General features: G+C 48.3%; 11 protein-coding genes across 11 annotated transcripts in view; 8 read left to right on the top strand and 3 right to left on the bottom strand.

The window, feature by feature from the left end:
* tango6 (transport and golgi organization 6 homolog (Drosophila)) overlaps positions 1 to 797 on the top strand; it is a 25297-nt gene extending 24500 nt beyond the window's left edge. Inside the window, 1 exon segment of the mRNA XM_068739407.1 lies at positions 455 to 797. Coding sequence (XP_068595508.1) covers positions 455 to 631 — 177 coding nt within the window. The 3' untranslated portion in view covers positions 632 to 797.
* A 6224-nt stretch (positions 798 to 7021) lies between these two features.
* has3 (hyaluronan synthase 3) lies at positions 7022 to 9003 on the top strand. The gene is made up of 4 exons (XM_068739542.1): positions 7022 to 7115; positions 7203 to 7753; positions 7850 to 7951; positions 8074 to 9003. Exons 1-4 carry the CDS (start codon positions 7022 to 7024, stop codon positions 9001 to 9003), a joined length of 1677 nt encoding a protein of 558 aa, XP_068595643.1.
* Positions 9004 to 12007: 3004 nt separating this feature from the next.
* chtf8 (CTF8, chromosome transmission fidelity factor 8 homolog (S. cerevisiae)) lies at positions 12008 to 13079 on the bottom strand. The gene is made up of 3 exons (XM_068739730.1): positions 12945 to 13079; positions 12700 to 12823; positions 12008 to 12434 (listed from the first exon to the last, which is right to left on the bottom strand). Exons 1-3 carry the CDS (start codon positions 12962 to 12964, stop codon positions 12165 to 12167), a joined length of 414 nt encoding a protein of 137 aa, XP_068595831.1. The 5' UTR covers positions 12965 to 13079; the 3' UTR covers positions 12008 to 12164.
* A 70-nt stretch (positions 13080 to 13149) lies between these two features.
* On the top strand, positions 13150 to 22653 carry utp4 (UTP4 small subunit processome component). The gene is made up of 17 exons (XM_068739441.1): positions 13150 to 13193; positions 13983 to 14146; positions 15381 to 15569; positions 15647 to 15731; positions 16219 to 16308; positions 16404 to 16615; positions 16711 to 16882; positions 17059 to 17150; positions 17287 to 17383; positions 17516 to 17580; positions 17702 to 17818; positions 17899 to 18055; positions 21604 to 21710; positions 21791 to 21886; positions 21967 to 22152; positions 22229 to 22339; positions 22496 to 22653. The coding sequence occupies exons 2-17, from the start codon at positions 13988 to 13990 to the stop codon at positions 22610 to 22612; spliced, it is 2052 nt and encodes a 683-aa protein (XP_068595542.1). The 5' UTR covers positions 13150 to 13193; positions 13983 to 13987; the 3' UTR covers positions 22613 to 22653.
* Positions 22654 to 27540: 4887 nt separating this feature from the next.
* Positions 27541 to 41684, top strand: mapk8ip1a (mitogen-activated protein kinase 8 interacting protein 1a). The gene is made up of 12 exons (XM_068739797.1): positions 27541 to 27612; positions 31783 to 31858; positions 34280 to 34816; positions 35431 to 36000; positions 36791 to 37003; positions 39324 to 39399; positions 39483 to 39654; positions 39729 to 39824; positions 40630 to 40740; positions 40844 to 40914; positions 41011 to 41109; positions 41612 to 41684. Exons 1-12 carry the CDS (start codon positions 27541 to 27543, stop codon positions 41682 to 41684), a joined length of 2166 nt encoding a protein of 721 aa, XP_068595898.1.
* A 4986-nt stretch (positions 41685 to 46670) lies between these two features.
* On the top strand, positions 46671 to 50496 carry LOC137894200 (uncharacterized). The gene is made up of 3 exons (XM_068739679.1): positions 46671 to 46684; positions 46823 to 46866; positions 48446 to 50496. The coding sequence occupies exons 2-3, from the start codon at positions 46859 to 46861 to the stop codon at positions 50094 to 50096; spliced, it is 1659 nt and encodes a 552-aa protein (XP_068595780.1). The 5' UTR covers positions 46671 to 46684; positions 46823 to 46858; the 3' UTR covers positions 50097 to 50496.
* Positions 50497 to 52891: 2395 nt separating this feature from the next.
* LOC137893587 (uncharacterized) lies at positions 52892 to 53662 on the top strand. Its single transcript, XM_068738998.1, has one exon. The coding sequence runs from the start codon at positions 52892 to 52894 to the stop codon at positions 53660 to 53662; it is 771 nt and encodes a 256-aa protein (XP_068595099.1).
* Positions 53663 to 55509: 1847 nt separating this feature from the next.
* Positions 55510 to 62558, bottom strand: cstpp1 (centriolar satellite-associated tubulin polyglutamylase complex regulator 1). The gene is made up of 9 exons (XM_068739331.1): positions 62414 to 62558; positions 62223 to 62325; positions 61811 to 61941; positions 61624 to 61708; positions 60869 to 60954; positions 56846 to 57032; positions 56262 to 56371; positions 55876 to 55939; positions 55510 to 55779 (listed from the first exon to the last, which is right to left on the bottom strand). The coding sequence occupies exons 1-9, from the start codon at positions 62448 to 62450 to the stop codon at positions 55611 to 55613; spliced, it is 972 nt and encodes a 323-aa protein (XP_068595432.1). The 5' UTR covers positions 62451 to 62558; the 3' UTR covers positions 55510 to 55610.
* Positions 62559 to 62639: 81 nt separating this feature from the next.
* LOC137893585 (THAP domain-containing protein 6-like) lies at positions 62640 to 65714 on the top strand. Its single transcript, XM_068738997.1, is given in 8 exon segments — positions 62640 to 62655; positions 62789 to 62918; positions 63642 to 63788; positions 63852 to 63864; positions 64735 to 64836; positions 65141 to 65205; positions 65207 to 65325; positions 65578 to 65714. Coding segments are annotated over 8 exon segments (666 nt in total). The 3' UTR covers positions 65652 to 65714.
* A 3101-nt stretch (positions 65715 to 68815) lies between these two features.
* On the top strand, positions 68816 to 88763 carry ckap5 (cytoskeleton associated protein 5). Its single transcript, XM_068739132.1, has 43 exons — positions 68816 to 68923; positions 69866 to 70059; positions 70384 to 70590; positions 71424 to 71595; positions 71695 to 71827; positions 71900 to 72000; positions 72209 to 72322; positions 72435 to 72539; positions 72889 to 72978; positions 74113 to 74277; positions 74418 to 74546; positions 74636 to 74794; positions 74888 to 74977; positions 75785 to 75895; positions 76316 to 76408; positions 76779 to 76964; positions 77049 to 77143; positions 77229 to 77412; positions 77577 to 77746; positions 77849 to 78023; positions 78220 to 78333; positions 78398 to 78526; positions 78612 to 78806; positions 78882 to 79008; positions 79131 to 79213; positions 79429 to 79539; positions 80693 to 80815; positions 81349 to 81498; positions 81585 to 81788; positions 81874 to 82009; positions 82082 to 82275; positions 82395 to 82567; positions 84073 to 84246; positions 84330 to 84450; positions 84583 to 84762; positions 84857 to 85044; positions 85602 to 85677; positions 85771 to 85959; positions 86907 to 87044; positions 87451 to 87534; positions 87612 to 87771; positions 87844 to 87965; positions 88063 to 88763. Exons 1-43 carry the CDS (start codon positions 68867 to 68869, stop codon positions 88297 to 88299), a joined length of 6138 nt encoding a protein of 2045 aa, XP_068595233.1. The 5' UTR covers positions 68816 to 68866; the 3' UTR covers positions 88300 to 88763.
* A 3119-nt stretch (positions 88764 to 91882) lies between these two features.
* Positions 91883 to 95016, bottom strand: LOC137893584 (homeobox protein DBX1-B-like). The gene is made up of 4 exons (XM_068738996.1): positions 94662 to 95016; positions 94322 to 94405; positions 92260 to 92462; positions 91883 to 92167 (listed from the first exon to the last, which is right to left on the bottom strand). Exons 1-4 carry the CDS (start codon positions 95014 to 95016, stop codon positions 91883 to 91885), a joined length of 927 nt encoding a protein of 308 aa, XP_068595097.1.
* Between the last annotated feature and the right edge of the window lie 17484 nt (positions 95017 to 112500).

Raw genomic sequence — 112500 nt, 5'->3', positions numbered from 1 at the left:
TCCTCCACTTGGACACTTGGTTTGTTCCATGTTCCGTCCCGGGCTCTGAGGGTTCGGGTTCGGCTCAGGGTTGAGCGGTTTGTTCCATGTTCCGTCCCGGGCTCCGGGGTTCTGGTTCGGCTCGGGGTTGAGCGGTTTGTTCCATGTTCCGTCCCGGGCTCCGGGGTTCTGGTTCGGCTCGGGGTTGAGCGGTTTGTTCCATGTTCCGTCCCGGGCTCCGGGGTTCTGGTTCGGCTCGGGGTCGAGCGGTTTGTTCCATGTTCCGTCCCGGGCTCCGGGGTTCTGGTTCGGCTCGGGGTTGAGCGGTTTGTTCCATGTTCCGTCCCGGGCTCCGGGGTTCTGGTTCGGCTCAGGGTTGAGCGGTTTGTTCCATGTTCCGTCCCGGGCTCCGGGGTTCTGGTTCGGCTCGGGGTTGAGCGGTGCAACGTTCACGTCTCCCCTCTGACCTCTCCAGGTCCTCGGCGACGTGCTGCTGGACCTGTATCGAGCTCTGAAGTGGGTCGTTCGCTCAGATCCTGATGACGTTGCAGTCGTCCATGCCCAGCTGGCTCTGGAGGAGCTTGATGACGTCATGAGGAGGTTCATCTTCCCCAAGCAGAAGATGGAGAAGAAGATCGTCGTGCTGCCATAGAGCTCAGAGTTTCATCACGCAAAGGAACTAGAAAGCGCTCCTGCATAAATTCTCTGACTGTCTCCGTGGGACGGATTAAATCCTGTCTCCCTCGTCTCATCTTCAGGAACGTAACCGTGATTTTACTTTCACCAACAATCCACTTCAAAATAAAGTTTTGAACACTCGTCTCTCGCATGTTGTTTGAGGGTTATACGTAGCACGTTGCTAATATGCTACCGGTACCCAGGAAGTGAGCGCTGCTACGGTCAAACAGGCTAATGATGGCACGTTAGCGGCCGATAATCGACGGGACCGTCCTGTCTGTGTTCTACAATAATGGATCTCCAGATTTTAAATGATGCGTGACGGTGAGTTTATTGGTAGCTGCTGGTTCACTTTGAAACCGTTTGATGCTACCTGATGCTCTGAGGGCGCGTCGTTGGCGCGTGGATGAAACTAACAATCCTGCTCTGACTTTTTGAAGAGTAAATCCCTTTTTTCGAGCAACGGACGTTTGTCATACTGGATCAGAACTTTCAACAAGATCTAATGTGAGACAAAGACGCATGACGTCATAAAACGCAAGCTTTAATAAATAGTTTTAAAAAACCACTCCGAGAGCGCAGACCTCCTCCAAGCTGCTCGTTCCGCTCCTGGAACTGGATTTACACCGTCCACATGGTGATCTGGATCATCATGTTCTTGGTATCTTGAAGCTCCATTGACTCCAATGTTAACGAACGTTTCAAAGTGATCCAGAATCTCTTCTGGATCATCGATTACATTTTATATCTGTCGCACCAGATCACAACAGGAAGTCATCTCAAGGCACTTTACAGGTGTAGCAGGGAAAGACAGAACCCAACTTGACCCACAAGAGCAAGAACGTTGGAGGCGGAGGCAAGGAAAAACTTCCCTTTAACAGGCAGAAACCTTGGACAGAACCAGACTCAGTGGACGGCCACCTGTCTGACCGGCTGGGTTGAGAGGGAGAGAGAGAGAGAGAGAGAGAGGCACCACCCAAATGTAACCTGTTCCTGGTAACATTTCCTGAAAGTGTCATCAATGCTTGAGTTCTGTTGCTAACGACATTAATTGTTGCTTCCTCCAGCTGTAACCAATCACTTTGATCACTGATCATCAATGAGCCGCTGGCATCACTGGAGGATTCTGGCCCACCCTTTATTGATCTGGAGGCAGGTGACGACTTTTGATCACTTGAGTTTCTCCGTGACATTGTGACATTGTCTCTGTCTGGCTCAATAGCTGTGATCCTTGTCGTTTCCCATCTTGATTATCTGACGATTGGATGTTGATTGATCGAACCTGAATGGTGTCAGCAGTTTAACCTCAGAGCCGAAGAGGTGAGGGAGGGGACAGCGATAAATAGACTCATGAAGGATGCTTTAAGTCAGGCAGAGGGTGCAAAAGGGCGGAGGGGGGGCGCTCTGGTCAAACAGTCCCCAGGCTTGTTGCAGGCAGCGTGCTGGCTGCATTGCAGAGAGATAGGGAGCTTGCTTGGGCGTCCAGGGAGGGGAGGGGGGCAGGAAGTTAAAGGAGACCGAGAGGAGCTGGAGAGGAGAAGCTCAGTCTAGGTCCACCAGCCAGGCAGGATGGAGGGGGGTTAGGAAGGACTCGACACGGGACAGAGGATGGAGGGGGGTTAGGAAGGACTCGACACGGGACAGAGGATGGAGGGGGGTTAGGAAGGACTCGACACGGGACAGAGGATGGAGGGGGGTTAGGAAGGACTCGACACGGGACAGAGGATGGAGGGGGGTTAGGAAGGACTCGACACGGGACAGAGGATGGAGGGGGGTTAGGGAGGACTCGACACGGGACAGAGGATGGAGGGGGGTTAGGAAGGACTCGACAAGAATCAAGAATCAAGAATCAAGAAATCTTTAATGTCATTCATACACTCTCATGCACGAACGAAAAACAGCACTCAGGTCCCAGCTCGAGGCACACAACACACATTCATTCAACTTAAAGTAAATATATACACAGAATTAAAAAGTGACAAAGTGACAAAAGTGACAAAAGTGTTTGCACGATCCCCGTTTGGGTCCAACACGGAAGCAGTGCATTTGGCCTCAGAGTTATCCGCTGTTCACAACCCTCACAGCATCAGGGAAGAAACTGTTTTTGAACCTGGTGGTTCTGGCCCTGATGCTGCGCAGCCTCCTCCCAGATGGGAGGGGGGAGAATAGTCCGTGTGCAGGGTGGGTGGGGTCCTTCATGATGCAGGTTGCCTTTTTCCTGCACCTCCTGCTGTAAATGTCACTCACGGTGGGTAGGCTGCTCTCCGAAGTCCTTTGGGCCGATTTAACCACCCGCTGCAGGGCCTTCCTGTCTGCAGCAGAGCAGCTGCCGTACCACACCGTGATGCATGATGGGAGGACACTCTCCACCGCACACCTGTAGAAGGACGCCAGGACAGGGGAGCCCATACCTGCTCGCCTCAGCCTCCTCAGAAAGTAGAGGCGCTGGTGGGCCTTCTTCACTAAGGCGGCTGAGTTGGTCCTCCATGTTAGGTCGCTGGCGATGTGCACGCCCAGGTATTTGATGCTCTGGACCACCTCGACAGCCGCTCCTCCGATGTGGAGGGGAGGGGGGGTGTAGCCTCCTTTCCTGTAATCCACAAACATCTCCTTCGTTTTCTTCACATTGATGCAGAGGTTGTTTTCTCTGCACCACTGCACCAGATGTTCCACCTCCTGCATGTCCTCCGACTCGTCGTTGTTGAGGATGCGTCCCACCACTGCTGTGTCTGCGAACTTGACGATATGACTGCTCGGGTACTTGGCTTTGCAGTCATACGTCAGCAGGGTGAACAGAGGATGGAGGGGGGTTAGGGAGGACTCGACACAGGACAGAGGATGGAGGGGGGTTAGGGAGGACTCGACACAGGACAGAGGATGGAGGGGGGTTAGGGAGGACTCGACACAGGACAGAGGATGGAGGGGGGTTAGGGAGGACTCGACACGGGACACAGGATGGAGGGGGGTTAGGAAGGACTCGACACGGGACAGAGGATGGAGGGGGGTTAGGGAGGACTCGACACGGGACAGAGGATGGAGGGGGGTTAGGAAGGACTCGACACGGGACACAGGATGGAGGGGGGTTAGGAAGGACTCGACACGGGACACAGGATGGAGGGGGGTTATGGAGGACTCGACACGGGACACAGGATGGAGGGGGGTTAGGGAGGACTCGACACGGGACACAGGATGGAGGGGGGTTAGGGAGGACTCGACATGGGACAGAGGATGGAGGGGGGTTAGGGAGGACTCGACACGGGACACAGGATGGAGGGGGGTTAGGGAGGACTCGACATGGGACAGAGGATGGAGGGGGGTTAGGAAGGACTCGACACGGGACAGAGGATGGAGGGGGGTTAGGGAGGACTCGACACGGGACACAGGGAGTGAGGAAACCCGTGGATGTGTCAATGGGAAAAGAGGGACTCGAACTCATTGAGCAATAACAAGATCAAAGTCTTGGCTTTGGGGCTCAGACTTTACCTTTAGCATCACATCAGCCCGAAAGATGACAAGCAGCAGAGCCCCACCCAGCTGCCCCCCCCCACCCCAGCATCAGCTGCACCTCTGATCACATCTCAGGCGGGGGTTTCGTCCCCGGGGACAGTGCCGGGTGAGAGAGGGAGGAGGAGGAGGAGGAGCTGGCTCAGAGAGGAGGTGCAGGCTGTATTTTTGGATGTGGCATCCTGTGAATTAAGCTGGAATAAAGATGTAGTGTGAGCTGGTGGAAGGAGGGGGCAGAACAAGGAGCGCGCTGTGCTGAGGACGAGAGGGCTGGATGTCCCGGCTCGGCAGACGGGCCAGGCGGTCGGAGATCTGGGGGGAGACCAAGACGAAGGCTCCACTGGATCAGAAAGGTAAGGCTTTTAGGACGAGACCTGTGTTCATAGAGGCGCACATTTACCCCAGTCAGAAGGAAGGACCAATCAGATCGATCCTTTCATTCGTGACAAAGGCGAGTTCAGCATTTACATTTAGGATGAAGTCTACATTTATCTGATGCCTCAACTTCAGGGACGTAAAGATTTGGTGAAAAGAGAATTACTTCAAGTATTGGGAGGGGGGGGACGGGGACGCAACACCTCTGAAAAACGGAGGGAACTTCAGGGGACATGAAAGCCTCGTTAGAAAATCTGGGACAAAGGCTTGAGTGTTCGGCCTTGTGTGGGGAACGTGTCTGCAAAATGAGGCAGAGCAAATGTTGTTCCTGCCTGACATTACGTGTGTGTGTGTGTGTGTGTGTGTGTGAGTGTGTGTCTGTGTGTGTAGGTGTGTGTGTGTGTGTGTGTGTAGGTGTGTGTGTATGTATGTGCGTGTGTGTGTGTCTGTGTGTGTAGGTGTGTGTGTGTGTCTGTGTGTAGGTGTGTGTGTGTGTGTGTCTGTGTGTGTCTGTGTGTGTCTGTGTGTGTAGGTGTGTGTGTGTGTGTGTCTGTGTGTGTAGGTGTGTGTGTGTGTGTATGTATGTGCGTGTGTGTGTCTGTGTGTGTCTGTGTGTGTAGGTGTGTCTGTGTGTGTGTGTGTGTGTGTGTCTGTGTGTAGGTGTGTGTCTGTGTGTGTGTGTGTGTGTGTGTGTGTGTGTGTCTGTGTGTGTAGGTGTGTGTGTGAGAGAGAGACAGGGAGTCTTAAACAGCTTTCTACATTTGGCTGCTGACTTCTGTTTTCATTGGATTGCGTGGCTGTTTGAGAGGAAAGACGTGTGTCCCCTACGTCCCTGTTGCGTTTGCGTCCTCAGCTGCTGGACGTGTCCAGCCAGGCAGGAAGCAGGAGCATCACAGGATGGCTGTTTGAAGGCGCTAAAGAAAGCGCTGCTGCGTTTTGGTTTCCATGGCGCCAGGTCCTCCGCATGTCTTCTGCCAGGCGACTCATGTACGGTTTGATCCTCAGCACATCAGAGCTGTAGTTTTCTCCCAATAAGACAATTGACATATTATTTTCCTTATTCCAGCTAAAACGTCCTCCTTTTGCTTCTTCATGTGTTCATCCGTAACTCTAGAATCGACAGACTTGTTGAGCCGTTCGATCAACGTCAACGACTACAATAAGAAATGAGGTCCGTTTCACACGAATCCTTGTCTGCATCGTTGGATCCAATAAATGGACTGCACTTAAATGGACTGCACTTATATAGCGCCTTTCCACCGCTTCGCGGTGCTCAAGGCGCTTTACATGAGGCCTCACATTCACCCAGTCACACACACATTCATACTCCAGTGGGCGACTGCTGCCATGCAAGGTGCGGCCAGACCCACCGGGAGCAATTTGGGGTTCAGTGTCTTGCCCAAGGACACTTCGACGTGCAGGCAGTCAGAGCTGGGATTTGAACCACCGACCTTCTGATCACTGGACAACCCACTCTACCAACTGAGCCGCAGCCACCCCCTCGGATCCAATAACCTTCCGATGAGTTGAATCAACGTTTATTGGGAGACGTTCTTCTACGCTGCTCCATTGTTATTTAATGAACAGTATCACATTACAACATCTCGCCTTATTTTAAGACAATGGCGTTTTACATACGTTAGATACGCTTAGGCCCTTATAGGGTGATGCTGCGTTATCTACCTGTTTAGATTCAGCCTGGACAGGATCCAAATGAATCCTGGAACCTGGCAGCCTCGGCAGCCGGCCTGAATGCAGGAATCCTCCAGTTGTTCTCCTCTCCTTCCTCATTCCTCATTCCTATCCATATTTTTGATTCTGTTTGAGTGTGTGTGTGCGTGTGTGTGTGTGTATGTTGTCCAACCTACTTATTTCTAGCCGGTTACTCTTTGACAGTTACCTTTTCCGATGCTGATTGGATTTCAAGTATAACGGCCATGTTTGAGGGAGAGAGAGAGAGAGAGAGAGAGAAATCTCGGACTTAAATAGTATTATAAACAATTTTTAAACAAGATCATTTCATTTTTTTTCTCTTACCCATTTCAAATATGGAGCGAACGTCAATTTTATTTGAGATCGGTTTGATCAAAACTGCAGGGCGTCATCTGCGTGTGTGGGACGCGGGGTTGGACGTGGGGTTTGGGGGCGGGGTTGTGGGCTGGTTTGGGGGCGTGGTTGTGGGTGGGGTTGGAGGCGGGGTTGGGGGCACCACGTTGGACCAGCTGAAGCACCATTCTTCCAGACTTCCATCGTGTCGTTCCTTTCTCCCGCATGTGTTGTCTCGTGTATATGCTTTCTGCACCTCTTCGAAGGAGGGTTGTTGGCAGCGCGATTTATTTGCTGCAGTCGAAGCCCACTCATCGAATTCTGTTTCAATGTTGCACTGTACTTGTACTGTGTTGACAATGACAAATAAAGCTTTCCATTTCCATTCCACTTTGCTGTGCCGGTTCACGGCTCTGCTTCCCTCCTTGCCCCCCTCCAGATGCCCTCTCGCTGCAGGAATGTGCTGAGCGTCGGCGCCACCACCCTCTTTGCTGCGGGGGTGCTCTTCACCATCCTGCTGGCCTATGTCACAGGTTCTTTTCGCCTGAGTCAATGACACAATTCTATTGGTGGTGCAGGTGTGTGCTTTTCTGTTAACTGGCTTCCACTGTGTCGTCCAGGTTATCAGTTCATCCGCACTGAGCAGCAGCACCTGTCCTTCGGCCTCTACGGTGCCTTCCTCTCCCTGCACCTCCTCCTGCAGAGTCTTTTTGCCTTCCTGGAGCATCGGCGGATGAGGGGCCCCGCCTGGCCTCAGCACCTCCGCCGCTCTGTGGCCCTCTGTGTTGCTGCCTACCAGGAGGACCCAGACTACCTGAGGAAGTGCCTGCGCAGCATCCGCAGGATCTCATTCCCCGGCCTTAGGGTGGTGCTGGTGGTGGACGGAAACCGGCCGGAGGACCGCTACATGATGGACATTTTTCAAGAGGTGATGGGCGGAGCTGAGCAGGCTGGCAGTATGGTGTGGAAAGGAAACTACCACAGTGATGGGAGTGGAGGAGGAGGTGTCAGACATGGAGGGAGGAGCACAGTGCACATGGAGGAGGCCGCACGTGTGGCTCGCCTGGTCCGAGGCTGCCGCTACTCCTGCATCATGCAAGAGTGGGGGGGCAAAAGAGAGGTGATGTACACCGCCTTTAAAGCGCTGGGGGACAGCGTGGATTATGTCCAGGTGAGGACCACAAACACGGGACGGAATCCTCCACACAATGATATAAGCCTCAATGCTTCTGTATTTCTGGTCACCACTGTCCCCCTCCTCTCTCAGGTGTGTGACTCAGACACGGTTCTGGATCCGGCATGTACCATAGAACTGTTAAAGATTCTTGAAGAAGATCCGATGGTTGGAGGGGTTGGCGGAGATGTTCAGGTGAGATGCCAAAGAATATCGACGAATATCCTGAAGGCTGCAGAAAAAACTAACTCCAGGTTGACAGAAAGCTCGTTGTCGGAGTCCAGCCCAAGTCGACGCTGTCCCTTCCTGTCCCGCAGATACTCAACAAGTACGACTCGTGGATCTCCTTCCTCAGCAGCGTGCGCTACTGGATGGCCTTCAACATCGAGCGCGCCTGCCAGTCCTACTTCGGGTGCGTGCAGTGCATCAGCGGGCCTCTGGGAATGTACAGGAACTCCTTGCTTCAGCGTTTCGTGGAGCCCTGGTACCAGCAGACCTTCCTCGGCTCCAAATGCAGTTTTGGTGATGACCGCCACCTCACAAATCGAGTGCTTAGCTTTGGCTTTAAGACCAAATTCACAGCGAGATCGCAGTGCCAGACCGAGACGCCGACCCAGTATCTGCGCTGGCTCAACCAGCAGACGCGGTGGAGCAAGTCGTACTTCCGCGAGTGGCTTTACAATGCGCTGTGGTTCCACAAGCACAGCCTCTGGATGACCTATGAGTCTGTGGTCACCGGCTTTTTCCCGTTCTTCTTGGTTGCCACTGTCGTCCACCTCTTCTACCGTGGAAGGCTGTGGAACATCCTGCTCTTCCTGCTGACCGTGCAGCTGGTTGGGATGGTGAAGGCCACCTACGCCTGTTTCCTGCGTGGCAGTCTGGTCATGATCTTTATGTCGCTCTACTCGCTGCTCTACATGTCCAGCCTGCTGCCGGCCAAAATATTTGCTTTGCTCACCATCAACAAGGCGGGATGGGGCACTTCAGGCCGCAGGAAGATGGTGGTGAACTTCATCGGCGCCGTACCCGTTGCAGTGTGGGTACTGGTGCTGCTGGGAGGTGTGGTCTACACAATCTACTGTGAATCTCAGGAGCCACTCAGTGAAACCGAAAGAGCCTTATTGATCGCGGGTACGATACTCTACGCCTGCTACTGGCTCGTTCTCTTGGTGCTGTACCTGGCAATAGTAGCCAAGCGGTGTAACAAGAGGGACGAGCCGTACCGCCTGCCGTACGCCGAGGCATAAACCTGCCAACGGAAAAGCTGCTAGGACATTTTGTGCCAGGTTTTACTGCAGTACGATTCCAGCAAGAGCGCTCACCACCTTGTGACGGTGACTCCTCTTCATCACCGGTGCTAACAATGTGCGTGTCTGAAGAACCCGAGCTGCAGGGCGTCTTCAGAGCAAACGGCGCTGATCCACGTTTTCAGTATTCACACACCCGGGACGGTCAGAAGAACATCGGGTCGTTCGTGGGGACAGGGTTGCTGTGACGACGCAGCATAAGACAAGAAGACAAACGGTTTATTATGTCTTTCACTTGAATAAAGGTGGAATTGGATGAATGTGATTGAGCCTCTGTGATAAACGACAATAAATACAGGCTTCCCCTCTAAAAGTAAAAACATGGCTTTCAAAATAAAGGTCACGCCGTTTTAGTTAGAGTTCAGCATGCAAAGACAATGTTCCGGATTCAGTCCATTAATGGACAGCCAGCAGGTCCGACTCTGAAATCACCCAGTAAGAGATGAAAGCTGCGAACACACACACGCACACACACACGCACACACACACACACACACACACACACACTGTGTATGATTGGGACCATTGTGAACATAAAAGTCCACTGAGATTCAGGAACAATTTTGGATTGTTTTCTATCTAAACTAGCCTAAATTAATGAATTAGCAGTTTCACTGTGTTTATTATCTTATTCCATAAATACACTGAAACTAGTGACGCAGCGGGTGGCGCTGTTGCCTCGCAGCAAGAAGGTCCTGGGTTTGATTCCCCCTGGCCTTTCTGTGTGGCGTTTGAGTGTTCTCCCCGTGTCTGCGTGGGTTTCCTCCGGGTTCCCCGACCTCCTCGCGCCTGAGGCGCGTGGATCACTATAAATTGAGAGAGAGTGTGTGTCTGGCTTTCCGTGTGGCCCTGCAATGACCTGGCGACTTGTCCAGGGTGCGCCCACCTTCTCGCCTGCACTCAGCTGGGATAGGCTCCAGCGTAACCAGTGTCCTGGTCGTTGGATAAGCAGCTGAAGACGAGGTGATTACGATCGTTTTGTCTTCACAAACGAGTCCGAAGCGGGTCACGAATACAAAACTACAAAGTGTGAAGTGAAGCTTGATAATAAAAGGTTTGCATGATCAATTCAAATACCCCGTAGGTGTGAATTTGAGTCTCAGTGTCTGCATGTCTCTCTATAAGTCTTCCTTGTGATGATGCGGCGCCGGACCCAGTGTGTGCCCCGCCTCTTTATCAGTGTTCCTGGGATATGCTTCCTGTTCAGGACACAGACTTCCTGTCCAGGACTGAGACTTCCTGTCCAGGACTGAGACTTCCTGTCCAGGACACATACTTCCTGTTCAGGACACAGACTTCCTGTCCAGGACACAGACTTCCTGTCCAGGATACATACTTCCTGTTCAGGACACAGACTTCCTGTACAGGACACAGACTTCCTCTCCAGGACACAGACTTCCTGTCCAGGACACACTTCCTGTACAAGACACAGACTTCCTGTCCAGGACACAGACTTCCTCTCCAGGACACAGACTTCCTGTCCAGGACACACTTCCTGTACAAGACACAGACTTCCTGTCCAGGACACAGACTTCCTGTCCAGGCAACAGACTTCCTGTCCAGGATACATACTTCCTGTCCAGGATACATACTTCCTGTTCAGGACACAGACTTCCTGTACAGGACACATACTTCCTGTCCAGGACACAGACTTCCTGTCCAGGGCACAGACTTCCTGTCCAGGACACAGACTTCCTGTCCAGGACACACTTCCTGTCCAGGACACAGACTTCCTGTCCATCACTTATACAAGGATTTAGCTGAGTTTCTTCAGACACTGAACAAAGTTAGCACTATTCAGGAAATGCAGAGACTGCTCTGATAATATCTTTTGTGAGGACCGTAATAATGTCAGCGTCGCCAAGTGCCACAGAAATAGCAATAACTTTTTCACTTTTTCATTAAATTCAATTGCTCTTATGTTTGTTGTTGAAATGTTACAATCGTTACACAATGACATCCTCGCACAACGGGCCCCTAGAAACAGCCACACGTGCAGATCTGCATCGGGGCGGTCACGATTTGGCTTTTGGTTCATTTCATTGGATCATTTTGTGTTTCTGTTATTTCCTGATATTCATTCTGCTTCTCTCGGCAGTGGGCGTGGCGGAGGACAGGGGGCGGAGCAGACACACCTGTGATCCATTTTCCCATCACCTGACAGTCTTTAAAACTGCGGCTCACCTGGTCCCCCTTCAGCGGATCATTGCTTTGTCTCTGGCGCCCCCCAGTGTTATGACCATCGTGGGCTGCTCCGTGATGCCAGTTTGTGCTCCGCCTAACTTAAGTTGCTACTTTTGTTATTGGGGGGGCGCCTTGCTCCAGGGCACCTCGGCAGTGCTCTGGGGGTAGACTGGCCCCCCTCCAGCCACCAGCGCCATGAACTAAGTATGTTTACCAATTGGTCTATAAACATAATATCCAATAATGTATTATTTAAAGTATAGATTGATGATTGAATATTGTAATCGTAATCCATCAGGAAATATCCCAACTTGAAAATGGATTGCCAACATAAAAAGAACAATCACTGAATGTAAAAATCTATTAGAAAATGCTAAGTTAATTTAAAATGTAATTTAGATTTCATGGCGGTGCCATATTTAATTTGGGCAAAGGAAAGATTTGACGACTTTCTGTTGACATTTTGCCTTATTTTCTACGGACATTGATCAAGTGTTTTAAAACAAATCGGCACCTCAGCTCCGTCACGTTAATGGATAGATGCCCAATGAATGTGCCAGAGGACACATCAGACCACGGTGGTGCGTTCAGGGACCCCAGCATCACCAAATTCACCCAAAACCGGACTGATACGGTGCAGTTTTGGGCTGTGAGGCTCCTTATATGCGGTTAATCCCTAATTCTTCATTGAACGTGTTGCAATAATGTTATGTTTCCTAAAAGATATTTGAGACATGATTGTTCAATGTATTTTATTCAGGTCAACGTCGCTGTCATCTTTTCCATCGGAACATTTTCACACCGATAACGTGCTTCCTTTCTCAGGCCCTGGTCACAGATCATCTCTGCATCCATGGCAACAGATAGAGTTTACAAAACGGCATCCTCAGACGGGACCTCTGACTCGGTGACGAGTCTCACTGGACCTTCTTGGGCACGTTAGTGATGATGGGCTTCGGGCGAGTCTTAAAGATGAGTCTCCGCTTGATGAGGGCAGTCACAGAGTAAGACGTGCTGCTGGATCCTTCATCGTTCGTTTCCATGTCCTCCTGCGAGACGTCAGTGCTGATGCGGTCCAAATTGTCCTGCAGATGGCCAGAATGCTTGGTGAGGACAGCAAAGGGTTTCTCCAGTTTGACCTGTTTTCCATACAGGATATGATGTCCAACAAGCAGCACCGGCACACCCTGGTGGACAGAGCAAGAACCCCAACAACAACAGCCGATGAACGTACAGTCAGACATCGAAACTTTAAACTGGTTTCTGTTCCACACGACATTACAGAACCCGGATGCTTTGATGCTTTGATGCTTTGATGCTTTGAGCCAGAGAATGGTTCTGAATAGTCGCTGCTTCTGATGAGGTGATGCGTTTTGGGCCATTGTTTCCCTGCTCGTCTGACACTCAGCAGTAGAGTTAGTGTAACATTGACTTTTAGAAGCGTCGTGTTACCTCGCTGGTGTAGACGAGGTCTCCCATCACATTCCCAGCCAGGCCAGAGTTGTGTCTGGACATCACCTCGCCCTGGAGCTCCACCAGCAGCCATTCTGGAGGACTGCTGCCGCCTGCAGGGCCTCTGAGGTCGGACACGGACACACGCGCACACACACACTTCTTTATGGCTGAAGTAGCGATAGAAAAACCATTTCGGATTAAAACCTGAACGTGATCAATGACTCGGTGTTCGTTCTTCCTACCTGATCAATATTTGAACCATTGTCCTGATTTATAATATAATAATACCATAAAACCTGCAAACGCAACGCCGGGCTCAGTCTGCGCTGGAATCTCCCGCCCGCTGCGTCCGTCCTGTCAATTCGATGACGTATTTCCGCTCCGCTTCCTGTCCAGGGGATATATTTCCGGTTCAAGTGTCACCAGCGTGACTGCTGCTGCTGTCCAACGTGGAGCGAGAACGTTTAGCGCAAAGAGCGACGTATCTGCTGGTAAAGTGGCGGATACTATAATACTAGTACTCATTAGTGTGCATATTTATATGTACTTTTACCCCGCGCTGCCGGACCGCACGGCGCTAGCTTACTAACCGGTTCGTGCTCCTCCGCAGGGACCGTGGGGGAGTTCACGGTGCTAGCTTTACTAACCGGGTTCACGGTGCTAGCTTACTAACCGGGTTCACGGTGCCAGCTTACTAACCGGGTTCACGGTGCTAGCTTACTAACCGGGTTCACGGTGCTAGCTTTACTAACCGGGTTCACGGTGCTAGCTTACTGACCGGGTTCACGGTGCTAGCTTTACTAACCGGGTTCACGGTGCTAGCTTTACTAACCGGGTTCACGGTGCTAGCTTTACTAACCGGGTTCACGGTGCTAGCTTTACTAACCGGGTTCACGGTGCTAGCTTTACTAACCGGGTTCACGGTGCTAGCTTTACTAACCGGGTTCACGGTGCTAGCTTACTAACCGGGTTCACGGTGCTAGCTTACTAACCGGGTTCACGGTGCTAGCTTACTAACCGGGTTCACGGTGCTAGCTTACTAACCGGTTCGTGCTCCTCCGCAGGGACCGTGGGGGAGTTCACGGTGCTAGCTTGCTAACCGGGTTCACGGTGCTAGCTTACTAACCGGGTTCACGGTGCTAGCTTTACTAACCGGGTTCACGGTGCTAGCTTTACTAACCGGGTTCACGGTGCTGGCTTTACTAACCGGGTTCACGGTGCTAGCTTACTAACCGGGTTCGCGGTGCTAGCTTGACTAGCCGGTTCGTGCTCCTCCGCAGGGACCATGGGGGAGTTCACGGTGCACCGGGTTCGCTTCTTCGACTACATGCCCAGCGCCATCCGGGACATGGCGTTTAACGGCGGCACCGAGCGGCTGGCTTTGGCCCGGGCCGATGGAGCCGTGGAGGTCTTCAACTTCTCCGACCACTACTTCCAGGAGAAGGTAACGCGCCGGAGAAACCTGCGTTACGTTACTGAGGCCCTCCTCAGGCAACCAGACTCTGTTACTCTATGGATCAATAACCACAGGAAGTCATTGATCAGCAGGTCTGCGTTCAGTGTTAATGATGATCAATATATTTATTAGATAGAGCGTTAGAGCAGTACAGAGAAGTACAGCCAGACAATAGTATGTATTACAGTACAAGTACAGGCAGACAATAGTGTATGTTACAGTACAAGTACAGGCAGACAGTAGCATGTATTACAGTACAAGTACAGGCAGACAGTAGCATGTATTACAGTACAAGTACAGGCAGACAGTAGCATGTATTAGTCAAACAGTAGTATGTATTACAGTACAAGTACAGGCAGACAGTAGCATGTATTACAGTACAAGTACAGGCAGACAATAGTATGTATTACAGTCAAACAGTAGTATGTATTACAGTACAAGTACAGGCAGACAGTAGCATGTATTAGTCAAACAGTAGTATGTATTACAGTACAAGTACAGGCAGACAGTAGCATGTATTACAGTACAAGTACAGGCAGACAATAGTATGTATTACAGTCAAACAGTAGTATGTATTACAGTACAAGTACAGGCAGACAATAGTATGTATTACAGTCAAACAGTAGTATGTATTACAGGACAAGTACAGGCAGACAATAGTATGTATTACAGTACAAGTACAGGCAGGTAGTAGCATGTATTACAGTACAAGTACAGGCAGGTAGTAGCATGTATTACAGTACAAGTACAGGCAGGTAGTAGCATGTATTACAGTACAAGTACAGGCAGGTAGTAGCATGTATTACAGTACAAGTACAGGCAGACAGTAGTATGTATTACAGTAAAAGTACAGGCAGACAGTAGCATGTATTACAGTACAAGTACAGGCAGACAATAGTATATATTACAGTCAAACAGTAGTATGTATTACAGTACATGTACAGGCGGACAGTAGCATGTATTACAGTACAAGTACAGTCACACAGTAGCATGTATTGCAGTACAAGTACAGTCAAACATCCTGTCTAAGAGGAGCATTTCTAAAAAGCCTTTGCGGTCTTGTTTCCGTTGAAAGTCCTTCGTACATAAATCATCCACAATTAACAATACAAATAAAAAGTTCCTCCACTGATGCAAAATAACAATAAATTAAGGACACATAATATGTACAACGTTAATGGAGTATTGTAAGACAGTCCTTGATTTTAATTCTGATGTGCAGATGATTCCAGGAAAGGACGGCAGGACCGTTGAGTCTCTGTGCTGGGCGGGCCAGCGTCTGTTCAGTGCTGGTTTGAGTGGGGAGATCACCGAGTACGACCTGGACCGCCTGAGGCCCAAGTACAGCGTGGAGGCGTACGGGGGGCCCGTCTGGGCCGTGGCCAGCAACGGCCAGGGAACGCTGCTGGCGGTGAGTCGAGTCCAGCTTCGTGCTTCGTGCATGATGAGAGAGACCTGATGGAGTCTCATCGATGTTCTCCGTATCAGGTTGGGTGTGAAGACGGGACGGTGAAGATGTTTGAAATCCTGGAGGAGCGGATTCAGTTCAAGAGGAGCCTGGACCGGCAGAAAGGTACAAGTTAAACTCTGCCAAAAATGGCGTTTCATTTCTAAATGGCGTACATTTAGCCGGAATAAATGTTCTTTATCTTTAGAGGTGAACAGGAAATGGAAAGTTCCGTCTTTGCTACCGGTTCACGCAGACGGGCTGTTGTCCCATCGATTATTGTTAATAATAATACATTTTATTGATATAGTCGCTTTGTCTAATAACGCTAGACAATCGTCCAGTTGTGAAGTGAAATACGCCCTTTGATGCATCAACCGAAACGAGCGCAGGGAAATTTCTACTTCCGATTTCCCTGATCAGGATCTCGTGGAACGCGTATTTCAAGGAATAGGTTTCAAAATAATATCCGACGTTTTGATATTCAGCGAGCCGAAATCTGCAACTCATCCGTCACCAAACATCACGATATAAATAAATCTAAATGGAGAGAAGCGGCATCTGCTCCAGCCTTCCCTCGCAGGAGAGTTCAGTGTGGCGTCTGATCTTCCAGGTCGCATCGTGTGTCTCTCCTGGCATTCCTCCGGGACGCTGATCGCCGCCGGCATGCTGGACATGATCAGAATGTTTGATGCAGAGACGGGTGAGGGTGTCCGTCTGGATCCTGGAACGGCTTTGAGAAGGTTGCTGCGTGTGTTTGAAGTGACCCTGACCTTCGGTCGCCTGCCTTGCCTCCAGGCCACTCCACGCACCGGCTGCTGGTGGAACGCGGCCGCGGGGCATCAAGGAGCAGGGAGGTGGTCGTCTGGAGCGTCGTCTTCCTCTCTGATCACACACTCGTTAGCGGCGATTCTGCTGGGAAAGTCCAGATCTGGGACGGAGTCACGGGAACGCTGGTCAGAACTCACCTGGTCACCAAGTGGGACGTCCTGCGACTCTCCGTTTCCCGGGTATGTAAAGGAGCGCCGGGACGCTCGACGCGGAGCCGGGCGGAGCCGGGCGGCGCGTTCTCCGATCGGTGATGGGCGCTGTGAATGCCCGGCAGGATGAGAGCAGTCTGGTGGCCGGGACGTCTGAGGGAACTGTCATCCAGTTCCAGCTCATCGCATCCACCGTGGACCAGCAGGAACGGGAGTGGGTCCGAACGAGGACGTTTAAGAACCACACGCATGACGTGAGGGCCCTCGCGCACACCGACACGGCCGTGGTTTCTGGAGGTCAGTGGGGGGGGGGGGGGGGGGGTCGGTCGGTGTGTCGTAGCGAGAGCTAGCGGAGCGTTTCTTGCGCTGCTTTGTTCTGAGCTCACTTCAGAGACCGCTTGACTTCTATCATGTACGTTTGAACAGTGCAAACTTTCACTCACCTGTAACTCGATTGTTCGTCATCCTGTCAGGCATGGACACCCAGCTGGTGGTGCACCCCCTGCTGGACAAGGTGGAGAAGAACACCCGTGCGTCAGCGCAGCGGAAAATTGCTTTCTCACACGTGAGTGTGTGTGTGTGGGGGGGGGGGGGGGGTCTCCCTCCCCACCGGCACACGTCATGAGCATTTCTCCTCCACGGAAGCCGACGGCGGTTCGGCCCGTTTGCCTCGTAACAAGCCTGTCTTTGTGTTTCTGTAGAAAAGTCTGGTTTGTTGTGCAAAGAAAGCGTCGGTGCTGCTTTTCCAGTTCCCCGACCATTTAGAGCTGTGGAGCGTTGGAGAGAGCGATGGGCACGGTGAGAGCACGCGCACGCACACACACACACGCACACACACACACACACACACACACACGTGTATGAGTGATGTCGAAGCCGAATGAATGAATCTCTTCCACTGTAATAAATGAGCAGCTTTCCCGTCGGCAGGACGGCCTGGTGATATTCTGCCTGTGAAGAGGAAACCAGAGAAGCTGATTCATGTGAAGAGGAAGGTGAGTCCGATTGTGTGTTCCCTCGCCTCCCCCCCCCCCCCCCCCCCCAGGGCGTTTCCTCCTCTCTGCTCTCCCACCAGGTTCTTTCTAGATTGACGTTGTGTCTGCTCACCTTTTTTAGGGAGACGATCACATCTGCAGCAGCGCTTTGTCTCCGTGTGGGGGCTGGTTGGCGTACTCGACGGTCTCCAGTGTCCGTCTCTATACGATACAGTACGGCAGCATCAGCATCACGAAGGCGAGCTCCTCCCCACCGCCGCATCGGGAGACTCTCATAGGCTGCGTGGGTGATGCTGACCGCTCTGTCTCCGCCTCCAGGTGTCCAAACTGCCCAAAGAGCTCCACTCGGCCCAGCAGCTCTGCTTCTCCTCCGACTCCTCCAAACTGTTTGCTTCTCACGACTCTTCGGTTGTTGTTGTCGGTCTCAGCCAGCTGGAGTGCAAACGCCTTCCGTCGCTCAGAGCCTCCAAGTCGGGTGAGTCGGAGTCAGAGTCGGAGGGCCTCGAGGCCGGTTTGAGCGCGGAGTTGAGCAACGCTACATTTCAGTCACTGGTTTTTGTGATGCAATAGTTTTTCATACATGAGCATTTTCCTTTCTCCAGTTTCGTAATGGAAATGCGTCCAAGTGTGCCGTCACAGCACCGTAGCGTCACGCAGTACTATAGCGTCACGCAGTACTATAGCGTCACGCGGTACTGTAGCGTCACGCGGTACTGTAGCGTCACGCGGTACTGTAGCGTCACGCGGTACTGTAGCGTCACGCGGTACTGTAGCGTCACGCGGTACTGTAGCGTCACGCGGTACTGTAGCGTCACGCGGTACTGTAGCGTCACGCGGTACTGTAGCGTCACGCGGTACTGTAGCGTCACGCGGTACTGTGGCGTCACGCGGTGCTGTGGCGTCACGCGGTGCTGTGGCGTCACGCGGTGCTGTGGCGTCACGCGGTGCTGTGGCGTCACGCGGTGCTGTAGCGTCACGCGGTGCTGTAGCGTCACGCGGTGCTGTAGCGTCACGCGGTGCTGTAGCGTCACGCGGTGCTGTAGCGTCACGCGGTGCTGTAGCGTCACGCGGTGCTGTAGCGTCACGCGGTGCTGTAGCGTCACGCGGTGCTGTAGCGTCACGCGGTGCTGTAGCGTCACGCGGTGCTGTAGCGTCACGCGGTGCTGTAGCGTCACGCGGTGCTGTAGCGTCACGCGGTGCTATAGCGTGCCGTCGCAGTACTGTAGCGTGCCGTCGCAGTACTGTAGCGTGCCGTCGCAGTGCTGTAGCGTCACGCAGTGCTGTAGCGTCACGCGGTGCTGTAGCGTCACGCGGTGCTGTAGCGTCACGCGGTGCTGTAGCGTCACGCGGTGCTATAGCGTGCCGTCGCAGTGCTGTAGCGTCACGCAGTACTATAGCGTGCCGTCGCAGTACTATAGCGTGCCGTCGCAGTACTATAGCGTGCCGTCGCAGTACTATAGCGTCACGCGGTGCTGTAGCGTCACGCGGCGCTGTAGCGTCACGCAGTGCTGTAGCGTCACGCAGTGCTGTAGCGTCACGCAGTACTATAGCGTGCCGTCGCAGTGCTGTAGCGTCACGCAGTACTATAGCGTGCCGTCGCAGTACTATAGCGTGCCGTCGCAGTACTATAGCGTGCCGTCGCAGTACTATAGCGTCACGCGGTGCTGTAGCGTCACGCGGTGCTGTAGCGTGCCGTCGCAGTACTATAGCGTCACGCGGTGCTGTAGCGTGCCGTCTGTATTGGCAATAAAGTAATTCCTAAGTATAATGACAATTACATAATTGATAATTGTAAGATCAATCAAATAATCATTAAGTGGCGATTAAACAATGCTAAGTAACTTTGACCTACAGGGACGGTGGTAGGAAAATAACCGTCTGCAAAGGTGTGATGAGATGAAAAAACAATGTTGCTAAACAGGAAGTACGCTTCAACGAAAGGCCCTCGTATGCAGCTAAGTTTTGTGGTGAAGGTTCATGGGCTGCATCTCCGTATTGATCACTTAGCCAACTGTTCTACTTGGATGACTGAAGCGAAGAAGAGTGAAAACATCTTGCTTATATAGGCACCCATTCTTTCTTTCATTCTTGCAACAGGAAACAGGTGTTTTACAAGGGAAATTCTAAGTATCAATACGGAGATGCAGCCCATGAACCTTTACCACAAAACGTAGCTGCATACGAGGGCCTTTCGTTGAAGCGTACTTCCTGTTTAGCAACATTGTTTTTTCATCTCATCACACCTTTGCAGACGGTTATTTTCCTACCACCGTCCCTGTAGGTCAAAGTTACTTAGCATTGTTTAATCGCCACTTAATGATTATTTGATTGATCTTACAATTATCAATTATGTAATTGTCATTATGCTTAGGAATTACTTTATTGCCAATACACGTCACAGTACTATAGCGTCGCGTCACGCAGTACTATAGCGTCACGCAGTACTATAGCGTGCCGTCGCGGTACTGTAGCGTCACGCAGTACTGTAGCGTCACGCAGTGCTGTAGCGTCACGCAGTGCTGTAGCGTGCCGTCGCAGTACTATAGCGTCACGCGGTGCTGTAGCGTCACGCAGTGCTGTAGCGTCACGCAGTGCTGTAGCGTCACGCAGTGCTGTAGCGTCACGCAGTGCTGTAGCGTCACGCGGTGCTGTAGCGTCACGCGGTGCTATAGCGTGCCGTCGCAGTACTATAGCGTCACGCAGTGCTGTAGCGTGCCGTCGCAGTACTATAGCGTGCCGTCGCAGTACTGTAGCGTGCCGTCGCAGTACTGTAGCGTGCCGTCGCAGTGCTGTAGCGTCACGCAGTGCTGTAGCGTCACGCAGTGCTGTAGCGTCACGCAGTGCTGTAGCGTCACGCAGTGCTGTAGCGTCACGCAGTACTATAGCGTGCCGTCGCAGTGCTGTAGCGTGCCGTCGCAGTACTATAGCGTGCCGTCGCAGTACTATAGCGTCACGCGGTGCTGTAGCGTCACGCGGTGCTGTAGCGTGCCGTCGCAGTACTATAGCGTCACGCGGTGCTGTAGCGTGCCGTCTGTATTGGCAATAAAGTAATTCCTAAGTATAATGACAATTACATAATTGATAATTGTAAGATCAATCAAATAATCATTAAGTGGCGATTAAACAATGCTAAGTAACTTTGACCTACAGGGACGGTGGTAGGAAAAAATCCGTCTGCAAAGGTGTGATGAGATGAAAAAACAATGTTGCTAAACAGGAAGTACGCTTCAACGAAAGGCCCTCGTATGCAGCTACGTTTTGTGGTGAAGGTTCATGGGCTGCATCTCCGTATTGATCACTCAGCCAACTGTTCTACTTGGATGACTGAAGCGAAGAAGAGTGAAAACATCTTGCTTATATAGGCACCCATTCTTTCTTTCATTCTTGCAACAGGAAACAGGTGTTTTACAAGGGAAATTCTAAGTATCAATACGGAGATGCAGCCCATGAACCTTTACCACAAAACGTAGCTGCATACGAGGGCCTTTCGTTGAAGCGTACTTCCTGTTTAGCAACATTGTTTTTTCATCTCATCACACCTTTGCAGACGGTTATTTTCCTACCACCGTCCCTGCAGGTCAAAGTTACTTAGCATTGTTTAATCGCCACTTAATGATTATTTGATTGATCTTACAATTATCAATTATGTAATTGTCATTATGCTTAGGAATTACTTTATTGCCAATACACGTCACAGTACTATAGCGTCGCGTCACGCAGTACTATAGCGTCACGCAGTACTATAGCGTGCCGTCGCGGTACTTTAGCGTGCCGTCGCAGTACTGCAGCGTCACGCAGTACTGTAACGTGCCGTCGCCCCGGTAACCTCGGCTGGTCGGTGCTCTCCTATCTCTGTTCCGTGATGTTTCGATGTTACCTGAGTGGAGTCTCTGAAGGTGAGCTGTTGGGGCTCGTCATAATCATTCATGGTGCGGCTGCTACTACTACATATTGAAGTACTAGTACATATGGGGCGTGTTGAAGGTACACGCGTCGCTCTGAACTGGGTGTGTGTCGCTCCAGCCTCCAGGCAGCCGGTTCACCTGCTTTGCCCCAGCGAGGACGGCCGGTGGCTCGCTGCTGCGAGCACGGACTGTCGGATCCACGTGTACGACCTCCAAAAGCTGAAGGTGATCGCCACCGTCCGTCAGCCATCTTTGAAGAGTGGCCAAAGCGACGGTCGTAACTGTGTGTGTGTGTGTGTGTGTAGCTGCACTGCACGGTTCCGGCGTACGGCTCCTGCCCCACCGCCATCGGCATCCACCCAGCAACCAGCAACCTCGTGGTGGCGCACGCCGACCAGCAGGTAAACGCGGCGGTGCGCGACAAACGTGTCTCCAGACGTCGATGATGCGACGTCGTGCGTTTCCTTCGTGTGTGTTGCAGATCTTTGAGTACTCGCTGCGGCAGAAAGAGTACACGGACTGGAGCCGGAGGCTGCAGCGGCGGGGGCTGCACCGTCTGTGGTTGGAGAGGGACACGCCCGTCACGCACGTCGCCTTCAACCCGAAGAACCCGGCCCACATCCTCCTCCACGATGCGTTCATGTTCTGCATCATCGACCAGAGCCTGGTACGTGGGTCGAGCGGCTCCGATGGCGGCTCCGATGGCGGCGCCGCCTGCTAAACGCCTCTGCTTCCACACGCAGCCCCTCCCAGAGGAGAGGACGCCGCTCTACAATCAGATGATGCTGCAGAGTCTCCCCGAGAGAGAGCGGCTCAGACACAACCACGCCTTCAAGATATGCAAAGCATTCAAGGTGCGTCGTCCCGGTGCAGCGGAGCTCAAAGGTCAACGTTTTGGGGCTTCTGAGGGGTTCAGGAGGAAGAGGAGGAGGAAGATGAAGAGGGGGGACTCGGCTTCCGGTCTCCACCCGGGAGTGAGTTCTAACGTTCCTGTTTGTGTTCCCCTGCAGCACCTCTTGTGTGTCCGTTTACTGGAGGACCATTCTCTGGTTGTGGTTGAGCGCCCCCTGCTGGACATCATGTCCAAACTGCCTGCACCTGTCCGTCAGAAGAAGTTTGCTACATAACCGATCGGATCAGAACTTTGTTAGTCATGAATAAAGTAACTCGACAACATCGTCTCCCTTCTTCTTTCTCTTTCGGCTCGTCCCGTGTGTTCAAAGTGTTTGCTCTGTAATCAGAACGCCTCCTCAGGACAAGACGCGGTCCACCTGCACCCGGAAGACGGGACAGAATGTCCAGGTGTTAGCCAGGGAGGACACGGGACACTCCTTTGAGGACAGTATGTCTATTAGCATCAGTACCAACGATCCAAGAGGAGGCGGAGCCGCCAACGAGTGATGAGTCGTGGACCAGCGGTGGCTCCGGGGGGGGAAGCGCCGAAGCGTCCGGCAGCATCTTTGGTACCGGCGGGCCAATCAGGCTTCAGAACCTCGTTTGTACGCTCGTGTTTTCCCAGAAACTCCTCCCAGAGATCCCGATTCATCCACAGTCTGTGCATCCTTCATCCGTGGTCCACATCCAGACCCCTCCCAAATACCCCCCCCCAGGCCCACACACCGTAACATCTGCCAGAGACCCCCCTTCCACTGTAGCCCCTCCCTCTCCACCCCGGAGCCACGTGTTGAGGGCCAAACCCTCCTGTCCTTCTGCGTGTCCCCCCCTTATCACCGTCTCCCAGTCCCCCCCCCCCCCGACTCCGACAGCCACTTTTGGGCAAAGAAGAAAAGGCTTCACTCGCAAGGTCCGGCGCAGTCGGAGGCAACGAGGGCGACAGGCGTGAGATCAGAGGAGGAGGAGGAGGCGGCTTCCGTAGGGACAGCAGGACATCAATAGAGATGTGAGGTACAATACTCAGAATGTGTACTGACATCAAGAAAGTACAAAAACACAAACTGAAATAAGCTGGAAGACATTTCTTCCTGAGCATGAGTTAATGTCCCAAGAACATTTTATTACTGTCGTTGATGTTCTAAGTAAATCAGGAAAGCCGTGCTCTGCTCTGCTTGTTTCAGGTGGAGGTCAACGGAAGGTCAGACAGCCGGAGCCCACGATAGGCTGCGCCCTGGATCCGTGTACTCTCTGGAAACAGACCCATGAGGAGGCAGAGGAGGAACCGGACGCACGCGTTGGCGTCGGGAACATTTCGCTTTCTGCTTTTAGTGCTTGCAGGCTTTGGTTGCAGGTAAACAGTCACCGGTGAAGGCGCCAGGCAGGAGAACAGAGAGATGTTCCCCGTAGAACCAGAGATGGGCTCTGATCTCAGGGCAGTTAAGCGTGTGAATCACGTTCCGCGTTAGCGCGCACAACGATCTCTGAATGAGTGTTTGCTGAACGTTCCCTTTGCTCCGTCTCCCCGACAAACCTTCAGACCATGTTTTTGTCTCATGGGACATGTCTTTGTTTTTGTCCTGACCTCACCTCTCGCTCGCCCCTCCCTGCTACGCTTTCATGTAACTATTCTTTGCACCCTGTGCGAGTCTGTACCATAATTCAAATTAAATTGCGTTAAAACAAGGCGTCTTCATTCTCAGAGTATGTGTGCACTTCTTCACTCGTAAATAAAGTGAGGAATGACTCGTCATTCATTAAATGATAAAAGGACATTTAAGGTTTGAGAAGAGTGACGTCATCGACCTGTCTCCTCCCCCCGGGTTGGTCGTGCTCGCCTCCCCGACACGTCGCCCGATCCCTCACCACTGTCTCTAAGCCGTCCATGTCTGTCCTCACCACTGTCTCTAAGCCGTCCATCATGTCTGTCCTCACCTGTCTCTAAGCCGTCCATCATGGCTGTCCTCACCACTGTCTCTAAGCCGTCCATCATGGCTGTCCTCACCACTGTCTCTAAGCCGTCCATCATGGCTGTCCTCACCTGTCTCTAAGCCGTCCATCATGGCTGTCCTCACCACTGTCTCTAATCCGTCCATCATGGCTGTCCTCACCACTGTCTCTAATCCGTCCATCATGGCTGTCCTCACCACTGTCTCTAAGCCGTCCATCATGGCTGTCCTCACCACTGTCTCTAAGCCGTCCATCTTGGCTGTCCTCACCTGTCTCTAAGCCGTCCATCATGGCTGTCCTCACCTGTCTCTAAGCCGTCCATCATGGCTGTCCTCACCTGTCTCTAAGCCGTCCATCATGGCTGTCCTCACCTGTCTCTAAGCCGTCCATCATGTCTGTCCTCACCTGTCTCTAAGCCGTCCATCATGGCTGTCCTCACCACTGTCTCTAAGCCGTCCATCATGGCTGTCCTCACCACTGTCTCTAAGCCTTCCATCATGGCTGTCCTCACCTGTCTCTAAGCCGTCCATCATGGCTGTCCTCACCACTGTCTCTAATCCGTCCATCATGGCTGTCCTCACCACTGTCTCTAATCCGTCCATCATGGCTGTCCTCACCACTGTCTCTAAGCCGTCCATCATGGCTGTCCTCACCACTGTCTCTAAGCTGTCCATCTTGGCTGTCCTCACCTGTCTCTAAGCCGTCCATCATGGCTGTCCTCACCTGTCTCTAAGCCGTCCATCATGGCTGTCCTCACCTGTCTCTAAGCCGTCCATCATGGCTGTCCTCACCTGTCTCTAAGCCGTCCATCATGGCTGTCCTCACCACTGTCTCTAATCCGTCCATCATGGCTGTCCTCACCACTGTCTCTAATCCGTCCATCATGGCTGTCCTCACCACTGTCTCTAAGCCGTCCATCATGGCTGTCCTCACCACTGTCTCTAAGCTGTCCATCTTGGCTGTCCTCACCTGTCTCTAAGCCGTCCATCATGGCTGTCCTCACCTGTCTCTAAGCCGTCCATCATGGCTGTCCTCACCTGTCTCTAAGCCGTCCATCATGGCTGTCCTCACCTGTCTCTAAGCCGTCCATCATGGCTGTCCTCACCACTGTCTCTAATCCGTCCATCATGGCTGTCCTCACCACTGTCTCTAATCCGTCCATCATGGCTGTCCTCACCACTGTCTCTAAGCCGTCCATCATGGCTGTCCTCACCACTGTCTCTAAGCCGTCCATCATGGCTGTCCTCACCACTGTCTCTAAGCCATCCATCATGGCTGTCCTCACCACTGTCTCTAAGCCGTCCGTCATGGCTGTCCTCACCTGTCTCTAAGCCGTCCATCATGGCTGTCCTCACCACTGTCTCTAAGCCGTCCATCATGGCTGTCCTCACCACTGTCTCTAAGCCGTCCATCATGGCTGTCCTCACCTGTCTCTAAGCCGTCCATCATGGCTGTCCTCACCACTGTCTCTAATCCGTCCATCATGGCTGTCCTCACCACTGTCTCTAATCCGTCCATCATGGCTGTCCTCACCACTGTCTCTAAGCCGTCCATCATGGCTGTCCTCACCACTGTCTCTAAGCCGTCCATCATGGCTGTCCTCACCTGTCTCTAAGCCGTCCATCATGGCTGTCCTCACCTGTCTCTAAGCCGTCCATCATGGCTGTCCTCACCTATCTCTAAGCCGTCCATCATGGCTGTCCTCACCTGTCTCTAAGCCGTCCATCATGGCTGTCCTCACCACTGTCTCTAATCCGTCCATCATGGCTGTCCTCACCACTGTCTCTAATCCGTCCATCATGGCTGTCCTCACCACTGTCTCTAAGCCGTCCGTCATGGCTGTCCTCACCACTGTCTCTAAGCCGTCCATCATGGCTGTCCTCACCACTGTCTCTAAGCCATCCATCATGGCTGTCCTCACCACTGTCTCTAAGCCGTCCATCATGGCTGTCCTCGCCACTGTCTCTAAGCCGTCCGTCATGGCTGTCCTCACCACTGTCTCTAAGCTGTCCGTCATGGCTGTCCTCACCACTGTCTCTAAGCCGTCCGTCATGGCTGTCCTCACCACTGTCTCTAAGCCGTCCATCATGGCTGTCCTCACCACTGTCTCTAATCCGTCTATCATGGCTGTCCTCACCACTGTCTCTGAGCCGTCCATCGTGGCTGTCCTCACCACTGTCTCTAAGCCGTCCATCATGGCTGTCCTCACCACTGTCTCTGAGCCGTCCATCGTGGCTGTCCTCACCACTGTCTCTGAGCCGTCCATCGTGGCTGTCCTCACCACTGTCTCTAAGCCGTCCATCGTGGCTGTCCTCACCACTGTCTCTAAGCCGTCCATCATGGCTGTCCTCACCACTGTCTCTAAGCCGTCCATCATGGCTGTCCTCACCAGCCTCTACTGGACACAAAACTCGGGGGCCCCTGGTCACAACAGCTTCACTATCTGCAGGATGAGAAGAGACCACCTCCCCCCCCTCCATCCTCAAAAACCTTCCACCGACTTCTGTCTCGTGCAGCCGCTGTCCGTTGAGGTAGGGGTCCCCACCCTCAACGGGACAAATTCCTGCAACAAAATAATTCTGGTCTGTCCTCCCTTTGCAGGTGGGACGGACCAACGGACACAACTGTCTGGACGCTGGTTTCCTGAGTCTGACATTTTGTTAACTGCTTGTTTGGCTGTATTGATTACTGGTTAGATGGCTTCAATGTCAATTATAATTATGTCTCATTATTATTATTGTTAAACTAGCTTTCCTGCATGGTTTGTTGGTGGCTTGAATCTCTCTCTCTCTCTCTCGCTCTCTCTCGCCCACACCGTTTTGAGAATCCTTGATTCAAGCAAACAGGCTGATGATGTCATGCCTTGCTTTGATTGGTTGGCTCTGACTTGCTCCTCCCCCCTCCCTCTGTTGCTCTCCACTGCCTTCGTCACTCCATCCCTGCTGAACACCGCCCTGCTCCGCTTGCTCTCTCTCTCTCCTCCTCCTCTCCATTCCACTACTGCCAGGAAGACGATGGCGATGATGGTGATGTGACAGTTTTTCCGGCCAATGGTTGCGCAGAGGTCGAGCAGAATGGGTGTGTCCTGAAGAAAGCCTTGGAGCTGATTGATGCTGAGAGGACCGAGGAGGAAGAAGGGGCAGAGAGGGAGGAAGAGGAGAGGAGAGGAGAGGAGGAAGCTGTCCTCTTTCAAAAGGGATCAATCTCGGCTGTCATGGACAAATACCGACCCAAGAGACCGACCACCCTGGCTCTGTTCCAACAGCTGCCCCGAGCCGGCACCCAGGTAGGGATGCTGGGGGGGTCCGCTGGTTGGGGATGATCATGGGTGGGACCGCCGTGTGTGTGTGTGTGAGAGAGAGAGAGAGAGAGAGAGAGAGAGAGAGAGAGAGAGAGAGAGAGAGCCTTTCCTGGGAGAATCGGTCTTCATGATGACAGATTATCACGTATAAAGATACTGAGTCAGAAGAAGAGCGTTGCCATGACAACAAGCCTGCACGGCAGTGGCCCGTAATGCAAGCTGCTGTGTGTGGCGTCACCACGGCTACGAGCCTGTCGTTGCCTCCAGCAGCAACATGTTAAAGGTGAAACAGCTGACGCGGTTCCGTCGTGAATTCACCTGGACCTGTTCCTCTGGGGTTCCTGGTTCTGCATCGGCACATTAAGGGCCTTGCATTGCTGTGAATGTTCTCTGCTCTGCTCCTTGGGTTTGTCAGTCGCCTCAGGTTAGGATCGGGCCTTACATCCCTCTGGATACCGAAACTCTCTGAATGGCGACATTAAGCCGATTGTATTTAACCTCCTTCATCTTTCGGGCTGTATCTAAGTAAAAAGTCCTTTTTAGTGAGACTTTTTATTATTGTGTTTTTTTAAATTGAGCCTGGAATCCTGTCTTTGCCCATCTAATCCATTTATGAAGAGCAGATTGTCTTTTGGGCTTTAAACTAACTTTGACGTAAGATATCTGTATCAATATGAAATACAGAGAGAAACAAAGTTATCAAGATTCACACACACCTTTCACCCAGGAGGTCAAAGTTCATACGCTGTGCTAAACCAGGACTCAGAGCTCACCAAACTGTTCTCTTGCCAAAACTGAACTGCAGTATTATTTCATTTCAGCCTGTTAGAGAGTCAGGAAGGCCCGACGCGTCAAACACAAAAATACACCAATCACTGAAGCCATTAAGCCAAGTTACATGTTTTCTCCATAGTAGGAGTCCTGGTGCTGGTCCTGGTCCTGGTCCTGGTCCTGGTGCTGGTCCTGGTCCTGGTGCTGGTGCTGGTCCTGTCCTGGTCCTGGTCCTGGTGCTGGTGCTGGTGCTGGTGCTGGTCCTGGTGCTGGTGCTGGTCCTGGTCCTGGTCCTGGTGCTGGTGCTGGTGCTGGTCCTGGTGCTGGTGCTGGTCCTGGTCCTGGTCCTGGTCCTGGTGCTGGTCCTGGTCCTGGTCCTGGTCCTGGTCCTGGTCCTGGTCCTGGTCCTGGTCCCGGTCCTGGTGCTGGTGCTGACCCGCCTGCAGTCCTGACTTGTCCTCCACTGGCACATTACACAACATCCTAGAGCATTTGAAAAAGGGGTCATAAAGGAGGAGACTTAGTGAATGGGTAGTAACCATCATTGTTGAAGAGGGCTTCTGTCAGGATAACGGCCCAAATGCTGCTGGTGCAGATAGCGACGGTCCTGCAGTCTATTGTGAATGAATGCAGGACACGCTAATGCTAGCACAGCTGGAATCAAAACAGTCCCTCTTAGCTTCAGATGGACTATTGCTGGGTTAAAAAGGTTATCAAACAGGGTGAAGGTTTGGAGTTCTAGATCGCCTCCAGCTGATCTGCCAACCTGAGGACACAGCATGGTAGCAAGCTAGCGGCTACAGCGTGCCCCCCCCCCCTATGTCCCTCGTGTGTGGAAGATAAAGAGGGCGGGGCTACTGCTTATCATCTAATAATGGGGGGGTAAAGCCTGACTTCTGGATGACGAGCCGCCAGAAGAGTCGGATGATTCAGCAGCACGGAAAGCATTGATCTGCTCGGCGTGTCTGAAGGGGGGTGTCTCGTGTCTCCGACCTGGTAGATAAGAATTCCCCAGTTTGGTAAACGGTGGTTTATTGATCACCCTGTGAAAACAACAACAAGGACAACCCTTGGTGTGCGGGGGCTTCTCTACAAATAATCTAGTTAGGCCTGCGTTTTATGTTGAAACCTGGTTCCTGTCGTCCCCCAGTTCTGGACGCTTTCTCACGCTCCTGTACCAGTCGGAGGGAGTTTGTCCCAAAGTTTGTCCCGACATGTCTGAGTAGGTTCTCGGTCAAGGTAAATGTGCTGACTCTGCATGCTGTGGCGCCGGACCGGCCACTCCAATCATCTTCCAGCATAAACATTCCCACGGTGGCGGCCGAGCTGCTCATCGGGAGCTGTGGCGCTCTGCCTATCGTTATGTTTGGCCATGGAGTTCCTGTTTGACCAGATGTCTGCTGTCAAGCATGTGAATATAATCACTGACTGTTAGTTAGATGGATTTAACATTAACTAGTAGGCAGATGGGCCCTGAGCCCAAACATTAGGGGTGTCAAATTATCACCTTAATTGCGATTAATTAATTACAGTCCTATTTAGTGCGTTATGTTTTTTAATCGCGTTAATCTAATTTTTTATCTCTAATTATATTGTTTCTGTGTTGCATTTTTATAAAATCCTTTTATTGGTGGGGCTTTTTGTGCTTGAGTTGTTGTGGGTGGAATAGTCAGTGACTCCCTGAAGTGGACACTGATTGGCTGTCATTGTTTCGTTTCAGTATTATTCCATCTGGTGAGATCGGAGTTTTCAAAACCTTCTCTGTTTGCACCAAAGCTGCGTGAAGCTATCTCACTTGGAAGGCAAATGACCGTGTCTTTCCACACTATAAGTCGCACCTTCTTTCATCGTTTGGCTGCTCCTGTGACTTCTAGTAAGAGGCAAGCGTGATGGCGATGTTTTTAGGGTGTCACAAACCCTATTTCCCTTTGGGATTAATAAAGTATTCTGAATCCGAAACAGTTATGGGTGTCATCTGAGGGATTCTATTCCATTAATAATAAATGCTCCATTAGAGATGTGTCTGCACACAGGAGTCACCCCAGACTGCTGTAACGTTGGGCGGAAAAGAGACGGATGTGCGTCACAGACGAGACCAGACGAGATGCTCTATCACACACACACACACGCACGCGCGCACGCGTGCTTAGTAACCATAGTAACAGAGGAGGGGGTGATACAAGGAGCACAGATGTATGATGGGATTTCTGTCAGTGAGTCAGCAGTCTTGTAGTCGATCAGAGAGAAAGGGAGGGAGGGGGCGGGTTATAATCGGCAGATGAAACCCATCTTACATTTATTTATGTAATAATAGCTATCATTCAGCAGTCATTGTGGAATACTAGTAATATTTGTATTAATGGGTTTTATTTGTATACTTGTTTATACCTTAAAATCCATTAAAATTAGAACGGCTATTCACAAAAACCCCGATTGTGGTTCACATCACTGACAATTTATCATGGTTTGATGTCCAGCAGAGCTCTACTGACAGCAGCTTTCAGACTGGAGGCCTCAATACCCTCGCCGAAGGGGAGGTGAGGGTATTGCAATTGGGTCTGTTTGTCTGTTTGTTTGTTTGTTTGTCTGTCCACGCACATAACTCAAAAACTAGTAACCCAATCGACTTGAAATTTCTACACAAGCAAGGTTCTGTCCGTGGCTCAGTCCTCCCCGAGAATGGCGTTGATCCGGATTTGGATCCAGATTCTAGAATTATTTAAAGGATTTTTGACATTTTTCTTAATTTCTTCAAAACGCATGGCGGTATGGATCTGAAAAGAATCACACATAAGTACTCCTTAAAGGTCTATGACCAGGACTAATTTCGGCCGGATCCGGATCACAATCCGGATCTGAGAGCTAATTTTCCTTCTAAAATCTGAATTTTTAAGGAGTCCATCCTGACCTCAATTTTGGAGCTAGAGACTTCAAATTTGGTGTGCACACTCATAGTTCATTCTGGTTTCATATATGTTACAGTTGTAGTTGTATCAATTCCCGTTCCGGAGCAGCAAGCTAGTGCAGGTTTGGCCCCTCTGATCCGGAAGCCCTGTTTACTGTCTCACAAGATTGAATAGTCTATTGGAGGCGGGGTCTGCAATCTCTGATTGTCGTTTTCTAGTTTGTTGTTTATGATGCTAACACCGCAAGCTAACTATAAGTTAGCAAGGAGGCACACTAATCAGAATGCAGCTCATAGCGCAAAGGTCAAACGTCCAGGGGTAGAAACCCCGGCCCACAGGTCAGGGGTGACCCCATTAAGAAGCAAGGGTAGTTAAGACCCTGACACACCTAAAAACATGTGTGTGTGTGTGTGTGTTTAAGGGAGAGAGAGCTCATTCAACTGTTTGGTTTGCTGTTTTCTTCTCATCCACTTTGCAGGACTCCATCAACAACAATTCTTTGGGCAAGAAGGACAGCTGGAAGGACTCCCGCTCCTCCTCCCCACACATTACAGGTACGGTCTCCCAAACCCCCATCCAGCCATCACGCGAGGGACAAAGAACAAAACAAGGAGAAAAGGGAGCCACTATTTCTACACAATGTGCAGAGAATCAGCAGCAAAGCTCCCAAACAATCAGTTATTTAGAAAGAAAGAAAGAATTGAAAAAATAAAAAAGACAAGATGAATAAAGAAGGAGTAGAATCGCATTTGGAGAAAATGTCTACCTTACATTAGTGCAATTTTCCTCAAGAAGAAAAACAAAGAGGACAACAGCCCAATCTCAACTCGGTTTTCCTTTTTGACTCGCCCCTAATGTCAGAGTTACGAGGGGGAACTCGCCGAGGAAACGGGATGCCATTAGGAACGTCATCAGCTGATAAGATACCTTACATTTCATATAATTCTCACCAATTTCTATACTGGCAAACAGCCAGGCCACGCCCACAGCAGTTTGAAAGCAGATTCCTTTTCTGCAGGAAATGGGATTAGATGCCTGGTTTGTTCATGCATCCCTGGAAGACGTGAAAGCATTCCAGCTCCACCCACGCCTGTTGCTCGCGCCAGAACGAAGGACGTGACATTAACACAAACTGCACGAAGAAAGTCCCTGTTTCTTTTCCATTCTGCATGAGAAGAGCAGAATGGAACTCCTTTGGAGTTTTGCGTTCAGCTCAGTCAGGGATGGAAAAGAAACAGGGACTTTCTTCGTGCAGTTTGTGTTAATGTCACGTCCTTCGTTCTGGCGCGAGCAACAGGCGTGGGTGGAGCTGGAATGCTTTCACGTCTTCCAGGGATGCATGAACAAACCAGGCATCTAATCCCATTTCCTGCAGAAAAGGAATCTGCTTTCAAACTGCTGTGGGCGTGGCCTGGCTGTTTGAAAATTCAGATGAACTATTAATTTTGAACCAAGGTCAACCAATGATTGGGGGAGCTTTGCTGGAGAACCCAGAGAGAACCCAGAGAGAACCCAGCGAGAACTCATGCAAACTCCTCACAGAAAGGCTGCAAGTTGGATTTGAACTTGTGACCTTGCTGTGAGGCAACGGCGCTTAGAACTGGGCCACTGTGCTGCCCAAGGGCAAAGTCCTGCAACAACAATTACGATGCGATTCTGTACCAATTTTCGTTGGGCCAGGTTGAAGTGCCCGGGCACCGTCGTTTGCCCACCCCTTCGCTACAGAAACGGGATATACCACCCTACGTCGGGGCATGCTAATTGCTGGGGTAGGGGCAAGTACTAGGGCCCACGGGAGGAACTGGGATTGAGCCTATGTAATGAAAAATGCTTCAGTGAACACAGTGATTGAAGTGGCTCCGAAAAGGCTGGACTAACATGTTGACAGCGGGCTGATTGAACGACGCCTGCACGCTCGTCTCGTAAAGCACAGGGCAGTATGGGTAATGAAGTCTCTGTGCTGTGCAGCTTGTGGAGGGTTGAAACGGAGCGTACCGGAACGCTGACGTTACGCTCCTGGCGCTTGGACGGATATCTTTAGAAGTCCCGGAACGCCGTACCGTTGCGTACCGGCTCACTTAAAGCGCTGAGTGAACAGGTTTAACATGTAATAACCGTTACTTTAAGTTCTGTTTTGCTCAACGTGCTACTTCCTCTCATCCTTTAGCCTAGAGAGATGTTAGAAGGCGAATCCGACTGCTTAATCATGAACCAGCAAAGCAGCTGCAGCCTACGTCCAGTTACAATCTCATCACTGTGCATGAAGACGCCGTTTCCCCAGCCGTTCTCGAGTGAAACTTGTAGCCCAGCTGTGTGTTACCCTCCATGCTGTTCACTCTCTTTGCAGCAAAGATTCATGTTTTTATACAGCTCACAAAGATGGCTGTTGCTCAAACTCCACCACAGCCTCAAAAGATGGAGGTAGATAAATAACTCTCAGATTCAGACATGCCCAGTCTGTGAGTCCACTGAAGGGTCCGAGGGTCTCTGTGCAGCACCTCATGGACGCTATGTTGATCCAGCACGTAAATAAGTACAGCTAAGCTAAGCTAATAGTTGTTCCCTGTCTTTAGTCTGTGCAAAACTAATATAAAGATATAGAAATAATTTCATTTATTCCACATTATTCAATTTTCTCTCCCCTGTTTTTTTTTATTATTATTATTATTATTCTGTTGAGAGCAGAGGAAAATACAGAATGGCGGCATTTAAAGGGGCATTCCGGGAGGGAGGACTGGCAGAAGTAGGATCAGGACTAGCCGGAAGTTCAGGCCCCTTTTCACCAAATGAGTACAAGTAAAATGTTCACCTCTGAATTGATGTGTTGTGCTGAAAAGGCGTCTTTGTTCGAGTATAATAGCAGCGAGACCCTCAAGAATGTATAAACTTCAGTATAAACGTCTTACTGGAGGATAATCTAATAATCCCTTTGTGCGTTATACTTAATGTGATATGTTTGCTTCCATGTGTGTTAGGGGATCTCACCCCCCCGGCTGGTCAGCCAAAAGCCGAGGGCAAAGTCCGGCACGTCACGCGCCGGCAAGCCCCCAAACCACCTGCTGCAAACGCAGCCAAAAGCACAGCGGAGGTACGCCCTCGACCACGGGACAGACATGTGTCTGCAGCCACACACGCACAGTCCTCACAGAGGAGTCAGAGGAGAGGAGGAGGAGGAGGAAGAGGAGTCACTGTGATGAGAGAGAAGAACCTGGGGGACATCAGAGGAAGGGATGGCGTCCCAGCAGGAAAGGAAGATAGAAGAGGAGGAAGACTGTGTGAGGAGTCCAAGGGGAGGGAGAAAGAGAAACACGCACACCCGAGGCTGAAAGAAGCAAGTGGCCCGAGAAGCCGAGGGGCTGACGGGAAAGGAAAAGCAGGCGCTAAAGACGGGAACAGAGGATTGGGATTGAAGCCGAATAACCTTCTGTCTAACCAGGAAGTCTATCTGACCGCCATGGTGGTCCCACGGACACCCGTAGTACCAAGAACCCAGGACAAGGCCCAAGACCCAGGTAGGACCCTCCCCCACAGGAGGTCTGACCTTACCTAATAATCATTCCACCGGGAACACGGGGTGGGCGTGCGAGTTGATTGTTTATTCTCCGTGTATGATTTTAATCATGAACACAGTTTAGGAGCGACCGTCGTACAGCCGCATGGCTGCGTTCTGCTAAACAGTGTTCGCTTTCTGGTTTGTGTTAAAGGGACAGTTCACCGCAAGATCTGAAGGATGCGCTTTTGTGTCTTTTATTATTACTTTACTCGGCATCTTTCTTGATTGGTTTGGCGTGCATTACAGAGTTACTCGGTTAGTGGCGCTCAATAAATCTAGTTTTCTCTGTCACCTCAATCCAATCTGAACTTTTTGGAAGCCCAGAGGGGCGGCATGATTGACCCCCTTGTGATTCCATCCGGCTCCACAAGGCAAGTGTTGCCTAGTTCCATTATCTGTGAGTACGGATAGACAGCGCTGCAGCGTAGCATAGCAACGCAGTTAAAAAATACCAACCGATAAATAGGGTGACTGCTCCTTTAAAGGTCGTGTGCTATATATCTGAGGTGGTGCGCCTTTTGTTCACAAACCGTTTAACTCCTCATGTACAGCATCCACACGTTGTGTCCTTAGGCCAAAACCATGACAGGACCCAGGACGACCCCCATGTCCACTCCAGGTCCAGCAGCGAGGGCGGGTCAAACAGAATGTCTCTCAGCTCTGACAATGAGGGACCCCCTCCTGGGCCCGTTCCACCCTCTGTACCACAGAGGATCAACCCTGACATCAGGGAAGAAGAGGGGGAGGGAGTTCTGACTCCCTTCGTGAATGTCCTGGATGGTTCGACCCACTGTCCTGCAGATCATGCAAAAACAGATACAGACGATACCGAACCTGAAGGAAAACGTAACAGTCCCACGGAGGTGGACGGTACCGTCGGTGCCACTCAGGGAGGTGGGCCGGCTGCTCAGACTGAACCAAAGAGCGACGCCGCAGCGGGCTTAAATTACGATTCTGTTAAATACACACTGGTGGTGGATGAGCACGCTCAACTGGAGCTGGTCAGCCTCAAGGACTGCCTGCACGGCTACAGCGAGCACAACGAAGACAGCGACGCAGAGACGGTCTATCAGTCCGCCAATGAGGAGGAGGACCCAGAGTATGAGGAGGAGAGGAAGAGGAGAGAGGAAGCGAGGAAGCAAGGTGAGGATGCACAACATATCTCGTGTTTTATAGCATCTGATCTGCCTCGGCAAGTCCACATGTAGAGTCGAGGGCGGGGCCTCAACAGGCCTGGTCCCGCCCTCTTCTACAAGAGGCCAATTCTAAATTCACTATACTGTATTAACTTTTATTTCTAACATGAAAAATAGATACACAATCTGCCTGAAAGCCTGAGCCAATCATAAAATCAATAGAAACTGAATGGCTGGCCGGGCTAGATATTCCTGTCCATGTCTTATAAGCGGTCCTCGTCCTTGGCCACACCCCTCCACCGCGTTTATGGACTTAGCAGTTGTTGTGGTGTTTCAGAATGTTTCAGAATGTTTCAGATGATGTCCTTTCTGGCATTTCTGAGGAACATTCGTCCAGACCTGCCCCCAAACATAAAGCATGTTTGTCCTCCTGCTAACAAAGCAACAAACTAAGAGTCTGAGTACTTTCAGAATGAACTGTGGAAAAATGTAGAAAGAAAGATTCTATTAATTCTGTCTCTGTGAAAAGGCCTCGAGTACAAAATAACAATGGGCCTAAAAACTGCCATAAAATGTGCAAATATTTAAATATCTTCTGGGTTTATGTTGCTGCCGTATATCTTGACTTGAGGATTTATGTTTATGTACCTTAACAACAGTTTTATCATTTATATGGGGAGCTGTGTGTCATATGCACATCAGCAGGCATAGATATAATTCAGGAGGATCCAACTCTACACCCTGTGGAACACCTTCTGTTCGTATCGGTTTAACCTGGCCTTGCGTCCTGCTCCAAGACAGGAGGAAGAGGGAGGAAGATGTGCGGAGGAGGAGGGAGGAGGAGGTGAAAAGAAGGAAGGAATACGTAGCAAGGGTCTGCAAGCAGTACAAGGTTTCTTTAACCACAACTTCAGAGGAAGGGGATTCCAGCGGTGGAAAGACTGGAGCGCCCAGAAGCAGGAAGTTCTTCAACCTGTTCAGCAGCGGCGGCGGTCCTTACGTCGCCACCGGTTTGTATCTTCTACAAAGCAAAATGTCATTTAAACGCCTTGTCCCCTGTGACATGCTTTAGTTGAGCTGACCCAGGTGGCATCCTGTACAAGTCAATAAGAAAAGAGCATTTAAAGAAACGCCAAGTGTGCAAAGAATCGTAGCTATTTATACTCTTTGAGGTGGACCGGTGGGAACTTTGAGAGGTGAGGGAGGAGCAGGAGAAAGGACAAAGAGCATCTATTCATCACTGCGCCTCCCAACCAAGCTTTAGTGAAGGTTGCCCGTTATCTAGCTGTGCATGGGGGTGTCCAATGAGAGACAGAACATGGTTTCAAGGTTGGGGGGGGGGGGGCAGCTATGTGTCTGTGGCAAACAATAGCGCAGAGGACATTGTGCAAAATAACATGAAGCAATAATATATTTCAAGTAAAGACAAATACCTTAAAGTTCAATTCTGCCACCACAATACCAACGACCTCAGGTTGTACAGTTTGCTGTGCACGTTTTTGTCACGTATATGATGTCATGCTCTGTTATGTTTAGTTTTTGTCTTGTGTCTGTGTGTTTCTCCCACTTCCTGTTTTATTTTGGCGCTCGTCCCTCCTTTCCGACTCTGGCTTCCTGCCTTTGTGTGATTGTCATCCCGCACCGATTGAGTCCACCCGTGTTCCCCTACCTGGTGAATCAACAGTTCGTGTCTCCCTTTGTCCTGTGCCAGTTCGTCTTGAGCGTTTGAGCCAGAGAACCGTGTCGTGTCACGTGATCTTTGGATTTTGATACTTTGTCTGGTTTTCTTTGTTACTTTGCTGTTTCAGGGTTGTAGTTATCGTACTTTCTCTGGGATTAATTTTCTGTTGATACTTTATTAAAACTTCCTGAATGTAACTTTGCTTTGAGTCGTGCATTTGGGTTCCGATCCATTCCCCCCCCCCCCTTGGAAATAAGTAGCAAAATGTGGTGGCTGAGACGGTGGAGGATTATGCTGCATGAATCTGCTGAATCAGCGCATGCTGCGGATGAAGCGTGCAGCAGAACGAGAAGCTGTGTCTGCCTGACTGTTCAGACATTCATGATGAGAGGCTGTGGGCCGGGTTCGACTCGGAGCCCAGGTGAGCTGCTTTGGAGCAAAGCAAACATTTCTCCACATCAATTCTGGGGCGACAAACGCTCACAAAGTGCGTCTCCGAAAGGGAGCCGATAATTCAGCTGCGAGTGAGTCCAGATGATGTCAGAAGTGATCTGTGCGTCACGGCTGAGTAGAAGCAGTGGGTGGGTGGAAGCAGCGGGTGGAAGCAGCGGGTGGAAGCAGCGGGTGGAAGCAGTGTGAGGAAGCAGTGTGTGGAAGCAGTGTGTGGAAGCAGTGTGTGGAAGCAGTGTGAGGAAGAAGTGTGAGGAAGCAGTGTGAGGAAGCAGTGTGTAGCAGCAGTGTGAGGAAGCAGTGTGAGGAAGAAGTGTGAGGAAGCAGTGTGAGGAAGCAGTGTGAGGAAGCAGTGTGTAGCAGCAGTGTGAGGAAGCAGTGTGAGGAAGCAGTGTGAGGAAGCAGTGTGTGGAAGCAGCGGGTGGAAGCAGCGGGTGGAAGCAGTGTGAGGAAGCAGTGTGTGGAAGCAGTGTGTGGAAGCAGTGTGTGGAAGCAGTGTGAGGAAGAAGTGTGAGGAAGCAGTGTGAGGAAGCAGTGTGTAGCAGCAGTGTGAGGAAGCAGTGTGAGGAAGCAGCGTGTGGAAGCAGTGTGTGGAGGCAGTGTGTGGAAGCAGTGTGTGGAAGCAGTGTGAGGAAGCAGTGTGAGGAAGCAGCGTGAGGAAGCAGCGTGTGGAAGCAGTGTGAGGAAGCAGTGTGAGGAAGCAGTGTGAGGAAGAAGTGTGAGGAAGCAGTGTGTGGAAGCAGTGTGTGGAAGCAGTGTGAGGAAGCAGTGTGAGGAAGCAGTGTGAGGAAGCAGCGTGAGGAAGCAGCGTGTGGAAGCAGCGTGTGGAAGCAGCGTGTGGAAGCAGTGTGTGGAAGCAGTGTGTGGAAGAAGTGTGTGGAAGAAGTGTGTAGCAGCAGTGTGAGGAAGAAGTGTGTGGAAGCAGTGTGTGGAAGCGGTGTGAGGAAGCAGCGTGTGGAAGCAGTGTGTGGAAGCAGCGTGTGGAAGCAGCGTGTGGAAGCAGTGTGTGGAAGAAGTGTGTAGCAGCAGTGTGAGGAAGAAGTGTGTGGAAGCAGTGTGTGGAAGCGGTGTGAGGAAGCAGCGTGTGGAAGCAGTGTGAGGAAGAAGTGTGTGGAAGCAGTGTGAGGAAGCAGTGTGAGGAAGCGGTGTGAGGAAGCAGCGTGTGGAAGCAGTGAATTGATCCGTGCTGTGTTGTCCAGGAGCCGGACCATTTGGCCTGTTTTCCTGTGTCCTGGATGGAGTGGAGCGGCAGCAGAGCCACAGAGCCGTCTACAGGTGAGCGCGCCATGACACACGCCATACCGGTGACGCCGTCCCCAACAAAAGGCTGGACGTCCTCATTTCCTGTGTCTGTGTAGGTTCGTACCTCGTCATGCAGACGAGCTCTGCTTGGAGCCAGATGACCCGGTGCTGATGCTGGATCAGTCGGAGGACCTGTGGTGTCAGGGCTACAACATGAGGACGGGGGCCGCTGGCATCTTCCCTGCGTTTTACGCTGTCAGGGTGGCCAAAGACACGAGCAAAGGTCCAGCGTCAGAAAGGGATTATCACCAGCAACCTTTCACAGCTGATCTGCTTCTCTGCTTTTCCCTTCAGTCCTGAAGGACGGTTGGACGGAGCAGTTCCTGGTCCAGTTCCTGGGGTCTGTTCAGGTCCCCATTCACCAAGGCAATGACGTGTTGTGTGCCGCGATGCAGAAGGTACACAAAGGCACACACACCTGCGTGCGTGCGTGTGTGCGTGCGTGTGTGTGTGTGTGTGTGTGTAAACCCCTTGCAGCTCTTTCCTTTGTGATAAATTCGTTTTTTTTCTTCGTTATGAACTTGTGTCTGATCATGCGTCTCTCATCAGCCTAAAAACACAAACAGCAAACTCACCGTATTAAAGTCAAAGGTTTTATGGCTCCTTTGGCAGGACAACAATAATTATTAAGCTACTTCCTCATGATTTTGTGAGAATATATGACTAAAGATCTCCCCCGTCCTGGAAACAGAAATCCTTTAGCCTATTGTAAAACACTAAAACACCAAACAGCTGGGGGAGCAGCTCGTTTTTGCCCCAGGTCCAACGCGGAGCTGCTGCACGCTCAGGCTCTGATGAAAGTCGTGTTACTAATTTATTGATTGCAGTGATTAAATGAAGTCTTTAAATGCATGTTTCTGGACAGTGATAATCAAAGTTACATTGATTAGTCATGGAAGCTAATCCTTCTCAGTGACTCTGCTTTGCTCCATTCATTGTAGCCGGTCCAGTGTGATGCATTCAGGGGCCGGAGTTTACTACGAAACCGATCATTGTTTGGAATCTGATACAGAAAATCCTTTTCACTATGTTAGATGAAGCCTTCTTTTCTACGGCGTTTCCACTGTTGTTGTTTACAGGAGCCCATGAACGAGGATTGATCAGCCAGACCCGGGACAGTCCAGACGTCAACCCTACAGGAGAACCATGACTCAAACCGGCGCCGTATCGCGGCGTTCACTGACTGGCTGCTTGTGTTGACAGGTGGCATGCAGCAGGCGGTCAGCAGGCCTGCCTGTCTCCGCCTGCGTGCTGGAGGTTAGCGTGAAGGCTGTGAAGATCAGCGTGCAGGACCAGTGCCGCTCAGCTCACCGGGTATACGTGCACCGCCTGACACGCCTTTTAGGTCCACTCTGCTGTGGAAACCAGCAGGAACCAGCGAGTAACTGCATGTCTCCCCCCCCGTTGCTTCTGCCAGGGCGACCAGTGTTACCATTACTTCCAGTTGAAGAACATTTCGTTCTGCGGCTGTCATCCGAAACACAGCAAGTGAGTCAGACTGATGAAGCCAGCTCTCTGTCTATAGCCGAGGTCCCGTTGCCCGCGGCAACAGGCGTGGCGTTTAAGCGTTCTGTTGCCCTGCAGGTATTTTGGCTTCATCACCAAACATCCAGACCAGCAGCGCTTTGCGTGTCATGTGATGATGTCAGCGACAACGTTGCGTCCTCTGGCTGAGTCTTTGGGGTAAAGACCTCTCGTTTAATACTGTGTCGTGTTCTGTAATAGTAATAACGATGATTATTAATCACACGTTAAATGCAGGATTCCTCCCATTAAATATCAGTAACGATTAACTGCGCTCGGGAACGCAGATATTTAAATGTAAAGTCAGTGTATTTTTTAAAACACATATTTATTGAAAATCTTGTAAGATTAAGCACATTTTTAGCATTTTATTTTTTTGCACTAATGAACATTTCTAGCAAACAGGAACATCTTCATATCTTGTCCTGTTTGCTTCACCCTTTCATTAAATTCATGAATTCTGCCCCGTGTCGAGGCAAATGATCCGTAACTGTAAAACAAATATCGACATTTGTGCTGATGGACAAATCCTCACAACCTTTTAGAAGACATGACTCACATTTGTGCACCGAACTTGAGTTGAACTTTGCCCTGGTGTTTGGATGAAAACACTGATCGTCCATGTAATGGTTTCATGTTCCAACTGTCTTTTGTCCCACAGGAGGGCATTCAAGCAGAATTACAAGGAGCAGATTGGCTACTCGTGTCCCACTGAAGACATCTTCATTGAATAGCGCCCCCCGTCCACATGTCCTGAATGTTCACTATGTCTTACACCACCAACTGGACTACACATATATCCTCGACTTGCATGGTGGATCGTCTCCTTCAGCTTCTTCACCCCCCTTTGCCCAGGTCACAATAAATACCTCTGTGGATGGACGGGGTCAGATGGGACGTGGCAACCCCCGACGCAGCAGGCCGGCCCGGCGCCCCAGCGCTGGACCGTTCTTAACAGCATCACTGTCCTGGAACGGAGCCCGGGCCAAGTTAGCAGGAATGCTAGCCACAACAATACAAACAATATGTCTTTGATTTCACCTATCATGTGACAGAAGGCAACAAAAGACAGTCGTTTGCATTGATCCACACTAAAACAATGGACCAGTGTGTTTTAGTCATAGATGGCCTCATTCATGTTTTGCTTTTTTAACAAGTATAATTTTATATCTTGCTTCACCCAGACTTGACAATCCACTGTTAAAAACCCTTGAAGTTACTGTTAAGGTGCCTCATTTCTCTTTTTGCTGCTGGATGTTTCTGTCCCTTTTAAATCTTGTTCCAGCTGCATGCAGAGTTTCTTTGGTTGAGCGACGTATTAACTTTGTGGGATTTTGAGGCCTAAGTGGTGCTGTGCAATTTAGTATGTGTGCAACAGAGCAGGCTGGTGGGCCTGGGGATGGCAGCGCAGCCGTGTCCATGTCTGTCCACGTCACAATCAGCGCACGCGTTCCTCATTTGCCTGCTCAAATTTGGGACAAAAGATGGAATCAGGTCATTGTGGAATAATTCAAAACATTTTTTATCTTAATTTAACAGCAAAGGTTGAACTTGGCATTTGGAAACAAATTTGGCATTAGTCTCCACAATCGGTGCCCACGTCGGTGAAGATAGCCGGATGAGTCCATTTCGAGCTCGTCCTTAGTGCAACATGAAAGTAGAACCAGGTAAATATGAACCCTGACCTTTACTGTACGGCTCCAAACAAGCAGCTATGACTCAGTGAATGACTTCATGCCTTTCTGATGAGCTGCACTATGAGATACAGACAGGTGTGAGCAGGTAAAGTGGAAACACATCCGGCATGTTTTGTGTTCTAACAGTGCCTACGTTGTTTACCTGCTGTCTTCAGACAGGCGCGCTGCTCCGTGAAGCACGTTCGACAGGCTATCGGCGTATTGTTCCCATTGATCCGATCTTTCAACATGCTTGTATCGCCATAGTAACAGAGACTGCACAGCTAGCATTGACTGAGCTTGAATTAACTCCTTTCCAGATTGATGTCGAGTTGGCCAAAGACCAAAGTGAGTTTAAGTCAGTTATATTTATATATTGGCAAATTACAATATCGACCATATCAGGACATGTTCCAGCACACGTCTGCCTAGACTGGCTCTTTATTCTCCAGAGCCCAACGAGCTTCCAGACAGAATGGAGACAGCTTTTAGAAAGAACTGCTTCCTTAACAGGCAGAAACCTTGAGCAGAACCAAGACTTCAGTATTAGATGACGTTTAAATGAGTTTCTAGAGAATATCGTTTCGCTCTGATGTGTAAAGTTAGAATTCAAGACACACAGAGAGTAGAAACTACACAACCAAAACTTGTGTGCCAGAAATCCCTGGAGCTGGATCGTCCTACTCAGCTTGAACCTGCTTCAGAGTAGCCTCCAACCACAGAACCGAGAACGATATCGCTGTTCTAGCATTTCTCAGCAGATGGATGTTGATACAGCTGAAGATGGCTGCCATGGAAACGTGAATAATGCATAGTTCAGTCCAGCGCTGTTTCAATGATTATATACAGTATGTAATGCATTGAACTGTCTTCCTATGGGGAAACATGAATACATCATTTTGGTGTGATCGTGTTAAAAGATGAACCATTAGCTTTAGAGCCTTCGTTAGGAGTAACGATCCTGGCTGATGTTTGGGTCCCTTTTTGTGACCGCGCTACATCTGGAGCTTTGGGAGGATAAAATGCAGAACAAAAACATAAATGGTTTAAGGATATAAAACAGCTTTACAAAGCGTGCATCCTTCACACAATACAAATCCCATTTTCTTTTGAGGAAGTATGAAAGCATTTCACTTGTGTAATTGAACATTTACATTAAATTATAGTCCTTGCTGACAACGATGCATTAAAAAGGTCAAGCCTGATGTTTGATTTTGAAACAGGGGCAAACGAATGTGACTGGAAATCAGTGAGGCTCTGAAGGCGTCATGCCCCCCCCACATGTTCAGCTCCATGTCGGATATCTTGGCTACGCTACAAGACCCAGAAAGTGTCCTTTTTACCTGAAGGACACCAACATGTGGACCTAATACTGTACATGAGCCATCTATAGATCTACTGTATGTATGTTTGTATAGGAGTTCATGTTGTTTGCTGCTGCATGATATTGATGTTGTATAAATGAAGACACACAGAAGATGCACCGGCTGGTGAAAATGATGCTAATTATTCCTGTCAATAAATCCCATTTACGTCTCTGCACCAGTCAACATTCTTTAGAAGGTGCATTAGTCCATTTTTATTTTATGTTCTAAGTTCAATTTTTGATTTCTTAGTCAATTCTACATGAGAATAAATGATTTGCAGTAAGTCTGCAGATTCTAACACATAAAACGGAGACACTGGACTCACTCCGAGGTCCCACCGAGAAAATAACCCACAGAAACAAAGTCAACACTTCGTTAAAGCTTCCATCATCATATTATCATTAGGTTAGTTTCACATGACTACACACACACACACACACACACACACACACACTGGACTTGTCCTTGCCCTGCTGGTTGCACATTGCTTATCTCCGAGCTGAAGGAAAATAACGAGGGAGGAAAGAGAGGCAAGCTGGACCGGAGGAAGGAATGTCGATGAGTCATTGGAGAATGAGTTACATGAGGAATATTCTGTCGTGTTATTTAATGTAAATGAAGAACGAAGAGTGTCGTGTGGCTTTCGGGGAAGAGGTGAGACAGGCTCTGGGTGGACAAGAGAGGCTTCCAGAAGACATGAAGACAACAGCTAGGGTGATCAGGGAGACAGGAAGGAGAGGACTGGGTGTGTCTTCTGGGAGGAAAGGAGATAAGGAAGCCTGGTGGTGGAACCAGGAAGTGCAGAAGTGTATACAGGAAAAGAGGTTAGATAAGAAGAAGTGGGACATTGAGAGGACAGAAGAGAGTAAACAGGAGTACAGGGAGATGAGACGCAAGGCAAAGGTCAAACAGAGGTCATATGATGACCTGTATGCAGGTTAGATAGTAAAGAGGGAGAGAAGGATCTGTACAGGCTGGACAGACAGAGAGACAGAGACAGGAAGGATGTTCAGCATGTTAGTGATGAAGAGTAGAGACAGGAAGGATGTTCAGCATGTTAGAGTGATGAAGAGTAGAGACAGGAAGGATGTTCAGCAGGTTAGAGTGATGAAGAGTAGAGACAGGAAGGATGTTCAGCGTGTTAGAGTGATGAAGAGTAGAGACAGGAAGGATGTTCAGCATGTTAGAGTGATGAAGAGTAGAGACAGGAAGGATGTTCAGCATGTTAGAGTGATGAAGAGTAGAGACAGGAAGGATGTTCAGCATGTCAGAGTGATGAAGAGTAGAGACAGGAAGGATGTTCAGCATGTTAGAGTGATGAAGAGTAGAGACAGGACCCCCAAGCAGCCACAGCAACCCAAGAACGACCCCCGGAGCCCCCCCAGAGCCACACGCAGAAGAACCAGTCCAGGGCCCGGGGGCGACTTACACCAACACAGCCGACGAAACCTCGGCCAGCGCAGCGGCACGGGGCACAGCGGGCCGGCCTGGCGCCCCACCAGCACCCAACACCACGCCCCCCCCCCACAACCACCCACCCCCCTCCCAGCACCCTCCACCCACCCCACACCCCCCCCCCCCCAGCCCCCCAGCCCCCCCCACGGCCCAGCCCCACCAATTTTCATTTTCATTTCATTTCATTTCATTTCATTTCATTCATATGCACAATAATAAACATAAGCAAAACATTACAAAGGCAAATAACAGTGCAGGAGAGGAAAAGAAGCCAAAAGGGCTTATATAAAAATCCTCCCCTCAATTTCAAATTAACTAGACAAAATCAATCAAAATATATATAAAACAAAACAAAAAAAGGAAGTTAAAATAGAAGCTGAAAAGGAAAAGATACACGGAAAAAACCCAGCAAACAAACTGAGCTAAAGAAAGAAAGAAAATATAGAAAATAAAATAAAATAAAACAAAAACAATTTTAAAAATAAAACCCCAAATCAAAACAAACCAAGAAACAACAAGAACAAAGATCATACAAACTACAATTAATTTCAAAATACTATACATGCCTGGACAGAATATACTTCACCAAATTAGACTTAAACATTGTGTACGTAGATAATATTTTTAACGACTTGTCTAAAGAGTTCCAAAGTTGGGGACCACAGAATTTGATAAAGAATTTGTGACTCGATGTACGACAAAGCGGTAAATGAAAATGTTTCTGACCTCTTACTGAATATGAGTGGATATCAGATGATAACAGAAAGAATTTATGAAAAGTGCCATGAATATCTTGTTTATAGTGAATAAATTTAAACATAAACAGACATGTCTGAAGCATATTAATAGAAAATTAGACAAAAGTTTAAATTTTTTAAATTTAACAGTTTCAAACATCTACCCCAGATCCTTGCTGAAGAGAAGAGGAACGGCATCATCAATAGACTCAATTTACCCCCAAAGGTTTATTTGAACCCCCCCCCCCCCTCTCTTACGGATGATTTGAACTCAAACCATTTCTCAGAAATCACGTGACCACAGACTACATCATTATTAACATAAATTATGTTTATGAGCAGCGGCTCTGTCCAGCAGCCGTTTTATTGGAGGCTTGCAGTCATGGCGTTTCTGTGAGGTCACGTGACTTCTGCTCTGCGAAGCTCCGCCCCCCCCCCCCCCGCCTATAAATTCTTCTGCTGGACTCTCCGGCGTCAGAGCGCTTCAGGACGACAGCAGGTAAGGACACCGATGGAAACTTTACTGGTGTGCACGCTTCTCCTGGTGTTTAGGAGGTGCATGATTTCACAGTTTGCGTGTTTGTTGTGTGTGTGAGATTGTGTTGGTAGTAACACAAGTTCTCTCTGTCCTCACTAGAACCGATAACCTGCTCCGTTTTCTGCAGCCGCTGCCATGGCAACGTGAGTACAACGATTTCTGCATGAACTTACACAATTTAACTCTGCACAAAAGTTCATTTGTAAATTATGCACGAGCATTAAAACAGAAATGCATCGGAAACAAGGCAGGAAATGAACCAGTAAAAGAATACATTTATATATCTGTATTGATTGATTGTTTATTTCAGTTTGAATATTCATGTACACGACATTACACACATAGACGTTTTTTTAAATCTGAATATTCACACTTGAAAAGGAGTGAGAAGAAGTATAATTGATATGCTGCCACATGCAGAAACTGTAGCATGATGGCATGAAACACCGATAGAATAATCCGTTATAATATACCAACCGTCTCGCTTTTTTTTTTTTTTTCTTCTTTTTTTTCTTTCTTTTTTTTACCGCCGTAGAGGGCTGTGCACACCGCAGTGAACACACAACATGGACAAACACAAAGTGACAAATACACAGTGTTCTGAGGAGAGAGTGCAATGGATTTATTGGTGCTCCTTAATTCTACCCCTTCCATCCAATCATCACCAAGAGTTGTCCCAATACACCAGGTTCACATCAGCCTCTAGAGGAAAGTATGGATCACCAAGTTCTCAGGAGATCTGAGGAAGAAGAGGGAGAGCATAGTGAGAGCCACAAACACTGAACCAGCAACCTCCACTGACTCAGAGACCTGTGGGCGGAGTTAACTCTCAGATCGAGTTTTAATAGGTGCTGGAGTGGTGGATCTGGCATGCGTGAAACCTCCACCTAAGAACGGGGCAGCCATCCCGGACCCAACAATGGCAACATGAGCCCCCAGATCACCCCAAGCAGCCACAGCAACCCGAGAACGACCACCATGGCCCCCCCAGAGCCACACGCAGAAGAACCAGCCCAGGGCCCGGGGGCGACCTACACCAACACAGCCGACGAAACCTAGGCCAGCGCAGCGGCACGGGGCACAGCGGGCCGGCCTGGCGCCCCACCAGCACCCAACACCACGCCCCCCCCCCACAACCACCCAGCACCCTCCACCCATCCCACACCCCCCACCCTCCACCAACGCCCCCCATCTCCACCCCCCCCCCCCCCGCCCCCACCGCCGAGCTCGGGCAACCCCCCAACCCGTCTGGGGAACGGGAGTAGACAGTGCAGGGGCTTCAGCCCTATCCGACCCTATACAGCCATTTGGGGGGAGAGCATTATTCCCTGGGATGGAGAGGAGGGAGCAGGAGGCCGGACCACCGTCCCACCCCAAGCCCAGCCCGCTAAGGCCCCACATGCCGTGCCAAGGCCAAAAATAAATAAATTGTGACCCCCCCCATACCCTGTCTATATGGCTCCCCAGATCCCAGACTGGGGAACCGTCTCGCTCTAAGGGACCCGCCCCAGGACAGGAAAGTGCTGCGCTCTTAATAAGAAAACATTTACCAGCGTTGTTGTTTTTTAAACAATGTATATGTCTTGGTTATTTATTTATATAGGCATTGGGTCAACGGTCAAAGGTGAACGGTTAAAAACCTGCAGCCACTGGACTTGTCTTGTATTTGATGATACCGATTCATGTTTCGGGTGTTTTTCTTTTGTTTTTGTTTTTCTCCAGACAAACGTCATCCAAATTTGACCGCATCACATCCAAACGTTTGATCCAATCAGGATCTCCGGCTGTCTATCAGCTGACTCCAAAGAAAATGACAAGTGGAACTCTAAGAAGAATGACTCTCGGTGAAAAACAAATTGGTGCAGGAAACAAAACCATCTTGCTTGTGGGTGAAACCGGAACAGGAAAATCCACCCTGATCAACGCGCTGGTCAACTTCACCATGGGAGTGACGTGGGAGGACGACGTCTGGTTCCAGATCGTGGAGGACCAGGAGGAGAAGGAGCTGGAAGGACGAAATCAGTCTGAGAGTCAGACGTCAGACGTGATCGTGTACCAGATCTTTGGCTTTGAAGGGCAAACGCTTCCCTTCTCCCTGACCATCATCGATACTCCCGGCTACGGCGACACCAGGTCGGTCGATAAGGATGACATCGTCAAGCAAAGACTGTTTGACTTGTTCCGTGCAGACGATGGCATTCATGAGATCGACGCAGTGGGTCTGGTGCTGAAGGCGACTGAGAACCGAGTGAGCGATCGGCTGAGGTACATCTTTGACTCGGTGGTGTCTCTGTTTGGAAAGGACATGGAGAAGAAGATCGTTGCCCTCATCACTCACTCTGATGGCATGCCGCCCGACAATGTTTTAACGGCTCTCGCAGATGCAAAAATTACATTTGCCAAAGATGAGAACAATGAGCCTGTTTACTTTCAGTTCAACAACCGCCAGACCGTCCAGAAAACCAAGAAAACCAATTTTCCCTTAAAGAACGCGTGGGGCTTCACAATGGAAGAAATCCGGCAATTCTCCGACTTTCTGGGTGGAAATTCGGCTCAGAACGTGACGAAAACTGTGGAAGTGTTGAATTCACGCATCAAGCTCACCGCCTGCATCCAGAATCTGGAGGAGAGAATCCAGTTGACTGAAATGAAACAGAAAGAAATCCAACAAACGCAGGAAGCGCTGAAGAAGTACGAGCACGAGATGGAGAGCAACGCAAACTTTGTCATTGAAGTCGAGGAGCCCTACAAGGTGAAGGAGAACATCACGGGCGGCTGGTGGGGTTGGGGGTGGCTGGGTTGGCAGTGGCAGCGGCTCTTTTACGAGGGCGCTGTCTGCTGCACCACCTGCGAAGAGACCTGCCACTACCCAGGATGCACCATTGCGTGGTCTGCAGCGCTCTGTGAGGTCATGAAAGATGGCCACTGCACTTCATGCACCAAGAACTGTCCCGTATCGTCCCATGTGAAAGAAGAGTGGATCTACGTGAACAAGACCAGGAAGGTCCAGAAGACGCTGCAGGACGTGAAGGACAAGTACGAAGCCAACAGGGCAAAAGGCGCCAGCGAGCTGAGCCTGCTGGAAACTCTCCAGGGGAAAATGCACAAACATCAGAAGGAGAAGAATGCGCTTCTGGAAGAGTCCTACCAACACGTGATCAAACTGGAGGGCATCGCCCTGAAGAGCAACTCGCTGTCCACTCACGTCCACCTGGACTTCCTCATTGCGAGGATGAAGGAGATCGGAGACAGCGCAAAGGTCTTCAAATTGGAAGGCATGAAACGGCAGGTCGAGAAAGACAAAGGCATCAAAGCAGCAATGAATTACGGCTTCAACAAGCTCGCCAAAGCGGCTCGAGACGGTATGATGTAGGGGAAAGGCGCCGGCGGCCCGCCAGACACCTGGCCTCACTGCCTGATCCCATCTCTGCAGGCATTTCTAGTGGTAGCCACGCCCCCAGCCTGGCTTTGAAGGCTGCATCTAACTTGAGTTGGGGCGCCCCCTGATGGTCGATGCTGAGAACTTTCACCTCTCGTATCCATTGAATAACAGTCATTTAATTTCGTGTGTCTCTGACTGTGATGCTCTAGATGTTCCTTTCTTTCTCGCTGCTTCGCTGCTTTGAACAGTGTCTGACGATGCGTTTAGGTTGTCGGGAAACCAGTAAACTCATGTAAAGAAAATGATCCTGGAGGGGGGTTTGAAGCCTCCTGCTGTGTCCCTGCCTTCGAGCAATGCTAGCAATGAAATACGCAAACAATAAAGAGACTCACTGACAGATCGAGTGTTTGAGGATCACTTCTCATCTGCGTCAGATGATTTTCTGTGTTTTAGTTTGAGGGTAATTTACAGGAAGTAATTTTCAGAGGTTCTTTAACACCAATACTGGAAGAATTCCAGTACTTCAATGTTCGTTTTATTATTTGCATGTATATTAGTATGAATTTGGAATAAGACAGATGATCAAAGATGTATTTCTACTGAAGTAATTCACACATGAAGAAATCAAAATCAGTATACAAATAAAAACTCATTGGGAGGGTACAGAATCAAAGCGATAGATGAGATTTTCCTCTGCTTCGACTCGGCTGTGCTTCCAGACGAGCTCGGGTTTGATACCTGGACTATCTGCCTGGTGGCGTGAACGTAGCAGCAGGTCTACGGTTCTGATGGAGACACCTTCCGGGTCCAGCTGTCCTTTCCTCTGCATTGGGTTCATAAAACATGAGCTGGTATCATCAGGAAAACATCTGCTCAGTGTGTCTGATGGAAACCAGCTGATCAGCTGAGGATGCCGGAGGCCGCAGGTGAGTCTGGAGGGGTCACTGCTTTACAGCAACGTATATTATTAGGAGTACATGCTGTGTAACAGCCAGACACAACCATGTGCTTGATATTTATTTAAGTAGTGGAAGTACTGAACCTCCATTTCAGCACTGCTGCTACTGGACCATGAAGCCGCTGGTCCTCAATGATACTGCCATTAGTTATAACTGGGAGTACTGCTGTTATAACGATCAGGAAACACTGAAGGTTGTTAGTAGCCCCGCCCCCCACCCCCTCCTCTCTGAGAGGAGAGTTGAACTCAAACCGTTTATCATAAATCATGTGATCAGAAGGGCGTCCGCTGGATAACGGCTTATCAGCAACATATAACATGCTTATAACCAACAGCAAAAACCCCCATTCAGATATCGCAGATATTTGTACACTGGCCACAGCCCACAGGTCACAGGTCATGCAATCCCACAGGTCACAGGTCACGCAATCCCACAGGTCACAGGTCACGCAGTCCCACAACCCACGCTGTAACTTCCTGTTACTCTGTACGCTTTCTCTGTGGTCGTTCTGCACCTTCTTCCTGCCTGCAGCCACGCTGGTTCTGTGAAGTCACGTGACTTCTACTCAGCTGAGGTCCCGCCCCCCTTCAGAGAGCTTCCGGAAAGCGGCGGGTCCGGACAGAGCAGAGTTTGTGTGTTCTCCCCGTGTCTGCGTGGGCTTCCTCCGGTTCAGCGTAGCGTCCCGCCCGTCGTCAGCTGGGACAGCTCCAGTGGCTGAAGGTGGACGATTTGGACCAATGACAGTGAAGCAACGTTATAATTTTTACCTTGCAGGTGTCCGTGTGAACTGCTGACCGGGTCTGACGTCATCAAGGGTCTCTGAAGCTGTTACCATGACACTGTGAGTTCTCTTTTTTCAAATCAAACAGAGTGTATAAAGGTTACATACCGAGTCCCAGGGGGTGACACACGCACACACACACACACACACACACACACACACACACACAAATCATTTGTAGGTGATACAAATATTTAATGTTTTTGATGTCTTTTTGTTTTGTTTGTTTGTACTAATTAATTTTAATAACGCCAAACTATCGTCATAAAAATGATTGAATGGAGGTCTTTGCTTAATATATTCGCATTTGTGGATATATAACTTTACCAATATTAGTAAGAGGTTTATAATAAAAATATATATTTCCCTTTTATTTTCCTTCTGAAAAAACAAAACACAAAATGTTCTTATAAAGTTTACTAGTGATGAAGCTGCTGAGGTCTGTCACAAATAACACAAGCAAAATTTGCTTTGAGATGCGAGTATAAATTTGAGACTTATAAACTTGTAAAAAAACTTGTGGTACGTGTAAAGTACAATTACTGTATAAAATGCCTCCAACCCATCCAGCGCTCACCGCTGCTAGCGCTGTCGTCTGTCTCGAAGCTAAAACTCATCATTAAAGCACATTTTCTATTGCAGTAATACTGCATATCAGTTATTCTAGCAGTGTGTTTGCATCTTTTCATTTTCTTTCCATTTTAGACGACATTGTCTTCAGTTATTTTATATGAGAACAATAGATTTGACATCGGAGTGATTTGAGTTACGAGCTCGGTCCAGGACCGAGTTCTACTCGTATGTCAAGGTGTTACCGGGCGTGGATCGGATCAAAGGCGAACGGTACCCGACACTAGTGACCACTGAATCTGCAGGTACTTACTGTGTATATTCTAATTCACACTTTTTATAAAATTCCTGCCTTTTTCTCCAGACAAACCTCACCCACATTGAACGACATCACATCCAAACGTTTGATCCAATCAGGATCTCCGGCTGTCTATCAGCTGACTCCAAGGAAAGAGACAATCGGAATGCTGAGAAGAATGACTCTCGGTGAAAAACAAATTGGTGCAGCAAACAGAACCATCTTGCTTGTGGGTGAAACCGGAGCAGGAAAATCCACCCTGATCAACGCGCTGGTCAACTTCACCATGGGAGTGACGTGGGAGGACGACGTCTGGTTCCAGATCGTAGAGGAGACCAGAGGGCGGAGTCAGTCCCAGAGTCAGACATCGGATGTAACCGTGTACCAGATCTTTGGTTTTGGAGGTAAGACTCTGCCCTGCTCTCTGACCATCATCGATACTCCCGGCTACGGCGACATCGGAGGCATTAAAGCAGCCAACAGCATCAAGCAGCAATTGCTGGACTTGTTCCGCTCGGCCGACGGCGTTCACGAGATCCATGCAGTGGGTCTGGTGCTGAAGGCCACTGAGAACCGACTGACGGACCGCCAGCGGCACGTCCTTGATTTGGCGCTCTCTCCTTTCGGAAAGGACATGGAGAAGAACACCGTGGCGCTCCTCACACACTCAGACGGTCTGGCGCCGAAGAATGCCCTGAAAGTCCTCGGCGACGCAAACGTCAAGTGTGCTAAAGATGAAAGGAATCAGCCCGTGCACTTCCTGTTCAACTCCCACCAGAGGGATCAGAGGACAGGGGAGCAGGAGCTGGCCTTGAGAGCTGCCTGGGACCTAACGGACCTCCAGATGAGACGCTTCACGGAGTTCCTGGGAAGAGCGGCACCTCGGAGACCGAAGGCAACAGTGGAAGTTCTAACTGAGCAAATCAGAGCCGGACGTCAACAGAGATAAGAAACCAGCCTTAAGGAATCTGCCGACGTCCACGTCTCCAGGGCAATTCTGTTGTCATGACAACAATGACATTTAAATTGGTGCCTCTATACTAAGTATGTTTTTGTATTTTTGGAATTCTAAACTTGTTTCTTTTCTTCAGGATGAAATGTCGTCACCGACGGTTGTTTTCCGTCAAACATTCATTCATTCACTTTTATCCCTGATATAAAATGACAGCATCAACTTTCATGATTTCAGCTTTTCAAAATAAAGAGATATAAAATTGAACTTGAAGGTAATGAATTTAAATAAAGATTCCATTCTAAATAGATCAGCGTGTTTTCTAATGGCTGGGACTCCGGAGAAGGGACTCGGAAACGGGATCAACTGGGAGACGGGATTGAGGCTCTTTTGGTTCATCAGACGTTCTTGAAAGTGATGAGGAGAAAGGATGGAGGAGGGCACAGCACCGTCCAAAAGAACCCGTCAGCAGAAGCCACACGGTTCCATCTTTATTCATCACATTAACAAAAGTTATTATTTCATCATCAAACTAGTGACGCAAACACAGTTCATTCTGGAGGTGATCAGGTTCTAGGTTATGAACAGGCCGGAATACATATTGTTCTTTCTTTCATAAATTCCAAGTTATTGTAGTTTAATCCAGGGTTCTTGTCGTTTAGTCCAGGGTTCTTGTAGTTTAATCCAGGGTTCTTGTCGTTTAGTCCAGGGTTCTTGGCTTTTAATCCAGGGTTCTTGTCGTTTAGTCCAGGGTTCTTGGCTTTTAATCCAGGGTTCTTGTAGTTTAATCCAGGGTTCTTGGTTTTTAATCCAGGGTTCTTGTCTTTCACTCCAGGGCTCTTGTCTTTTAATCCAGGGTTCTTGTCTTTTAATCCAGGGTTCTTGTCTTTCAATCCAAGGTTCTTGTCTTTCACTCCAGGGCTCTTGTCTTTTAATCCAGGGTTCTTGTCTTTCACTCCAGGGCTCTTGGCTTTTAATCCAGGGTTCTTGTCTTTTAATCCAGGGTTCTTGTCTTTCACTCCAGGGCTCTTGTCTTTTAATCCAGGGTTCTTGTCTTTCACTCCAGGGCTCTTGGCTTTTAATCCAGGGTTCTTGTCTTTTAATCCAGGGTTCTTGTCTTTCAATCCAAGGTTCTTGTCTTTCACTCCAGGGCTCTTGTCTTTTAATCCAGGGTTCTTGTCTTTCACTCCAGGGCTCTTGGCTTTTAATCCAGGGTTCTTGTCTTTTAATCCAGGGTTCTTGTCTTTCAATCCAGGGTTGTTGTCTTTCACTCCAGGGCTCTTGTCGTTTAATCCAGGGTTCCTGGCTTTTAATCCAGGGTTCTTGTCTTTTAATCCAGGGTTCTTGTCTTTCAATCCAAGGTTCTTGTCTTTCACTCCAGGGCTCTTGTCTTTTAATCCAGGGTTCTTGTCTTTTAATCCAGGGTTCTTGCCTTTTAATCCAGGGTTCTTGTCTTTTAATCCAGGGTTCTTGTCTTTTAATCCAGGGTTGTTGCCTTTTAATCCAGGGTTGTTGCCTTTTAATCCAGGGTTCTTGTCTTTTAATCCAGGGTTCTTGTCTTTTAATCCAGGGTTCTTGCCTTTTAATCCAGGGTTCTTGCCTTTTAATCCAGGGTTCTTGCCTTTTAATCCAGGGTTCTTGCCTTTTAATCCAGGGTTCTTGTCTTTTAATCCAGGGTTCTTGTCTTTTAATCCAGGGTTCTTGCCTTTTAATCCAGGGTTCTTGCCTTTTAATCCAGGGTTCTTGCCTTTTAATCCAGGGTTCTTGCCTTTTAATCCAGGGTTCTTGTCGTTTAATCCAGGGTTCTTGTCGTTTAATCCAGGGTTCTTGGTCTCTGTGTTGAAACAGTTTTGAAGGCTTCATTACCTCGTTAAGGCAGGTGGATGAGTCACCTGTTGGTAAACCCGTGTCCCGTCTGACGGGCACAGCTCACAGAGCGGTGAGTTCAGTTTTCAGAGGAATCGGTCTCTTCTGTGGAGCCATCGCTTTCCACCTCCATCCTCCTCCGGTGGTGGATGTTCCTCCTGGGGGAGGCCTTCCTCTGCACGTCCTTCAGCACCCCCACGGCACTGCCGCTGCTGTTGCTGCTGGGACTCACAGAGATCTGGGCGATTCTGGACAGCATGAGGTGTGGAAGAGAAGAGGCACGGAAAGATGATGGCCGGGGGCAATGGTATGAAGTGTGTGTGTGTGTGTGTGCGTGCGCTTACAGTTTGTCTAGTTCCCGGTCCATCTCCGGGTCAATGAGCACGTCTGACTTGTTGGGTAAGGCTCCTGCAAAGTGACGACAGAGAGGATTTAAACTAATTCCCTGCGTCGGCATTGAATCACGTGATTCTGAGTTATGTGGCAGACGTCACATTTGGCAAAAATCTTCCGTTTCTCGAAAGCATTTCTTTTCAAATATTTGCATTTGAAACGTTTTATGTGGTCACAGCTTGAAAATATACTGTGTGAACCACCTCTGTCTAGTTTATTGATTTATTAAGAAGTATATTTGGTTTTATTTGATCAAATTTACAGAGAAAGACGCTCTCTGTTGGTTGGTTTTACATGATGGCGCCCTGATGGCGTCCGGATGGCGTGTTGGACCCACCTATAGTTTGGTTGACGCTCTCCTGCTTGGCCAGACTCATTAAGAAGCTGAAGTAGGAGACGCTGCCTGTTCGTTGCAGCGCTTCCATCACACATGACCTGGGAGGACGACTACACACAGACTCAAGTCAGCTCCGCATCACCATAAAACTAACCAGCAACGGCTACTGGTGCTACTGGGGCGAGGGGACCGGCGCCGCCCCTGCACACTGGACACCGCAGACGGAGTTCAGCTTTTCATCTTCATATCATTTGGAATAATAAACTTCTGGTCATCTCATGCACCATCTGGAGTTGGGTTAAATGGTGACTGTGACGATGAAGATGATGATGATGAGTCCTGAACCTCTGCACTCGTCTCTAGAGGCGCGTGCGGACGGTGTTTCAGACGACTGAGCTCGACGCCACACGCTGATTAAAGAGGGGAATGCAGACTCTCCAGTCGCTCCATGCGGATAAAAGGAGGAGCTACTCGTGTCACAGTCGGGTAAATCAGCTTCGGCCCTAAACTGTCATCGCATCCACCAAAAGTCGACGCACGACGAGGGCGAATATACGGATTTAGAACCGGACAGTTTGTTTTACCTGCGTTTGAACCTGTCACAGAGGGCGTCGACACACTGAGCCAGAGCGGAGGGCTCCACGCCGTCGCTACCGTTCCCCTCTGCAGCCACAGAGGGGCGCTGCTCAGCGGCCGTGGTCACAATGACACCGTTGGGCTTTTTCCCAGCCAACAGATCCTGGTAGATTAGCAGCACGCTATCCAAGAACTCTACAGACACAAGGGATGATGGGAAGTTGGACAGGAAGACATTTTGTCAACAACAACAAAAAACGCCGATCAGAATTCCTTCCACTTTTTGTCAACTGTATTTTTAAAAAAACTTTTTCCACATTTAAACTCAAGCTGACGAAAAATCAGTCATTTGATCTCGACTTCAATAACGGTGGAACACACACACACACACACACACACACACACACACACACACACACACACACTGTGTGCACAACTATTAGGTGAGTATTTTGACCATATAATTCGTATGCATATGTTCCAGCTCTAATCTGTATAAACCTGAATGCTTAGTTGATTTGAAATGATCAGGTGAAGAGCATTTGTGTAATGAGGGAGGGTGTGGCCTAAGGAGATCGACGCCCTATATCAAGGTGTACATAATCTTTATGCAATTTCTTTTCTGCTGCAAAATGAGGCAAAAAAGTGATTCAACTCTGAACAAACAAGGATTGTGAAACGTCTGTCAGAGGGAAGCAGAACTCTGGAAATTGCTTCAGAACTGAATGAGGTGTGAAAAGTCTCCATCCAACCCGAAGCAAGTCCACATGACCTGGGATTCGAACCGGCGACCTCTCGACCTCCGGACCTAAACCCTTCTCACGTGGAGATTTACAGTGACGGTAAACTGCCTGCCCCTCCGGACGGGGTCAGGAAACCGTCGGACTCCATGAATGAAGTTATTTACTGCTATTGATCAGCAGGGTGGATATATTGCTCACTGATTTATTTTTAACTGTCAGAAATGTTTATTTGTTTATTATTACCCTTGCCGAAGGGGAGGCGAGGGTATTGCAATTGGGTCCGTTTGTTTGTCTGTTTGTCTGTTTGTCTGTCTGTCTGTCCGAGCGCATAACTCAAAAACTAGTAACCCAATCGACTTGAAATATTTACACAAGCAGCGTTCTGTCCGTGGCTCGGCCCTCCCCGAGAATGGCGTTGATCCGGATCTGGATCCAGATTCTAGAATTATTTTTACATCTGGAATTGTGCCTCTGCTGTAAACTGCCACTTTAAGAGGGAGGGACACAAATGGCATGATGGGAAAAAGAGTCCAGAAGGTGTCTTGTAGTACGTTCCGGAGCAGCAAGCTAGAGCAGGTTTGGCCCCTCTGATCCGGAAGCCCTGTTTACTGTCTCACAAGATCCAATAGTCTTTTGGAGGCGGGGTCTGCAATCTCTGATTGTCGTTTTCTAGTTCTCACTTTAACGGGTGGAAATAAGAGTTTCAGTTCGCTGCATAATAATTGTGCACAAATAGATATTCTACCACAAAAGCCAAAACCTCACTTTTACCTTCTGAAATATTTAGGTTTGAGGTTTATGAACATTTTCAATTGACCCCGAGCATCGTAAATATTCAATCATAAAATCAATCCTCAAAAATACAGCCTTAATATGGGTGATTCTCATGAAATCAAGATTTAGAAGGTGTCAAGCTTAAGAATTTTTAACATGCCCTTGAATATATATTTTTTGTACATATAAGATTATGGGGTGAACTAACTAAAAAGTATATTTTCAGAACAAAAAAAAAATATTGCCTATGTTTTATCGACATTTTTAGATGAAGTCCATAACAAATTATCATTAACGCAACTTAATATTACATTAAATATATGGTTAAAAATGATTATTTTTGGCCATTGTTACAGTAGACTCTTATTACTCATGGTAAAACCTATATATAACTCTGGAGAGATACATTTTAATTTTTTTTAATTTAATGTAATTTCCTATTAATTCTCGTGACCGAAACATTTGAGGATTTACAATTGTGTTTATTTAATTACTTTTGTAAAAGATAACATACATATTTTGTATGTATCGGTCACTAAATAACTAGTGTGGTATAACTTGTCTGTATATTTTAAAACAAAATATGATAATATAATTATTACTTAATTTGTATAACAAGACCAGGTTGCGGTAATGAGGATAAATATTTTGGGAATGAGAATGATATTAACTTTGGACAATGGGTCTGATACCCAACCATATTTGACACATTTAAACACATACCATTTTTAAATGAATGTTTATTTCATAAACCCCACAAAAGCAAGACACCTCCCGTGTGTTGATGACTCCTGGCTCTGAGGATGTCACCTGATGAATCTTCAGCATCCCAGGAACAGTTTTTAGATTGGGGGGAATCGATTCACTGCTGGTGTTTATCTCCTCTTCTGACACTTTAAACAGAGTCACTGATCAATTGTTCTTCAGTTGATCATACAGACATTCAGCATTTGGGATACTGGTCCCATACAACACTATTCTGTCTGCCAGATTCTTTAAAGCCCTATGCTTTAAACCTCTCTTTCGCTGACGCCCTTTTCTTTTCACTTGATGCTTGCCTGCAACAAAATACCATACTTGAGTATAACATTTCATGAAAAAGATTGACACACAGAAAGATAGAAATAGATTGTTGAATAGAATTAGCAAGAGTTATAGCGCATTCCCTCCTTTATTGGTCTGTTTCTCATTACCGAAACATTGTATCTCTCCACCACAACAGGCCCACAACTGTTGCGGTGAATAATAATGGTGTTGCGGTGGATGAGAATGGTGTTGTGGTGGATGATAATGGTGTTGCGGTGGGTGATAATGGTGTTGTGGTGGATGATAATGGTGTTGCGGTGGGTGATAATGGTGTTGGGGTGAATGATAATGGTGTTGCGGTGGATGATAATGGTGTTGCGGTGGATGATAATGGTGTTGCGGTGAATGATAATGGTTTTGCGGTGGATGATATGGTTTTGCGGTGGATGATATGGTGTTGCGGTGGATGATAATGGTGTTGCGGTGAATGATAATGGTGTTGCGGTGGGTGATAATGGTGTTGCGGTGGGTGATAATGGTGTTGCGGTGGATGATAATGGTGTTGCGGTGAATGATAATGGTTTTGCGGTGGATGATATGGTTTTGCGGTGGATGATATGGTGTTGCGGTGGGTGATAATGGTGTTGCGGTGAATGATAATGGTGTTGCGGTGGGTGATAATGGTGTTGCGGTGGGTGATAATGGTGTTGCGGTGGATGATAATGGTGTTTTTTTTAACTTAAACTTCATGTTTCGGTAATGAGAACTAAAAAGATGTGTAGCAACTTAAACATACAAACTTTGAAATTGTGTCTGGAGAAGAAAAAAATAACTGCTTACCTGGTAGCCATCTTGAATGTTACAGTCAATACTGTCCCCTCCAACAAAATTCCTTGCAAATGTAAGTTTCTTGACGACTTAAACAATGATTGAAAATTGTTGCGGAGAATAAGAATATGAGTCTTGGACACATTTGTATTCCTTGTTATTTTCACTAACTTTACTAATATTCAAAGACCACATGTCTCTTCACTGTAACTGTTTATAGTATAACATGCACTAATGTTTATTCTTTTTTATCTTTCTTAATTACTAATATTTCCATCTCATAGAACCCAAATCCAGTTATGGACACGTTGCGGTAATGAGAAATTTACCCTTAAATGTAAAGAAAAACAACAAAAGTTATATTTATTATGGTAAATTTAAATCATGAGCAAATAGTACATTAATAGATGTATATAACGGTATCCTTATTATTTTGATAACATTAAGTTTTATAATCAAAATGCTTCATGCAACCTTGTTAGTCTGGTTTCGCGAGAATCACACTAGCCTAATATATATATAAACTTTATTACAGGCTCTAGACCCAATAGTAAAAACATACAACACAAAAACAATTGTCAATAACAATAATAGTTATGCACACAGAGTACAAACACACACCAGCAGTACAGTATAGTATTCATTTACAGTAGCTTGTACCTTGATAGTAAAACTGCAGCTGGAGGGCGTACAGGAAGTCGGAGAAAGAGATCAGACAATCTCTGGCATCGTCAATCAGGACAATTCTGCAGGACAAGAAAAGACAAAACTGACTTGAAATCCATGAAAAGGCTGTGGGAGGAAAGGCATTCCTGACAGCAGGAAAGGTTCTGATAAAGATCAAAGACAGTGCCGTTGTTTGAAAAAATCTTCTGAACTTTTTTCCACCAGCCAAAAAAAATACATAAAAAATGACAGCAAGAAAAGCAAATAAATAAATAAAATAATATATATATATATATCCTCCTGAGACCCAGCCAGTTAGCATGTCCTCTGTAGTGGACATTTGTCCATTACAGAGGACGTGCTAACCCAAAGCTGGGTCCCAGGAGTATAAATATAAATATATATATATATATATATATATATATATATATATATATAACAAGTGGTCAACCAGTATTAAATCGATGAAATGCACAGATCTTTATTTAGTCAGTCAATAATTGAAACTGATTGAACAGGATGAATCCAACCTCGGACAATATTTACAACCAACGCTGCAAGAAAAGGAGCCCAAAAAATACCGACCCTAAAATGTATTTCTACAGATTGTATAAACGGGGATTAAGGAAGTAGGGTTAGGTTTGGATGGTCAGCATGTAAAGGCCTCAAAGTGAACCAATGAGAGCTCAGATCTACTGAGAGGTGTGTGTGTGTGTGTGTGTGCGTGTTTGGTGCGAGGGTGCACGGACCTGGCTGCACTCTGCACCACGTCCACCGGGAAGTCGGGACACAGCAGCTGCAGCAGAGACATGTACTCCAGAGAGGACAGCAGGTCTGGAGGACAAGAGGGGCGGTGGCGCAGTGGTTAGCGCCGTCACCTCACAGCAGTAAGGTGCCGGGTTCGAATCCTATCTGGGAGCGATTGTCTCCTCTCACCTCCTCTCCTGCCGATCTGCCTGTAACTCCTCCAGAAGACCCTGATGAAGGAGGCCCTGTTGTGAGGCGTCGCCCTGACGTAGTCGTACTCTCTGAAGAGAACGTGGTTGCCGTTCTTCACGCTGCTGAAACTACAAAGACAAACATCAAACCTGTTGTTGTAAGAGCTGATGTATTAAATGCATCTCTAAACCAAGACGGCGGTCTCTGCGGCGAACGTTCCGCGTTCTGCTCCACGTCCACTCGGGTCAGCTGAGAGTCCAGCGGAGCTTAGAACATCAGCAGAACGTAAATCTACACACGGAATTACTCTCAAACTGTGTTGGACTTTACAATTCAATGGCTGTTTTTAAACACGTGCGTGAGAAGAACTGTCCGTGCACGTGGAGACTGAAAGACAAGTAGAACATACTATTCTGCGAAATATGGGACCAGCCCAAACTGGGTACATTCCTCTTTGTGTTCCAGGAGCTGCGTCACTGCGTCACTCAGGTAGAACAACACGTGCGTGTCCGCTGTAAGAGAAGAAACACACAAAGTCACCAACGACATCCTGACGTCACACGAGACAACGCAACGCTGCCCACGACACGCTAAACCCACCCAGGTATTCGTCCGCGGCGGGAGTCGAGCGGCTCATCGTGGCGGAGAAGACCCGGTACAACCGGGAGGGGGGCCGGGGAGCAGACGGCTACCTGCTCAGCTAGCTACGTGCACCATTTCATTTCATGTTCTCCCGTTGTGGGACTCTAACATGGTGGACTGCCATGGAAGCAGCAGAGTGTTGTGAGTAACATTAATTGCATTCCCCCCAGAAACGAAGGAGTCGATGGTTCCGGGCCTGTGTGAGTTCCTTCTGTCTGAACTTTACTCTCGCTGTCATTTACGTTGCAGACTCATCTCATGTCCTTGTTGTGTTGTGTACAAGTGCCTTGAGATTCTCACGGTTTTTATATTTTATTGTATTGTGCGTTCAAGCTGGCGGGCTGTGGTGCAAGAACTCCGGTCGCCATTTCGGTCCGGTCTGTAAACGGAACCGGAAGCAGCCAGAGCACTGTGCAACTCGGCGGACTATTGAGAGCAGGGCTCGGGGAATTACCTTTCACAGGTACGAGGGGACATTATTATTAGTTGTATATTGCTAGTAGAATATTATTGTACTGTAATTAATGTCCACCAGTGAAATCGTAGCAGCTAGCGTTAGCTGGGCTATGTCACACCCACACACCTACACACACACACCCACACCTACACACACAACCACACACACACGCACACACACACACACACCTACACACACACACACCTACACACACAACCACACACACACGCACACACACACACACACCTACACTCACACTCACACAACCACACACACAACCACACACACACCTACACACACCTACACTCACACTCACACGCACACACCCACACACACACTTGCACACACACACACCTACACACACACCCACACCCACACACACACACTCACACGCACACACCCACCTACACACACACACACACACTCACACTCGCACACCCACACACCTACACACACACACACACACACCTACACACACCCACACCCACACCTACACACACACCCACACACACACACACACAACCACACACACAGACAACAGAACATCTGACTGCAGAATAATTTACAAACACGCTTACTCACAATTTCAGTATCTTTGGTTTATTATCAACAGATACGCATCAAAAAAGGAGTTTAGTTGAAGAACGCTTCTGAGAAATGAAGCTCTTGTCTGCTTCTTTCTGAAATGTTTTTGTGTTGGCTCTCAAATCTCCCATTTTCATTTGGAAGGTTTCCCAAAGACAAAGGTGCGAGGAAGAAGTGGGAAGTGGCTTTGAGGAGGGAACGATTCACTGCCACCGAGTCGAGTGTGATTTGCAGCAAGCATTTTAAGAAAGAGGATTTCGACAGGACAGGTTGCCGGTTCACCTCCAAAGAGTAGGTGTACAGTAGTCCCTCACTTTCCGTGGGGGTTACGTTCTAAAAATAACCCGCAATAAGTGAAATCCGCAATGTAGTGATCTTTATTTTTTTTTATTATTATACATGTACATAAATGTTTTAGGGCTGTAAAACCCCTCACCACACACTTTATACACGTTTAACAGTCAGGCATTAATCTAAATAGATTGTTTCAGTATTATAGAATGAAACCAAAGATCAAAACCTTTTCAGAACTAAACATTTGTTTGAGAAATATAAATATATAGTACGTACAGTAAACGTTTTCCTGTTAATAATGTTAAGGCGTGCAGGTCGAGGAAAGAGCCGCTTGGAGTGCAGAAGAACAAATATTCTACTCGTGCTGTCTTTAGCCTCTCATGCTGCTTTATTGGATAGCTTAGCACAGCGGAACGGCAGCGGCTACATGTATCAACAGGAAGAAACGAAACCCAAAAGGGACGTGACGTTTATGCTCCTACAAAATAAAAGCCTCTTTTTACACAGAGAATAAGAGCGCTATAAAACAAATGCTTCACAAATAAATATGATAGCTTTTAGAAATAACGAATTTAATTTTAATGATCAACCTACGAGGTTGAACAAATGAGAAATGATTAGTAGTGACTCGCGCATATTTCACAGTTCCTCTGACCGCTCTTCGTCCTTGCGCCGCTTCAAAGCGCGTTCAAGTGCAAAAAAAATAATCTGAAAAATTGCATTAAAAAACTCCAAAGCAGGGAAGTCGCGGAAGATGAACCGCATTATATCGAGGGACTACTGTATCATCATCAGGCTGTCGGCATTCATAAATGTCAATATTCTATTATCAATCACAGGGTGAAATACTTATCCCTCTATACTATATGTATATATATATATATATTCCATGTTATTAATATAATTAACATAATATATCAAGTATTATGCTTCTTCATTTTAGCCGGTAAAGGGCAGGACGACCTCCAGAAGCGCTGCAGAGAGCCTGTCTGTGGCCCCTCAGGGTGACTCGGAAGCTTCACACTCACAACCTCAGCCGAGTGATGTGAGTATTTCTATTTCAACAACATATCAAAATGGTCCTAGACATAGTAAAATCTCTGTTGTTTGCTAGTACTCGTATTAAACACACTCACACAAATAAACACATAGACATACACACAATACAAGACATGTTGAACATGCATTCCTGGCACACACACGCACGCACACGCACGCACGCACACGCACATGCACACGATGCTGGCAGAGGCCTTGACAGGTGATGACTATAAGAAAGCATGTGGGCCATACTCTAGCGGCGTCGGAGTGATGCGGTGAAGTGAAACGTTCCTCCCTCTCTCTACTAGGATCATAGCTATGCCTTGCATGCTTCTCCTACCGCTCTGAAGGCCAGACTCGATGAAGCGCTAGCAAGAGAAGAAAAACGCCAGAGAAAACGGGGCGAAGACCACCGTGACGAGTCTTTTGGGGGTTCTGAGGGAAAAGAATCTCATTATTGAAGCGCTCAGAGAGAGGCTTGAGTTCCACGCGGGTAAATTGAAATTAGCACTTTGAAATTCATGTACGGTACATCTTATTCTTACACTCTTCATTACCTCCTTAGTTTTTATATGAATGGGACTTATTAATTTTTTCAGATCATCACCATGCTTCTCCTTATCATAGATCACATATCAGAGTATTCTATTCCTGTTAAGACCACTTTGAATATTAAAACACACCGGATCTTGTCCTGTATCATACCTACATGTATGTAACGGGTGTAACGGTTACCTTTTTCCAGGCACCGGCAGATCAGCAAGATCAGCATGCTTTCATCAGCCAGGATCATCCTCCATGCTTCCAGCCTCAAGATGAAGACAGACTCTAAACCAGCTTTGAGAAGTTTTGAACAGTTCTCAAATGTTTACTGAATGATGCAGATTTGCACAATGTTAAAGTTTAACTGTTAATGTAATTGCTATGCAATGCTATTTGACTTTATTGATAAAAAGTACTTTGCAATATGTTGGTTTTTAAGTACAGTATAGCAGTATAGAATTTTCTGCTAATATATTGTGCAAATATTTTCATACTGCAGTGTTACAAGCAAGTTGCACTGCTATAGCAACACTGATAAATAACGAAAAACAAATAACAGGACTGAACATTTTCTTTTGTAAATACTTAATGAAGTTAACTTAACAATTAAGCATAGGAACGCCAAGAATAAAAAAGTGAATTTGTGGTTCAACATTGATTGTTAAAAAGTTAAGTCAGTGCTTCTCTGACTCTGGATGGCTCCATGTCTGCAAAGGCCCCTCCTTCAGCCCATCTCTCAACACCCCCAGGATTTGTCCATGTGTTTGCCACATTACATTATCCCAACTATTCTGAAACATACGTCACTCAAAATCTACATAAACTACTGGCTTCAGCTTCATTATATTACATTATTTAATGTAAGCCTTTCATAATGTATCTAAAACACTTAAAATACCCAATGGGGGATAGCTGTGGCTCATATGAGTTATGTTTGAAATGAATATTTACAGGTTAATTTGAACCGCGTTCAACGCCAGAGCAATACATGAAAGGGGAAGACTTAAATTCAAAGCAGCCAATCAAGTCTCTTTCCACAGACAGTCAGGAAAAGGAATTCATACCGTGGGGAGGAGCCTAATTCGAATGCAGCCAATCAACGTCTGAGTAAAGTCTATTAGAGACGCTTTTATAAACTGTCTTAAATTATATAATGTAATTGTTTGGATACAAAGTTTACAACAATTCTATGTTCTGGCGTTCCCGTTGTTCATGCAGTGATGTTATCGATCTGTTATTAAATGCAAAATGACGTAGTCAGGGTGGTGTCCGTGGCCCCGCCCTGCCACTGACAGCAGCGGACACTGGTTCCGGAAGTCGATACGAATTTATTTGTTTTCAAAATAAGAGCGTGAAATGTCTAAAATATTCAGACAACTAATAAAGTTAATCAAATGTACGCCGCGGTATTGACCTACTTAGAATGTTTACCGGCATTAATAACATGGAATCACTCTAGGCTTCGTGTTACCTGAGGAGCGTTGCATTTTAATTTTCAAGCGGAAGTTACGTTTTGTCTTTGCCCTGGCAACATTTGTATATAGCTAGCTAGCAGGGCTAGTTTTCACCCAGACAGCAGGTCACACGAGCATCGCTCTCCGACCGAACAGCCTGTGGGTCAAACAACCGCAAACAGGTATTCGTCGATATGAAACGATTTCCTGATGTCTGTTCAAAGTTGGTTGTGACTGTGATGTAGCATGCTATCACGTTTAGCATCTGCAGCCGTTTTGAACTGCGTTGTTAGGCCTGGCTTTTGCCGCCGAGGGAAGGTTAGCCTATAGCCTTATTTCTACGCAGCTAACAGTGGCTAGAAATCGTTAGCAACCATCATATTGGCGCAAATTCACATTAATTGCACTTTTTAACGAGCTCCATGCATTGTTGTAGCGGCGTTGAATAAAATGCGAGGTGTTACGTTCTGACTGTCGTCGCTGATTTAACGGTAGTTTGAATGAGCGCCATTAAGGAGTGACAGTAGGTGGCTCGTTAACATGACGAGCTACACCACCCTGCTGCCTCCATCGCACAGCAAACACCTGTCCTGCATGTGGCGGATAACAGTCGGGTGTCAAGATACTTTTTATGAATCTCAATTGCCCACAGATGAGATATAAGCCCGAAATATTATGTCAGCGTTAACAAATGATGTACTGTTGATGTAGACGTTTGTCTATCGGCGTCTGTTGACGTCTTAGGTTAAGGTTTGTTGTTTGTGACCATCGAGGTAGTCATTTCCAATGGCTTTTGGGTCTCTCTCCATATGGCAATCTGTTGTATTTGTTTAACAGCGAGTGGAGTTGTGCGATGTTTTATGTTGCACAACGCTTGAGAAGCATGTTTAGCTTCATTTTGTCTGCTGTGTTTATTTTGTTGTTGTTGCAAAGCACTGGTGAAATGGTTAGAGGAGAGTAAGTGTTACTGGTAATGGGTACATTCTGACCTGTAGAAATACGCTTATATCTAAACGATGCTTTTTGTTATGAAAATCTGACGCAGACGACGAGTTCAGCCTATCCTGACCATGTTTATGCAGCGATTCACGTCTTATTCCTGGTTTTCCCTGTTCGTTGATATAAATTTAAATACTGCTCTGGCATATCAACCTTTACATATACGTTGAGTAAACTCCGTTTGGGCTGGTCTGATCTCGGGAAAGGTGCCGCATTTGGTTTGTAACTCGTGAGGACTGGGACAGAACGATGAAACAGAATTTCACTGTAAAATAGTGCCAATTTCTGAAGGCCTATTTAAACTGCAGTCAAATTCAGTTTTCTATTGAATGTTTTTCTTTGATTAAAGTTTTATTTTTGTCACATTCTGAATGGAAAATTGAAACGAAGGTGGAATGCTTTTCTCCATGGTCATTTTATATGCTGTATGCATTAAGCTTACCAGACAATTCCTCTGCGATGGTATTTTAGTCTGGATGTGAGTTGCTACTTGGGGATAATGTAATCGTCGCAGTGCAGAGCGAGGGGTTCATAACGGTAGGCTGTTCACCGTTGCTAACTTTGTAGCCCTTTAAGTGAAGATTGGCTCCAGGCTGGCAGCACTTTTCCGAGATGTAGCTGGTGTCTGTCGATGTTTGCTGGACTGGATCAAGTTGAAAGGTGAACATACAGCCGCTCCCTGAACGTGCACTAGTCGGTCACATGCTCGGCCTTCAAGTGTGAGACGCAGCGACTGGACTTCAGACGCCGCAACAGAAGAGGGCTGCTTGCATTAGGGTTGGACAAGAGGCTGCTTAACCAATCTCTCTGCAGTAGCACTCGTATGGGACATGGGAGAGCGTGACACGTTCCTTATGGCAGCATTTACATTTTACTCTGTTGAGGTTGTTATTAATATGCTACACAGATGAGTTGTTTAGCTGTAAGACACAGTTGAGATGCATGAAATGTAATTCTATTTCATAATGTTGCTTTTCCAGTTGAAACCCTTTGGGGAAGCTCACCCCCCCCCCCCCCCCTGCCCCTCCAGTGGCCACCATGGGGGACGATAATGAGTGGATGAAACTTCCCACTGACCAGAAATGCGAACACAAGGTGACTGTCTTCAATCATTCTCTGCAGCTCATTCACCAAACATCTATTTCCTTTTGATTATCCACAAAATAATATCAGCCCAAACCAGAGTGAAGATGTTCTTAGAAGTCTTTGACGATTCATCTGACGAGGATTCGTGCACTACATGCGAGCTTAGTCAGGAGAGCTGACGCGTTTCTTCAAAGTCGCGCGGTTGCTAGGGGAGGGTTGTAAACGATTCCAGCAGGTATGCCATCTCATTTCATACATCCAGAGAGAGAATGGTGTTCACGAACAGATGTTGAAAAGGAAAGCTAACAGCAGGCCTGTTGAGCAGTACACCTCCTGTGTATTTCGCATGATTGTCACCGTAAATACGACTAACTATTGGAGGAAGTTCATCAAAACATTCAAGATGGCGACCACAAGCAACGTAGATTTGTGTGAAGCTTCAAAAGTACAAAAACAGAGATGTATACCAGAGTATGAGGAGTTCCAGTGGGTCCGTCAGTCTAAAGGAACCATCGTAGTAGTTTTCCTGTGTCTATTGCTTCAGGGAGGTCGTTGGCGGCCGTTCCGGACGAGGAGGCATTGGCGAACATTTATTCAGTATGGAATATGCTTTCCCCGTGTCCTCGCTATAAAGGGTAAACCGGTCTGTAACAGGCTTCAATCAATATCCTGCTTCTTTCATTTAAAGTGGCTGGAATGTCTTTTTATGAATAAACGAGGCCTTTATCTTTATTTGACCAGTTCCATTAACTGAGGGAACGTCGAGCTGTTGATCTATGCCAGTCATAACTGTGGGTGGCATCCGCTGGCCATAAACGGACCTCTATTCACCCACTGGAAGACAGAGCGTTTCCTGTTTGTTCACGTGGCTTTAGTTGGGCTTTTCTTTCTTTATAGGAGGAAGATTCAATTCCTCCTCTTCTCATTTCTTTTGTACTGCGTGCTTGTTAGGTGTGGAAAGCCCGTCTGAATGGTTACGAAGAAGCTCTGAAGCTGTTCCAGAGGATTGGAGATGAGAAGAGTCCCGAGTGGGGGAAGTACCTGGGACTCGTCAAGAAGTTTGCCACCGACTCCAACGCTGTGGCTCAGCTGAAGGGCCTGGAGGCGGCCTTGGCCTTCGTGGAGAACGCCCATCTAGCTGGAAAGTGAGACGGACAATGGACGCACCCTTCAGAATGAGGATAAAGACATTTGATTTGAAACGATCAGTCATTTAATTAGTGGTTTCCATGGAAACATTGTTTTGGATAACTCTGTTTCAGTATATTCTAAGGAGCCAATCTCCTTTTCAGCAGAGGTTTGTTTTTTTATAACTCCGCTGCTCTTTAATGACTAGATGCATTTCTAAAACTCAATTATGACGACTTGACCTCCACAAATAATGTGCAAGTAGTTTTTTGTGATGAATGAATCATTGAGTCATTTACTTGTGAAGCCAACCTTATCTGTGTGTGTCCCCTTCGCTCCAGGACAACAGGTGAGGTGGTGTCAGGTGTGGTTACCAAAGTATTCAACCAGCCAAAGGTCCGAGCGAAGGAGCTGGGATCAGACATCTGCCTCATGTTCATCGAGATAGAGAAGGCCGAGGTGGTTCAAGACGAGCTCCTCAAAGGGCTGGACAACAAGAACCCCAAGATAGTGGTGGCGTGCATCGAGACGCTCAGGAAGGCTCTCAGGTCAGTGCTGCCGGCTCGGGGGCCGGGCGCATGTGTATCAGCTGATGAACGACCCCCCCACAGCCCGAGGGTGGTGACATTAAGGGAGCTTTCACTTTAACAACTGAGCGAGGGCGACCGTTGTCTTCGCTAACGGTAACGTTAACAATAGTTGTACAGGACTGGGATGTCCAACAATTTTAGAAATAATAAAAAGTATTTTAAGAGTCTCCTGCCTTCAAAACATACACGTGCTCTCCAGCGTTTCAGACAGCTAACTGCTGATTGGCTGATTTACCCGTGCTCTGCGTGTAACCAATCAGACGGGGCTGTGGGCGGGACAATGCTGGACACAGAGCGGAGTGGCTGCGTCGGAGCCAAAATAATGCCGTGTCACATTGAGCTCATCGGCCGTCGTGTCGTATTAATAAAAAAGTGCGATGCCGATATAATCGGTCGATCCCTAATTATAATACCGACCTAAATGCTTGATCTTCTTAGACGCCTGCTATTCATGTGCAATATACGTATAATGCCAGCTCTCAACATCACTTCTAAATTATAAAATGTCCTTTAAGACTGAGTGTTTCATCCCAACATCGCAGTGACCCTGAGAGTTTGTGTTGTCTTTTATGGAGAGCTGAACACTTCACAATTGTGTGTAACTTTCTCACATTGTTGAAGGATATGCATGAATGACTATTTCTTGATTCTTATGTTGTTTGCATTCACCTTTTAGAACTTAAGTAGAACCTGGAACGACCCCAGTGGGTTGTTCGTGTGTCGCTGACTAAGGAGGCCGGTATTTTATCTGCTGTCAGTAACGCCATTTTCGCCCCTTGGTCGTCTTCTAGTGAGTTTGGGTCAAAGATCGTCACTCTGAAGCCCGTCGTGAAGGTTTTACCCAAGCTGTTTGAATCTCGAGAGAAGTCTGTGAGGGATGAAGCCAAACTTCTTGCTGTTGAGGTCTATAAATGGATCCGAGATGCTCTGAGGCCTCCGCTGCAGAACATCAACTCTGTGCAGGTGGGGCTCGCTCTGACCTCTGATCCGCACATCTAGCTGAGCTGTTTGTTGCTCAGCTTGTTAGAACCAACTCGATGGATACTTGTTGTATCCCTGCAGCTGAAGGAGCTGGAGGAGGAGTGGGTGAAGCTGCCGACGTCTCCTCCCAAACAGAGCCGGTTCCTGCGCTCGCAGCGGGATCTGAGGGCAAAGTTTGAGCAGCAACAGGCCCAGGGGGGAGACCGGTCTGACGGTAGATGTGACCACGCAGCCACAGCCGGCGCTTTGCACGCTGCACTGCCAACTTGTTCCGTTTGTCTTCTAGGGGAGGATGACGTGGAAACCGTGGCAGCAGTGGATCCATATGAGCTGCTGGAAGCCGTGGATGTTCTTTCCAAGATGCCCAAAGATTTCTACGAGAAAATAGTGAGACTATCAGACGTGCTACTTGATGAGACTCGGTGGCATTTGAGCACGAGATGGCCTCTTTCAAGCGATGCTGAACAGTCCCTTGATGGGTTGTGGCCATTTAAAGCCACCACTGGCCTCTTTTACTAACCGGCTTTCACTAACCACCTCTTCAACTGATCAGCAGACCACGGCATCTGATACCGAGTCAATTCTGTCTCTGCAGGAAGCGAAAAAGTGGCAGGAGAGGAAGGAAGCTCTGGAGGCTGTAGAAGCTCTGACAAAGAAGCCCAAACTCGAGAACGGGGACTACGGAGACTTGGTCAGAGCTCTGAAGAAGGTAACTTACTTTGCACAGTTCAGCGTTGGACACGGATTGTAGGGAATTCAACACCCCCCCCCCCTGAAAGGGCGTGCGGGGAGGTTCTGAGCCTACGCCTTTGATGTTCCAGGTCGTAGGGAAGGATGCTAACGTGATGCTAGTGACTGTGGCAGCTAAATGTCTGGCTGGCCTGGCCGCTGGGCTCAGGAAGAAGTTTGGGACGTACGCAGGACAAGTAAGGCCGTTGAGTCTCTTTGGTTAAACCTTTTTTTGTGGGCTTATTTTTGTGTACTTTAAAGCAGTTAACTCTGAATGTGTTTTTCTTTTAGTGTGGTGATCAGTAATATTTATATCCCAGCGATGCTGCCTTCATTAATGTGGGAATAAACGAATGTGATCACTTTCTTCTTGACTGAAGGTGTGAGCATCTGCATTAGGGGGGCGTGTCATGGAAAGGCTATTTAAACATAAATCGATTTGTGTTTAATTGGACTTTCCTCGAATGAACATTGGTTAAATGATGGAACTATTCCGACTTCAGAAGTGTTGAGATCCAACAGAATAGATTTCTTTAAATGTTGTAGGTTGTTCCAACAATCCTGGAGAAGTTCAAGGAGAAGAAGGTCCAGGTTGTCCAGGCCCTGCAGGAGGCTATTGATGCCATCTTCCTCACCGTAAGCGCCGTCTCAGGACTCCTTAGCCCTCTATCCACGGCCGTAGCGCTGACTTTGACCAGCAGGTGGTGCTCTTGCTGCATTTTTGGAAAAATCATATCTTGTAAAACATGCATTAAATTCTCTCACCATCTGGGGTCTGATGTGAACCATCATGCAAAATGTCTTCTGGATCTGCTCCAGAATGAGGTCAGGAACAATCTCACAACAATCTTACAATCTCACAACATGAGGTTAAACGTAAATGACGCACACGTTGGTGGATCCTGCAATCTCACCTTTATTACCTTTAGTGCACAACTCATGCAACCAAGTAAACTAAATATCGTTTAACGCAAGGACGAGGAATCTCACGGTCCCGTGGCGCGAGGTCTCGTCCCAGCCCTAATAAATGTGGGGCCGTTATTTTTGGTGTAAATCCCAATAACGGGGGGGCTGAGGTGCTTGGAGGAGGTCTGCGCTCTCCGAGGGCTTTCCTAGTCTTGAAAAATGCTTCTTCGCTTCAAATGTTGGCCCGACATGGCAGGAATCTACGAAGCTGCAGCAGACTACGATACCATATAATTAAATTGGGCGGAGTCTTGTATAACAAACCTAAACCCATAAAATTAAATACACTTGTCTCAAATTGTAAAGCACATTTACAGATTTATTGGTAAACTGCAATACAGCAAGTGTGTTTAGTATTTACCAAACTAGATCTGTCCAAAGTACTCAGAATTAAAGTACCGGTACACAGTTTAGTAGCAGTATTTAGTATTGTCTGAACTTCAACTCAACTCTCAACCGTTTATTTATGTATCTTTGGCTGGGTAAGCGTCGCCGACGTGTCTCTCCGTCTCTCGCTCTTCGTACTCGACTGGTTGAGTTTGAGATGCTGGAACAGTTTTGTCGTGTTCCCAGCCGTCGCCGTCACCGTTGCTCGCTCACTCCACAGCTGCTCTATGGAAGCCCACCCACTTCCGTATTACAGAGGCCCCTCCCCTTTCACATCAACTGTTTTAAATGATCATTGTCATCATTGGAAGCATGATGAGAATGCAGACCCTGTTTCAGGCGCTTTACTGGAGATGGACCAACCGCTAATGCGGATCTGAATTGTTCCTTGTTCCCTTTCTGCCTTTGATTTTGTAGACCACTCTCCAGAACCTATCGGAAGACGTTTTGGCAGTGATGGACAACAAGAACCCCTCCATTAAGCAGCAGGCGTCTCTCTTTCTGGCCCGCTCCTTCAGGCACTGCACACTGACCACGCTGCCAAAGAGCGTCCTCAAACCCTTCTGTGCTGCTCTGATCAGGGTAACCCCCCCCCCCCCCCCCTTTCTTCTTCAGGAATGCTGCACATGGTGTCCTCTCTTGGCCGTCCGCACACTCTGAAATGGTCTAATGACGTCTAGGTGAAGAGGTTTTAAAATGAGATCTGTCTTTGTACACATCAGCAAGTGAGCGACTCCGCCTCAGAGGTGCGTGATGCTGCCTTTGAAGCTCTGGGGACGGCCATGAAGGTGGTGGGGGAGAAGGCTGTGAACCCTTTTCTGGCTGACTTGGATAAACTGAAACTTGATAAAGTAAGATTAACGGAACGGGGATGGGGCGGTTTAAATCCTCTTGAGCGTCCGCCTGCAGTCCTTCGTTGGTTTTCCTTCTCTACCAACAGATAAAGGAGTGTGCTGATAAGGTGGAGGCTCCTGGAGGGAAGAAGGGAGGAGGAAGCTCTTCAGGTGGGGACAGGAAGGCTTCTAAACGTCCTCCTGCTGCAGAAGCGCCTCCTAAATCCTCCGCTCCCCCCCGAAGGACGCCATGTGCTTCAAGCAAGGTCTGCTCAGAATGACATGAGGCTGGACTAAACTCATTTGTCAGGCGTTTGCGATGACAACGGGCGCATCACGTGGGTTTTTGTCTCCTTCAGCCGTCTAAGAAAGGCAAGCCAGTGTCTGCAGCCGGTGGGAAACCCAAGAAGACCCAGGAGAGTAAGGAAGTCCCCGAGACCGAGCTGTCTGTAAGTCTGCGTGCATCGGAGCGCCGCTGCAGCCATCGTGGACTCTGAGGATGACGGTCTGAATGAATGAATGAATATGAGTATATTTATTAGATAGAATGTTAGAGTACAAGTACAGTCACACAGTATCTTAATGCCTGAATCTCCGACTGTACCAAAGCATCTGCTTTAGATTGAGATTCTGCCTTTATTGATTCACTCATGGCGAAGGATTACGGCGTTCTTCACACGCGTGTCCCTTTCATGTCCTGCGGTCGACTTGGTGGTCTCATGCGGCTGGTCCTCGCATGATTTCCGGTGATTCGGAGTTACGACGGGCTTTCCGAGATGTAAAAGTCTGTGTTTAGAAGGGAGAGTATTTCTTGGTCCCCCGTTCCAGGAAGGTCCCACTCGCGCTGTTCCTCTCGGACGTCGTCATGTCCAAACCTCTGTGCTGCGTGGTGAGGACACTCCTCCTCGTCTCTCACTCCGTGTCCAAATCAGCAGTCCAAACCGTTCCCGGTGAAATGTATATACAATTTATAAAACCCCTCCTAGCATACCCAACACTATCTACAGGATCAGGAAGTATTACATGTGCCGTATAAATGGCCTCTTCATATGCAAATCACTGTAGTGTTTATTTTATTTTGACCAAGCGAAATGTCGGACGAGGTGTCGGTTAACAGTTTCTCTTTAAACCACAGTCGTTGAGCGGCGTTCCCTGGAACGGAACGCTGTCGTTAAACGAGGACCAACTGGGATTGAAACGTTTCATGAGTTCTCCTGCCGTAATGTCTGATTACTCGCCGTGTGTGTGTGTGTCAGGTGGAGGTGTGTGAGGAGGTTGCAGCAGGTATTCTTCCCGCCTCCTGCCTACAGCAGCTGGATTCGGCCAATTGGAAGGAGAGACTGGCCAGTATGGAAGAGTTCCAGAGGGTACGCTTGATTTCCTCCTTCATGAATTCCTGAATTGTGTGTGTGTGTGTGTGTGTGTGTGTGTGTGTGTGTGTGTGTGTGTGCGCGTGTGTGTCTAGCCCCGGGTTTCCACATCACAGGACTCAAAGGACTGAATATCAATCAGGAGCTGGAGTTAGTCTCGTTAAAATGTCTCTTCTTTTGATAATGAAGCTTTTCTTCTTTTTAAAGAAGCGATCTGTTTCCAGCACGTTCCTGGACGGGATAATGTTTGGAACACTACGTGGATCCAAAGCGAGTGCAGAAAGTTGTTTACACAGTTTCATTGCTGATGCCTCGGTGTAAAGTCCTTAAACTCTGCAGGACGCCATCAGAACGCTTCAACCCTGTTTCTGCAGCCCTGAATGAGCTGCTGAGTCATGCTTTCCTTTCTGCCTCTAGGCTGTCGAGACCACGGACGCATCGGCGTTGCCCTGCCAGGCCTTGGTCAAGATGTTGGCCAAGAAACCAGGCTGGAAGGAGACCAACTTCCAGGTAGGTGGCTGGCTGGCATGGATGCAAAAGGGTTGCTGGCAAATCCTGTGATGCTACCTAGCCTAACCTCTCTCTCGCACACACGAGTTTAAAGCCACTTCTATTTCAATTTAAAGCCCTGCAGTTCCAGGAGTATCTTGTAGGAAAATGATTGTCTGGAATCTGCTGATGCTTCAGTGGCGATGCGCAGCATTACAGGTCCGGGTAGAAATGACCCTGCAACGGTCGGTCCATTCCGCTAACACGCGGCGCTGATGCTGAGACATCCAACGCGCCCAAATGTTTTTTCACGACGGCAGACCAGGCGTGCACGGAGCTCATCCTGAAGCGCACGCAAGCTAATGCTCTGCTCGCCTCTCTCCTTGTGCAGGTGATGCAACTGAAGCTGCACGTTGTGGCTTCTATAGCGAAGAGGGGACGCTTTTCAAAGACCTCGGCCTCTGTGGTTCTGGACGGCCTGGTGGATAAAGTCGGAGACGTTAAATGTGGAGGAAATGCCAAAGAGGCCATGATGGCCATTGGAGAGGCCTGCTCGCTGCCATGGACTGCAGAACAGGTTCCTAATCCGCCTGCCGTCGGACGACGATTCAGCGAGCGGTGGACACGCCGTAACTGTCCCGTCCGATTTGTCCTCTTGTAGGTGGTGTCTATTGCATTTGCACAGAAGAACCCTAAAAACCAGGCAGAGACGCTCAACTGGTTGGCTAACGCTATGAAGGAGTTCGGCTTCGCTGGGTAGCTAACAGCCAATGCGTTGATCTTAATTCATCACCGACTTGTCCGCGTGTAAGTAATCCTGCTCTTTAATCCCTGTCTCAAGCATCAATGTGAAAGGTTTCATCAACAACGTGAAGACGGCTCTGGGGGCGACCAACCCCGCTGTCCGGACCGCTGCCATCGCCCTGCTGGGCGTCATGTTCCTCTACATGGGGGCGCCGCTCCGGATGTTCTTCGAGGACGAGAAGCCCGCTCTCCTCTCGCAGATCGATGCCGAGTTTGAGAAGGTTAGACGGGAGTTGTTGTGTTTAATACCCCTGAAATCATTTAAATTAAATGGAGAAATATGGTTATTTAGTTTCCCGGTTAAACTTTAGAAGAAAAGAGTGAAATGAACAGACTTGCTGCTGAAGGAATACTGCACTGTACAAAAATGGGCTGTTTTGCACAGATTCAGGGTCAGTCTCCAACGGCCCCCACCCGCTTCACCAAAAAGACCGTCTCTGAGGAGGAGGGGGATGGAGAAGAGCACGAAGAGGAAGGAGGAGGAGGGGGAGGAGGGGGAGGAGGAGGAGGAGGAGGACAAGACATCATGGATCTACTGCCCAGAATGGATATCAGGTAACCAGACGGCTCTGAAAAGTGTCAAGTTTAACAGACCAAACAAACAAAACCAAGAATTGGATCAGTGAAAGGCGTCTCCCCGTATTTCTCTCCTTTAAGTGACAAGATCACATCTGAGCTGGTGTCTAAAATCGAGGATAAGAACTGGAAGATCAGGAAGGAGGGTCTGGATGAGGCTGCCGCCATCGTTTCTGAGGCTAAGTTCGTCACAGCCAGTGTGGGAGAGCTTCCTCTGGCCCTGAAAGGACGACTCGGCGATTCCAACAAGATCCTGGTTAGAATACAGACGAGTCATTCATTCATTCATTCATTCATTCATTCATTCATTCATCGTATGTATCGATCAAGATTCATTCCATCTGGTTTAATGCAAGTTTGAACTAAAGCTGTTTCTAGAAGGAGCTTCGGATTAACCGGGACCAGTAAGTTCAAGTGTTTAAAGTTCAAAGGAGCGTTTGTTCTTTGCCCAGGTCCAGCAGACCCTGGCCATTCTGCAGCAGCTAGCTGCAGCCATGGGACCTGGACTTAAGCAGCATGTTAAAGTACTGGGGATCCCCGTCATCACTGTACTGGGAGACGGCAAGGTACTGGCAGAAATGCATGAGAAGTAGCCGACACTGACCTGATGGACGTGCGTCTGTTCTGCAGCCTAATATAAGGACGGCTGCCATGGCGACGCTGCAGGCCTGGGTGGCGCAGACGGGCATGAAGGAGTGGCTGGAAGGAGAGGACCTGTCCGAGGAGCTGAAGAGGGAGAACCCCTTCCTGCGACAGGAGGTACACGGACGCATGCTCTGTAGCTGCAGATGTTCCTGCAGATGTTCCTGAGTGCTGATTGGACACGAACGCTCCTCATTTCTAGCTGCTCGGCTGGTTGTCCGAGAGGCTGCCCACCCTCAGGGCGGTACCCGGCGACCTGATGCTGTGTGTCCCTCAGCTCTACGCCTGCCTGGAGGACAGGAACGGAGACGTGAGGAAGAAGGCCCAGGATGCCCTGCCTGCCTTCATGATGCACCTGGGCTACGATAAGATGAACAAGGCTGCTGGAAAGCTCAAAGTACTGGAGCAGCGCGTTATTCCCTCTCGCTCCTTCGTTCCGATAAGTAATGTCTCGGTTCTTGTCTCGCTGCAGCCTGCTTCCAGGGATCAGGTGGTAGCCGCGCTAGAAAAGGCGAGGGCGGTCATGCCGGATAAACCCGCCGCTCCTGCCAAAGCTGGAGGCGTGAAGGGTCCGGCCGAGCCGAGCAAGACTGCGTCGGGTTCGTGTGACTCTAGAAACCGTCTCTTTGCTCCGTTTGTGAGCAGGGGGGGGTCAGAGGTGTGTGTGTGTTTTCTCATGTCTGCTCACTGCTTCATATTCACTCCCGTGTCTGTCCTGCAGCCTCCAGGACGCAACAGGCTTCTGATGATCTGGAAAGTAAACCTGAAGCGAAGAAGGTTCGAGGCGCCGGCGGGACTAAGAAGGTGCGTCTGTCCGGCTCGGCGCCGGCTGCTTGTCCAGTCGAAGCGGGCTCAGAATCAGAACCGGCCTGAAGCAGTCATTTTAGTCATAAAGGACAGACGAGTTGGGTTTCCGTCCCTGGGTGGACACGCTGTCTGCCGTCGGTCCTCCTCGTGTTTGTCTCAGAGTCTTCCGTTGGCATTTCATTGACCGTGATGTGGTTTTTGTACCCACCCAGCCTCCCTCCCCTCCCGAGGAACCTGCCACTCCCCTTCCCTCCAAGGACAAGGACAGTAATGCTCTTAAAAAGCCCCCCAGCAAAGGGAAAGCTGCTGCTGGCAGTCAACAGGTAGATTTGTGGCAGGGTCCTCGTGATTGAACTCGGTGGGCTTGCTGGCAGATTTTAATCCCTTTAGAGCTTCTCTCTGCCCCCACCCGGTCTTGGCTGAGCCCCCCCCCCCCCTCTAATCACTAACACTGCCACGGAATGTTCAACTCATGAGCTGAAACGCGGTCGGAGGATCTGATTGAAGATATTAGCTTTTGCTTACCGAAGAAATCCACATCTGTGTGTAGGGCTGGGTATCACTTGAAATACTACCGTTTTATTACTTTACTTTGTTTGACAGCAACGACACCTGGATGGGCTGCATTCCAGAGCCTTTGTTCTGCGCCTGACTATGAAGCAGGAATTGTTTGGACAGAAGTGTGATTGATTACGGAAGCAGATCGGTGACTCTGCGAGCGCCCGGTGCCGGCCGGTAGCCGCACGCGTAACGTCTGAGTTCATGCAGTTAGTTCAGCCCCAGATTGATGGGAGGCCAGCGTCCGTCCGCCCGTCTGTCTGTCCAAAAGATCTGGTTGACATTTTTAGGAAATGTTTGGCATGGTACCAGGAACAGTTTGAGTCCACCACTCACTATCTCTCCACCGAATTCCATCCGGATCGGATCCAGAATGGAGTCGGGAAATAATATTTAATTTTAACATTCAAGAATCAGTAAAAAATACTCTGGTTCACTTCGACCTTTCATGGATGGTGTATAAAGACACCAAGAACCATCTAGAACCTTCTGGTGCTGATCCAGATCACCATGGTGACGGTGTAGATCCAGATAGGAGGGGGGCGAGCTGCTTGGGGGAGGTCTCAGAACCAGACTTGTCCTGAATGATTTATTCTGATTCCTCATCAACGTGTGTCGGTCGGGTCGTCGGCTGACACACGTTGGGCGTGTCGCTGCAGCATGGATACTAAAAACAAGGAGCAGAACATCAATTAGTGCCATCATTGACAGAAATGTGGTGAGACCCGGAGAGCTCTCACCCAGCCTTGCATGCATGCATGCTCACAGAACGGGGGGGGGGGGCGCCACTGCATGACTGCGTGCGTTTACCTTCACTGAGTCCTCGTAGAGTAACCTCCTTTTGTCTCGTCTCCTGAAAACACAGAGTAGAGGAAACGTGATTCCAGGTTCACCGGCTGATGTTGCCTCCTTTTTCAGGGCGCCGCTGGTAAGAAGCCTGCGACCAAAGCTCTGAAGGATGAGGAGGATCGGTCGGGCCCGATCTTCATCCTCACCCCCAGTGCCAAAGAGCAGAGGATCAAAGAGGAGAAGCAGCTGAAGGTAGGAAATGCTGTGAAGCTGACGACCAGATTTCAGGAAACTTGAGAACTTTGAATGGACACACATTGTCGGCGCCTCGGTATCCGCCCGGTGTCGATGGGGAGACGAAGCGTCTGCCTACATTGAGTTTAATTCCTACAACCCAATACGACCTCATGAATGTCGTCTCAATACTCCAAGTGTTTGGCTCTGGATTCTGGCGTCCGGACTGAGGTGAGATCTGTTCTCGGATCAGATCCCACCAGATTAGGCTGAGAGGAGCTGGGCGGCGGTCCAGCGTTCCAGCCCTTGATTCTATCGTTGACTGAATCTCCCGCCCGGTTACTGATGCTGCCCTTCTCTCGGGCCCATTGTCTTTCAGGTTCCTGCTTTGTCTTTGTCTCTCTCCTGTAGAGCGTGACTATCATCAGTCGTTGAACTGCGTCCGTCTCCGTTTGGTGTTTTTAACACTGAACCCGCTGAATGTATTTGTGGCTTCTTTGACTCCCGGTGCTGATCCGGCTCCACTGACGGCTCGGCTCTTGCTTCGGTAGGTTTTGAAGTGGAATTTCATCACTCCTCGGGACGAGTACGTGGAGCAGTTGAAAGCTCAGATGTCCACCTGCTTCGCCAAGTGGCTCCAGGATGAGCTCTTCCATTTTGACTTCCAGAGACACGTCAAGGCCATAGGTGTCATGATTGAGGTAGCGGCCGAGCTCAGTTCTTTGACAGTTCCTGGTATTGGGAATGCGCTGGTTTTCAGGTCTCTGTGCTGGTGTGCGTTGGACAGAGGTTGGAGAGTGAGGCTGAAGCCACCATTGGCTGTCTGGACCTGATCCTGAAATGGTTCACGCTGCGCTTCTTTGACACCAACACCACGGTCCTGATGAAGGTGCTGGAGTATCTGAAGATGCTGTTTGCCATGTTGAACAGGGGGAACTATCACCTGACTGAGTACGAGGCCACCTCTTTTGTCCCTTACCTCATACTCAAGGTGGGCACCCATTGACAAATGAGACAAGACGCCGGTCTTCTTTCGGTTTTATCGAATTGACAGTGTCTTCGCCCGTCTCCCGCAGGTTGGAGAGTCTAAGGATGTGGTACGCAAAGATGTCCGGGCTATACTGACCATGCTTTGTAAGGTTTACCCAGCATCCAAGGTCTTCCCTTTCCTTATGGATGGAGCAAAGTCCAAGAACTCCAAGCAGAGAGCTGGTGGGTTGCAATGCCTGAAGGGACGCTCTGACCGGCTTCAGCGGGGTGATGCAACGGTCCTTCTGTCCCCAGAATGCCTGGAGGAGCTCGGCTGTTTGATAGGAAGCTACGGGATGAACGTGTGCCAGCCGACTCCAGCCAAGTCTCTGAAGGACATAGCTGTGCACATAGGAGACAGGGACACGTCTGTCCGCAACGCAGCTCTGAACACGGTGGTGGCGGTCTACAACGTCTGTGGGGAGCAAGTTTACAAACTCATAGGAAATGTGAGCTCGACACCGGATCAAGCATTCGTACCGTTACCGGCGTCGAGCGGGTGTCGTAGGACTCGAGCCCAGAACGGACTCTGGACAGCGTTGCATTATTCTGTTCTTATCCTTTCCAGTTGTCAGAGAAGGACATGAGCATGCTGGAGGAGCGAATCAAGCGCTCCGCCAAGAAGACTCCGGCAGCGCCTCCCAAGCAGAGTGTTGCAGAGAGGTCTCAAAGAGAACCCCCAACGAACCCCAACGCCACCTTCCTCCGCAAGCCGGCGCAGGAAGACCCCAACAAGCTGAAGTAGGTCGGACCGAACCCGCGTTCCCTTCAACCTGATTTTCACTGCACGTTCCCTGGAATTCAGCCACTGAGCAGAGACGAAATGCATCGTTCGTTGAATCTTTTCTTAAGCTCAAACGGAATTTGAGCGTGTTGTCAAATTGAAATGGTTTTAATTGTTTTAAGTACCGGTATTGACCTTTTCGAAGGTCATGGAAGCTAAAAAATAATGGACTATTGCTATCTAGAATCTATTCTAACTTATTTTGTGGCTCAATACGGTAAGTTGAAAGACGTAAACATCACGACTGTCAGTGAGGCAGAACTACATGAGCTCCTCCAGCTCTGCTGAAGCGCTTCTGGACCGGGAATGTCCAGTTTCCCGGCCACAAAGATTAGATTAGATCAGAGTGGCACGCTCGGCCATCTAGCGCCACCATCAGGAAGTTACTCGTGTCTCTGAGCGCTCGCATGTCGAGGTATTACCTTAAACTAGGACTCCAGAACAGGAAGGAGCGTTTCTGTAGCAGCTGGTGCACGTTGAGCTGTTCAGAGAGAGGACACGGTAAATGACTGGAGGCAGAACAAAGTAAACGCATCGATCTGTCCGTCCGTCCGTCCGTCCGCGGTTCCTCGAACGCCTCCTCAGTGTTGGACCTGGGACTCCTCTGTTTTCTGGGCCGCTGAGCCTTCCTGCTGTCTGATTTGTCCCATAAAACGTTGGCATGGTTTCTCGACTGGTAACTAATCCGCCCCTCTCTTCTTGTCTCCTCCCGGCTCGTTGCATGTCGAGCTGCTTTCACAGATGAGGATGCTGTGAAATCAACCTTAGTGTCCATGTCTCTGGCTGCCTCTTAACCCTTTCTCTTTCTTCCTGTGTGATTTCCTCCTGTCTCTGCTCTGCCTGCCTCCTGTTCTGGAGCAGAATAATGTATCGCACGTATAGGATGTGAGTACCTCCTCCTCCTAAATGTCACAGTAAGACCTCCGCTCTGAATGTCAGGCTCCCCATTCGTGTGTCTGACGGGAACCGTTTGCAGTGACGTTTTGAGTCGTCGTTCGCTGCTTCAGTTTGGGTTTCTCCTCTTCCTCTGTCACACGACGGGAAAACTAATGCTCAACATGTTGGGTCGGTCCTAAAAACGCTTCGGTCCCCCCCCCCCCCCCATCTAGTCCACGTGATCCTAGCTTCGATCCACACCCCCCCCGCCTGTTCCACTCAATCCTAGCTTTGGCTGAAGGGCCTGCTAACATGGTCCAAAACACTAACCTTGCTCCGCAGCATGGAAGAGGAGAGCCATGTCTTTGCACTAGTGGTGAACAGGGCGAGGACCTCGATACACCGTGGTCACGTCTGCCGGAGGGTCCAGCTCTGACTGGATGTGCGTCATTGGGTGCCGGGTTCAATTAAAGTCTGGGCTTTGGGTTTTCTCCGGAGACTCTGGTGAACCTGAAGGAACATTAGCTGGTGTAGAAGCAGTGCACGTCTTTGGCTTTACTCAGCCGCCATCTTGTCCTCCGTTCAGCCAAGCCAGGCAGAGCGCTCAACTCGGCGACTCCTCCCACCCGCCCATCCCCAAGGAGTTCCAGCTCGACCTGGACATGATTGAGATGGACCAGAGCAGGGTGTACGAGCTCCCGGACCTGGTTCAGCACAAGCTGGACGAGCTGCTGGAGCCCATCGTGATCCCTGAACCAAAGTAACCGCAACAAGCCGGCTGAAGGTCCATCGTTCGTGATCGGGAGTGGACGATTACATTTTGCCTTTGTCCCTTGTCCAAAGGATGCGTTCTGTCTCGCCACACTTTGAAGACCTGCACAACAACACGGCCTCCACCATCAACTTCGTCATCTCTCAGGTGGTCAGCGGTGACATCAACACCAGCATACAGGCGCTGGCACAGGTACGACGCACACACACACACACACACACACACACACACACACACACCGGCAGAGACCTTGTCGTCCTCTCCACAGAAAAGGCTTGGATTGGCTTTTCTTAGCATTGTGGTGACGACTAACCCCCCCCCCAGATTGACGAGGTGCTACGGCAGGAGGACAAAGCAGAAGTGATGTCTGGACACATTGATCAGTTCCTCATCGCCACCTTCATGCAGCTGAGGCTCATCTTCAGCACGCACGTGGCCGACGACAGGCTGGAGAAGAGGAGCGTCATCAAGCTGTGCAGCTGCATCATAGGGAGCATGTTGTCTGTAGGTCAGGGGGGCTGCTCAGGCAGTCTTTGGGGTGTGTTGTGGACCTGCTTAGAACCCGCGGTGGTTCTCTGCTCTCGTCCTCTCCTGCTAGTTGTTCTCCATGGAGTCCCTGTCCAGAGAGGCGTCGACGGGGGTGCTGAAGGACCTGATGCACGGGCTGATCACGCTGATGCTGGACCCCCGGGTGGAGGCCATGGAGGATTCTGAGCAGGTCACCAGAGCCGTCAACCTGCTGGTGATCAGTGTTCTGGAGAACTCTGACCAGACCAACGTGTTCAGGTCAGCGTAAACTCAAAGAGCTCGGGACCCAAGCAGGCAACCTCTTGGTGCTGACTGGAGCCGTCGCTTCGTTCGACCCAGAGATCCCAGCCGGGTCGGGGAGGGAGAGATCCCGGCCGGGTCGGCGAGGGAGAGATCCCATCCCATCCGGGTCGGGGAGGGAGAGATCCTATCCCGGCCGGGTCGGGGAGGGAGAGATCCCGGCCGGGTCGGGGAGGGAGAGATCCCATCCGGGTCGGGGAGGGAGAGATCCCATCCCATCCGGGTCGGGGAGGGAGAGATCCGCTCTGGTGTCCCTTAAGGTGCAGGAACATACTTACTGTCAGAAATGAAGTGGCCAATCAGCAGCTGAACAGACACGTGACCTAAAATGATTGTCTTCATCCAAGTGGTCTGGATTTGAGGGGAGCTCAAAGCAGTTCCCTGATGGATCCCACTAACAGAGACCACGTCAGTCAAACGGCTGTAGAACAGCGAGTCCCTCGGGTCCGATTAGCTTGTTGATGCTTGGACTGGGCTGGTTCTGAGTCTGACCTCTCCGTCCGGCCTGTTTTCAGCGCCGTGCTGGTTCTGCTTCAGGACACGTTGGTCACAACGGCTGGTCCCGCCACCTTCTCCAAGCTGGTCATGAAGGTAAGGCACGTCCCCGTCCCCGTCCCACACGGCTGTCCCTGCTGTCCTTTGGACGCCTGCTACTCACGTCCTGCTGCCTGTTGTGCCTTTCAGTGTTTGTGGAGGATGATCCGTTTCCTCCCGCAGACCATCAACAAAATCAACCTCGATAGGATCCTGCTGGAGGTTCACAACTTCATGAAGGTTTTCCCCAAAGAGAAGCTGAAGCAGCTGAAGAGCGACATGCCGCACAGCACCCTGAAGACGTTGTTGCACACACTGTGCAACCTCATGGGTGCCAAGGTAAGGCGTAGCGTGCAGCGCGCAGCGGGTAGCCTGCAGCGGGTAGCCTGCAGCGGGTAACGTACGGAGGGTAGTGGGTAGCGTGCAGCGGGCAGCCTGCAGCGGGTAGCCTGCAGCGGGCAGCCTGCAGCGGGTAGCGTACGGAGGGTAGTGGGTAGCGTGCAGCGGGTAGCCTGCAGCGGGTAGCCTGCAGCGGGTAGCGTGCAGCGGGTAGCCTGCAGCGGGTAGCCTGCAGCGGGTAGCCTGCAGCGGGTAGCGTGCAGCGGGTAACGCACGGAGGGTAGTGGGTAGCGTGCAGCGGGTAGCCTGCAGCGGGTAACGCGCAGCGGGTAACGCGCAGCGCGCAGCGCGCAGCGTGCAGCGCGCAGCGTGTAACCTGCAGCGGGTAGCGTGCAGCGGGTAACGCGCAGCGGGTAACGCGCAGCGGGTAGTGGGTAGCGTGCAGCGCGCAGCGGGTAACGCGCAGCGCGCAGCGTGCAGCGCGCAGCGTGTAACCTGCAGCGGGTAGCGTGCAGCGCGCAGCGGGTAACGCGCAGCGCGCAGCGTGCAGCGCGCAGCGTGTAACCTGCAGCGGGTAGCGTGCAGCGGGTAGCGCGCAGCGGGTAACGCGCAGCGGGTAGTGGGTAGCGTGCAGCGCGCAGCGGGTAACGCGCAGCGCGCAGCGTGCAGCGCGCAGCGTGTAACCTGCAGCGGGTAACGCGCAGCGCGCAGCGTGCAGCGCGCAGCGTGTAACCTGCAGCGGGTAGCGTGCAGCGGGTAGCGTGCAGCGGGTAGCGCGCAGCGGGTAACGCGCAGCGGGTAGTGGGTAGCCTGCAGCGGGTAGCCTGCAGCGGGTAGCGCGCAGCGGGTAACGCGCAGCGGGCAACGCGCAGCGGGTAGCGCGCAGCGGGCCGTCTGCTCGCCGCTGCTCTGGTGCCTGCCTCTTACTCTGTCGTGCTGATGAACAGATCCTGGATCACCTCTCGATGATCGAGGATCGGAACGAGTCCGAGCTGGAAGCCTACCTGAGGCGCGTGGTCAAACACTCCCGAAACCGGTCGGAGCTCAAGAGCAACTGTGGGAACGAGAAGAGCGGTCTGCACACGGTGAGCAGCCCCACGCCGCCGACTGTCGCGGGTTGAAATCCCAACGCCCGGAGGCGTTGCTACTAGGAACGCCGTCTCACCGTAAATCAGGTCCTGTGTTTCAGGAAGACACGCCTCCACTGCAGACGCTAAGCGTCGCTGTGTTTGTGGATCAAGAACCCCCGTGAGCCGTGGGGGGTTCGGAGTTTAAGGTCATCGGGTTCCTTTTCACGATGAGCCGATTGTTCTGTCTGCAGATTATCTGCCAGATTACGCGTCCTAATCTCACCCAACTTCACACATTCAACCTGATTTGCAGGATTTTCTTTACATTTTGAGACGGTCCCAGAGTTCTCTGCACGGTCGCCGACGCGTGAACGAACCGACTCCGTTTTCCCGTTGACGGTCGTGGACTGTTTTGTTGCAGGAGGATCGGATGTCGAAGGCCAAGGTCAGCGACGTTCTGTGTGAGATCTTCAAGAAGATCGGCTCCAAGGAGAACACGAAGGAGGTCGGCTCGACGTTCCCGCGTTCCTGCGTACGATAAAGGAGCCGTTGCTAACGCCGTGCGCCCGATGTCCTCGGCAGGGTTTGACGGAGTTGTACGAGTACAAACAGAAGTACTCGGACACGGACCTCGAGCCCTTCCTCAAGAACACGTCCCACTTCTTCCAGAACTACGTGGAGCAGGGCCTTCGTCTCATTGAGTCCGAGAGGCAGAGGAGGGCGTGCCTCGCCTCCTCACCCGGTACGGCTGCGGTCTGTTGCTGCTCCTCGTCCGGAGGCGTGTGCTTTGTAACGCTGGCGTGTGCTTCTGCAGCGGCCCCCCAGCGCGCCGTCGACTCCGGCCTGAGCGGGAACCAGGAAGAGCTGAACCCCGCCGTTTACCACGAGAGACTCAAGATCCTCAGGCAGAGACAAGGCCTGGAGAACACCTCCCGGGTCAGTCCGCTCGCATGCCCGGAGCAGTTAGCGGCCGGTCCAATGTGTGCTAACCCTCCCGTGTCTCGCCCTCCAGCAGGGAGTCGGGGGGAGCGAGGAGGACCCCCAGCAGCGAGCCCCCGTCTCCTCCAAGCCGGCCGTGGCCTCCTCCACCGACATGCTGCACAGCAAGCTGTCGCAGCTCAAAGAGTCCCGAGAGCTGCACCACCAGGAGCCCCGCCCCCACCCCCACTCGCCGCCGCAGGGTCACGCCCACGCCCGCTCGACCTCGCAGGCGTCCAACCTGGACGACCTGAAGAAGCGTCTGGAGCGAATAAAGAGCAACCGGAAGTAGCTGCAGGGCTAGCGGTTAGCGGTTAGCAGCTTTTGTTTTTCACGTTCCGCTAATAGTGCAAATCCGGCTTCCGTTAGTGTTTGATCCACTTTAGATATTTTAGTTTCACTAATCTGAACACAAAACGAGACGAAGTGCGTTCTGATCGGTTCTCTATTCTCCCAGCCGCGGTTAGAGAGGAGCGCTCAGGACGCTGTAAATACTGGATGTACCTGAACGCCTCCCTCGGTTGTCTGTAGGCTTTAAGTGCATGAAGTCTGTGATCGTTTTCAGTTTCCTCCTGTAAATAAATTTTACATTAATAAAAGCATTGTTTTAATGGCGTCCGGCTTCTTTCTGATGAAGATGATGATGATGAATGTTAACATGTGAACGGTGTTTCTGTGTTCTGTCTCGCTTCACTGCTCTCTGGCTCGAGTTTATTACCATCTTCCACGATGGATTCTAAATAAAGTCCTTTTGGTTTTGTCCCTTTGTGTGTTTTGTCTTTCGGGGGTCGGTGGGGAGCCCCCACCTGGGAGCCCCTCCTGCATGTCCTGTCTTTTGACTTCCAAACAGACGATTAAATAAGTTGGAACATTAAAAACATTTCATTTCAAAATGCACATTGAAACCCATTTTTGCTCTCAGCCTATAGTCCCCAAACGCCTCCCTTCTCTGTTGGGGGGGCCCCCAAACTCTTCCCTTCTCTGATGGGGGGGGTCCCCAAACTTCTCCATTCTCTGGTGGGCCGGGGTCAGTTTGTACAGGAACAGTGTGACGATGGGAGGGGGGCCTAAACATTTATTGTTTTCCAGACAGCCGCCAAATAAGAGGGAAAAAGTCAGGAAATAAATAACACTATTAATAAAATGAATAACACTATTAATATAAATAATAACACTATTAATAATATAAATAATAGCACTGTTAATGATATAAATAATAGCACTATTAATGATATAAATAACTATTAATAAAATAAATAACGATTAATAAAATAAATGCCACTTAATAATATAAATAATAACACGTAATATGTAAATAACACTATTAATCAAATAAATAACACTATTAATAATATAAATAATAACACGTAATATGTAAATAATAACACTATTAATTAGAAAAATAATAACACTATAATATAAATAACACTAATATAAATATCACTATTAATAATATAAATAACACTATCAATAAAATAAATAATACAACTATTAATAAAATAAATAACACTATTAATAATATAAATAATAACACTATCAATAAAATAAATAATACAACTATTAATAAAATAAATAACACTATTGATGATATAAATAATCACACAATTAATAAAATAAATGATAACACTATTAATAAAATAAATAACACTATTAATAATATAAATAATAAAACTACTAATAAAATAAATAACACTATTAATAAAATAAATGATGACACTATTAAAAATATAAATAATTAAACGATTAATAAAATAAATAAAAACACTATTAATTAAATAAATGATACCACTATTAATAATATAAATAATACAACTATTAATAATATAAATAATACCACTTAATAATATAAATAACAATATAAATAAAATAAATAATACAACTATTAATAAAATCAATGATAACACTATTAATAATATAAATAATAACACTATTAATAAAATGAATGATAACATTATTAATAATATAAATAATAAAACTATTAATAAAATAAATAACAACGCTATTAATAATATAAATAATAACACTATTAATAAAATAAATGATTACACTATAAATAATAAAACTTAATGATATAAATAATACTATTAATAAAATAAATAAACGATTAATAAAATAAATAATAACACCCATTAATAAATAAATAACACTATTAATTATATAAATAGTAACACTATTAATTATGTGAATAATAACACTATTAATAATATTCATAATAACACTATTAATAAAATAAATAACACTATTAATTATATAAATAATAACACGTAATAATATAAATGATAACACTATTAATTAAATAAATAAAAACACTATTGATAAAATAAATAATAACACTTAATAATATAAATAATAACACTATTAATAATATAAATAATAACACTATTAATAAAATAAATAATAACACTATTAATAATATAGATAATAACACTATTAATAAAATAAATAATAAAACCATTAATAAAATAAATAACACTATTAATAATATAAATAATAACACTATTAATAATATAAATAATAAAACAATTAATAAAATAAATAATAACACTATTAATAAAATAAATAACACTATTAATGATATAAATAATAACACTATTAATAAAGTAAATTACACTATTAATGATATAAATAATAACACTATTAATAATATAAATAACACTATTAATAAAATAAATAATAACACTTAATAATATAAATAATAGCACTATTAATAAAATAAATAATAACACTTAATAATATAAATAATAACACTATTAATCATATAAATAATAACACTATTAATAAAATAAATAATAACACTATTAATAATATAGATAATAACACTATTAATAAAATAAATAATAAAACCATTAATAAAATAAATAACACTATTAATAATATAAATAATAACACTATTAATAATATAAATAATAAAACAATTAATAAAATAAATAATAACACTATTAATAAAATAAATAACACTATTAATGATATAAATAATAACACTATTAATAAAGTAAATTACACTATTAATGATATAAATAATAACACTATTAATAATATAAATAACACTATTAATAAAATAAATAATAACACTTAATAATATAAATAATAGCACTATTAATAAAATAAATAATAACACTTAATAATATAAATAATAACACTATTAATCATATAAATAATAACACTATTAATAAAATAAATAACTAAATAACCCTTTCCGGGTTCGTCACAGAAACAAAGTACATTGAACATGAACTTTCTGGTCGTGTGTGATCATCATTAAAATTGTCCCAAATGAAAGGAAGAATGCTTTTCTTCAGAATATTAATATATTCTCCACTATCAATATTGTTTATAGGAAACTAAATATTGAATTAATGACCCCTCTTAAATGCACCCAATACCATTATTGATCCTCCACCGGCTGATGAGGATTATTAAACTGTGCTGGATGGAACCCTGCAGGTCTGGACGCTCGACCTACGCCAAGAAAATGCACTGAAAATAGTGTTTATCAGTGAAATACACAAACAGGAAGCACAAAATAATAGATTTAAAGCGTACGTTAAAGGGAAAGTATACATTTTAATTAAGTATTTAAGTATTTTATTAAGTATATATAAGTACTGTCTCAAGTGAGCGAAGCCCTCTACTCGCACCTTAATGTTATATATCACGAACAGATGATCATCAGAAAAACTACTTATATTTGAGTTTGTGAAGGTTTTAGAGTATTTACAATAAAAGAAAATGAGATTGTTATTTATTTATTTATTTGACAAAATATAAAGGATACAAATATGTATGGAAATAATGAAACCTTTCTATCTACAAACATCTAAAGGAGGTCTCACATATAAATATATACACCGGACGCCTCGTCTCCTCGTTGCTCCTCACGGGCTCACAAAACGGTTGCCGTCGGACTCGGACTGTCTGCTCGACCCGGACGGAGAGGAAGGACTGTGACGATGATGATGGTGAAGATGCTCCTGCTGTGCCTGGCTGCCGGGGGCGGCCGCGCCCACCCTGTGGCAGAAGGTGCCGCTCACATCGGTGAGGTCTGGGTGGGGGTTGGTTTTGGTGGGGAGGGTCTGCTGGCGGCTTCCTCCTGTTGACAGCAGCTCCCTCTCCTTGGAGTTCCTCCATTTCATCCGGCGGTTCTGGAACCAGATCTTCACCTTCATGGGACACAGAGACAAACATGGGACGTTGACAGGACGTCCCAGGAAGACATCACCGTGCACTATGTAGCAGGCGTGTCGACGAGCACCTGCGAGTCTTTCAGGCCCAGTTTACCGGCCAGCTTCTTCCTGTCTGGTTTGCTGATGTATTTCTGCTTCTGGAACGTTTTCTCCAGGGCCTTCCTCTGGAGGTCCGAGAACACAGCCCGCCGCAGCATGCCCCTCCTGGGCTTCCCCCGGGGCATCAGGGGCCACGAAAACGTTCCCGGGACCGGAGCCACAGAGGAGGAAGCTGGGGAGCCAAAGCACACATTAGTTCACGTGTCTAGATATACATAAATATATATTCCGGTATATGTATATATAGGACGTGGCTGTTACATCCTCCTCCCAGCACGCATGTTTTACATTATAATAACTATTATTATTTTATTATTGTAAATCATCAATTTAAAATCCTTGCTGCTCATTATCATTACGAGTTAGACTAAAAACAATATTTTCATATTCTTTTAATATAATATTTAAAACAGTCCCCTCCTGAAATTATTTCGTGAAAATGACGATTTCACAAGCAATATTTTCACGAGAGGATTCGTATTCTTTTTTTTCATATTTAAATTTCCACCAATAGAAACATGGAGTCAGGCCAGATCGGCTCCTCCCCAAATTCATACCACAATTTAGTTTGTCACGTGAAAATATAACAATCCCACGTGTGAATTGTGTGAATTGTGTGAATTTGACCGAATCAAACATTTCCACACGAGAGGATTTATATTTTTACTTTTGAATTAATTAATCGTTATCAATGTTTCATTAACGCTCTTGAAAGGTTTCAAATTAGTGTAATAATTTGGTCCTGCTAAAAAAAAGAGAGAATTTAAGTGAGTTGGACTGACTGACGTATGAATATTTGTATTATGAGTATTTTCTTGGTATTTTCTGGTTCAGACCAGAGTCCTTTATGCTGACTCAGGAGACATTCTTGAGTCGTGCGAGGACAGAAAGTCTTCATGTCCCGTCTCCATGCAGGCGGCCCCCCTGTGTGCTGGTTTAAAAGCCCAATTTGTCCAGTGGTGGCAACAGAGCCATATGCTAATGAGACAGGCTCTCCAGCGCCCCCCCCATAATGAAGCGTGAAGGGGGCTTGTGGGGGCTGCAAACGCAGAGAGAAAGGGGATTGTGTTCTAATGAATTGAGTGGAAAAGGCCGTCGACAGGCCAGTATATTACAGGCCCATTAAAGACAGGTCAGGATAATGTAGAGCTTCCAGAGAGCGTTCACTCGAGCTCTAGAGGGGGGGGGGGGGGGGCGTGTGTGTGTCAGCGTGTGTGTGTGTGTGTGGGGGGGGGCGTGCCTCCTATTGGTCATGGTACTGGGAGCTTTGTGGGCAAGCAGAGGGGCTTGGTGGGAAAATGACGGCGCGTGAAGACGCACTGGTTCCGCGAGCTGGGAAGAACCCCGCCTCGCTTGGAGCGTGACAAACGGGGCTAATTAGGAAAGCAGTCAGCGCGCCGCCTAAATAGCCCTTCAAATTGGCGGAGCTGACTCCGTGCTTTCCGCGCATTCGCGTGCGTAAAGGCCGACAGCGTCTCCGGCGAGTTCCCGTGCGTAAAGGCCGGCAGCGTCTCCGGCGCATTCCCGTGCGTAAAGGCCGACAGCGTCTCCGGCGCATTCCCGTGCGTAAAGGCCGGCAGCGTCTCCGGCGCATTCCCGTGCGTAAAGGCCGACAGCGTCTCCGAGCCGCCGCCGACACCTCGGCCTCTGCAGCTCCATCCTGAATGTCCTCCCCGCAGAAGCGTGTCCAGAGAAATGTCCTCGATGCTCTCAGTCTACATCAGGCCCCCCACTACTGTGATTGGTCCAGGGCCGAGGACCGGAGTCCCTCAGGGACAATCCCCTCATCTGGTGAGCGACACCAGCCTCGACGCATCCGCGCGTCTTCGTCTCGGCTCACTGAAGTGAAATAAAACCGGCCTGAGGAGGATTCCTGCAGGAATATTTGAGCTTGTCCACGAATGACAGCAGCGCGTCCTGTTTACGAGGACAGCGGCGTGGAGAACAGGACGCGGTTTCCAAAAGGAGTATTACATTTTAAACACATTAGTGGTGCGTTCTGGTGCGTTCTGGTGCGTTCTGGTGCGCTACCTGTGAAATAGGACGCTCTGATGAACGGATGGAGGCTTCCGTCAAAGAAAGGCACCGCGACAGACTTCGTCTGGAGACTCTGGCCTGAGGAGCAGAAAATAAAGCATCAATTATTCATTTGTGATATTTACAGGAAAGCAAGAATCATTTCTCATAATTAATACTAATAATTATAAGAGAAACCCGTTAATAAAATGAGGATAAAATAGAAATATTAGTTTAATACACTGGTTTATTGGCAATTAAAGGCTCAGCCCTGAATCCGTGTTTACCTACTGATGTTACAACAACAACAACAACAACAACAAATAAACAAAGCCCGCGTTCTCCCCACACTCACCGCTCCGTGACGGCGGCGCCAGGATCGCGCTGACGCCGAACTTTAGGTGACGTGAGTCCGGGCAGGCTGTCTGCGGAGAGCCGGGGCTGCTGCAGCTCCGGAGCGCAGACCGGTCCGTGCTCGGTCCCGGAGCCCGGGGGGAGGACACCGGCCCTGGGCCGAACGGCACGAAGTCCCCGGGGCTCCTGGAGGAGAACGTCCGATGCATGAAGCTGATAGGCTGGTTTAACCGAAGGATGTCTTCCACCAGGAATCCTGTGGGGAGCGCGCGGCTCAGGGGCGAGGAGAGCCCCGCAGGGGGACGCGCCAAGCCCTGGTAGAGAGGAGGCGGCAGCGCGCCGCAGGGAAACATCATCGTCCCGCAACAACCAAGCCGAGGCTTCCAGCAGCCGCTTTTATAGAGGAGGAAGAACATCAGCGAGCTCTACTGGAGCTCAAAGAGAGCTCAGCACGAGGGGAGTGGTCAGCTCCTCTGATCCAGCTGTGATTGGACCGGAGCCAAAACCACGAGGCTCGAACCCAGAAGCTCCAGCCCAGACTGCGTTCATGGCTTGGACTGTTTGGGACACAGAGCGCCATCAGTTCAGCAGTCAGTCAGCAGCAGTCAGCAGTCAGTCAGCAGTCAGTCAGCAGTCAGTCAGCAGTCAGTCAGCAGTCAGTCAGTCAGCAGTCAGTCAGCAGTCAGTCTGTCAGCAGTCTGTCAGCAGTCAGTCAGCAGTCAGTCAGCAGTCAGTCAGTCAGCAGTCAGTCAGCAGTCAGTTAACCAGTTAGTCAGTCACCAGTCAGTCAGTCAGCAGTCAGTTAACCAGTCAGTCAGTCAGCAGTCAGTCAGTCAGCAGTCAGTCAGCAGTCAGTTAACCAGTCAGTCTGTCAGCAGTCAGTCGGCAGCAGTCAGCAGTCAGCCAGCAGTCAGTTAACCAGTTAGTCAGTCACCAGTCAGTCAGTCAGCAGTCAGTTAACCAGTCAGTCAGTCAGCAGTCAGTCAGCAGTCAGTTAACCAGTCAGTCGGCAGCAGTCAGCAGTCAGTCAGTCAGCAGTCAGTCAGCCAGCAGTCAGCAGTCAGTCAGCAGTCAGTCTGTCAGCAGTCTGTCAGCAGTCAGTCAGCAGTCAGTCAGCAGTCAGTCAGCAGTCAGTCTGTCAGCAGTCAGTCAGCAGTCAGTCAGTCAGCAGTCAGTCAGTCAGTCAGCAGTCAGTCAGTCAGCAGTCAGTCACCAGTCAGTCAGCAGTCAGTCAGCAGTCAGTCTGTCAGCAGTCTGTCAGCAGTCAGTCAGTCAGCAGTCAGTTAACCAGTCAGTCAGTCAGCAGTCAGTTACCAGTCAGTCAGTCAGCAGTCAGTTAACCAGTCAGTCAGCAGTCAGTCACCAGTTAGTCAGTCACCAGTTAGTCAGTCAGCAGTCAGTCAGCAGTCAGTCAGTCAGCAGTCAGTTAACCAGTCAGTCAGCAGTCAGTCACCAGTTAGTCAGTCACCAGTTAGTCAGTCAGCAGTCAGTCACCAGTTAGTCAGTCAGCAGTCAGTCAGCAGTCAGTCAATCAGCAGTCAGTCAGCAGTCAGTTAACCAGTCAGTCAGTCAGCAGTCAGTCAGCAGTCAGTCAGCGTCAGTACTGATTTTTGTGTCCCCGTTACAAACCTGAGGAGACAGATGGTCCACAATGATTTCATCTTAACAGCTTTGTTCTGGTGGCCTTTGATCCTGACGGTCGTCTGAATGCCCCCCACTGATCGAATGAACCACAACGCGGGTCGCCCAACGACCTCTGAATGCCCCACGCTCACTTCAAGGAGGTCGTCTTTCCAGCTGATGGAGACAGACTGTGCACATCAAAAGAAATCCAATCCTGGATTCTCTTTTCTGTTTGACTCAAACGAGAAGAAATGAAAAAAAATAATACATGGAAGTTAATAAACAGTCGCTGTGAAACAATAACCTGTTTATCTGTTAGGAAATATTCCTTCTCAAAAAATGTTTTCTTTAACAGTAAACCAGGAGAAAATACATTTTAATGCAAAACAATTTAACTTAATTATTATTTTTGTTAATGTGCCAAATAACGATCATGAAAAGAAGAGAATGAGTGAGCGCTTTGATAGGGCCGTTCCTTTCAAATAAACCTCATTAGAGCATGTTTCAAAAGAAGCCGTTCTGGCTCCTCTTGATAGAGCACTCGATCGGGCTCCTCTTGATAGAGCACTCGTTCTGGCTCCTCTTGATAGAGCACTCGTTCTAGCTCCTCTTCATAGAGCACTCGATCGGGCTCTTCTTGATAGAGGACTCGATCGGGCTCCTCTTGATAGAGGTCTCGTTCTAGCTCCTCTTGATAGAGGTCTCGTTCTGGCTCCTCTTGATAGAGGATCGATCGGGCTCCTCTTGATAGAGCACTCGTTCTGGCTCCTCTTGATAGAGCACTCGTTCTAGCTCCTCTTGATAGAGCACTCGATCGGGCTCTTCTTGATAGAGGACTCGATCGGGCTCCTCTTGATAGAGGTCTCGTTCTAGCTCCTCTTGATAGAGGTCTCGTTCTGGCTCCTCTTGATAGAGGATCGATCGGGCTCCTCTTGATAGAGCACTCGATCGGGCTCCTCTTGATAGAGCACTCGATCGGGCTCTTCTTGATAGAGGACTCGATCGGGCTCCTCTTGATAGAGCACTCGTTCTAGCTCCTCTTGATAGAGCACTCGATCGGGCTCTTCTTGATAGAGGACTCGATCGGGCTCCTCTTGATAGAGGTCTCGTTCTAGCTCCTCTTGATAGAGGTCTCGTTCTGGCTCCTCTTGATAGAGGATCGATTGGGCTCCTCTTGATAGAGCACTCGATCGGGCTCCTCTTGATAGAGCACTCGATCGGGCTCCTCTTGATAGAGCACTCGATCGGGCTCCTCTTGATAGAGCACTCGATCGGGCTCCTCTTGATAGAGCACTCATTCGTCGCTCCTTCAAATAAAACTAAAATAAATGAAATTCAGACAAGCTGAGCGGGAGATTTAATCTCTCTCTAGTTTCAGTGTTATCGCAGGGAATCATTTAGATCAGGGCTGTCAAACTCATTTAGTCCGAGGGCCACATCAGCATTGTAAATAAAATGTAACTACTCCTTAACATGCTGCTAAATAACTATTTACCACATACTTAATTAAATTATAAATATTACATATGCAATTGCATAGTTCTAAAAATGTATCGATACCTTACTGCTGTAATAATATCTGCCGAGGTTATGTAATCGACGGCGTCTGTCTGTGATTTGTTCTTCAATATCTCCATTGATTATTGACCCATATTAGGGAATTTAACACAGTCATGTAGGGTAGGGTGGGGGGGGGGGGGGGGGGGCTCTATCTCACCACTGAATATCATCTGGGTCGGATCCAGAATGGAGTCAGCAACAAATATTTAATTTAACATTAAAACCATTTACAGATTAAAGATCAGTTACAAATATCAACTCTGATTCACTTTAACTTTTCAGCATTTTACTAAAACAAATGTCTGCACAAAGCTCTTGCGGGCCACAAAAAATGACGTGGCGGGCCACATTGGCCCCCGGGCCTTGAGTTTGACACATATGATTTAGATGGACTAAAAAAAGAGCATGAGAGAGAGAGAGAGAGAGAGAGAGAGAGAGAGCTGTGTACAAAGCACTTTATTCCTTCAGAAAATCCCTCCATTGTGTGGAAGTGGAGCAGATGGTTCTCTGGGAGGAACTTGGGCATCAGCAGAACTAATTTCTCCTCCTGGTCCGACAGGCAGACGAGCCTGTTGCTGGGTTCTTAACCAGTACAACAGCTGTGGGTGAATTAAACACCAGTTAAGGCTCATTTGAAAGCCATTAGCCTGTTGCAGACACAACGTGACCCCCCCCCCCCCCCCCCCCCGAACATGGGAGGGGGGCAGACAATGGTGTAGCAACTAGTGAAGACACATGTCAGCGCTTTGAGCCTCTGCCTGAACATCAGGACCGAGGCCCTCTGGGTTTCACTACGAGCCACAGGAACCAGAATCTCCTCCTGGTGGAGGCGAGGCAGGCGAGCTGAGACCAGCACGACAGGAGAAGAGAATCCAGAAGCTGAGCATTATTATTCAGAACCAGGCAGGCAAATCAGGATGGGGGCTGGCAATGAGGCAGAGGTCACAAACCGGGTCGTCAGAAAACAGGCAGGCAAATCAGGATGGGGGCTGGCAATGAGGTAGAGGTCACAAACCGGGTCGTCAGAAAACAGGCAGACAAGTCCAAAGGGCCAGGCAAATGGGTGACATTCAAAAACAGGCAGACAAGTCCAAAGGGCCAGGCAAATGGGTGACATTCAAAAACAGGCAGACAAGTCCAAAGGGCCAGGCGAACGGGTGACATTCAAGAACAGGCAGACGAGTCCAAAGGGCCAGGCCAGGACCAGACCCTAAAAGAAATCCTGTAACAGCTGTGAAAAACTAATGCAACTAAAAGTATTTATTGATATCAAAATCCATAATTTACAGGCTAAACATAATATAAAGTATTTTTTTGTTTTTGTAGACATGAGAATATTATTTCTGTAAAAATACTGAATTACTGTCATAATTACGTTTGAAGCTAGGAAACCACTCAGAGAGCACAGACCCCCCCCCAGCAGCTCATTCCCCTCCTAACTGGATCTACACGTCCACACGGTGATCTGGATCAGCACCAGAAGGTTCTAGATTGTTCTTGGTATCTTTATACACCAACCTGATTGGCCAATGAGGTTAATTTGATTGTTTGTTCATCGGGGGGGGGGGGGGGCAACAGACCACTCACACACATGTCGCTGAGTCATGGAAACACAACTTTTTGTTCTGTTTTATTGGACGTCTGCCCCCCCCCCCCCCAGTGGTTTTCTGGTTGAAAGTGTCACACGTCTCACTCCCGCCCCCTTTCAGCAGCCACCTTGCTCTGTTTCAGGTACTGGTGGGGCGGCGAGAACTTCCAGGCACTTTACAAAAAGTCTTTGAACACAGCAACACGACTTCTTAGCGTCCTGAGACGCACAGTAGGAGTGAAGGCCGCCCCCCGTCCCAGAGCGCAGCAGCTGCATGCGCGGCGTGAGAGCGGCCCTCAGCACATCAGACACGCCATAAAAGTGAAACTTGACCAAAGCGATTAGTCGCCGCTGCTGACAAATATGAGACACGTCTTGGCTCCGCGTCCGCGCCTTCAGGACACTCGTGACATCGAGCATGCTCATTAGTTGAGGATTGGTCACGGCAGCTCAGGAGGACTCGTCGCTGCGCTAACAATCGCCATTATCAGAGCTTCCATTCTTCCATTCACGGCCCTTTCTGCTCTAATCTCATTGGAGCCTCGTAGCGTTCGGCGTCCCTGCAGCGGGAGGCTACCGCACCTGGCAGGTTGTTAAGAGGGGAGCTTGTAAATGCCTGTGGTTAAAACGACTCCGGGGCCCGAACACAAGCCAAGCGCCGCCAGGCAGGAGGGGGGGGGGGCGACTTGGTTGTCAAGTCCAGTTTGCATGTTTCCCAGCATCTCCAAGCAGAATTGGGAAAGAGCAAGCGCAACCTGTTGCTTCAGATTCTCATTCATCGGGTCATGGTCACCCTAAAAGGCTGAAGCTGAAGCGAGCGGCCGGCATGTCGGCTTCTGCACTTCTAACCGGCCGGCCCGGCGGCGGTTTAGACATTTAAAGTCTTCTGTGATCTGTTGAATATCACGGATCATTAAAGTCCAGGAAGACTCAAGTGGTTGGTCGACCTCAGGCGGGTCCTGAGCGTGGCGGTCGGTTCTCCCGGACTCACCGTGTGAGTCGTGGTGAAAGAGGAGGTGAGTATTTCTGATTGCCGAACATCCTAGTGTCACTAACTGCGCGTGAACACCTGAGCGACCCTCTGCAGGAGGGGCGGGGCACCTGGGATCGATCAGCTGGGCCAATCAAAAAAGGGGGGGTTACTGTGTCGAAACATTTCCTGCCTCAGAAATCCTTTAAGCTCTTCTGGACCCGGGCCGGCATGATTCCCCGAGTCCCACCCGGCGTCACACGCCCTGCTGAGCATGACATCACACACGTGGATGGTGTGATTGGTCCATGCTGGCCCTTGGAAAATTCTAATTGAATCCTGAACCAGTCACAGTTTCTAGTTTCCTCCTTTCGCCCAAGTTTCGTTTGACATTTCTAACTCGATCGTGCTTTTAAGAGACGTTTGAGCCGGACCTTGTTTCTCTGTAGTTCAACAACGCAGAGAGACGCAGAAATAAAATGACTTGGAAAAAGGCTTTCACATTCTGAAAATCATCAAACTGGATTTTCACATGAATCTTGGCATTATTGTCTTGCCCGGCGCCGCCGTTGGGTTTTTATGAACCGGGTCCCGATCAGAAATGTTTTACAAACGGATAGTTCGCGAGAAAGTGAAGAAGTGACCCAGAATCTGAAAAAGTAAATCAACTCCTCCTTGAAAAACAATCCTCAAAATCAGCTGCGTCTGTCGGGCCATCCCAGCATGCAACACGCGCGGTGAAATACAGTCAGTCACAATGTGGATCTGAGGCGAAACCGGATTCCACCGGGTCCTCGCTGATGTGTACAATCTGCACTTCCTGTCATGCATCAATGGCTGGTCTCTGCCACTGCAGTGCTTGCTGGGGTAGTTTCGGGGGGGGGGGGGGGGGGGGGGGATTTCAGAGAGCATGGGGAAGCACCTTGTCCAACATCCTGGATAAAGCCGGACTGGAAGTGTGAGCGTCGGGTTGAGGGCAGCAAATCGGTGCAAGCCGAGGCGAAGAGGCCGAGGTTAGCGCTCGGCTGGAGGATGAATGAGGCCCGTCTCGTTCCGGAGGCAGACTGAATGCAGGGACGCCAGCGCCGCGCCGCATGGCGAGCAGGTATTGAGGCGGGCCACGCCACGTAATTGGATTGAACGCTGGCCACGGTATTTATGTCACTTCTCGTTTTGTCAATCCTCTAACAGGCGTGGCGACGGCGTGGGGATCTCCCATGGCGACAGGACTTTGCCTTATTCCGATAGAAAGGAGAGAAAAGAACCAAGCCTCATTTAATTCACGTTTAATTCTCACTCAAAGCGTTTTAAGGGCTGATGCGATTTGCATAACAGGGAAAAGAGACTCTGCCTTTTCAGTGTGGAGGTGTGTGTGTGAGTGTGTGTGTGTGTGTGAGAGAGAGAGAGCGGAGAACAGGAACAGTGTTGTAATTGAACGTGTATAGCAGGTTTATATATGCATACGGCGAGGGACCGGCGTTCTCACACGGATCAGCCGACGGATTCTCACTCGCGTCGCTGGTTATCAGCGTTTACGCGATGGAATTCTGCTCCTTGTTGTTCGCAGTCAAAAAACACAAAGTCTCGAATGATGATCAATGCAAAATGAATATTCAGGAGCCATTCAGTAACAGGCGGGCCTCGAACCATCAGCTTCCGTCCTGGTTCCAAAAGAACAAGAACAAGACAAAAGGTTCCGTTTCCAATTGTTTGTTTAAAAAAAATAGTAAAAGTAAAAGTAAAATACAAAATACAAAAAGTAAAATACAAATCTACAAATAATAAAATATTGGTAGACAAGAAAATAAACCAGTGAACCAGGAAATCGATGATCTCACCCTAAAAGATAAAAATCCTTTTCAGACCACATTGATTCTTTGTGATCTGAGACTCGTTCAGGCTTTACGGACACGTATCCAGCCAACAACAAACAAACAAGATTCAAATAAAATATCCTTAGTAGCTGTAACACCCCTCTTAAAGGCCCTATATTATGAAAAACTCACTTTCCCATGTTTCTACACTATTATGGTGATTTTGGGTCCTTATCAACCCCAAAACAGCAAAATAAACCATCCGGTCAATCCTTCGTAGTTTGGGTAGGTCTGTAATCACCTCCTGAAGCACGTCTGGAAGAAATCACTCCCACTGTGACGTCAGGAGGGGCAAACGTGCACAATGTGTGTGCGTCCCTGTGTCTGCTTTCTGCCCGTCCACGCTCTACGGCACTCACCCTGCATAAACGTTATTTTTGACGGTAATGTTCCGGTGAAAATGGGCAAAAATGTTTTAGTGTGTGGTAAACACTTTGAACGAGAAGCTTTATGGAGCGGGAGACGGACAGAGATAGACAGAGATAGACAGAGAGAGACCGAGATAGACAGAGAGAGACAGAGAGAGACCGAGATAGAAAGAGATAGACAGAGAGAGACAGAGAGCGACAGAGAGAGACAGAGAGAGACAGAGATAGAAAGAGAGAGACAGAGATAGACAGAGAGAGACAGAGATAGACAGAGAGAGACCGAGATAGAAAGAGAGAGACAGAGAGCGACAGAGAGAGACAGAGAGAGACCGAGAAAGACCGAGATAGACAGAGATAGAAAGAGATAGACAGAGAGAGACAAAGAGAGACCGAGATAGAAAGAGATAGACAGAGAGAGACAGAGAGCGACAGAGAGAGACAGAGAGAGACCGAGATAGACCGAGATAGAAAGAGAGAGACAGAGAGAGACAGAGAGAGACAGAGATAGACAGAGATAGAAAGAAAGAAACAGAGATAGACAGAGATAGACAGAGATAGACAGAGAGAGACCGAGATAGAAAGAGATAGACAGAGACAGACAGAGATAGACAGAGATAGACAGAGATAGACAGAGAGAGACAGAGAGAGACAGAGAGAGACCGAGATAGACAAAGAGAGACAGAGAGAGACAGAGAGAGACCGAGATAGACAGAGATAGACAGAGAGAGACAGAGAGAGACCAAGATAGACAGAGATAGACAGAGATAGACAGAGATAGACAGAGAGAGACAGAGAGAGACCGAGATAGACAGAGAGAGACCGAGATAGATAGAGAGAGACAGAGATAGACAGAGATAGACAGAGATAGACAGAGATAGACAGAGATAGACAGAGATAGACAGAGATAGACAGAGTGAGACAGAGAGAGACCGAGATAGACAGAGATAGAGAGACAGACAGAGATATACAGAGATAGACAGAGATAGACAGAGATAGACAGAGTGAGACAGAGTGAGACAGAGATAGACAGAGATAGAGAGACAGAGATAGACAGAGAGAGACAGAGATAGACAGAGAGAGACAGAGAGAGACAGAGATAGACAGAGATAGACAGAGATAGACAGAGATAGACAGAGTGAGACAGAGAGAGACCGAGATAGACAGAGATAGAGAGACAGACAGAGATATACAGAGATAGACAGAGATAGACAGAGATAGACAGAGTGAGACAGAGTGAGACAGAGATAGACAGAGATAGACAGAGATAGACAGAGTGAGACAGAGAGAGACCGAGATAGACAGAGATAGAGAGACAGACAGAGATAGACAGAGATAGACAGAGTGAGACAGAGAGAGACCGAGATAGATAGAGAGAGACAGAGATAGACAGAGATAGACAGAGATAGACAGAGATAGACAGAGTGAGACAGAGATAGAGAGACAGACAGAGATAGACAGAGATAGACAGAGATAGACAGAGATAGACAGAGTGAGACAGAGAGAGACCGAGATAGACAGAGATAGAGAGACAGACAGAGATATACAGAGATAGACAGAGATAGACAGAGATAGACAGAGTGAGACAGAGTGAGACAGAGATAGACAGAGATAGACAGAGATAGACAGAGATAGAGAGACAGAGATAGACAGAGAGAGACAGAGAGAGACAGAGATAGACAGAGAGAGACAGAGAGAGACAGAGATAGACAGAGATAGACAGAGATAGACAGAGTGAGACAGAGAGAGACCGAGATAGACAGAGATAGAGAGACAGACAGAGATAGACAGAGATAGACAGAGTGAGACAGAGAGAGACCAAGATAGACAGAGATAGAGAGACAGACAGAGATAGGCAGAGTGAGACAGAGAGAGACCGAGATAGACAGAGATAGAGAGACACACAGAGATAGACAGAGTGAGACAGAGATAGACAGAGATAGACAGAGTGAGACAGAGTGAGACAGAGTGAGACAGAGTGAGACAGAGATAGACAGAGATAGACAGAGATAGACAGAGATAGAGAGACAGAGATAGACAGAGAGAGACAGAGATAGACAGAGTGAGACAGAGAGAGACCGAGATAGACAGAGATAGAGAGACAGACAGAGATATACAGAGATAGACAGAGATAGACAGAGATAGACAGAGTGAGACAGAGTGAGACAGAGTGAGACAGAGATAGACAGAGTGAGACAGAGTGAGACAGAGATAGACAGAGATAGACAGAGTGAGACAGAGACAGACAGAGATATACAGAGATAGACAGAGATAGACAGAGATAGACAGAGATAGACAGAGATAGACAGAGATAGACAGAGATAGACAGAGTGAGACAGAGTGAGACAGAGATAGACAGAGATAGACAGAGATAGACAGAGATAGACAGAGTGAGACAGAGTGAGACAGAGATAGACAGAGATAGACAGAGATAGACAGATATTTCATCTAAGTGTCTGAGAACTGGACCTTTAAAGGCGGCAACCTCACATTTGAAAGTGATATGATGACGTCTTTGGATGTTTTTCTTTGTTTGCATTAATTTCAGATCTTCTTCAGTTTCTGCAGAGGAAACTGCAACACCCCTCCAGAACTATCTTTCTGCATGGGACGGGGTAGATGGGAAGAACACAACGCTTGCTTTTAGGTGAACTGTTCCTTTAAGCTGTGATATGAATTAAACGAACGTGGAGTTCCATCCTGAGCGACTCCTCCTCTGCTCCGCCGTCATGATTCAACCCGCAACGACGATGGAAAAGGTCAAACTGTGATGTCACTCAGCAGAGGGCATGCCCCCCCCCCTCTGAGACAGTTCTGAAACGTCCACCTTCGTCGAGCCACAGCTGTACGGGTTTGGCTTAAAGTTGTTGCTTTTTTGAATTCGGAAAATGTTTGATAAATACAATATCATGAAATGTTAAAAATCCCCACCAAAAAATTTACTTCCTGACTCACTGGCCCCAAACTGGGAAATGATACTGGACATTATTGCTGTTTTTGACGTTAAAACTGGAAACAAATGGCGTCTTTACCCTCAGTGGAGATGATTATTATTTCTTGAATGTAAGAATTGAGGGGGAACAACCGGTCGTATCCCGCCGCTGTGTGCGGGATGTGATCCAGACACATCCACCTCCCTGCCATTGAGATGCGTCAAATCGGAACATAATTGAACTCACAGTCGCCATGAGGCAAAATAATCAGCCAACAAGCCCGAACTGGGCTGTGGAAGAGTCCGAGTCCCTCGTGTTCCTGTCTGTGGGTGATCAGAGCACAGATGAGGAGGCAGACAAACTAATCTGAGCACTGAAATTTATCCTCTCTGGCTCTCTTTAAACCTGAACCGCGGCCTCGGCCCCCCCCAGCCCTATCCTCTCAGGACTAATCCCTGCTTCAACCTTTGATTTTAACTTCAACTTTCTCCCTTGATCCCTCCGTCTGCCCAAGCAGAGCGGGATGCAGAGCGAGCGAGCGAGCGAAGGAGATAGACAGAAGAGGGATAAAGTGACTAGTCAGCTTCCTGCTGGTTCCCTCGTCTTGTTCTTTGTTGCCTTTCGGCCCTGCAGCTTGGCTCTTTGCTCCCTGCATGTCCTCACAGATTCACATGTGCGCGCACGTTATGATACGCACAGTCCGCACACGTATATTTGTGTGCGAGGTTTGATCTGGTTTCCTGGTGGACTCTATTGTATCGGGGCAGGAAACAGCTAATCCGGTCAGGGATCTGATGCTCGTATAATCTGACTGGCCAGAGCTCCGCCATGGGAAACCCGTCGCTCTCCAATCACCGGTGCATTCTGTTCATGACCAATGTTTGTCAAAGTCAGCTAGGGTAGGCTCCAGCCCGAAAAAGGATAGACCAGGGAAGTTTCTCCTTGCCTCCGTCTCCAAAGTTCTTTCTCTTGTGGGCCAAGTTGGGTTCTGTGTTTCCCTGCTAGTCCTGTAAAGTGCCTTGAGATGACTTCCTGTTGTGATCTGGCACTAGAGAAATAAAACTGAATTGAATTGAATTGAATTGAACTTTGGAGACGGAGGCAAGGAAAAACTTCGTTTAACAGGCAGAATCCTTGGACAGAACCTAGGCTCATGGTGGACGGCCATCTGTCTGGACCGGTTGGGTTGAGAAGCAGAGACAGAGGAAGAAAGACAGAGAGACAATGTGTTCTCAGTCTGGTTCCTGTCAGAACGCGAGCTGCGGCGTTCCGGATCAGCCAACCAAAAGAACAATGAACCAACTCTCGATACTCAACCAACAAGAGAATGAGAAGAACCAAGAATGAAATCAACCAACCAGCCAAACAACCAGGGGTAGTGGTTAGCGCTGTCACCTCACAGCAAGAAGGTACCGGGTTTATATATTCTCTCCGTCTCTCCGGCCTCTCCGGTTTCCTTCCACCTACAAGAACTTGCAATTTAGGTGAATTGATGACTCTAAATTGCCGGAGTGTGTGTGTGAATGGTCGTCTGTCTCTCTGTGGCCCCGCGATGCGCTGGCGACCCACTCGGGGTGTACCCTGCCTTTCGCCCATAGCAAGCTGGGATAGGCACCAGCAACTCCCATGACCTGCAAAGCAGAATATAAGAACATGGATGGATGTATGGAACCAACCAATGAATAAAGAGCAATCCAAACAGCCAGTAAATGAATCAATCAATCAATCAATTGAGCATTTCTGTTTGACTTCTATTGATGATTCCTCTGGAGACCATACAGACGTATTGGTAGCAGCTGTTGCCATAACGATTGCCCCTTATATGAAAATACATGTATGAATACATGATTCTCATTCTTTTAAAAACGATACCAGCAATAGAAGAGTCGTCTGAGTACCTTCCTGTTCTTACTGGTGCTCTGGTTCAATATTAGATATTGATTTGAACCTTGAGCAGGTTAGCAGGATTTTCACAGTGAACATGTTGAAATGGCTGAAATGGCTCATTTAAGAGAAAAAGAAACACTTTTCATTGCCAAGCGCTGATCCTAAAGAATGGACGATTTCCTGTTTGACAGCTGTGCCTCATAGCTTCGTCCTCATACAGCAGACGTGCACGTAGACACACGTGCACACACACACACCAGATTACGGTCATGGTGCCCAACATGAGTGCTATTCATTCCACTTCCTATTTCAGCTTTGTTTGGAAATTTGACATTGACCAAAGTCCGCAGCCCACACAAAACACCCAACACACACACACACACACACACACACACACACGCTGATGCCCATTACCTGCAGGAACACACACTGACTCACACTAGAATGAGGGAATAAAGGAACAGCTTGGAGGATATCCCCATTTCTTCCATATCAGGGCTCCTTTGAAAGCGTCCGCTCGGAGCTGAATGGACGTTTCACACCAATGATCTGCTCTGATCTGCTCACAATCAACCATATCTGTCATACATGGCTAGGTCTGACCCGGGGGGGCAGAAGAAGGATGCAAATCGTTCACGTGTTACTCACACGCTGCCGTTCCAACACGTACATACACATGCATGCCCACACACACACACACAAACACACACCCACGCACACACAGCAGTTACAAGTACTGCCTGAAAGCGGTGGGGCACAGAGATGGTCTTTAGTTCTGCCTTTTTCACAACTTGACAATAATGATATCAATTTAGCATGGCCATTACCAGCATGAACACACGCACACACACACACACACACACACACACACACACGGAGTGATCCCTTAGTTAAAGGGTGATTTCATGGCTTCTGTCTTGAGAAAGGAGAGGAAAGCCGCGGTGCAAATCCCTGCCTCTCAGATCCAGGTGCTTCTATGCTCCAGCGCTTGTCATGCTAATCCTCCATGTCTGTCCAGCCATTGAGCGGCACCATTATTTACACGCATGTTTCCACCTCGCTGGCCACAAGCCAATCTTTCATTTTTTTTAAATATTCCATTTCATGTGTTTTTAGGGACCCACAGTGGTACTACAGGAGCAGCTTAACTGCATCCATGTGTCGAGTCAGATGTTTCCCTAATGAAATGCCGTTCTGTGGATCACATAGATAACTGTAACTCATTTATGAATCTGAACGCAAGCCCTTCTCCAACTAAATGGTTCCGTCCGTAACGAAAATGGTTCTACCGTATTCTCACAACCAGAGGGCGCACCTTGTTTTAAGGCGCATTCAGCGAAACAAAACTGACACTGTGTAATATACTGGACACCGGACACTCTGTTTAGCGGGGAACCATGTTCTTTACTTCTGCTCTATGGCAACTCAGCAGGGACAATCGACTGCAGCGAGAAAGGCAAAGCACTAAATGAACTAGCGCATTATAACACAATATGCTACAAAAACAGTAGGATAAGTCAAACTTTATTCAACTTAAAATCAAGATGAAACTTGTCATTGGCCATTGTTCACCTTACGGCCAATACCGGCGTCCTTTCAGCCGCCGCAGGTGTTTAGCTAACAAAGAGGTGTGGCCGATGCGAAGTGCAGCTTATGTCGACCCTTTACAACAATGACGAGAGCAGGCAGATTGCATCATCCTGCTGTTGAGGGCTCAAACCAGCAGATTGACTTGTCTTCACTCCACTTGCATCACTCAGACCAATCCTGCTCTCCCTCTTCATCATGTCAACTCCTCTCACCTGCGGCTGCGGCGGCCTCTGGTCATCAACCATCCCAATCATCCGCTGCCATTCATGTGAGACTTTCCAGCATTTTGTCTTTGACCCCGCGTGTCCCAGAGTTTCTGTCCTGTCCCTGACCACGAGTTTGTTTTGGCCCTACCTGGACTCAGTCTCTGCTCCGTGTTCAGTCATGCACCTGAGTACTGCAGTAAAGGGTCATTGTAAACCTACCTGGCAGAGGGTGTTGCATTTGGAGCCAAATCAACCTTCTCCACTTCACCCTGTCCTTTGCAACCCCCCAACACTAGCTACTCTCATGTCCTTCCCTCTTCTCTCACTGCTGATGCACTTTTCTTCCTCCTCTTCCTCGTCTCTGTCTTCGACCTACTGTAATCCCCCGCCCAGCAGCGTCCCGTGGGTTAACAACGGTTAACCCGGGCATCAACCAATCTGGTATGGCTTTCATATTTAAGGTTGTTTGCACGTCACATTTTGGCAAAGTTTTACACCTGAGGCCGTCCTTTGCATTTATGCGGGCTTTGGCCCAGTTTGAGGGAGACACTGGCGGTGCTACGCTAGCTCCTGCTAACGGTGCTAACTATGAGGCTGCATTTGTTTCCAATACTTGAAGAATTTAAAAAGACACAATTCCTGAAATGAGAAATTTGGTGTGTTCTTGCCGACTTTAAATTAAAGCAGCTGCAGCTATGTGTGTGTGTGTGTGTGTGTGTGTAAAAACACAGAGACCTACACTCCATACACCTCTAATCCCTGTAATCGAGCAAAGATCATGAACACCCTCCGAGCCTTCCCAGCCTGCCATGCTTCACCATATGCCCACTACATTCTCCTCGAATTATCATTCCTCTCACTTCCCTAACAACTCCCATCATCCTCCCCTTCCTCCAATCCCTCCATCTCGCCATCCATGTCTTTTTGTGTTGAGGTAATTGTTGCTTTGATAAAGAAATGAAGGGCGTCCCTTCATGGCCAGTGGCATTAATATACAACAACATGAGTCCCTTAACTCCGCCGCCCAGGCGCCCACTCCAGAAAGAATGAGAGAATGGTTTGTTGGTCTCTTTTGTGAAACAGCTGATGTCTAATCCAGGGGATGTATCTAGCAAGTTTACATTTTGTTAATCCCAATCATTCTGCTTTCTTTCAGCATGTTGTGTTCCGCTACAACTGGTAAACTGTTTTCAAATATATCGAGGATTCTTTATGTACAATGTATGTTGATGTACCCTGCGTAACCGCATGAGCCAATATTGCACAACACAATTGAATTAACTATGAACATTGTTTTTGTAATTACATCAGGTTTGGAATCAGCATATAAAGAAGATATCTTTATATGCTGATGACATGATTGTGTTTGTATGTGCTCTTCCAGCCTGTATTGGAAAACTCCTGATCCTTTGAGCATTGGGACAGATTTATAAAACACCATCATGCTGGTTAAGATTAAAGAACATCTAAGGCCAAAGCATTACAAATAAATTATATATTTTAATATACTGTATATTTGTATTTTATGTATTTGTGAAACTAGTGGTCTAAGTCACTATCCATCTGTTACGTTGACCACCGCTGCTTCCAGCTCTTTATATTACGATAAAGTTGTCATTGCAGATTGTTGGCTTGGTTTCTGTCGAACCCTTTAAATTCCTTAATGACCTTAGGAGCTGTTCACTGTTTAAATTCGATGCCGTACAAGTGTGCTGATTTGGACACTTCTACACAAACAACAGCCAGGTTGAAATGTATTTGTGAGTGAGCCAGAGTTCAGATAAAAACGTTGATATCTCATCACATCAGTTCAACGAGCTGTAATAGAAATGCAACCTTTTTTCTGTCATAGAGAAGCAGAAAGGTTCATTCTGTCTGAATTGCACTCGGCACTGTAAAACCTGCTTTGAAACCCAAACAAATGATTCCACATTCCCATTCCGCTTGTTTCTCCAAGGTGGCTGGATTTCAGCACAGAAGGCCGGGAAAGGCCGGCCCTCGGCCGATTGTTCCTCTGAAGAGCTGCCGCGCTTTGAAGTCTTCCGTTCATTCATCTCTTTCTCCTCTCGGCCTTCTCTGTTAGTATATCTGTCCTGCTCATAACGAGCGCCATAATGATGCAGCGAGGCAGCGGAGGAGGGGATTTCAATTAGAGCGCCGTCTTTCTTTCTCATTGTATTTAATGGCTCTTATTGTGGGAGCTGTCGGGTCACAAGGGATCCCTGAAGGAGCGTTAGGGCCGTTCTCTCTGCCACGACCAAGAAAGGATGAAGGGCGAAGTGGATCAGGAGAAGGTGTATGGCCAGTGGAAGTGTGTAACACACAAGTGCAGAGATGTGCGAGGCAGAAAGGGTGTCAGCAATAAGTAGCCAGGCTCCTTTCTTGGGTTTTAATTAAAACACCCTGAGGAATTCTAAACAGGCCTCTTCTTTCTTTCTCTGAGTTCAGAGCTTAATGTGTTGGAAACTCGTCTGGGGTTTCCTACCAGAGGGACGAACGAGGAGCCGAAGAGGAGGAGACTGAAAGCAAGTGAGAGGCTGTTTACAGATGAAGCCATTCCCGTTGCTCGTTAATCAATTAGCTCATTCATGGTTAATGAAAAGACTAATTAACTCCTGGATAAAAGGCCATGGGAGGCTCACGAAGGAGGGATGGATGCAGAATTTAAGAAGTGGTCTCTGAAAGAAAAAAAGACAACAGCATTAGTAAATCCTTTTAAACTAGATCGTGGTCATTTAAAGTGGACTAACGCGCCCCTTTAACATGAAAGGGTTAATGAAAACATTTGTCCTCTCCCATCCCAATCACTCCTCTGATTTCTCCGTCAATCCATCAAACGCTTTCCTTCCTGTGTTTAATCTTCTTTTTTCAAACATCACGCCTTTCATTTGGTTTGATTTGAACGGTCGTCAGCAGAATTACTAAAAGTACTTTCGCAGGTGTCAATACTTCAATTCAACTTCATTTCAGATCATATATTCTGATTAAATTATCATTATCAGATCATAACAGAAAGTTACCTCAAGGCACTTCAGGGGGGCAGAAACGGAGATAGTCATCACGACTCTCTCCGGATCAATCCCCCCCCCCCTTTTTTTGTCCACCTACGTTGTACATATTATGTGTGTTTTTAATTTATTGTTCATTTTGCATCTGGGGAGTAATTTATTTTTATTTTATTTGTATTGTTAAATGTTGATGATTTATGTACGAAGGACTTTCAACGGAAACAAGACCGCAAGGG

Source organism: Brachionichthys hirsutus, chromosome 5 (assembly GCF_040956055.1).
Source record: "Brachionichthys hirsutus isolate HB-005 chromosome 5, CSIRO-AGI_Bhir_v1, whole genome shotgun sequence".
NCBI lineage: Eukaryota > Metazoa > Chordata > Actinopteri > Lophiiformes > Brachionichthyidae > Brachionichthys > Brachionichthys hirsutus.
The sequence above is the reverse complement of the archived record's forward strand: the minus strand, read 5'-3'. Positions and strand labels throughout refer to the sequence as shown.

Bases quoted from the DNA above. Each gene is read 5' to 3' on its own strand.
- has3 (XM_068739542.1), top strand. From the start codon at position 7,022: ATGCCCTCTCGCTGCAGGAATGTGCTGAGCGTCGGCGCCACCACCCTC. The intron at 7,754-7,849 runs GTGAGGACCACA...CTCCTCTCTCAG, and splicing joins ACAGCGTGGATTATGTCCAG to GTGTGTGACTCAGACACGGT. The intron at 7,952-8,073 runs GTGAGATGCCAA...CCTGTCCCGCAG, and splicing joins GGGTTGGCGGAGATGTTCAG to ATACTCAACAAGTACGACTC.
- chtf8 (XM_068739730.1), bottom strand. From the start codon at position 12,964: ATGGTTCAAATATTGATCAG. The intron at 12,824-12,944 runs GTAGGAAGAACG...GTCCGACCTCAG, and splicing joins ATGGTTCAAATATTGATCAG to AGGCCCTGCAGGCGGCAGCA. The intron at 12,435-12,699 runs GTAACACGACGC...TCTGTCCACCAG, and splicing joins ACCTCGTCTACACCAGCGAG to GGTGTGCCGGTGCTGCTTGT.
- utp4 (XM_068739441.1), top strand. From the start codon at position 13,988: ATGGGGGAGTTCACGGTGCACCGGGTTCGCTTCTTCGACTACATGCCC. The intron at 15,570-15,646 runs GTGAGTCGAGTC...TCTCCGTATCAG, and splicing joins GCCAGGGAACGCTGCTGGCG to GTTGGGTGTGAAGACGGGAC. The intron at 16,883-17,058 runs GTCAGTGGGGGG...TCATCCTGTCAG, and splicing joins CACGGCCGTGGTTTCTGGAG to GCATGGACACCCAGCTGGTG.
- mapk8ip1a (XM_068739797.1), top strand. From the start codon at position 27,541: ATGGACAAATACCGACCCAAGAGACCGACCACCCTGGCTCTGTTCCAA. The intron at 31,859-34,279 runs GTACGGTCTCCC...CATGTGTGTTAG, and splicing joins CTCCTCCCCACACATTACAG to GGGATCTCACCCCCCCGGCT. The intron at 39,655-39,728 runs GCGTCAGAAAGG...TCAGTCCTGAAG, and splicing joins AAGACACGAGCAAAGGTCCA to GACGGTTGGACGGAGCAGTT.
- LOC137893587 (XM_068738998.1), top strand. From the start codon at position 52,892: ATGACTCTCGGTGAAAAACAAATTGGTGCAGCAAACAGAACCATCTTG.
- cstpp1 (XM_068739331.1), bottom strand. From the start codon at position 62,450: ATGAGCCGCTCGACTCCCGCCGCGGACGAATACCTGG. The intron at 56,372-56,845 runs GTAAAACAAACT...GTCTGTGTGTAG, and splicing joins TGTGACAGGTTCAAACGCAG to TCGTCCTCCCAGGTCATGTG. The intron at 55,940-56,261 runs GTGGGTCCAACA...GTCACTTTGCAG, and splicing joins GAGCGTCAACCAAACTATAG to GAGCCTTACCCAACAAGTCA.
- ckap5 (XM_068739132.1), top strand. From the start codon at position 68,867: ATGGGGGACGATAATGAGTGGATGAAACTTCCCACTGACCAGAAATGC. The intron at 82,276-82,394 runs GTGAGCTCGACA...TATCCTTTCCAG, and splicing joins TTTACAAACTCATAGGAAAT to TTGTCAGAGAAGGACATGAG. The intron at 87,535-87,611 runs GTCGGCTCGACG...TGTCCTCGGCAG, and splicing joins CCAAGGAGAACACGAAGGAG to GGTTTGACGGAGTTGTACGA.
- LOC137893584 (XM_068738996.1), bottom strand. From the start codon at position 95,016: ATGATGTTTCCCTGCGGCGCGCTGCCGCCTCCTCTCTACCAGGGCTTG. The intron at 94,406-94,661 runs GTGAGTGTGGGG...TCTGCTCCTCAG, and splicing joins GGCGCCGCCGTCACGGAGCG to GCCAGAGTCTCCAGACGAAG. The intron at 92,168-92,259 runs GTGCTCGTCGAC...TGTCCCATGAAG, and splicing joins TGGGCCTGAAAGACTCGCAG to GTGAAGATCTGGTTCCAGAA.